The sequence below is a fragment of the Hydractinia symbiolongicarpus genome, chromosome 12, assembly GCF_029227915.1.
Source record: "Hydractinia symbiolongicarpus strain clone_291-10 chromosome 12, HSymV2.1, whole genome shotgun sequence".
Lineage (NCBI taxonomy): Eukaryota > Metazoa > Cnidaria > Hydrozoa > Anthoathecata > Hydractiniidae > Hydractinia > Hydractinia symbiolongicarpus.
The window spans coordinates 10,296,698-10,400,718 of NC_079886.1; the positions used below are offsets into that span (position 1 = coordinate 10,296,698).

Sequence of the window (104,021 nt, forward strand, 5' to 3'; positions counted from 1 at the left end):
GTTGAGTTTTATTAAAAACGGACAACAGATTTGAATTCCTTATCAAAAATTTCATAAACAAAGAAAATTTCGAAACAATGCAGCAAGTAAACAACCTGCTATTTTAATTTAAAGATTTGTGGTATGTCCAACCTCTTTTTGAATCCGAGGCGGGACATGGTAACTTGAGCATTAAGAAGACTTTAACTGTGAGATATATCTCCTCAAAATAGCACTTTCTGTTGGCGTATCAAGTTAAACTTTTACACATAAATTAAACAAACTATGCTGAATTCAAATATGGTATTCATATTTTACGAGTTTAAAAAAAGTATGACTCATGGTCTCGGGAAAGGTGTATTCTTTAAACTTAAACAGAGTTTGAAACCCTACAGGGCGTTAAATAGCATTTTTACTGAAGTGCTGAAAAAAGGGGCAGGACTGGGTTTCTTTCTTTTATCAATATATTTTGTTCTAGGAACATGGCCCTCCTCTAGGGCCATGATCCTAGAACATATGAAACATATGAAACCTGCGCAAATGTGTCAGATAATTATTGTGTCAAAAAAACACTTTCGGACAAACAGGAGAAAGCTGTTTGAATTTAAATGGCGAAGGAGTTTTAGCATGTTTTTTTCAAAGTTACAAATTTAATAAAAAGCATTACTAGCAATGAAAATACAAGAAAAAGAAATATAGTGTTTGAAATATTTTAATAGCTAACTAGCTAGCTAGCACGAACCTAGAAAACTATTTGGTGTAACGTATCTTGAAAAGTCATTATAGGGTGATAATTCTGCTAGTCTAACTATGTCGAGCAAAACGTTTTTAACAAATGAATTTTTATCGATTGAATTTTTTCAAATGAATTTTTATCTATTTTTTATTAGTTATTGCATAATCAAACAAGTTTATCGCATAATCAAAGGAGTGCAGTTACCTTCGCCTTCCCGTGATTGAACTGACGTAAAAATTGCATGAAAAATCAATCGTTAGCTATAACTTCAGGCTGCACGTTCTCAATGATGAAAAAATGATGAACTAAATTTTATTATTTCAAAGGAGTCAAAACACTTTAATGACTATTTACCATCACAAAGAGGACCCTATCACATCCGTCATTTTCTTCCTGCATTTGCTCCAATTTAGCAGCCTCGTCCCCATGGCATTGTGCGGCCGCTTTGTTATAACAACTTAAGAGGCAATAAGGATGATCGGCAAAAAAAAATGTGGAATTTGTACTAAAATTTTCTCTTTCCATCTGATATACATGAAACACGCTATCACCAAAATTATGATTATGAACAGTAATATATTAAAATAAATAAATAAAAAATATATTTTTTATTCTATTATACAGAAAGTACATACGACTAGACTCTACTACCTATACAGGTATATATTTCTCCCATTTATGAATTATTCGACTTTTTTGCACACGCTAAAAATTATCACATGCTTGCAAATCATTTCTATTTTCAATTAAAAAAAATTAACATTTGATTTTATTATAGTTATATAAAAAGTCTAGCTCATATCTTCAATTTTATTAAAAACCCATTCTTGAAGTTTCGTACCTAAACATGGACCTGTTGCGATATAATTTTTGGTCTTTAACTGCAAGCATACGTTAAACCTATCGTTTCGAATTCGGTTATTCTAAAAATATTAGAAAAATACAAAATTAATATAACTTACCTGATTAGCACCACTGGAGGAAATTCTACGGCCTACTAACTACTCTTATTTTTTATAAACAACTTTACTTTTGATCTAGGTCTTGAGTTGCTGAAAAAACGCTTTAAATTTGACAATTAAAAGTTGCTTAATGGCCGCTCAAGCAGAAACTGTGATTTCTCCGTTCATATTTGAGCCAAAAATTCATCCACGGTTTTTCAATTTAATGTCAAATTTTTCAGTTAGTGCGCTAACTAAAAAAAATATTTGTTTGAAAATCAGAAAAAAGAGCTGTTCCATTAATGAGCGCAAATTATTATCTTAGTGAAAATAAAAAGAAGTTAAAAATTGTCAACATCAAACCTAATAATGCATTTTCAAAATCGTAGTCAAAACTTGTTGCTTAGAAATCTTTTCGTTCTTAGTACGGTTGCCACAAGTTAGTTGTTTATAAAAGGGAAAATAATTGCACAAATGTTATTAAATTGTTATAAAATTCTTTTATTTCTCCTTTATTTTTATAGCTTGTTAAATATAGCTTAGATTGGTTGCAGAAAACAGGGTCGGTATGTATCAGCCAATATATTAAAAAAATTAAATAAAGTGATAAAAAACAGAACAAGATACACACCTCATAGGACCATTTCTGATTTAATCCTAAACTATCGCAATCTCTTATATATAAATCGTGACCATTGTAATCCAGACAATTATCTTCGCTCTTCAGTTCTCCTTTACTGTTTAAAGTGAAATACTACGATAGAAAATAGAAGTGATGAAATTTTGTAGCTTTAAGAAACCAAGCAATGGCCAACTCATTTTTTAAGTTTAAGGTCGTTTAATCATAAAAAGTTTTCATAAGAGGGGTGTTCAATCAAATACATGATTTTGACCCAAAAAAGAGAAAGATAATGAACACATTGAAGGAAAGATAAAATAATCTATTTTTTGTTTTTCATTCATATTCTAAAATGATGTTTGATTCGTTGAAGTCATGGATTTTTCAATATTCTTCTGATTTGTAGGAATGACCTACACGATATTTGTCGAATTTTTTGTTATACCAGGTACTAATACCTAATTGGCATCTAATTGCCATTAGTAGAGAAATTTCTCACTTAAAATTTTTTACAACTGGTTAAAGATTCTTATTCTTAGGAAGGCAACTAGTCAGCTTCTTATAAATGTTTTTACTATGTAAAAGCAATTCGTCCCAATCTTCTCCAAACCTACCTGGTTACCACCTTGACCATGGCAGACATATAATCCCAGAGGAGAGCCTTCTTGTTTACCTAACGTATCCAAGCATACCCCCGTCTCAGGATTTCGAACCTAGAAATGTTAAGAATATAAAAATTGGCGACATCAAAGCAACAGCAACGAGAATGACAGCGACAACAGTCATGACGACGACAACAACAACAATAACAATACAGCAACGACAACGACGACGACAACGACGACGACAACGACGACGACAACGACAAAATGTTTACCTCTCCAGCAGCGAGATAGTTATCATCTGGTATTTCTAACTCAGGATAAACATTTTCAAGATACCATTTAAAACTTTTACACTGCAATCTATCTCGTATCGTCTTTCTTTCGCTGACGTCATCGTGACGTTTACGTTTTAAATCAAACCTGAATAAAATGCGGAACAGAATATTACAATGGTAAGCTTCTAGTTCATAAGAGCTGGCGCTACAGCTGCGTAGTCCAACCAGTTGATGTGGTGTGAAAAGTTTTTTTACAAAGGAGGTTTATTTTAAGCGTTTTAAACAGCAATACCCAGTGTACAATGCTTCAAAGCATTTTGTTGGAAATGTTATGAAATCATGCGGATTCAAATTATCTTGGATTATTATTGGTATTATTAAAATTTGTTACCTTGGATAGCGAAGGGCGTCATAGTGCAGTTAAATTGTCCTTTATTGTTTTGAAAGTATTTCTATGCTTTTCCAAAATTGTAAATAGCACAAAATGCGCACTAAAAATTTCTATACTTTTTATTTATCTCAGATTTTTCAATGATTGCATATCCTTGCCCTGTTTAGCTTCGTCCCCAGGGCATCTTGTATTTTATCTGACATCAGGTCGGTGATATAAAAAAGATACAACAGGCGCTGGGAACGAGGTTGCTTCCTGTTGCTATAATTATAACTTGTGAAAACTAAATAAATCTGTATTTAAAATTTCTTACCTAATATTGTAAAAATGCTTTGCATAATCATCCATCCATACGTCAGCAACACGCATTAAATTGCGACTGACGACGTCACCATCGGATCCACGACGATTTGGAAACGAATATGGGAATCGTGGTCTGAACACGTGTCCAACACGTGAACAAGGTAACATTTCGATTGATCCACCGCACATCCATATCTAAATAGAGTAACATTTCCTGATTTTTTACTAAATTTTCTTCTAGAAAAGAGAACAATTTATCAGATAAACTGGCATTTCTTCACAACGATGCTGCATTTAGTAAACATACTTAATCTGGGAACCACAATCCTTATTACGTGATGTACATTATATATTTGTCTGTGAAAGCCGTTGAAAAATAATGAGACGGTGGTTATACACTTTTACTTTATGGTCCTCTTCTTTATTTACCATCGAAAAAGCAAAGAAAACTTACCCTGAATGAAATCTCTATATTTTCACCTCCCCAAATATCCATGCCGGTGTCGTAACTACCTAACTCATAAAAGTAGTCTCTATCAATGGAAAACAGCCCACCAGCCATTACAGGAGTCCTAAAGCAAGCGAAAACCACAATAATCATTGGAATCGACAATAAGCACTTTAAATTGTTTCACTATCTAAAGAAAAAATTCTCAATTAGTTCTTTACTCTTTTACCTTATTCCTTCTGCTTCATCTTTTCTTCTCTCGTCTTCATATTGAGGAATGGGGCGCCATGTAAACTCTAACCTCCATTTAAAAACACCCCTTTGAAACGGTTCTGGCACGGCATTGTAATGAAAATTTGTCTCGCTTATCTCGTCAATTACTGGCATAACTACATTTGTACGGTCATCTTTTATCCTTGTTAACAGAGGCTCTACCCATCCCAGTGAACACTCACAATGAGCGTCTAAAAATGTCAATACTTTTCCCTTCGCTTCTTTTGCACCTGATAAACGCGCCCGTATGAGACCTTGTCTTTCCTTCAGACGTATGATTTTAACAACTCCTAAATTTGCTATGTAGTCATCAAGACGTTGTTTTAAATCGTCTAAAAGTTAAAAAGAAGAAATTATGAGTGACGTAACATCTAAAATAGTTACTCATTCATTTATTCATTCATTCATTTATTTATTCTTTCTATCATACACTCATTTATTTACTCGCACCATCATCTAATCACTTCTCCACTTTCAGGAAATGTACCTGTGGATCAACCTCATCTCCAGCTTATATGTGTTCATTTGTTCAAGCCATCCAAACAAAGAAAGCCTAACAAACCCTAAGGACGAGGTTGCCTAAGATGTCGCGTATCGACATACATTCCATCGTTACTTTCAACAAAATAAACCAATCAAAAGTAAAATATATTAATGTTGTTTTTCCTTAACCGCGTACCCAGGGTCTTGTGGCCCCTGAGCTGTTAGTACGGAATCAACTTAATCAACAAGGCAAATGAACGAGGTTGGTTTTCCCCAGCACATTCCCTTAGTCTATATCTTTCTGAAAAGAAGAAACACATCTACGACCCTCCATCCTTGTTGGTTACACTACACAAGTATGCAAGTATAGCACAAAAATATTGAAATCTTACCCCTCGTGCTTGCATCGTCGACTAAAATAATTTCTTTCAAGAATTTTGGTGGTGTTCTGTTGATAACGCTATGTACAGTACGAAGGAGGGTGGACCACGCTTCGTTGTGAAAACATATAATAATCGACGTTGATGGAAGATTCGTAGGGTACTTCTTCGTCTTGCATCTAGAAAACAAACAAACAAAAAAATGATGTGGAATAGTCATAAAAGGGAAACATAAAGTTGGTTGTTTCATGGTTATTAGTTTCATGGATTTATCCTCAAATGTGACAAATTGTGTACACAAGTCTCTGTTCGCAGAAATTAAACCCTGCGAGCGAGAGACAAATGGTAGCAAAAAATATAACAGGAAACACTACTGCTGGTTTAAAATTCATTTAAAATATCTTCCTAGTTTTTTATCAGCTCTAGTACGCATGCGCATCATTTTAGTCACAATAGCAATCTAAACTGCTGGTATACAATCGTCTTAGAGATATAAATATTACTGGGGACGAAAACATACATAACCAATAATAACTCCTCAGGCGAATTTATAATAAATGTTGTTTATATATGGAGTACTGATTTCAATAATAGCCGGCGCGGCAGTGACGTAGGCCTACCCTAGTTAAATATAAATTATCCTATGTTGGCATAAAGTTATGCAATGTTGGGTTATGAGCTCTCTACAAGGTATGTGGTTATCGTATTGGACGATAAAAATAAACCAACAAAATATTGACTATTAGCTCACCTTTGATTTCTATAGTCTCGAAGTTTTCTTTGAAGCGATATTTTATCACTAGCTAACAAGTTAAATGCATGTTGTGTGTATCCTACTTTTTCTCTATATTTATTAAAATACTTTATATCAACTCCTTTTCCCATATAACCTGCTTCAAACGGTCTCATGCGAGGCGAAACATCATAATCAGCTAAATTCCAGGTCACGATTTCTGTATTAATCGAGTTCAGGCTAGCAAAATTAAAATAAACTCGATGACTAAAGTTTGTGAGTCTCATGTATAACACGCACAACGGAAACCATATCAATAACGCAACATATGTTCTGACGGCTCGTACTCGGTAATACAAACCACATAGTCTCATTTTTGTGCTGAGTGAGGAGTACGAGGTGTAAACGTATGCAACGCCAGTATCATATCGCACTTAGGTATAAATTGACAAAGAAGCGCAAAGTATGCGATTATATATTGTTTCACTATAATCAACTATTATTATTTTAATATTATTATCAATTATCCTAGACAACCGAAAAATAGTTAACCCTAACTCTAATTGTTAATTTTCAATACATTTTCCAGCCTCCCACCCTACCCCACCCACGTAATTCCGAAATCTAGAGTTGCATTCAAACAAACAAACAAATCAACAAATAAGCTTAACAAATGCTTTCAACAACAGCATCTAGAAATTTAGCCAAATTTATTTATTCCATGGTTAAACATTTGAACTCGAAGGGAATTATAGAGATATTATATAAGCATTTTCTAAAGTAGTAACCTTAGATGCGGAACTAAACCTAGTCACAGTGTGATACCAGCCGTGTACTGATCGAGGCTGTATGCACGAATTACCAGCTAATAACTTTGATGCGGCAAAACGGTATGACATCCAATCAACCGGTACGGCATGTATCTCAACCGGCATGACATGCAGTCAACTGGTATGACATCCAGACAACCAGTATGACATGCAGAAAACCGGTATGGTACGCAGTAATTATTAATTATTCATCATTCAATATGGTAGCCGCAATTGCATCACTCTCCTCCCACGGCGTCACAAGTGTGCCATGTGTATTTTAATACACATGAAAAATATTTGTACACATCAATAAAATGGTCTGCCTCATTGCGAATAAATATTTTACATGCTGAAAATTTCACTGATCTTTGTAATAAGAAAAAAACATTTCTTTTTCAAACCACATTATAATAGAGTCACGTAATAATGAAAAAACAACCGCAGCATTTTGGTTTCCAAGTCAAACCGTGATATAAATATTCCATAAAAAATAACAGATGTAATTCAAATATAAGATGAAAAATATTTTATTTTATTTAATTTCCTTTCTTTTCGTTTCTTCTCTGTAAGTTTTTATTTTTATTTTTGAACTTTCCTTCCGCGCTCAACACTGCTGTAAATTAAAACAAAACAATAAATTCTATAAACATTAAAAACACTCCCCATGACATGTTCTTTCATAACTTTCAGTTCTACGTGAGCTTCCTCTTCGTGCGACAACATGAAACGGACAAACAAGCTATAGAGCTGAATGTTTGTCACAAAACTCGTGTCCAGTTAACAAAAGTAGTAGGTTGTCACGGAAATACGAAGTCTTTTTATATAACACAGGATCCCCAATAAATAATTTAAATAACAAAAGAAACAAACAAATAATGAAATAAATAAATAAATACTACGAAAGTAACTGGTGAAATTTAAGCCTGTGCCAGAAACCTTTTAAACTATAATTTTCAATCAATAATAGAACACATATTATAAAAAATGTTAACCTTTTTATTAAAACGTGGAAATTTGGCGCGAAAATCAACACATCTCCACCTGCATGCTGCGTATGTATTCTTTACAAGAAAACATTTTCTCCAACAATAAATAGTCGCTGTAACAAAGAATTTTTTTACATCTTTCATATTTCATTTCGCAGTACGAAGGAAGCGCAGCTGTAGCTAAGCATTCACGAATGTTGCGATGCAATCTCCGATAATAAGCGCAAAACGTCGAAATTCACATTTCAAAATAAGTAAAGGCAAAGCAAAATGGGAATTAATTTAATATAATGAGACTTGCCCTCCTCCACAGCCAATTTTTAAGTGTTTTCGAATTTTATTTTCTTCTTGGCAGTAGCTTTGCCTCTCAGTAGTTATAGATGTCATCCGCGTAATTGGCATACTTAATAAATTGTATTTTTAAAAACAATATCAACTTAAATCTATTATCAACAATAAATTTCAAAATCAGATAAATATACTTCACGTACATCGTGTTGTCAAAATCTCCAGCGTTTTACAATCTTTTCCAATTTGTAAACAAATTTCATTTTTACGATTTCATGCGTCAGTTTGGTATTTGCATCGAGTTTTTAATAAATATTTTTAAAATGTTTTTATTTGAATAAGCAAAACGTCAGGCACGTTCTGAAAAGTAAAAACACAATGGACTACCACGCTGTTGGCAACCATTGAAATCTCCATGACAACTGAGATAAACAAGAATCGGCTCTTACATAATTGCTTCGCGTTGAAGTCTGCGAATTTCTCAAGGCTTCTTTTTAACTAAAACGTTTTACATTCTATCGTCTTCAGGGCAGAAGGAGAAAAATTATAAATTCGTTCTGTAATTTTAAATTACTTCCACACGTGAGTACATCGCATTCCGACATATGGTCGAAACACATTGCAGCCTACAAGAATAACAATGTTTTTGCCATTTACACCTTGTTTTTTAAGCAGAAGAAAACTTTGATAAATAATCGTCGTATTAACTGGTTATAGATGTAAAATAATTTCTTTTTAAGTATAGTTATTATTAAAAATTTTATTAAACTTAAAAACTGTCTGACTTGTGTCAGGTTTCACAGATTCTGTGTCAATCCGTTACAGTTTTCGTTGATTTTGACAATACTACATTTCCTTTGGCCTCAAAAAATAACAATTCAAAAATTTTCAAGATTTTTAAATCATGGCGAAAAATTAACCACGTTCACCCTCAATTAATTGAATTTAATGTCAAAATTTTACTTGGTACGTCTACTAAAAAAATGTAAGCCCGGTATTTATTGAAACCCCGGCCAAAAATTCATCCACGATTTTTCGATTTTTTTAAATTTTTTCACTTAGTGTGCACCAACTATTTTTTTTAAAAATCAGAAAAAAGGGGCTGTTCTATAAATGCATACAAATTATTATTTTAGTGAAAACAAAAAGAAGGCAAACTTTGTCAACGTCAATGTAAGCCCTGTAATACATTTTCGAAATTGCAACAAAAATGTAAATTGTTGCTTGTATCCAAAATTTTTTAAAGTAAAGTTGCTTAGATATCTTACAAATTTGATCACAACGTGGTTGCTTTATAAAAACAAAAACTGTGCTTCATAATTAGATCGAATAACTTGTTGCGTGGACACTTAAACCCTTTTTTCTCTTTTTTTTTCAAAAATAACTAGAATAAATTATAAATATAATCTTAATTTGTTTCAAAAATCGGTGAATTACGAACATCATTCACATAAACTACAGTCATCATTTCTATAAATATACTAGAATATATATTAAAATTATAACCAAAATCAGTTTAGAATGCAATAAAGAATTATGCAAGTAAACTTCTATAGGTCTCTGCAACAACATCAAAGAATGACACGGTGTTATAAAGTTTGCAAAACATATTTTAAAAATGTTAAACAAACAATTATTATTAATATTATTATTTTTCAAAACATAACAGTTCCATGTTTGTTTTAGCGGAAGAAATATCTTAAAAAGTAACAAGTTTTTCAAAACATTTTAAATTTTTATGAAAAATACTAAGCTGCTAATTTTTGCTTTTTTCCTTATACCGAGTATGACAAAATGTTTTAATGTCTTTTTATTAGCTGCTTCAGTTTTGTCATGGTTAAAAAATATAGTGGACTCAAAATTTATTTCACAAAACTGTCCTCGTTAAATCTTATTGCGAACACTGATACCACTTCTAGTTTTTATCTGGAATACTGTTTTTAAACATGTATATATTTGTCAATAAAAAAATTTATTTTCACGAAATCTCTGTATGATGTCAAGCCAATGACAATGCTACTATTCGTGCGTTTAACTCCGAAGATATGTGTCCGCAGAATCAGGAAAAAAATTTGCAAAAACTTCATAGGATTTTTTAGCCTTATAAAACACTGCATACACAATAATTAAACGAAGTTTTTATGAAAAATTAATTAATAAAAAATATTCTAAAATCAAAAAATAATGGTGATATCACTTAATAAACAGATTGGGTAAAAAAATAATGGTAATATATTTATATAACCAGATTGAATAACTTGTTACCTAGATACTTAAACTATTATTTCTATTTTTATTTTTTGAATATCGGAAATATATTTTCAATTCTGATGATCATCATGTTTTAAATATGACCACATATCACCACAAAAAACTGTCAACATCACTTAAACAAAAATAAATTACAACCATTACTTCTTGAACATTCTCTGTCATTAAAAATTCGAAATTTGTATACAAAATAGCCCGCTCAAAATTCAGACAGAATGAAACAAACTTCCATAAAGAAACACGCAGCATAATAAAGTTTGCAAAACGTATTTTAAAAATATTAAACAACAATTCCATTATTCAAAACATAACAGTTCCATGTTTGTTTTAGCAGAAGAAATATCTTAAAAAAGAAATGAGTAACAAGTAGCTAAAAAGTTTTTTTAAAAAAACATTTTAAAAAACATTTTTACCATTCGGAACAATCTAGTCCGTTTATTCTTAAGTCACAGTTAATGGCAGAAAGTTCTTTTGCAAGTTTTAATGAATGGAATGAGTTAGATATCAGATGGCGGGGTGTTATTTTTACTTTTAACTAGTCGGTGGCCCGTGGAAAGATCCACGGGTTTGCCCGTTCTTTTTATACCGCATTGCATGCGTCCCGTTACTTGCAGTACCTTTTTGCGTGACAGACAGACAGACGTGTACAGGTTTTTTATAGATAATAGTTTTTAACCCGAGATGTGCGCTCGTGAAAACTTAAAATCAACTTTGTGTGGAGAGAAATGCAACTTGCTCACACTCTAAAGTTTTACCATGAAATAGACCTTTCCCGAATTTCCTAATTATGCCAAACTCAATTAAAAAGGTAGATACTAAAAATGATTCTTATCCCTAAGTTTCTTTATCAAAAGGTAGAATAAATTACCAAATTTCGTAAATATTTCTATTCGTTAAGTGCCTCAATTGCGAGCTGAGAGTTACGGTCAAACCCTTCATATACAAATGTCAACAACGTGCTCCCAGCATGCATTTCAATTTTTTAAGTGGAGTAATCACGAACTTTTATTATTTTTCCGCAGAATGGGTTCTAGTTTGTGTACTACGTAGAAGAATACGCATTTTTTTTTTGTACTGAGCCAGAATCTGATTAAAAAAAAGATTACACCTGAGTATTTGTATTTTCAAATTTTTCATTGCAAAGGTAAAAAAAAGATCATATCAGAACTCATTTATTTCTCTTCGTTATTATTTAAATTAGTTCTATTAAAAAGTAATGTTTTTAACAATAAGAGATTGTTATACGTCACAAACAGGAAACCATATATTTATTTACACCTGTGAACTATTACGGTGTTCGCAACCTAAAATGTTTCCTATGATCGGAAAAAAAACAATCCCCCCCCCCCAAGGAATTATTTGCGCCCGACTTAAATGGCACAAATTAGGCAACGATTTTTTTAAATAACATCAAGTTAGTAACTTTCAAAGATGCATCAATGTAAAATTAGTTGATGAGCCATTTGAAAGTCGTTCATGAGGAAATATAATGAGGACTTGGCCAACTTAATTCTAAAGTTAGGCAACAGCGTACCGTATTTTCTCGAAAGTTGACCGAACTTCGAAAATAAGACCATTTACAAGTAGGCCGAAAAATTTAATTTTATAAAAGAAAATAAATCACGAGCTGATTTTCGAAAAAATGCGGTAAATGGTATAAATAAGAAAAATAATTCAAAATTAAACAATTACCCCACTTCCACTCAGATAAACAATAACTAAGAAATCTTTGGGGCGTATTTACTAAATACCTATCAATGCCTAAAGCGAAGTACTAAAAATCATTTCTTTATAAAAAAAGAATGTAAACATATATAGAGGTCATATAATCTTAAAAATACCTAGCGTAGGCTTCATGTAGAGAATTTATGTTTTCCTTAAAAATGACGCTATACAAAGTAAAGGTTTATAATTAATAAAAAGAAATTAATCAACTAATTAATATAAAAAATAGAATAAATAATAAAACAATCAAACGACAGTAGTAATCAAACTGCAGCCACAACTAAACAAAATGATAACCAAAGCTTCAGAAAAATGAAAGTTCCAGATAACCAGTACATAAGATCAGTTGAATTGCAATGTTGCTAAACTAACATAAAAATCTCAACTAAATACATTGAACTTTTCATTGAAAAGAAGACCGCACCAACTTGAATAGAAAATAAATATTTTAGTTTTTTTTACAGCTGTATACATACAAATGTGTCATCAGATTTATTTTGTTTACATAAACAAAGTGGGTAAATTGAATAAAAAACGGTCCTATCCAAAATATTTTAAACACTTTTTAATTATTATATTTGAAGACACACAAAATTTTTCATTGGGTCTGGTGTTTTACGAACATACATGATTCCGCCCACACCCAGCCTCCTTTTTATCCATCACTTCTGATTGGCTTTCCGAAATAGAATCAAACTTTGGGCAGTTGTAGCGACAAATTTTCAGCACTTTTATATACGAGCCCATCAGTATACCATTCTTTGCTTAAGGCTTACCTCCCACGTTAAAAAAGCTTAATCTCGAAACACGAACAAGGTTTAAAAATCTACTTGCATTTCCGATCACCAACTTTTGCATAAGAGCTCTCGCGCAAAGCAGCAAACATCAAGGTTATTTTGACGTCATTATATTGCTCGCCGACAAAATGATCGAAATTTTAATAGGGGACACAGTTAACAAAGTCAGTGAAATTTTAAGTTTTGACGTTGGATTTGTTGCTCCGTCCGAAATAAAGTCGCTGGAAATAAAACAGGGATATAGCGGCTGTAAAAACCCCCTATGACTCGACCCTTTTTTATTATAACTGGCGCAATCCTGACGTCATAAAGTTGCTACCTTATGACGTCAAAATCATATTAAATCCGAAAAAAGTGAGAAAAAAATAATTCTTTAAGGTTTTTTTGCGTTAGTGTTTGCGAAACGAATACTGTTTTGTTCAATACTAATATGTTATAAACATATCAAGATTAACTTATGGAAGTTGGGGAAGTAAGCTTTAAAATCTCTTTAATTCAGTTAACGAACTTTACCATTCCGTTTAAAGTTTCTGGTCCCCCCCCCCTCTCCCCCAAAAAAGAAAAAAAATAGAAAAAAATTTCTCCAAGTTTTTACAAGAAATTCCAGAAATCTCTCAAAAAACCGATTTTCTCAAACTTTTTATATAAAATCAAAAAATATGGTTAATCTTATGTCAAAACGTAGAATGATTTCTCTTGATGTTTTTTAAGTTTTTACGAAAATTACTATAATTTACCGATTTTATGGATTTTATAGAAATTTAAAGGGTAGTTTGCAGTAATAATCAACATCTAATTCTTTAGGACATAAAACAGTAAAGTGTCTAATAGATAAAATAGAAAATAGTTATGCAGCATAGCAAAAGACCAAAAGACTAATTAAAAAAAAGGGGGGATTTTTTGATATTATGGAAGAGAACTAAATCCAGCAGTGCTTAATTTTAGGGAACATTCGCAACCGAACGAAGACGGATTGCGAGTTGTTTCCATGGTTACCAGCATTCGCAGTCCGCTCTCAATTTGTTTTTAAAAAATGAACTCGCAAAATTAAATGCCATATCATCAAAACAAGATGGAGGATTTGCTTCCACATGGAGTGCAATGGAGTACAATGGATGATGAAGAATATATCTTTCTTTTAGAAACAAACATAAAAGATAATTCCACTTTTTCGTACTGGTTGTATTCCAAGTTTTTACTTGATAATTGGAACGACAATGAAGTTGGGCTGACTTCAGACAGATTTAAAAAGGCGGACCTTATTTGATTAAAAAATGCTTGAAATTGAATGAACCAGTCAAAGCAGAAAATCGCCTAAACGTCGATCCCTTTTAGAGTCCATTCATTTCTTTGTAAGTAATTTGACTTAATACCACGTTTTAGAAGATCGTCCAATTTCCAACAAAATGTTGGATCTAATTTATGACAGATTTACTCATTTGTTATCATGATGCAGACAGAAGGCGAAAAAAAAACCTATTTCCTGGACCAAAAATATACGGTTATATTTTCTGAAAGCTTGATAAATTCGTAGAGTCCTAATGTAGGTAATGAAGAGGATAAGTTTAAAATCATAAAACCCTGCTACCTCTCTACATACAAAAACTATCATTTAGTTGCCAAAGTTTCCCTTGTGTAGCTTTGATTTTGACTAGAAAAAGTTTCTCAATCATATTTTTTACATGATTGTCTATTTTTTTGCAAAATCAAGGGTAGAATTTCAAGTTACTGCCAAAATACTAAATTGTTATTTTTTGTCACCCCCATCACCAGGAATTTTTGCCTTTTTTGCCGTCATCTTTCATATCAAAAAATTCAAGATCCCTGGGGATTAAATGTTCACTCTGACCATACAATATTTATCATGAAGGTAATTGACAACACATTTTAAGAAGAAAAGATACATTTAAACGAATTCACTTCTATTTATCTAACAACCATCTTTCTTACAACAAGGAACTTTACTCATTGTTGGAATTGATCCAACATGATCCTTTGTCAAATATTTATGTTTCAATTGGAACATATTTCCATTTTTATTTTCGTATCTACTGACAGTAGAGAGGTATGTGGTTAGATCTCCGTGTGGAAAGATGTTACTGTTTGTTGTCTCCACCCCATTGTAAACTTCTTGAAACCCATCCATATCTTCGTCTATGCTATCGCCTACCTTTTCATCTTGTTGTATTATAACATTAGAGGAGGAGAGTCTTGAACTTGTCTCATGTTTGTTTTGAACAGATGACGGACAAGGTAGCTCTTTTTTATTTTCTCCAAAGAAAAGTCTCTCGCGTATTGGTGGTTCAATATGAAACAATTTGGTCGAGTTGCAATCCGATTTCGAGTTGCAACCCGATGTCGAATTGCAATCCGATTTCGAGTTGCCAACTGATTGTTTTTCTTTCAAACGGACATTTTTCACTCGCCTACCTAATTGAGAAGAAGTTATCTTTCTCAATTTATCCACAACGCTTTTCTTTTGTGGTTTCTTTTTAATAATAACAGGAGCAGAAAGTCTCCCCTTCTTAACTGGGCATACATTTGATTCTCCGTAACTGATACGAACGCCGTCAACAGCTCTCGGTTGATTTCCAGAAGTGTACATGTCTTATGCGCGCATCAACATACCTTGCTGATAATAAGACAAACTGAAGGTTTTAATGTAATTTGACGTCATATTAGTAACATACCCTTCGAACTGACGCAAGAAAAATTCATAAATTAATAGCTAAAAACTGAAGACAACATTCATTATCTACAACGTCATCTATTTTCCAAGTTGCAATTGTTTGGTTTCTGTTGTAGTCGAAAGATATCATTGCAATGTTATTTGAGAGAAAGTGGAATCCAGAAAAAAATTATGTTAAAATAAGACTGAATTACCTGAACGTAATTTGTGCGAATTTTACATGGAATCCTGAGCATAACTTTTTGCGAAGTATTTCCTACCCGCATTTATTTGCTTGTTTATTTGAAACAACAGAACACATTTTTTATGAAAAGTAAACAAAATAACATCCCGTGAAGATTTTAGCTACTATTTCGTTTTATTCAAAAATAAAACAATGTGGATTTTTAAGGGTTATTATATAAGATGGGGACGAGGTTGCTCCTAAATGCAGACTTGGTCACAATTTGTGAACGAGTAATTAAAAAGCAAATCCTAACGTAACATTGTTCTATTACAGGTTCGTACCAGACACAATTTTAGAGGCTGAAGAAGGATGATAAGAAAAGGCTATTTTAACCTCCCAGATTATGTCAAAACGCATCTGCTGCACAAGTCTCCTCGTGTCACAATAGCGACTAATGAAAGTTTCTTTCTTTCTGTGTGCTTAGAAGAGTTTTGCGATCGCCACAATGTCCGGGAGAGAGCTGGGTGTATTTATTAAATTTTCTCTCTTTTTTTGGTGCGCAAGAGACTACAGATTGGCACTTATTTAGCAAAAACTTGTCATATTCCAAAACATACACTTTCGCAAAGATCGCAAAACTTTCGGCTACCAAAACTTTCTGTGCTTAAAATAATGGATGTGTTTACAAATCGCATGGTTCTCTGTATGCAAAACTTGCATGCAGAGAACAAATAAAAACCTTTGTGGTATGTGCCATAACAGATTCCCGGCTTTTCAACCATTAGACGCTTCTCGTAGCAAATTGGGTATTCATTTTTTATACCGCAATACTTGCGTCTCACTACTTGTGGTACTATTTTGCGTGACAGATAGATGTATATAACATATATTTGATGTATTTAACATAGATGTCACCCCTAAATAATGACCAATGAAAATAAAGCTTACTTTTCGTTTCTATAATCCTTTAAACTTCTATGAATTGAGATTTTGTCGCTCACCAATTGATTAAATGCGTGTCTTTCATAACCCAATTTTTCTTTTTCCTTTTCACCTGGTCCCACTGCTACACCTCGTCCCAGTTCTCCTGGAAGAAGGGGATCTCTTCTCACAAGGGCATGTTCATAATTAGCGAGCGCCTTACTATTTACTTCGATAACTTCGCTCTTGTCTGAGTTTGGCAGCTGAAATTTATCACGAAATTTTGTACTACTTATTGGAATGTCATTCTCCGAAAACGTCGTCGTCAAGGCGTCAGCTACTTTGCGTTTGACGGCGACAGTTACTTCGATGTCGTCGAGAAACATGAAAGTTAAAGTTCCAATTATCCATATTAAAGATGTCGCAACAATTGTATAATATATTAGACGCCTTCTTGAATGCATATATTCCGGAGTAATCACAGCCGCTCTTGCTCGATCTTTCATAAGGATTTTTTGAGACTAATAGAAAACTTTCCGTGCAATATCGATCTAAAATTTCCATTCCTGTACAATGGCTACCGTTAAATTCATCCTAGCCCAGCCAAATTTCCATAAGTTAAAAAGTTCAATTTATATAAAGTTCAATTAGATTCGAATATGATTTATTTAAATTACAAACTCATTATCGTTCTGCATAATATCAGTGTGTATGATTTTGTAGCAGAAAAAAATTTAAATGGCTTCTTGATCTTTTGAGCACAACATGGAAAGCGCAGTTGTGTAAAATACGGAACGATGCGATTTACTGCGAGATTTACACATGCGCCATTTTCAGCTGCGTAATTATGGCCATGTTTACAGGTTAACCTGTAAACAAAACACTTTCAGAACTCACTTACTGCAAATCATTGAAAATGTTAGCAAATAACAGAGCGTATTAATTTACGTTAAATTTGCAAAGTCTGTGGGCTTGCTGGGTGATTATAATTTGTGGATATGGCGATTTAAACAGGAATTCTCGTGGTGTAATTTTAGTTATTCTTTGGAAGATGTGTTCTGTGTATATTTATGTGCGCGCATCTTTGTACTTTAATAAACAGTGCAGTGAAATCTAAAAAAATGTCCGCCGTAAATGTGTCTGCGGCGTGGAGATTTCTAAATTGGCAAATATTCAAAAAACCTGCTCTCGGTTGTTAGGATGTAGTGATTTAGTTGATTTTGGAAAGCAAAGAGTTTAAAGACAATATAATGTAAATATGCTATCTTTCACTCAAAACGTAAAAAATATACTTTTAGATTCCACTTAATTAGAATATAGACAAACTTTTTACAAAAAATGTTTTATATGGCCTGTTTGGGCGTATCTGCTATCGAGAGGTTAGCAATGTAGGGGCGTAAATCTAGACATTGAAAGGTTGTTCGTTCGTTTTTAGTCCCATTTCAAAAAGTAGGGATACTTTGAGGCGAAATAATCTACAAGAAGATGGGTCAACAGAAAAAGAGGTAGAAAACTACACCGGCACCCAAGAAAAAGTCGATTGCCGAAAAGAAATTTGATTTGCTTTTCAAATGTACAGAAGCCATAACATCAAAAACAGCTACCCCAACTCCAACACCAAAGAATGACGCGATAGCTCCGAAGATTTCTAACTTTGCATTGTATTTTGACGAAAAACTGTCGACTTTGGATAAACGCAATAGAAGAATAGCGGAAAACCGTACATCCGACATTTTATTCGAAGCCGAAATTTCATCTGATATGCTAGAAGTAGGAGAGCAACTCTCATCAGTCTCAACCTCGCGCACTTTTTACTCCAAAATCTTATCAACGTACAGGAGCTCAAGGTCAAGTATCATTTAATCAGGGCCAGCCCGAACAAGGAGGGCAAAATAAAATGGAAATAACAATAACTAGATATATTTGTTTTTATTTTCGTATACTTTATATAATTTTCTTTAATAGAAAGGATGAAAAACAAGTAGCAACATGTAACCAAGCATGTCTACTTCATCATTTTCAATTAAAACAGTACTTCCATTGCCATTCTACTGCCCCATCATTTAAGAAATAGTCCATGACAGTTTCTCTGACAGATTTTGCATATAAAGAAGCATTGTGCCCACTTCGAGGAACTTCTAAAGAGTACAGCGATTCCGTAGAGTTTTCATCGCGCCATTCTCCGTCTGCAATTCCTCCATTTTTCAGGATAATATCAGCAAATAAAGGTGGTCGATAAACCTTGGATGATTTAGGGGTTTTGATTAACATGTTGTGAAGTCTGAGTGCCGTAAGGATTACATCTTTTACATATTTCGACTCCAGATAAATGATACTAAAAAAAAATTCTGTCAGCCCTATTCTGCGAGCCCTTCTAACTCTGCAGTTGTAAACTCGCTTTTCTTTGTTTAAGCCCTGTCGAGGAAAAGGTTTCATCATAAATTTCTTGAGATTCTTCCATTCTGAATTCCTTGAAGAAGGGCAGTTCTATTCCAGATTCCAGAAACGTCGACTCTCCCGTTTGATCCAACATCGGCATATAAACATTCGTACGACCTGCGATAGCCATTAAAATTATAGAGTGTGTATGTTTATAGTTGTAATAAATTGATCCGCCATTGTTTGGCTTACTCTTACTTATTCTTACATGTTTCCCGTCGTTGTCGCTTGTTCCTGTAAGTTACAAAATAGCTGAGAAATCAAATCTTGTCCAGATTTAGTAATTTACTAACAAAAAATAAAGCTATGAACGATTGAAAGGAGTAAATTTGTTTATGAATAACAATTATAATAACGTCTCAAGTGCTTAAAAACTCTAAATATAGCTATAAATTTATTTCAAATTGTTGGTTTCTTTTGTTCTATGATCAATTTAAATCCTGAATTAAAATTATACTAATACTTTCACTCGGATTATTTGATAGTAGATCCTGAGGCAGGACGGTTTTCTTTTTTACTAAGCGTTTCAAATTACTTGTTATGAAGACCTTCTATAACACTGGTGTCGCATTTGTCTTCTTTCTGAATTTCATCACCCGCGCCACAAGGTAAACAAAAACTTTAAAGTAAGCTATAGCGCGGTCCTTGGTCATGAATCAACGGATGAATTAGGAACTGTATTTTTTGTAAATTTTGTGTTGAAGAAAATGAAATTGCGTTAAAAGGTTAAAGTCAAAGCTGATTACAACTTATTTTTGAAATATGGAAAATCCACACTGTTTACGGATTTAGTATCGTCTGCATGAAGAGTGTGGAAGTACTATTTTGGAAATCTCGGTACATCAAAGAAAATATGTATTGTGTACCATGAAACTGAAAACTGAAACAATACTATCCGGTCTAGGGCCATACACAAACATTGTCGGCAAAAATAAAGCAAAAATAAAAGTGGGTTGAAGAGGACTGAATAATGGAATACGTCACACGCTGCAATGATTGTAAACATTAGTGACGTCATAAGCATTTCCAAACAAAATCTACCGCCGAGAGAAATTCGAAACAAAGACGCAAAAATGATTCACTTCTCAGATTTCATGCGTCTGAGCAGTGTAAATTGTAAGTGGTATTTTTACAGGTAAAATCCAACTTTTTTACCAGGACCTCTTCTTCACAACGTCAAAGACTGCCTGGTAGAAGGAAAAGAGGCCTGGGAGTAGATTGTGGGATAGAAAAAGAACAGGCAGACACAAAGCAATCTATCAATTCTGTTATGCACTCATGTTTCATTTTTCTGGTGACAGATTGTTGTTTCGTCTTATATTTTATTTTATTTAAATAAAATACTCCAGCCAATTACATGAAATCGACCTTGCTACATACCGGTTCCACAGCATATGAGATAAGTTCATGACCATATTAGACGGATTATGATTTTTCTTATTTATTTCATGTTTATAAATAGTTATGACATGATTTATGGAAGTTTAAAGCAATACGAAGATTGTATGAAGTCAGTGAGCAAAGTGGATTTTTGTGTCCAGCATTTTAGCACAGGAAAAGCGGAGTTGGTGCGTCGAAATATAACAGAAGACATATTTATCTTAACTTTAAAGAAGATTCTTCTGGAAAGAATGGGTTTGAAAAAGGAGCCAAGTTTTAGCGTGAAACTTTCCAGCAAAGAACGGGAATATGTTAAAAACGTTACCATGGAAATAGAACTTGAAAAAAAGAAACGGAATTTAAAAGGACAAAAAATGGAAATTATTTATCCTGTGCTTAGAACTGGTATGTTAAATTAATAAATTCTATTCATCACTGAAGCTTAAAATTTAAATCCCCATTTATCCAAATAAGATAGATTATTTCGTGTACGCCAGAAAATTTTATCTTGAAATTGTAAATAGGCGATGACAAAAAAAAAATTGTCGTGAAGTTAATTTGGCGATTTCAGACTAAAAATCGCAAAATTTTATCCGCGATAAAATTTGTACGTGAGTCAAAATTCTAGCACAGACCTAGGACTTTTATGTAGAATCGTATTTTGCTTCAGAATGTAAAAAATTATGAGCCCTTTAATTCACACTCTTAAAACTTGTTTTCAAGATTCTTCGAGCTCAGGATTTTTCTAAACCAATCATAAATCAGGAAGCGAAAAAGAAGTCTTGGGAACAAGATTACATTATAAATGCTATCCATCTTTTTATTAGACACATCACGGACTGGCGCAAGAAGAATTTTGTTTTGGTTACCTGATTGTTTCCACAGCAAGTGTCGTATTGAAATTGGAAAACTAAGAACAGTGATCCGTGTGAAATACGCCATGTTGAAACTACCATCGAAGGTTCAACTCGACCTTCATCTTGTCAATCAAAAAGAAAAGAAAGTTTTATTTCTCACTTCTCTCACTTTTAAGTCGAGCAAACATTCACTTCTAAAAACATTCAATCTTGATAACGTCATGAAAAAAATAAAGTCATACACTGGAAGAACGGGTATAATAATTGATTGTAAAAACTGCAATTGGCATTATATGACGCCAGCTATACAGGCCTTACGCTATGGAAGACAAAAATCTTCGTTAACTATTCTATGGAAAAAACAAGAAGCTGATACAAGGAGACATTCAAGAGGTCATACATGTCACAGTTGCTGTCAACTACGAACTAAAATAGTCCAACTAAAAGATATAGGCTGGGACAACTGGGTCTTACTACCGTATGTTGTGGAATTTGGATATTGTTATGGAAAATGTTCGGATGATAGCGTTTATCACACAGATAATTCGATTTTAGCAAGAAAACTTGCAACACAGCCAGATTTCACATCATGTTGTGTACCTGCAAGTTATTCAACTGTAAAAATAACGTTTATGAGAGACAAAACGACAATAGAAGAAGCGGAGTTGGAGACGTTATCGGCGCAAACCTGCGCATGTATGTAGAAAAACTTCCGCATGTTTGTAGATGAAAAATTGCGAATGTATGTAGCAAAAAATGAAAAGTGTTTTTCTTAATAAAAATAAATCAGAAGGAAACACAGGTTTACGGGAACGGAGGTTTGTTTCCAACAGTTATTTACAGAAACATATAATAAAAACTTGTGTAAGCGAGACACGCTTCACTTCTCCCTTACTCAAGTATAAAATGGTTTCTTTGTCCACAGTAACATTTGAGAAAAGTGCAATTAATCCAAACAGTCACGCATTCTCAACCTTTTTCTCAGGGTCTCTGTTAGCAGTCCGACGTTGTCAAAGAAAGAAAGGCCCGGGAACAAGGTTAACAAAATAACGATCATATTTAAGCTACTTGCATTTCTAGTGACAGTTGGTTTTATTTCTATGTACAATGTACATGCGCGCCATCTTGAAAAAAATAATAATCACAGAAAAAAAGGTAATGGGCAACCCAGGTGATACACCTTCGTGGAAACTAAGGAACAAAAAGCAGTTAGTATACCCGTCTAAGCTACGAATTAAAACAATTTATACATAATTTATAATGTGAAAACAAAAAAAAAAAAAAGAAAAATCTGCCGAATATAACCTGATGCAACATAAATCTCAGAGCTTAACTGCTCGTGGAAAGTTGTTCAGTGAAACATTACCTCGAGTATCAGTTTAGAAATGAAATAATTTTACTTTTTTAATAATAAAGTCATGACAAAGATGTTTGAAACAAAAATAACAGGTCAAAATAAAACTATTTCAACATAACATAATTAATGGAAAGCAAAAGAATAAATAAGAATAAAATATTAGTAAAATATAAAATAAAAAAGTTTGCATATATTTTCGTTATCACCATGATGCTCAGTATTTAAAATAAAATCTCCGCTGCTTAACGCCAGCAAGCATTTTTAGTAGGCTGTCATAAGCGCGTATGTTTCGTGTATGTGACCAAGATAGCAACACTGAAAGTGCTTTTCAACGTCAGCTGAAGTTTTTTTATTTTCGACTTGCCAGAAGTTCGACGATAAAAATGAAATATCAACTATAAGATTCTCAACTCCAACCGGCGCTTTCACAAACTTTAAATTGATAACTGGAGTTTGATCACAGTAGATTCTTATTTAGTGCGTTAAACCAGGAATTAATTTTTACAATACTATACACATCGAGTTGAAGCTATTTCTCTTCCCGCATCCTTTTGCGACAACTCTTCGTTCCACGCATAAATTCTATATCTAGACAATGGCGTAACCATCACGTGATTTTCAAGCCTTTCAGCAGCACTCTCACCTGTTGGAATTTACACACCAGAAGATTGAGAACGACGAATGTACAGGTTTAGCAGCTTCATCTACAAAATAAATATCACATTTATAAAGATGTGATAAGAACTAATATGTAGGAAAGCTGATAAAAGTAATCTTACCTTTGAACCAGCCAGATCTCTGAAGAAGGGCATTACAGAATCAGCGCCCGCCAAATTATGTACAGCAACTAAGCAAAACACTGCAGCTTTCCGAGCACTACTTTCTTCGTGGTCATACGCCTGAAAATAAAAAATAAAGATCAGTAAGCAAGCACTCAACGCAAGCTGTCAACTTTGGCTTGCCGAAAACTGTTTATTTCGACTTGCTGAAACAAATAGTAGTTACCTTTAACAGATTGAAAACAACAGCTTCAAGATGGAAATTCATGCTAGCACTATCGCAGTGTTCAGTCACCTGCATATATGAATAATATAAATATTACAAACAGGGCGCTACACAAACATCCTCTAAAAACCAAAATGGCTGTTTCACCTACCACGTTCAACATTTTTATAGCAGATACATTAGTGGGGAATTGTGCAGTACCAACCAATGTAGCAAGAACAGGCAACAACTCCATTGCTGGTAGCGTTTGACTGACCATTGTACAACACTCCTCTGCGGTTTTGGAAACCTAAATAATCAAGCATCAATTTTTACTTCGCATTAAAAAAAGAAAAACATGAACCTAGCTCAAAACTTAAGCTCTCGAAAAAATTCCACTTCGCAAATAGTAAGACCAAAAATAAAAACGGGGTTGCGTAAAAACAAAATTTAAAATATGTGAACCTCCTTTTGACTATCAGCCTCGGTTTCAAGAAGCGGTAAGACAAATGATTTGATATCACGACGGTACAAGTCTGGTTGAGATGAAGCCACTTCGCGAAGCGATCTAGCTGCCAGGCAACGAATAGTAGCCTAAATAACAAAAACAAAAACATGAACTCATGTAAGAAGCACATAAAAAATTACAAAACACAAAAAAATACTCGCCTCTTTGTGTCTTAAAAGCTGCAAGACAACAGGTAAAAGTGACTTCAACTTATGACCAATAATTTCTTTATTTCCTGACCGAATCATCTTCAATAGTTCAAGTAAAGCACTTTTAATGTCTTCGGAATCACTTGAGTTAGAGGGACCAGATAAAACAGTGGAAATCTGATTGACAAGATCCATGGAATTGCTGTGCTCTGAAAGAAGTAACAAATTGCTAACAAATTTAATAGAGGAGAAAAGATTTGTTTTGAAACTAAGAATAACAGAAATTTATAAACTGTAACAAAAAGGATATATTTTGTTTCTTTAATAAAAGTAATAGTATCAAGCATTATATTCTCGTTGATTTTCCTTTTTTTTTTTGCTAAGATTTTTCTTTTTCTTATCGCCTTATCGACACAGTGTTGAAGCTGTTGAGAGTTACCTTCGATATCAGCCTGTTCTGCACCATCTCCCACCCTACTGACTCCAGGCGATACCAGTGACGTCTCATAGCGCGGTTTATCGAACGATGACAGCCACATTGGGGAGTCTTCCTGTGTCACGTGGGTTGCATAACTAAAAGGTGTTGATGAATGCGAAGGTGGTCGATCCGCATACAACGGACTTGACGCGCTGTCATCGTTTGGAAATGACAATTTATGGGGAACCGGTATTCTAGAATGTAAATCCCCAGATTCCGGTCCATCATGCGAGTCGTGCCTTGAGGGTATTCTTGCTGCAGGAGAACTGTAAGAAGCAGGCGAATACTCCTCTCTCGTCATATAACTTCTCGTGTTTTGCTTCACTGACGACGAGTTTCTATAAACAGGTTTCTCTGGATGATCTCTCCGATTTGGAGCTGTATAATATCCAGCCTCCCGGTTGTATCCTGTCCCGTTAGTTGGAGTTTGTTGCTGCTCCTAAAAACAAAACAATCGTTAAAAATGTTCAACAGTAGTGTTTCCAATGGATACACATTTGTTGACAACAGAACGTACCTGTTTCATGTGAAGTTTGATGACACGCGTCGCTCCCTCCTACAGTAAACACAAAACTACTACACATCAATCTATGACCACCACGTCATAACGTAATGAAAAAAATAAAAAACGACACTAAAAAGGGCGGCACAGTGGACTTACAACTTTGGATGCATGTACGTACCTGTATAGAGTTGGGCACATTTGAAAGCATCATAGTAAATTCTGGCGTGTTTAATTGAAACAAAGCCACGATGACAGCTGATGCTTCCTATAATATGAATTTTTTGTTTTCGTAATTTTCTCCCTTTTTTTGATTTACATAAACATTTAAAAAGCAAAATTTCTCACAACCAAAAATTTAAATTTTCACGTAAAAATTCTATGACAGATCGCTGGACACACTGTTTATTTTTTTTCGCTTAATAATTTAGGGTTCAAAACCCAAATTAACATTCACATGTTAAATAGCGTTTTCACTTTCTTGACATGAACATAGAGCATACCTTTCTAACGTCAGGACTTTTAGGTTCAGATATCCACGTCACGATACGCGACACAGCTAGTCGAATTGGCGCAGTGTTAGTAAAATCACTCGCGTCCATAAGCGCGACAAGGCCTGTGAGATACTGCAACAAAGAGACTTTCATTTTCAAGCTTGGCGTCTGCGTGTTATCTGTCACATACTTTGTGATGATTTGAAACTGGTGGTCGTACGGATAAGAATCCCTGCAAACATAAAATATATAGCATTACATATGTAGTATAAAATATATAGTGTAGTATAACATATATAGTATAAAAATAGTATAAAATATACAGTATACGATATGTACAAAATAAAGTGAAGATTAAATTTTAAAAAACTTTTCTTTTTTTTTTACCTCACGACATCCAACACACGTGCTATTTTCGCCTGTGTCGACGTCAAAATATCAGTAGAAAGTCGTTGAAGTAATCGAGTCAAGAGAACAAACAGCCAGTCTTGTAAGTCATTCTTGCATTGAACGATGAACTCGCTTAGCACGTCCAAAAATAAACTGTAGATCTAAATATATCAAATATGCAATATTATAGATTATAATTAGCTATTTTTAACTGATTGATAGGAACCAGTAACGTTGACTTTACGATGTATTGTATTTTAAGAAAGATGTCAAATAGTGTATGGAATGAATTTAACATTGATGCAGGGACGCCATAGCGGTAATAACAGCAATTTTTAGGCTGTGTGTCCACGGTTTAGAATTTCCAAAGCATGAATTAACATTCTTTGATAAATTTATGACTTTTAAGTTAGCTGATAACATAACTTTTCTGTGTACATAGAGTATGTACACTCCATCGTTATGTAGAATGAATATAACATTCTCCTCAGTCTAGATCTAGAACATTTTCAAAAGTTGTGTTACAATGGAATTTTTCATTTACTTTTGAATTCGGTTCGGCAAAATATCTGTTGAAGGTTTCTTTTATTCTGATGACTTCGTCGGAGCTGAAATGAAAAAAAAAGAAAACATTCGAACAAACGACGGCACAAGAGTCATAAGAAATTAAAACCTGCAAAGAAGAGCGTACTAAGTGTAGCAAACCTACGACCTAATCGTTTCTTATTTGTTTGTAATAGTTTTTCGCATCAATTTAGTTGCAGATATTTTTAAAAAATACTTAGGTATCAAGGTTTATGAAGGTTTAAAGAATATTTAACAAGATCAAGCAGTAGACAGTGTAGAACTTGTAACAGCTCACTGAAGAATAGGTTAGTTCTGGTGGTTACTAGATAGTCAACACATAAACATGAGGGAAGTAAGACATTTACAAGAACCCTTCCTATTGCAGAAAAAAATGTATTTACAAACCTAAGCGAACGCATCCCATGTAGGTACGTAAGTAGCGAATGTAGACCATCTCGTTTCGAATTTGTTGAATCTTGCTGTAACAGTGATAAGATTTCCGGATAATTCTAAAACGATACGAAGTATTGACAAAATAACAAAACATATATACCTACAAATTATGACCTACAAAAGTTGATTGGAAATACATTTAAATTTAAGGCTTTTTCATAAAAAAATGTTTCCAATTTCCAATCCCAGGATCCTCCACTTTGAAAGTTGTCACAAACAAACAACATGTGTGTATACCTGCGTTACAACAAAACACGAAGAGTTGAAAAAGTCGGAAGATCTCGATAGTGAACTAAAAGAACTTTCAGAAGAGTAATCATCATGAAACAGGAGTTGTCTTGGAGATGACGGTAACATAAGCTGTCTTGGAGAGGACGGCAATATATGTTGCCTCGGAGATGACAGCAGCAGATGTTGTCCTGGAGATGTTGGCTCTGCATGTCGCCTGGGTGATGGTGATCTTATAGCTTGCGGTATTCTACTTTTAGGATATGGACTCGACGAGAAATCATTTAAAGTGACGGAATTAAGATTATCTAAAGATTTTAATAATGACTTTTGCTTGACATGTCGAAACGTTGACGAATCATAACTTCGTCTTAAGTCAATATGACGCGTCAGTGACGGCGAATGGTCGTGTGTATCCATAGAGCTTGAACTACGATTATAATGTTCAAGGGAGCTATGTTGAGAACGGAATGAGTGTGAAGTTGCAGGTCTAAGGTCCTTACATTTTCCACTCTTTTGTTTAAACCTTTCACAAGATTTAGATCGCACCGGCACAGGTATGGACGACGAATTTCGTGACGACGAACGAGGTGTTGAACATGATAAATCGGCAATGGATCGAGACAAACCACGTGTTTTCTCACACGAGCGAGTTCTTCTAGTTTTAGCTGTGCTTGGTGACTTATGACTTAAAGGAACGATAAGTGCAGGAGATAGGGAGCGATTGTAGTCGTCTTCTTTGAAATATGATTCTTCGAAGCTTGATCTACCATTTTGTTTTTTGTGATGGTTCTGACAACCGTCAGTATTAGTATTGTTATGGTTAATGTCAAAACCGTTTTCGTGTCTTTTTGTTTTTGCGATTTTTGGAATTAACGACTTTTGTTTTTTCGACTTTTCCCTAACAGCCGAAAAAGCTACATTTCTTGAAACAGATCTCCTGTTACGACTAAAATCGGGACTCGTAAGTTCTCCTTTATAAACATAGTCTTTTGGTTCGTTACGAGATAGAGCTTTCGATTCGCGGTGACTTCGCGCTGACGAAGAACGCTTAATATTAGAGTCGCATAGTGTCTTGTGCGATGGATGATTTATTTCGTTGTTATCGAGTTCTATGGAAGTTGTATTTTTTGCGAAAGATAAACAGGGTGAATGGTAGTCTTGTAGATAAGCTTGTATATTTGCCGGTACCGGCACAATGTCCAAATAATACAACATATCTTCAGACATGAAGGAGAAAAACAGTAATGACTCTAATAATACTATCTCTAGAAAAACTTTTCTTGAAATGTTTCCTTCATAAAAACACGTGTATTCTACACGCTTAGAATTCCAACATAATACATCAACAAACTTTAACAACAATCACTTCTTCTATTCTGTATAAAATAATTTTTATTTTTTCTTCTATCTGCGTTCAAAATGAAAATGATTTATATTCCGTCTTTTTGCCCTCATAAAAAAAAGAACTCTTTCTTCAACTCAAAACTACAACTTATCAATTATGCAACACACAAAAACAAAATAAAAACTTCTTTTCCCAACAATAAAATTAGAAACCCAGTTGAAGCGCTCCTCAGAATCGCACATGACGTCATCACTTGATTCTTCCCGTTACAAATATTTCATTCCACAAATCAAACAAAAATTCCGAACGACAAAACTAAAGTTAACTTCGCTATTTTTTTTTCAAGAAAGTTCGCCATCTTAATTATTCATCAAATTACACACTCTTTTTTTTATAAGTTAAACACATTGGAAAAATTGTTGATCGTTTAGACCCCCTCTCGAGATTTTAAAAATCTGCTGGAATTTCAAACCTTCACAATAGACGCCAATTTACGTCTAAAATTTTAAAATTACTGCAGAGTGTTTAGGGACACTGTTATATTGTAATGTATAGTGACAATGAGTTTACTAACATTCATACATGTTTTGAAAGTTTTCATTAATGGTTACTTCGGTATGAAAAGTATTACTCAGTTGGTCCCGCTTATTCCGACGAAAAATGCCCTGTCTATTGTTTTTAAGAGGAGCCACAAAATCAGTTTGAGAGTCCAACGATAAATAAAAAAAATTAAAAAATTTACTAATAATTTACATTGTTTCGATTGCACTAATTAAAATTATTAGTTTGTATTAGAAAAGATTAACAAAATTAGGCAGAATTTTATTTCCCCCACATGAACGAAAACATATTTCTTACTTTCGCGAAAAGTATTAGTAAGGTCATTTTAATTATTTAGCACTGCGATGGAGATCGACCATATACGATACCCATCAGAAACAATCTGTTGTCATTCTAATTATGGCTTTGTAAGGTACCTCACAAACAAAACAACTTTCTGACTCTCTACAATTTCTGCTAGTGAATGATGGTTTCGCATCAACCTCTAAAAACATTCAAATTCGTACCACCCAGTGAAAACTTACAGCAAAGTCAAACAAACTTAATGCGAGAAAATGCAAGATTTGAAGCGTAGAAACAAACCCGAGAGAGTCGAGAGTCGAGCTAGTTCGAATATTATAACCACGTACGAAACAATAGGCCAATACAACTTATTAACGAAACAATGAGTAAGAAAAAAAATGTATTTTAGGATTATCAGAAAAAAGCTGATATAAACAATGAGGGAGAAATAAATAATAAATGAAATGAAAAGATGAGACTTAATAAAAGTTTCAGGTCCTGATAAAATGAAGATAGCAAAAGTCACGTGACATTTTGTTGAAGGAACGAAACAGTGAAAACAATCCCCCTCACGACTGCACGTAGGACGCCATAAAATAATTCTCGTGCGAATGACGCTTTAGAGTTCCCATAAATTGTTTTCGAGCCACAGAAAACATGAAAATATTCTTACTTGTGATATATTCTTTTTGGTGTTTGAATCATGTGATAGTATACTTGAAGTATCGCTTTCATCACTCCCAGGGCCGTTTACTGAGCTTTGTGAATTGTGGCGGTCCCGTCGATGAACTTTGTTGCGTTTCTGAAATCAAAAGCGCATGCGCTAAGTTTAAAAAACGTAAACAAATAAATAGATGAATAAATGGATTAATAAATATATGTAAAAATGGATGAATGAAAGAATGAATTAATGAATGAATGAATAAAAAACAGTGATTGATTAAAAAAATAGGTGTTTTAGTGGCAGTAGAGTGAATCAATGCAAAGAAACAGAAAATAAAGAAATGCATTGTAAAATTTCACTCGCTGCAAGACAAGACAAAGAAAGAAAAGTATTTAGGTATCCATAACACAGATCTACTTACCAATGCATCCCACAATGCATCTTCTGTTACACCTAAGTCAAAACAAAGAGGTTATTACGTCATCAAAATTAACTCGGGTTATTTCACGAAAAAGCACTTTTGCTTTACTTTTCCAATCTCTCCATACAAACAAGCAAGCAGTTGCGTTTGATTCCTCCCAGGATTAGTATAATATTTCTCATTCAAAGTTTCAAGGAAAGAAAAAAATGCAGATTAAAAAATGCGGAATAAAACGTTGCGGAATTAATGTTTGCTAATTTATGTCCGCAATTTTTAATTCCGCATTTCTAGAAAATAATGAACATGCAACAAAAAGAGTTTTTGAATCACTGTGACAATTTTGATTATTTCTTTGTCGTCAAAATCTCTTCACTTATTTGTAATCTCTTCACTTATTTGTAATGCACAAGTCATGTAAGTAGGAACTAATTTATTGTAGAGTAGAACATCAAGTTAATAAACCTCTCATGCATACCTGCTGTCGACGAGCTTCCGTTGCGATACCGCATCTCATACTGTCCTGGCATTTGTGAACGAACTGGACTTGGATCACGACTGGTTTGGCGAGAACTTGATCGGGATGATGGGCGAGATGAATTTTTACTATAAGTAGAAATAATGATCGTGGTAAAATAGGAGAACGGAATTTTGATACCAGCATAATTTTTACAAGATCTTTTTCAGCCACAAAATGTAACTTGTAATATGTGTTGAAACAATTATAAAAAGCTTTGCAATAAAATAAACTGTGAATGACTAAATAAGTGCCCTGGGCGTTAACTAAATATCAAGTATCAGAGGCACAATTCTTTTCGATGGTTCGTGTAAGTTCTTGTAAACTCACAAAAATAGTTCCACATGAGCTTCAGAGGATGTTAATATACGAACATTTTATTTCCAAATATAAGAGACCAAGTATAACAGAGCTGTAAAAGTTTCATAATTTAAGAATTCGTCATGGACGATTTACGAATGTAATATGGTGTATTCCAAACGCTTTTGATTTTACTGCTCTTACACTCTTAAACATGGGCGTTTATTTATACATGGGCGTTTATTCATCCATGGGCGTTTATTTATCCATGGGCTTTTATTAACATCTCAACTTTACTCTCGACATTTTACTCTCGCACTTCTTCAACGTAAAGTGGACTTTTTTTTCAAACTGACACTCAATAGAGCCTAGTGTTTTGCTTTCTTTTAACATCGAAATATGAGTGAAATTTTTCTTTCTGCGAATTTTTTGTACAGTTTTTAAGGTATCTATCTAATTAGTTACCACACACGAATTAAATATAGCTTAAATGTTTATTTTAAAGGGACGGAAGCTGTTGTGATAAAAATAAACAAAGTTAATCCATGAAGTTTAATATCTATCTATATTATAATAATCTATAATCTTCTATAATCTTATCTATGTTATAAAATCCCTGTATACGTCTACCTGTCACGAAAAATGGTACCACAAGTAGTAAAACGCACGTGATACGACATAAAAAGGACGGGCGAACCTACGGATTTATTTTACGGGTCACTGACTAGTTGGTTAAATGACAGGACTACAGACCAAAAAAATATCTTAAATTATCATTTTAAAAGAGGTAACTTTTACATATTCTGATTCTGAAGAACTGCATGAAATACCTTGTTTAATAGATCATAAGGTGTAAGTTCCTTTAATGGATCTAGGTGCGGTCCTGGTTTTATTTCACCTTCATCTTGACCTATCTTACTTATCATCATAAAATACTTTCCGCACGATTTCATTCGTTTAAATTCTCCAATTGAGTCCTCTTTCGTAGCGTAATAAATTTGGAAACATGAAAAAACGCTCAAACCACACACTCCTCCATAACTAAACGATGTGCTACATCTAACAAGCCCAACACGGTAACAGAAAACCAATATATGCGGAGGTAAAAAGAGCAGATATCCAAAAATAAAAATAACTTTGCATAACTCACGCTGGTGTTGGTATTCTTGTTTTTTGGGGAGAATATGTCTTCATATAATCTTCAGATCTCTCACGACTGAATGTTGGCATCAAGCGCTTTGGTGAACCTGCCCGACTCGACGCTAAAACAGAGAAGTGCATTTATTTTTTTTTTTGCTTCGCAACATTGTGCATACTACAGTGGACACATTTACCTAGATAAAATAATACGCGTCTACATCGTCTCCAATCGGCTTGCGTGAGCCTAATATCAAAGTCCATCCGGAGCTATTCTCCTTAAAATTTACCCAAAATGTTGTTTTCGCTGCTTCAGGGTTTGCTGCATACACTGCCTTGTCTTTGAAAAAAATTGTTTACAAAATGCTTGCATAATTTTATCAACCAATCACAGTAGAGATAGCTAACATTTAGCAGCAAGATAATCTTTTGTCATCATATTTGTTAAGTTAAACCCTTTTGTAAAAACTTCAAAATAAACTTAATAAGAAAAAAAACAGGAGTCATTCTGCTCATTTCTTAAGAACATTAATAGTAATGATATATCTTATTAAAACCCTTTGCGACTAATAAAAGAATTATTATGTAAAAATGTTTTTTGTTTATTTAAGATATCAACCCTAGGTATGGTCATGCATAGGACACTAAGCACGAATTTGTTTGTATTATCAAAACCTTGAAGTATGAAGCGGCATATTTAAATTTAAGCTCTTTTAAAAAAATGTAACAGGATAATGTTAACAGGGCTAATTTCATATCAATTACATGCACTGCAGCAGACTATAAACAAAAACGTACGTTCAACTTGTTTGTTGGGGGGACTCTACTAAATAGTAATAAATTATAAATTCTTTCCTGTTACAGTTTTTTTTATAAACAATTGATTTTTTGCACTTCATTGTTTAACTACTTAGGAAAAAACGTCTCAAATTGTTTGCCTGGGTATGTTTATTAGGCAAAATATTTATTTTCAAAGTATTTATTTGATATATATTATTATCACTTATTCCCCGAAACAAATTGTCTAGTAATTGTTTACAATTTTGGGGCAATTGTTTAAATTTGACATTGTTTATAAAAAAGGTTGAGGTCATCATCTTTATTAAATGAAGGTTCCGAGTTTCTGACTAAAACATATTTTCGTTAGTTGTCTGTAGACAGGCTGGTTGTGACTGAAAAGTTTGTTACCTTGAGTTGCATTACAACAACAAAGTATCAATTTACAAGTAAGACAAAACAACCCTGACTGATTTTCATAACTCCCAGTTTACTCTTCACTCCGGAGCTGAATTAGACATAGAATACAATCTAGACTACATATAAAAATATAAGACACAAACGCAAAAGATGTGGCACACTTACGCTGTGAAGTTGCTGATCTTTGTGCATATCTTGATCTACCTTCTCTTACTTGAGCGCGTATGGTGTGTCGTTTCATATCATCACACGACTTTTGTCGTGGACTCATTCCAGGCATTACACGTTTATAATCCAGCTGGCTTGAAGATCTTTGCATTGGAGGTACAGCAGGAGGACCCATCACTCCGTCTATTAAATGTGAAGGAATTAGTTCCTCATACGGTTAAATATTGGCAGCAAATAAAATCTATTCCAGGGATTAAATGTTTGATTAAAAATATGTCACGGTCCAACATAATTACTGAGATAAGAGATTAATCTTAAGAAATAATTTGGAAACTTAAATGAATCATAAATACTCGATTCATATTTTAGGCTGACGTATATTGTTGTTATTTTGATGGCCTACTGTAAACTGACCTTCTCTGGGTTGCATTAATCTCTACATTAATCATAGCGAGAAAGTGTTTTTATTACCCACGATCTTAATAAACGATGCAGTAGAAAAATTTTTATGTTATTGTGAAAAAAGAAAAAAGTTAATTAACTTACTTCGAGTAGGTTTCTTGCTACTAAAAAAAAAATCAGCATAAATCAAAGATTACAATGTTTTGCATCAAATTAGAAAAACCTTTATATATATAAAAACAAAACAGCGAGAGTAAATGGAAAATAAAATTTAACAGTGAAAATAAAGAAGTAACTGGTTGAAAAAACAAAAAGCCAGTACTGTTTTTTTATTAACAAATCACAGTAATATAGAATGTTTTTTTACCATACTTTTTTCTCAAAATCATTTAACATTTAACAACTTCAAGAGCACGTACCTTTTAGCATCACTTGAGCTCATCGTTCTGCTGGGTTTAGACGATGTTGATTTAATTCTTCCATAGCCAGTAGACGATGCGGGTCTACTTACACCAGCATTGATCAAATTTTTATCACTTTGTAAAAGCTTCTGTTTGGATGAATCGAGCTTCTCCATCAAGCTTAAAAAATAAACAAAGCTCTTTAAAATATACATCTCGTGTTGTTTTCACGAGAAATTACAAGAACTCCTAATTTTTTTTCTAAATATTTTACAATGACAGGACCTTTTCTAATAAGCACGACTGCCAAAAAACAGTAAATTTTTGAACATTCCAGACTGGTTAAGTCCTGGAAAGAAAATCTAGAAGTCAAAAGGAGCTTGAAACAGTGGAAACAACATAGGAGAAAGCAAACAGTATTTAACTACACGAAGAAACCTACGCATCTGCTCGTATTTTATAGTGATCAGCAAAATGCCAGTACGCCCTACGCACAGCAGCTCTTGCTTCAGAATCAGCATCTGATATTCCTTTCCGAATGGCTTCTTCAAGTAATGCCACATGACTAAACAAAAAACATTGTTACAAGCAGTATATTTTTTATTCACTTTTAGCAAAGCGTTTTTCACTATGATGTTTCAATGGCTATTTTGTACAAATGGTTCATCTCTCCCGACCATTTTAGTCAGCAACTCCCCATTTACTCATATTAATGCGCCATATTTTAATTAGTACTACCAACATGTACACTGAGACAGCTGTTAGCCTGATTGGAATTTATAACTCTCATGCATATTTTTCACATCACAATTTCTTGCATCCTCAGAAAAAAATGTTGTGATTTGGCAGACACTTTAAATGATATATGACTACTGCTACATACACACGACTACAGTTTATTGTTTATATAGATGTAAAGTTAAAAAAGACTTTATTTCTGTATTTGTATTTATAATCTAGTTTGCTAAAAAATAAAAGCCATATTTATTGATGATCTTCAGTTTCTAATATTCTAAAAATTACTGATCATAAGTAAACAATATCACTCCTGCATGACCATCTGTATGACTTCGTTTCATAAATCATCAGCTGTTTATGGCAGGGTTGAACATTTTAGTCATGTCTGTGATATTTGCCACATATATTTTTGAGATTTTTGTAGATATTTATTTATCTAGATATTTTTTCTTTATTATTTCATTATTTTTTTTTAAAAAATAGACATATTGTATGTTGTTAATTCTTATTTGTTTGCAAATTCTAACTTGTAATAAATGTAAACTGTATTCCAAATATGATCTTGAAAATCAATCACATCATAACAAAGCAGTGTACCTTTTCAATACTGATGTGTCCCACACTTCTAGTAACAAGCCCATATACTCTGCACAGCGCCTGAAAAAACATTTTGATTGATCTAACTTTGCTGTTAAAAACTGCAGGTGTATTTAAAATGGTGATAAAGTGACAAAAAGTCATGACAAACCTTCTAATATCTTTTGACTTTGATGTTAGTAGGCTGCTAACAATTACTGGTATTAAACGTGGACTTGCAGTATGCTAAATAGATATAAATAAATATTTTTAAAATATAAGATGCAAAATAGAGCCATTGCCATCTTTAAATAAACTGCATACTTTAATGATCAAGCGAATAGCAGCATGCCCTGATGTTGACATTATCTAAACAGAAAAACAAAAACAAATACATATAAAATTTCACAAAAAATTTCGGTTTAAAAATAAAGTTCGAGAGGAATATAAAACAGTTACAGAAACTGCTTCAGAAATTATCTTAAAGAATGTCAATTCAAACTCCAAGAAATATATTTTTGTATAGTCTTTGTCTACCACATTCACCTAAATTCTCCTAAGAGATTCCTTGAAGTACAAGGAACAGTATAAAGTGATACATACTTTTGCACTATTTGGTATTAAATTAATCAGAGGTTGGACCATACATTCAGCTAAGTAATCAAATTTATTCTCCATCGTTGATGACAGGTAGCTAACAAGTAACAAGAAATGTAAAATAAAACAAGACATATAGAAAAAAACGGTGTTTAATTTCTTGCTCAAATTAAAAAGCAATAATTTGTACCTCAAAGTAATACAGGCTTCCCGTACAACTGTGGAACGTAAATCTTTTACCTAAACGAATACAATTAATATTGTGGGATATTGAATTATTATGTTATCATTATTCAAAGTTCGTCATTTTTGCAATCAAAGAAGTCACAGAAAATCAAAGTACTCACAGAAACTTTCAGAGCTCCTTCTAAATCTTTAATCAACTTTGGAAAGTTGTCAATCTGATATGAAATCTTTATTAGAGAACGCAATTGCCGCAACTATATAAAGACATTGATAATAGAAATATACAATAATATAACACTCTAGGAGTTGCAACAAACAAAAAAATCTTCAACGTACTGCTTCAACACGCTTTTCCCAATCAGCATTTGCGTTTGACAAGATTTCGTTTATTTTATCTAACTCATGGGGAAAATCTCGAACAGAAAAAATCTAAAAAAAGAGCAAATAATAAACTATTCCATGCTCTTTTATATCATGCACAAAGACACAACAGTTGACACAAAATGTCCTTGCTGAATTGTTTTTGACCGTACAGTACTCACCCTGGCCTCTTGAACTTCTTCCCAAGCTGACATGAAATCTGTTTCATCAACTGCACCTAAACGTTAAAAGCTGTATTTTTTAGTTAAGGCTGCGTTTTTTAATAAAGAGTTGTGCAGGGCTCAAAACACATCCAATTCTTAATTCTGGCTGTTTTATAACAACATAAAACCAAAATCCCTACAATGTTTGACAATTTTGCGGCTTCATTATTATGAAGAATGCAAATACAGAAGTAAGCAATAAAAAACGTATGAAAACCATCCCGTATTTGAAGAGATTTTGCCAAAATTTAAGAGGGAAATGAAAAATTACTAAAAATCAAGCCTTTCATTTTTTAAAGTCAGAGAGGCATGAAGCAAAGAATTATCAGAAAGAAAACAACAGTGGTTAACAATTTTAGGATTCTTTAGGAGGCTTTCCACTTGTTAGGTTGTTTATAAGTGATTCTACGAGTGTCAACCTAAAATAAAACCATCCAAGTAATTTTGAAACCTGAGCTGATTCCTCTTTCAAGCACTGCATGATTCTTTTTCTTGTCACCAGCACTGAAACTCGTACTTCTTCGAACTGATGTACCCTTCGTAGACTGGAATACAGAAAAGAGAAGGTCAAATCCTAACATAAATCTAGAGGTTTCTCTATTAAATATTGTTAATCAGGATAATGCAAGATTTTCATACAACAGCTAGTAAAGCATAATTAATCGGAAAAGACCTCTCAAGACAAGCACCTCTGCATAACTAAACTTGTATTATTTTTAAAAATAAAATACACCATTACATAATATTTTGTTTTACGTGTTAATTCACATTTTATCGTCAACTTTCACATAAGGTGTTGTTTAAACTTCATAATTAGGTTCATGTGTAACCAAAAATACATGAATGTTCTTCTTTTATATATGAGGTTTTTACGCAACATTGTAAAACTCACATAGGTAAATGTATAGTTACATTTACACTTGTTGCATATTTTGCAACAATAAAGAAACCTCAAATACTGAAAATAAAATTTATGACCAGTATATATTTTTTAAATTATAGGTTTCGATCCGCAAATTTTATGTAAAGTAGGTAAATTAAATATGCGAAAAAAAAGATATGATTTGCGAATTGCGATTCACTATTTATTACTTCAAACGCTGAAATTAGTTAAATAAAAAAAAGAAGAAAAGAAAGCCTGCTTTTATTTCAAATCTGTCATTATGTGAAATTTAATAATAAGTTATCTTCTAAAATGATAGCCAGCTCACCTTCTTCCTCTCTGGCGAAACATAAGCTCCGTCAGTTTGTGCTAAAAAAAATATCAGGTGTAATTATACAAAATTTCTTTTTTGAACAAGAACAATGTTGTGAAAACATAAACAAAAAAAACAATAAGATAAAAAATGCTGACTAACAACAACAACAACAACTTTTACCTTCCAGATCTGATAAAGTTCTATAAAACGCAGTTAAGTAAGATTTTGCATCAAGCTCATAACAACTGTCACCACCTTCATAGTTATTTTGTGATTCATGTGAAATTTCAACATTTTTAATAACCATTTTACTTGGTTTTTATAGAAAAAAAAAGATCTTTAACTAAACTTTGTAACATAAATCCTTTTCAGAGGAAGCGTTAAGATGCATCATCGTCCTTATATTTACATGATCCACAACAAGGAAAAAAAGGTTTGTACAAAATAAACATTTTGTTTGTGAACTAAGTGTTGTGTAAATATACTTTGGAAACATAACAATAGGACCACTTTTTAAGAAATACTGTTGTATGGATGAAAAAATTGTTTGTTGCTATCCAAAAATTGAATAATTTGGCCGATTATTATTTTTAAATCTGATGCTTATTTTTACATAGGTATTCAACTCCAGTATTGGACTTAGACAGTAGATTTAGTTATGAAAGTAAATAACATATAAATATGACTAAAAAATGAAACAGATAACAAAATAAAAAAACAAATAGATAAAGAAACAAACAAACAAAGAAAATAAATATTGTTTCTTCACGATTAAAGGAAGGTTTACAAGATAATAAACATAGCACCTCAGATGTTTTTAGGGTTGCCCTATCTGAAAAGATTTAAAATCTTTAAATAATATGTAAAGCATTAATAGTTTTGCACTGCAATTTATGCAAATAAAAGAGAGACAAATAAAATTAAACAGCTTGTCTTTCTTCACTTTTTGTGACCAATTTACCTAATTTTGCCTGCTCCAGCAATAAAAAAACATTAGAAAATATATATTTTTTAACAAAAACTAATTTTTACAACAAACAATTAGTGCTGTCTTAATTCAAGAAGAGGAGACATGAAAAACCATTATTTTTAGATAAAATTAACAAATGTATACAGTAATGTATTAAATAAAAATCCATCAATGAGATAAACATCAGCAAAAAAATATTTGCAAGGTTAAGCAACATCGTCACTATGCACACACACTTTTCATTGCAGTCAATGCAACTTTGATTTGGCTAAAGTTTTTCTTAAATTAATTTTCAAACTCAACATCTCGATTAATTTCAATTAATCCTCCCATTATAATATGTTGATACTAATCCCTCACCAACTATAAAAAGCATACCAGGACCCATTAGCAACAAGGTTAAAATCCTTCCTACATTAGAAAAGTCAATCAGGGAAATTAAATTACTGTTCAAAAAGCATGCAGATATAAAACAATAACCAATTCACTAGTTAAAAATGTCAACATTAGTGATCTCCATAGTTTATACATGGAAAGAGTTTCAGTACAAATTTTTTGTAAGCAACCAAGTTCCTAAGTACTCAGACAGAGATTTAGCCAGGCTAAAAACTTGAAAAGTTAAGTAACTAAAACTTAAACCTGTACAAATTAACACACTAAGCAACTTAACAACGCTAATCAAAATTTTGGTCTTAGCAATTGAAGCTAAAATAAAAAATGGAGTTGCTAATAAAATAATAAAAATGTAATTAAAAAGCACACGTATCAACAATAATTTTAGTAAAATGATTTCTGCTTAACCTTCGACGATAAATCTGATCACACACAAATTAAATATACACTTTTAACCTCCTTAATATTTCTTTAGTGACAAACAAAATTTGTGAACAAATTAGAACTGAGTTGATTCTCTTATCAAAAACACAAAAGAAATTTCGTTCCTCACTTACTATATATGGTACATTTTTTTCTTTCCTCCCCTTTATTATTAATAGCAAGCAATGCATTTATATGTCAGTCTACTTAAAAAAAATAATTATAAATTTTGATAATACTTTTTATGTATTTCTAAAATCTCTACCAATAGCTTATTAAAAAGATAAATCTGAGTGAGTTCCTGTCACTACAGCTCCGTTTCCTGCATAACATAACGACTGAGTGTACCATTACAATAGATGAAATCCAATATAAAAGACATGTTATTGCTTTTTTCATAAGCTGTCAATAGTATCTATTCACATAATTATAAAATCAAGTTGTGTGTTACTGGGTCGGAAAACGCTCCTACTTAAACATATTTTTAAGGACTTATAATTCTTCAGTTTATATTAAATATACAGCTGTATGTTCACACCTTTGTCACGTAAAAAAAATAATAAGCAACATAAGTTCAAAGCACAGTTAATAACACAATGCTGATAACATAACAAAAGGCAAGTTAAAACATTAAATGACATCACTCTATGACATCATTTACACAACATACTACCTATACACACTAATGCCACACAATTTGCGGTGATCCTCTGTTATCAAAAATAATAACAGAAATTATAACGGTGCCACAACATAATAACACTATTTTTAATAACAACACACCTTTAGCTTCCTGTTTTAAACAGTTATCAGTTTGTTTGCACTTAAATAATAAATTTATGATTTTTAGCAACAACAAGAAAGTAACTATATATTTGAAAAATTTACAACACTTTACTTTGTAATTATTTAAAAAATAAAGCACTCACAAATGTCTACATCCATTAAGTCACACTGAGGGTCATTTAACTGTAATTTAATTTCCATTAGTCTATCCATTTAACAAATTAAAAACACCAGATACAACAAAGATTTGATCTCTGGGATAACTTTCTTGTACTACTAAAAAAGCTTACAAAAAGCCAAGTCAAAAAAAAAAATAGACCCAAAAAGAATGATTCTTTGATATTGAGATTATTCTTTCCTTGGAAAAACATGGAAATATTTTTTTATTCCTTTCCATCTTTAATATGTGAACAGATGTGTATATTATGAATAATTTATGTCCAAAGAAAATGCATTGAAAAATTTCTATTCCAATAAACCCTGAGTTTCGTAGATACCATAACATTAATAGCTTGTAAGATATAAAAACAACAACACACATACACAAAAAAAATTAGTGAGACAAAACCTATTTGTCAATAACACCAAAACATTAAAGAATTTGACTTTCTATGTGTCTTGCCACAGTTCTCTACAGAAAATAAAATAAAAGGTAGATGGAAAACACCTCAAAAGGCGAAATAAAAATCATGGTTCGAAACTTCTTAATTTCCTTAATATCTGCCTCTGGAATATTTGTGCACCTTCAGAATGCATTTCTATATATTTTGCAAGTTTGTGCAGTATATTTTATATCTTTGTTGTTGTTGTTGCTGTTTTAAAGTTATTCATTCGTTGTTTTCTACAAATGATTAAGAACTTACAATTAGCAACCATATTTCCAGACTTCTGTACTTGATCAAACTTTGATAAAATGCTGTTCAACCTAAAAAAGAAGTAATGAAAGTTTCATATTTCTTCGATTTATACCAGACGTGAAGTGTTTTATTGTTCAACAGAAGGTAAACAGCAAGACTTGTGTCTTAAAATTAAGTATTTCACATAAAATTTGATGAGTATTTTGCATTAAGGGCAACACTTGGTATTTTGACAGTCAGAAGCATTTCACCTTGCTGTTAGCAATGACTTCAGTCAGCACAATAGCTAAAGGTTAACAATTTTATATAAGAATTGACATTTTAAGGAAGTATAATCTTGTGTTAAAGTCTATCACCATTTTTATTTGTTCACTGTGCACATTGTTGTGAAAGACAGAGCATTGTAATCATGCATAAATTGCAAAAAAATAGCCATGGATGATGTTGTTGTCAATTGACAAAGTACTAAAAATGATAATTTTCTTTGGATACCATGCTTAAACAGATAAATACTGTGCAAATATTAAAATTCTAAGGTGGTTTATATGTAACAGACCTTGCCATGATCAAACTCCAATTGTTCTGATCAGGTTATTTCACAAGATATTGATTATCAAACAAATTTCACACAAATAAATAAATAGACGTTTTGTCAACAACAACAAAATCTGAAACATAAAACTCTTGAAACAAAAAAAATACATCTCTTATGAAACGAAACTGGTTTAGAATGATACAAAGTCAAAAGAAGAAAAACTTGCAAATAAATGCAGAATGATGACCTTGAGGTACTAAAGGAACACAACCTGCTTCTGTTAACTAACACAAGCGAGAAGTATATAAAGAGATCATGACAAGGCGTGACAAATGTAAAAATTACAGCGTTGTGATATTTTCAAACCCGTCTTTCCAATCTTCAGATGAAAAAACGCCATCATCATCATCATTGTAATCCACAATTTCCATCGTATGAAGCATATCTTATGTTTATTTAAACTATTAACACAATTATGATAAATGTAGGTATTCCATACAAAATTAAAAATCTCCAGTTGTGCTCTTCTGATAGCATTAAAGATGTCCTAGAGTCTTATATCTTTATAATGGTTAGCAATAAAAACAATACCCAGACGAACACGTCACTAACATCACTTTGAAGTCAGAAAATATAAACAAAAGTAAGTGGTTGTGGAGAAGAAACAAAATAGCGAAAGAAACATCTTTATGATCAATAATGCTAGAAGCCATTTTAAAATTTAATATTATATTATTTAAAAAAAAATAAAACTAGACTTCAAGATGTAACATTATTTTCAAACCTATTAATAGATCAAAGGTTATATTTTTTGTGTTTAAGTTATCATGCAAACATGGTATATTATGATATCAGTAAGTGTAAATATCTTTGTCTTTTCTTCTGTTTATACACAATGGCTATTTTTTATTTTGAAAGAAGAGGAAGGATTTCAAAAAATAAACATAGGCTTTTGAACTTTGTAAAGATTTTGCAAAGTGACAAAATAAAATACAAGCTTAATCCAATACTGCAATTTTTTAAATCTCTTTTGTCAACAACTCAACTAAGCAGTATTATACCAGATGATTTACACTTAGACACCTCTCACGTTTTTACTTTGGCTTGACACATAAAAGATTTAGTTGTTTATTTATTCTCTAACATCAGCAATATTATTCTATGGTTGGAATAGACAAGTAATGGACTTCCATGTTTTGCACATAAATCAACTTAAAAAAATAGCTACCACACATATGTATATATATTTACTAAGATCAGCTTTGCATGATATCTCCATATTTATACTAACTACACATAAACAACACTTTCTTAGAGAAGTTAACAATGAGCCTTTTTGTCACCATTCTTTGTTTCCCTTACTGTCAAAACAAAAATTTTTTGACACACTGACAGAACATCCACTGTCACCTGGGATTAGCTAATTATAATGCATTTATGAAGCAAATCATTTCCTGTATTAAACATTTTAATTGGATGAGAAAGTCATTTAAAGACAGTTGCACAAAACCAACCACAAGTTCAATATCAACAACATAGACTTAAAAAATAAACTTAGAGAGAGTAGATGCAAGTACTTAGAAGATATGAAAACGGAAAAGAAATAACTGGCCCTAATGTTAAACCAGAAACCTTATCTAAAAACATCTACTGTCTATCTATACACTGTTTTAAGTGCTAAATTTGGAGTATATTTTAATTAACTATTTCCAATATACACTGGGTCACCTATGATAACAGTGTTTAGCAAGCAAACATTTGATGAAATATCCTTAAGAAATTAATCTTCTTTAAGATAAAATAGAAATACAGCACAGTCTTCATGCTTTAAAAATTGCACAACTCTTTACAATATCCCACATTATCAAATCAGAGGGCTTTTGTGTATTTAGCAAGCAAGAACTCAAGTAGAATTGCAATTATATACAAATTATTTGTGGCTATTTATTTCTACAGTATTCAAATAAAGAGAGTTTTGATTACCCAGGGGAGAGATGTTACAACATTTAATTTCTTAAGATGCAAATGTTCCTTATTAAGCTATATGTAATTTACTACTGAAATATATCACATGATCTCCTTTCTTTTATTTCATGTTATAATTGCATATAGCTCTAATATTAAGCACAAATAAATATATCTTTAGGATGGAAGAAGCTAAAATTAATCATGAATACTTTTCTAAAGGAACCTTTATTTCTTAAAACTTTTTAGTTTACTGATAAACGTAAAAAAAAATATTACTTTGAATCAGAAGAATATTTTTTGGTTAAATCTGTTCTGAATCTTTCTCCAACATGACGATATATCTCAACGATTGTGTTAACAGCTGTATCACGAACCTAAATAAATAAATTTCATACAAATCAGCACAGAAATAGCAAAATTCATTACAGTTTTTCAAAAACACCATGAAAGAAAAATTCCTACCCTAAACTTCAAAATTATTAGGCTGAACAACCTGAAATGTTTCACAAAGATTGGTAATCAAAATGGTGCACACACAGCTTACCTGGCCTGTAGGATCACTTAGAAGTTTCACAAGATGTGGTGTGATTTTGTTAATTTGAATACTTGACGCTGTAAACCTACAAATTACAAACAAAATTATCAAATGTCTGGATGCAGTAAGTAAAATTTAGTCAACTAAAACAATGCGTTTAAAAGAATAAAAGTCATCCAACACTAAAACAGCTTAAATCGTTTATTCCTTGCTTAGTATTTTTACCAATGGGGAAAGCTAACAAACGAACCTGTTAATTGTTTTGGTTAAACATATCATCAAAACTTCCCGAACACGCCAGTTTTTATGATTAAAACTCTGACCAAGTAAATCAAACACAAACTAGATAAAGAGATAATAAAAAATAATGATCAATCAATAATAAACTGTTCTTAAAATATTCCATTGGTCTTGCCTAGTGACAAAACAAAACGGTAATCTTGTTTCCATGTCCATAGCTAAACAACTTAAAAAACATAATTAGAAACAGGGGTGTGACGTGACAGGGACTTTAACCTGCAGAATTATTATTATTATACTTTTAATAACATCAGCTTATGTTGATACTGACTGCATATAACAACCAGTTAATCTTTTGCAAGACAATGAAATCATTCTTTCTCTTGTCGCAATATTATGACCACCACAACATAATTAAATCAAATTAGTAACCAATAACAACATACTTGAGGTGATGACACAGGACTGATCAATTTAAAAATTAGATTTAAAGCTTGGTCACGGACCTAAAAAATAAAGAAATATACAGAAATAATATAATCATAAATATATATTAACACCCAGGTTGTGTCACACAAGCAAAACTTACAACTTGTTTTGAATCTCCCAGCCGATCAACCACAGGTGAAATTACTGTAAAAAATAAAATTTTAAGATTATAGGTTATTATTATTTCACACAGTTCTGCTAGAAATTTAGCTAACGATGGAAAGAAACAGAATAAAGACAAGCTTTATTTAGTCTGCAATTACACAAGAGCATATAAATATGAAATATATTTATCATATATGAACTTGCAAGAAAAAAAACATCTCTAAAGTTTCCAAATATTGTGTTAGGTAGCTAGCCAGCTATATACATGCTTGCATGTTTCAGGTTTCTTTAGATACAGCAACATATACAGAATTTAAATATAGTTTACTTATCAGAATTAAAACATTTTATTGAAAGTAGCTTTATTTTCTTATAAACCTGCCATTTGAATAGCCCATTTTGTTTTTGTTTTTTAAAGGACTTCCCAGGAAATTCCCATGTGGTTCTTGGCATGGGCAATACGCATCCTCAAGTACAGAATTTTGTATGCATTCCCCATAGAACAGCAAAGAGTCATTCTTTGCTTGGCCCATAATAATCTCTTATTAACTTTAAGTCCACAAGCCTTCTAGTGCAGTCAATACAGCAACGGCCGAACAAGGAAGAGTTTGTGGGGTCCACTCGATTCATCATCTTTGCAATACTTTGAAAGTCAATGTGCAGGTTTATCAGTATTAGAATTATAAAAAACCTATATAAGTGTCAGAAATCTTGCATAAAGAGAACCTTAAATTCCTATGCTTCTAATAGCTACATTTTTAAATTTAGAAACAAAGCCAATTTTCTTAACGTAGTATGTGATTATAAAACTAAAGATGGCAAACTTGCTGCAACACTATATAAAGTGAATAATGGGCGCAATTTTACGTTTTTACAGCTTACCAGTGGCTTACAATTTGGAAATTCTAAAGTCTGTAGTATACTTCAATACAAAAATGTCATGCAAATATATGATGTTCTAGCAAGTAAGTTAAAAACACTTACTTCCAGTGATATGGGGTTTAAATGACTGTCCCATTCGTTCTGCAATCAATCCCATTAACTCCAAACCCTGGCAGGAAACCTAAATTTAATTCAGTTTTAAAATCAATAAATGTGTGATACTGATGAAGACATGCGTGGACTAAATAAAATATTAAAGCAGGCTTTTTCAGAACAATCTCAATATGTGTTAAAAAGCAAGTATTTTTAAAGCATACTGCTTTGGCGACTTGTCATAAAGTTTAACATTCTGCAGATGCTATTAACAAAACACTAAGTCATTTGGCATATTTGTGGTAGTATGTACAGTGCACCTCTTCTCAAAAAGCCTATGAAAGACAACTGCATAGTACACAGAACAGATTTGACAATAAAAAAATCACTAACCTTGAAGTTGCTGCTTGCAATCCATGGAACTAAGCCGTCAGCTATCTGCCCAACCACACCTCCACTTATGGTGTTCGATCTATCTTGTAAATATGTTGATAGGTCCTCCGCAACTTTAAGTCTTTTGTGAGTATCCTGGGTATTAACTGCATCTCGAAATTCTTCAAGCGTATCATTGTCAGTCATGACAACTCCTGGCATAATTTATTACAAACCATAACATTGCAACATTTTGTCAAATGTTTTATCAATTTATATTTGCCCTAATTCTATCTAAATCAAAACCGTGCTTCAAAAAGATTTGTATATAATCTAAATAACAAAAATAAAACTAACAGTGACTTAAGCTTAACTGAATATATTTACAAAACATAACACGTGAACTTGAAAGAAAAAAACATGGGAAGACTTTTTTTACTGCACCAACTCACTAAATCAATCCCACATTAAATAATAATTTTCAAAAAATTACATCTTCATGTTCTTGTAAAAGCTTTTAATGGTGGTACATTCAGATTGCTTAATTGGAAATGTGGTTTGGATCATTAAAAATAACAAAGACATGCCAACACAACATCCTGAAATAAGAAGCTAAAAAATCAGAGAAGGATCAACCCTGAACTACAAGATAAATAAACTACTCTTCTTGCATAACCTTTTGTTGTACACACACAGTCATATAGTTACATTAGCTATCTATAAATGTAATCTGCATGTACCATAGTCAAAACAAACTTATTATTAAGCATTGAATTGATTTTAATTAAATCCTATATAATACAATCATTGTAAAGCATGAAGGGAGCGATAAAAATAAAGAATAAACCCATTAGTAACTCTGCTAACAGTAATATTGTTTTATTTTGAACAGCTTACAAAAAAATATGTTTTTCATCCACAAGAAAAAAAGAAATTAAAGTTATAATATTTTTCACACTTGTTACAAAAATTGTGAAATTTTTGTAATTAAAAATTCACCTCATCTGATTGTACAAAGGATAAATATTTAAAGTTCTTTATAATCAAAAAAATTATGTGTAAGAACTGTCACCATTTTGCTTTGACTTTTTTTATTGAGCATGGCATAAATTTAAGTCATTATATTATTGAACCATGCTTTTAAAGAAAAGAACAATACTTTTTTGCATTAATTACCCCAGCAGACATATTTTAAAACATCAATAATTAAAAAATCTTAAAAAATCTATATTAAAATGTTCTACTTTTCAAAAGAAAATTTTACTTTTTAAGAAAATCTGTACATAGCAATTCATTATTTAAGGAAATATTAAAATCTACCCGGTCAAGTTATAAAGACTTGTTAGACAAAACACACCCAATCTCCATTAATAAATACATATGTGCAGAAACAAGACAAAATATTTATGCTGTCTTGAGAATACTTAATAGATTTTTAATGTATTTACAGCCATGTCTCATTTTTTATCTGGTATAAAATAATCATCATTGGTTTTGTTGAGAAGTATAAGCAGGACATACGAAATTTCAAGCCATTTAATCCTGACTATTGTCCAAACTATTTTCCTGGTTAAATATTGCATATTTTACATAAACAGTTAATTGTGCAATAAACATTGCATTGTCAGATACTTGACCAAAAATGTGTCAGAAAATGCAACTTTTTTTAACAAAGAAAAGACATTTAGCAGGACTAGTTTCTTCAATTTTCTGCAAAAAAGGCTGTTCCCTATAGCAACTAAGTGTTGGATAAATATAGTATCCATTCTTCTCGCATTATGATGGAATAGTTGAACAATGCACATCTTGTGTTGTTCAAGGAACACAACGAAACATTAACATCAAGCATATTACAGTGTATAAATCTTTGCAAGTTTTATTCAAGCAGTTGATCTATTATTGCTTACGTAACTTGCGTAATACTGTTGATTCCTTTTTACTTGCGCAACATATTTCTAATCCTCCTTCTGATAGGTTTAAGCAAAAAAAGGTCCCTGGTGCTTAAATGCTAGTTATGTGCCGTTGTAAGATCACCAACACTTTTTAACCAGATTTAGATGTGTTTGTACAAGCAACATAAATGGTGGATAATAAATGTGAGGAAATAGAATAAATAATTATAATTTCTTTTGAATAATATTTTGCTTTCAGGGTTCCCACAACATTTCAAAAGTCTCAATCCAGGAGATTCGAGGAGAAATTTAGTAAAATTCAAGGACAATTTCGAAAATAAGCGAGGAGAATCAAAGGGATTATTCTTACTTTTACAAACAAAATCAGGGAGAATCGAGGAGTTTTTTAGGTCAACGAAAAATGGTTCTTTCGTCTTTTAACAGGGAAGTTAATTATTTAAAAAAAGGCAAACACAATATCTACAATATCTACCTAATTTTAAACTATGATGATGGGAATTAGAAAAATCTTTGAATTTTTATCAAAAAATGAAAAATAACAAAGAATACTTATTTCATAGATAATCTTTTTTCTTGTTAATTGATTGCAATTTGAACTTGTACTCGTCAATTTTAGCCTCTTTTTCTGATCTGAAAATATTTTGCGCCGTTTGGAAAAAAATTCAGAAGATATGAGGAGGAAAATGAAAATCGAGGAGATTCGAGGATTTACAAGGATCTGTGGGAACCCTGGCTTTAGAGAATATTGGACTTAAAATTTTAGGAAATTATAGGAGAATTTAGGAGTTGGGGTCAGATTTTAGAAAATATAACTAGGGCTTTTGGAACTGCACTAGTTATGTAAATATAACTAGAGTTTGAATTAGAGATAAAAGTAAGTTTGTAATAATTTGATGACTGTAGAGGCAAAGTGGTTGAAGTTATATATTTGGGGTACTTTCGAAGGTAAAGAGCTCTGAAAATGAAAAAAAAAATAGAGTATGAATATAAATATATAGAGAATGAAAATTTGTTAGGATTTAACAATAACTTTCTTTTCCTAAAATGTTCGTTGTGTTGTTTTTTTATGGAAAACTGCATGTTTTTTTAAGCTTTGCTAACTTTGCCCAATAATAGTTATTTATTGTTCTGAAGTGTATTTGAAATCATAAAATCGTTTTATTTCAGGTCTAATAAAATATTTCATACCAATGTCTTATCAAACAATTTACATTGGGTCAGAATTAATAATTTTGGCTTTATTTATTAATTGATTAGTTTTTTTTTTACTTTTCTCATTACATGACTGTGAAGTATTATTGATAATGACACTATTATGACACTGGTCATAAACACATTTATGAAAAATTCTACAAATTAAAACCAAAAAGACTGAATTTTGAAGTCCCTTCCCCTCTTGTCTCTTTCTCCATATTGTAAAGTGAAGACAAACAACTCTCCATTTGGATATATAAAAGGAAACACCAGGCGAAGTGAACAAGGTTGAAAGTTATGCTCTTACTACTAAACGGAGAAATAAGAACAATAAATCTTTTAAAAAGCGTTTTGTTACTTTACAAGATTGTGGTTTAGAATTCTAAATTGTAAAAATTGTATGATATAATTTTTCTTCTCCCGGGGCCCTCTTTTTTCACTTTTTAATGTTCAAACAATGTTTGTTTTCTTGCACTGCCTCCCAATATCAAAAAGTCAGAAACTACCCTGGGGTAGTTTCTGACTTGGTTGTCAATTTTTTGTCTCCTAGAGTATCATTTTTACTTAATGTGAGACAAGATGCAAATTTAAATCTCAACTCAAACTCAGAGCTCTACCGAGGCCTTCCACAAGACTGTACATAGCTAATAGAAAAAGTTTTTTTTCTAGCAACTACAGATTCTGCTATGCAAAACCCATAGGTGAGGATGGTTAGTGTAGAATGTTGTGTGCTAAAATTGTGTGCATAGTAAAAGAGAATACAGATATACAATCTTGATATACAAATGTAGGAATATTGCATAAAGATTGCACTTATCTGTTGCAAACAAATTTTTTACTTATATGTATATACCATGGGAGTGTGTTCGTTACTCTAGTCAACTTTGATTGACTAGATATTTAATGAAACGTGGATTACAAAAAATAGTATGATAATCTCCTATCTGATCTTTTTTAAGATAAAACATTGAAAAAACTAATATATTTGGTATAGCAACGTTATATTAATTGCATTATTTTTTTTTAAAAAAGACTGAAAATATTAAAGCGTTTATTCTGTAAATCATAACTCACAATATGTACAGTCACTTAAATGTAACTGCACACAATAGTTATAACCTTTTCAAAAGCTTTTGGTAACATCAGGACTTTTGTTTTTATTGTTAACCCTAAAGCCTATATATAACAAATAAAACTCTCATCAAAGCATGAAAATCAACAAATTTCGTTTTGAAATAACAAAAAAACATTATCATGGTAGCTTAAAAATCACAGTATTTTCATTAAGCTTGAAAATCTGCCTATTCCATTCTAGAGTAATGAGAAAATGTTGCACCATTATAAGAAAAGAAAACGTGTAAATAAAAGATATGCAAAGGTTTTTATGTAGCAATAAGGTCATTACACAAAATCGTAAAACTTGCGTACATGTGAAGTTATATTCAAGCACTACTATGGTAAGGAAAATCGCTATTATGAATGCAGCGTCTTTAAAAAACCATTTGGTCATGTGTTTAGGAGAAGTCAATTTTAATAAAATATTTTTGGAGGTTACTGGATTTTTGGAGGTTATTGGATTTGAAAAAAACTAATAGTTAATGAATTCATTATCCAAACCACAAATACATTTTCAATATGACATAAGTTTTTTTTGAGATGAAATGTCATCATTTATAACTAAAATCAAAGTTATTAGCTAGCTTCAAAAGTCAAATTTCCATAGAGGAAACGTCAAAATTGAAATTGCACCTAGTCACAAACGTCAAATTGACGTTTCTCGTGGTAACTTGAGTATGGACACTGCCCCTCCCCCATTTGTTGGGAAAGAGGTTGAAATGTCTGATCAAACAGTCAGGGTAAACACCTAATTAGGCGAAGTCGTTTAGTTAGGCGACGTGATGTAGTTTAATGAGGCTACCCGTAGTCTAACTACGCGAACGAAAACTTTCTGTTGTAAATACGTCGAAATCATTGTGTTTCGCATTACAATTTTTATGTGAATCAAATCTGTCCACTTTGCAGATTATATTGACCAATTATCGTCTTATTTGCATCGTACATTGGTAACTTATGGCCCAAACCTTGTGTGGCACTATTTGTTGTTTTAAATAATGGATTTCAGCCATTCACGCCGCAGGGAAAAAATAAATATGGCGGACGAAAATGTCACCTAAATAGGCGACACTTAACCTAATTAGGTTATATATTTCATTTTAACATAATTCTTAGTTGCGCGAACATATCGAGGCACGAGTGACAATTTTGGAATCATGGTCGCGTAGACTATCCATTCTGAACAAAGATTTTTTGCAATTTTTTCTTAGGAATGTGTGAAAAGCCATTAAATATTGTAATGTCTTAAATAGGTTACATATGGCTTAACTAAGCTACAATGAGTCGCCTAAATAGGTGGTATGCCCTAATTAGCCTACCGTCGCCTAATTAAAGTGTTTACCCTGACTGTCAAAGTTCTCCTAACGTAAGTAAAAGTTGACAAAGGAAGCATTACATGAAGTATTTCCTACCACTGTCCAATCTCTCTTCATTATAGATGGTAAACTTTACATCAGGCTTTCTAGTTGTTGCGAAATCAAAGCAAATAGGAAGAAAAGAAGAACATGAAGCTAAAATTTAAAAAATCAGCTACCATGTTGAAACTATTCGATTCAGAATTGCGCCAATGACCCTGAACTAAACGCCCGAAATAATGTTTTTTCGGTACCGGTCACTTTAAAAAGAAATTTGCAGACCAGATTATGAAAAGCAGATTATAACAACGTGATATCCAGTGAGAACGACATGCTCTAGCTCATGGACCCTTTAAGCCTTTGTGACGGAGCGGCCAACATTTTCGCTGCCATCAAATTAATCTGAAAGCAAAATGCCCTGAGGACGAGATTGGAGAGTAATTATATTAAGTAATAATAACAATTATAATTTTTTTTTAAAAAAAACATGCAGATAATACCATCAGGTTTTTGTGTATTCAAATAAATCTATTCAACAAAAATAGAGTTTTTATTTCGTTTATGAGAGATTCAGATTGCGCAAAATTCAAAGTTTGTCCCCACCATTAATTATGTAGGTCATTTCTATACTGCACGCAATTTTGTCAAAGTTCACTTCAATGTTAACAGCGGACTTAGGACTCTTAGGTCATTTGGTTAAATCCTAATCTTGTGCATATTTTGCTATTTGACACAAATGTGCGAAAGAAGTTTTTCTTGCCTTGCAGAAATATTTTAAATCAAATAGAGCAGATCACCTATTAGTAAAGAAGTGAGGTCGGCATCTTTTGGGATATAAAGAATTTATTTAGATTACACAGCCCGCTGCATAAACGTAGAACGCCAGTAAGTAATCAGGACTGCCGAGGGTAGTTGTTAGTTAAAAAGAAGAAATTTAATAGTGGTATATATGGCGAAATTGGCGGAATTTAATTTGGCAGAACACAAAGAATGTTTTCCCAAAAATTCTTTTCACCAAAACACGGCATTACAATCTCGCCGAGCATGCCGGAATTTAATTTCGTGCATCTTATATTGAATCCGTGCCACGAATTCACAAAAATTTTGAGCTATCGGTGCCTCAAGTTAAGTCGGAGAGCTGCTATTGTTGGTTTTTTATGGCTAGTAATTCAAGTTGTGAACCAGTTTTACGTAGCAAGCTTACGTTAAATGATTTCAAGCTATGGAGTCGTTTGGCACTCACAAAATTTCTCTCCATACGAAAAAAACAAGTTGTTGGAAGTAACAAAGAACTTGCAGCCAGGTACAAAGAACAAACTACCACTACTAATACATGGATAATTTTAGTGGGTTAAATATGAAGCAAGGAGATCGATGATATATTGTAAAGTTGTGTTGTATGTCTCGATTTGTTTACAGACTGTTCGGTACTTTATTCAAAAATAATCCCGTAGGAAAATAAAAATTTAATTGTATGCCTATATATCATGGTTTACGTTTTTTTCCCCGTATTCGGATCCAACGTTTGACACAAGTGAGAAGCCAGAGTGAGCTCTTAAAAACGTATCAGAAGATTTTATTCAATTTTCAACCTTTTTTCAATCACACGTTCAAGTTTTTACACGCTGTTTATTTTGCTGTTGCATATGTTTATATAATTTATTACGTTTGAATCTCAATTTATAAATTTAATTACAACATCCGCAGCAAAATTTGTGTTTAACTCGTGCGTAAGGTTCTAGGTACCCGTGAAACCTAACAATATATATAACTATATTTTGAAAATTGATGTCATCAGAATTTTTGTTGACAGTATTATTTATTTTTTTTGTATGGTAGTTTATTTTTCATATCTTTGATACTTAATATGTTAGGTTGAATATGAGTTGAAGTAAAAAGTTTATTATTTATAAAAGATGATTATTTATTGTTGAATGTTGTGGTGTAACCATACTTATTGTTGAATGTTGTGGTGTAACCATACTTGTTGTTGAATGTTGTGGTGTAACCATACTTATTGTTGAATGTTGTGGTGTAACCATACTTGTTGTTGAATGTTGTGGTGTAACCATACTTGTTGTTGAATGTTGTAGTGTAACCATACTTGTTGTTGAATGTTGTGGTGTAACCATACTTGTTGTTGAATGTTGTGGTGTAACCATACTTGTTGTTGAATGTTGTGGTGTAACCATACTTGTTGTTGAATGTTGTGGTGTAACCATACTTGTTGTTGAATGTTGTGGTGTAACCATACTTGTTGTTGAATGTTGTGGTGTAACCATACTTGTTGTTGAATGTTGTGGTGTAACCATACTTGTTGTTGAATGTTGTGGTGTAACCATACTTGTTGTTGAATGTTGTGGTGTAACCATACTTGTTGTTGAATGTTGTGGTGTAACCATACTTGTTGTTGAATGTTGTGGTGTAACCATACTTGTTGTTGAATGTTGTGGTGTAACCATACTTGTTGTTGAATGTTGTGGTGTAACCATACTTATTGTTGAATGTTGTGGTGTAACCATACTTGTTGTTGAATGTTTTGCTTTTTGTTGATGGAGTGTGGATAGATATAACAGGATTTCCTTCCACACAGAAAACAATAGGTGCAACAACATTTGAAGATAAATTAGATTTGTCTGCAAATAAATCCTCTGAAGAATATGTAATAGTTCTTCTCGACGAATGAGCAGAAATATTTTTAATTCTTAAAGAAGCATTATATTCAAGATTTTGTGTGGGCAAAGGGTTTTTTAAGGAGGATTCGTCATCTACAAAATGTTCAGAACAAACTCTGCTATGCGCATTGGGAGTCCAGGGTTTACCCTTAGCATCCACACGATTAAAAGTCTAATCCATTTATCACATCGAACAGGATCTTTCTTTACAGTGGGAATGGGTATAATTTAAATGGAGGGTCACAAAAACAATTTTTATGAATAATGCCATCGTGGATCATACAATTAATTATTTTTCATTTTTCAAGCTTTCTGGAACCATTCTTAAAGTCTTTTACGGCGCAAAAATAAGAAGTCTCTTGAAAACAAAAGAAATCTCTTTGATCAGATCAAAAATGAAACATAAACAGTCCGCAACCAAGAACAGCAGCTGCTAATAACAAAACAGTTTAATTTTTTCGTGTGCACCTTACATGCACCCAATTTAAAACACACGAAATTTAAACAGCGGGAAGTGTAAAAGTGTGTATTTTATTTTTAATAAATGACACGGAGAGCGACCAGATCGTTCTCACCCCCAGAGCTTTTTGAGATTAAAACATCGAAAGTAGTTTTGAGTTAATCTCAAAGAGCTCTTTGGTCGAGAATGCGACCACATGTAAAAAAGAGACAGCAGGCACTGGGAACAAAAATATATACCTTCAATACTTTCAATTCCAAGTTTAGGAAATATGCACACTATTTCAAAACATGGGTAATAAGTTTTTCAGGTTTAAATTTAACGCTAAACTTTTAGAAAATTTGAACAACGCCATATTTACAAATACACGCATGGACGAAAATACAATCTGTAAGGTAGATGTAAGGTACATTGTGATGTTGTAAATTCATTACAGTTAAGAGAAATTATGTTAGGTTTTTTTGGCATTACTTGATACCACCCTTGCGATATTATTTGTAAAACTTGTAGAGAGTGTCAGTTGACGTGGAAGAATAGAACGCCATGAGCAGCGTGGGTGCAAAAAATGCTGAATAAAAATAACGTGTTTTTAACTACGCACGACGCGTCTATTTCCGTCAGCTTTCATTGTTGCTTATACAGTTGGTTCGTTTCCATTCGATTGCATTTTCGTAGAATTACTCTCAAAATGGCCCAAATTGTCTCAAAAAAACTGTTGTAATGTGTTCGGGTAGAGTAAAACAGGAAATCCCTCTTCGAATTTCACGTTCAATGACTTGCTAAATAATAAGAGCTATAGAAAGGTCTGTTCTAGGGTATTATAATGAAAATTTACAAAGCCCATCCGATAAAGAGAGGTGCTATAAAGTGTCCGTTACATAGAAGTCTGGTTTATAAGAGTTTTACCATATCTATGGTTTGACCGTCATTTTATCCGTTCCTGAAAAAAGCGTCTGTTATAGAAAATTTCCGCTATAAAAGATGTCTGCTACCCAAGGTGGTTTTATTGTATCTCCAACTTGCAGAAAAAAAACTTCACAAATAAAGATACTGGAAGAAAAAAAGATTCAAAATCTTGTAAAGCGATGGAGTGATGCTCTACGGGTGTTTCAACTTCTGAAATTTGTGTAATGCAGCATGAAATACACAAAATTAAAATATGATTGGGAACGAGCTGTGGAGAAAAAGAAATTGTGTCACACTTAACCATAGTTAGTGTTATAAATTATTTTTCAGACGATAGATAAAATACGATTGAAGATATGAACTTCTATCTACGACGATAAAGAAACACACGTTTCCTGAATAACATATTTTGTAACGTTTTAAAATATTGGTGTTTTGACTATAAGATTATATTCAGCATCATTGAATTGGCGTGTATAAATTTTTAACTAAATCCGCCATGTAAAATGCTTTTTTGGTGGTGTTAATGTTACGGTTGACTTGTACTTATAAGCCCCGGTTTTAAGCAGCAGGATCGATTAGCACAAAAAAAACTGTTTTAATAGGTTTTTGTTTGTTTTTTTATTTTTATTTTTCGGCAAAAGAAATTTACTCACAACTATTTTAAAAAGTTCTACATACACTTAAGTATAAGCATAAATTTGTAAATATTTATATATGTATCATTTTTAATTTTTTTTGTAGATGGAATGCTTTTTATCTCATCATTTAGAAGCATTCTCCAGAGTTTTGGGTATCGGTTTGATATTTAATATTTTGTTACATTAGATATGATTTTTGGCCGAACAAAATTGTTACCTGAAAATCTAGTTGGATATTGACGTTGAACTTTCTTAAATAATGTGATGAATATATTTGGTGCTATTAAATTTTCAATCTTATACATAAAATAGGGACTTGAAAAATGTTTAGCTGACATACATTAAGAATACCCAGTTCTTTTAGCAATGGTCTAGAATGGGAACATTTGTTCTCTTGTAACATCATCCTATTGGCATGTTTTTTTGCCGAATGTGCAGTTTTTTTAATCTTTTCAGTAATAGCCGTCGTCGTCTGTCTGTATGTCCGCGAAAGCCGTGTCTCGTAACGGAAACACGAAATTTTCAAAATGCGCATCAATACCAAATGCGATATATTTCTGTCCACTTTGTTGCAACGGGTTAATTTAAAAGACGGGCGACCCTGTGGATTTTTCCACGGGCTTAACGACTAGTCTTGTTATATTAGTGTTACCCCATGCAACGCTTGCATAATTTAAATAGCAGTGTATAAAGGAAAAGTATATCTTCTTAAGCAGTTTGCTGTACAAGTCTAAAGATTTCAAATTTTATCAAGTTTCAGGTAAAGATTTTAAAAATCACATTCTTTCAGATTATTCATTTGCATCAAAAAGAAAACTAACTCTGGAAACTTACACTGTTCTCACTGGACATTGTTTTCCCAACACGAGTACATACGCGTTCTGGTCCGTCTTTTCAACCGGAATAACTTTTTTCCTTCGAAGGGAAATATTTTACCGGAATCGACCATTTCATGAGCTATCGAAACCGAAAAGGGTCGAGTGTCTACAGGGACTAGGTATGGTTATCACAAATTTGTGTTGATTTGTCTTTTCGTTAAAAGTTAATTATTTTGCTTACCTGTTATATAATTTCTCATTCACTGTAGCTAACTTTAAATTAACAATTTTTTAAAATTCCTGAAACCGTCACCAGGGCAGTAGCTAGCTGTTTTTAGAATACCAACACAAAAACTAAACTGCATGGCAAATATTATATACTTTTTTTGCTTGCATTTTTAGCAAATAGTTAAAGTAATAATAACCTTTAATATTCAATTTGACAATAGTTAAAATCTTCATGCTTTTTTTCACACAACGCTTGTTCTACAAACATACCAAATTTCAAAACACATGAAAAAGAGGTGTTATGTGTTCATGTTTTTACATATAAAGTGAATTTTCAAGTGAGTGATGTCATTTATAATATGGTAAGTTCAACTAGAACTGCATGTACCATGCCCCATTACTTAACAGATCAGATATTTTTACCTGATCGAGTAACACTTCCTAATTGGGTAAAAGTGTTCTACTGCTCTAAGGGAAATTCATCGTTGGCTAAGTTGGATGCCATGTTTCCTGGTTGGCTATAGTTTGCTTGTTGGCATATGGGCTAAATGACTATATAAGTTAGCTTGTTGGTAAAAACTGTGAAGTTATTCTAAAGTTGCTTCCTATAAACAAATTTGATTTTTGCCTAGAGTACGTAGACAAATGATTTTGGATTTTTTATTAGTATATGGCCGATTGATATTTGACTCCCCTCCTCCCCTCTGGCAATTATATAGTAAAATTTTATGAACAGTGAAAAATCCTTGAGCTCTGTACAATAGTTTTTTCAAACAATTAAATGTCTGATTTTTTAACTGAAAAAGGGCAGGAAAATTGTGGACATCCTGAGGTAAAGCAAGTGATTGCATCATTCAACAGCATGGGATCAGTTATAAAAAAGTAGAAACAAAGTTTATATTTTTTAATTGCGAAAAAAAAATTTCTCATTAAAAAATGTAACTAGCACTCAACAAGTTATTATTCTCCCACTTAAAATAACAAAAAAAAAACAAAAGTTATTTTGATAAAAAAGTTTAGTGTTCTTTAAATGGTTTTTGCAAAGTCTTATAAGAAAATCTAAATTTGAGTGCAAAATATTTTAGTTTAGTTAATTTAATAGTTTAGTTAACAATATTTAAAGTCTTTCGCCGCATTAAAAGTATTTATTTAAAATTCATGACGGAGGAGGGTGTTATGACAAGCGTATATTACCCTGGTCTTTATTATTTTTCTTAAATGGTATTGACTAAAAGTCTTGCAGTATTAGATTTTAGCAAGCGTAATTTTAAACATTTATAATATCAAAACAAAGGGTGTTATGACAATAAAACTTTTTTGCTTGTATTATTATTTTTTTGTTTTCCTTAAAATGAGGATCAGTTGGACCCGTAGAGCAACTAATTAAGTTGGAGCCGTCTGAAAAAGAAAGAAGCTTATGACCATGAAAATATTTATCTTCATCTGTGAAAAAAAACAACCCATTTTTGGGGAAGTGAGGGAAAAGTTAGGGAATTTTTTGTCTAAAATTAAATACGTTGATGTGGTCACTGTTGAAGCTCTTCTTAATAATTGTTTTGATAAGTACTGACAAGTTCTGTTACTCATTCAGTAGAAGTAACATACTCTTAAGCAATTTTATGTAGTATATATGGATTAAAGCTCTTGTAAGTTATGTGACAAATACGGTTTAAACGGTTTTAGTTAATTTGTTTTTCTGTTTGGCTGTAGAATTTCTTAAAAAAAGTCAGGGAAACTTAGGGAATTTGACCTCAAAAAGTCAGGAAAGTCAGGAAATTTGATACCATATTTTCAGTGGAAACCCTGTCTAGACAACATTGCAAATTGTGCTTGATGTGCATGATACTCGGTCCACGATGTTAGGTATCTTCATTCCAGTACAGTAAAAAGAACAGAGGGTGTAGTCCTTATGAGTCTAAATAAGTGTTATCCGGTTAGGCCAAGTTCCAGTAATGGAAATTGTTTCTATTTCTGGAAATTTTCTTGGTTTAGAAAAAATACTTGTTCTAAATGGAGAATTTTTTCCTGATTGAAATTTAAACACTATTAAAAAAGTGTTTTTTCATACTCATATTGTCAGTGAAAAATTTCCCTTATGGTGTTTAGTAAAGATTTGTTTCAAATAATATAAGAACATGCCTGTTTCTTATCATGTGAAACTCGAGAAAAGTGTTCCTACATGACTACAAGTATCATAATTGCATGACGTAATGGTGATATATAGATGCAATATCCTAAAAAATTCTTGAATGTTTTTTAGTCCACTTCTATCAACAACATGCCATCAGAAGCAGCCAAAAAACGAAAGGAGAAAAAGAAAAACCAAACACGTGGTAAACCGGCTGCAAAAAGTTCAGCAGAAAGCACTTCTAATGGAGTAAATGAAGTCACAAATGGAGTTGAGAATGGTTCGTTTGCAAGCAAGTTAGAGAAATTGAAGATATCGAACCTTTCAGTAACAGGGGTGTTACTTTCACATCCAGAATCAAGAGATTTGCATTTGGGGCAAATATCTTTGCGATTTCATGGAGCTGAACTTTTGACTGATGCTAAAATTGAGCTTAATTGTGGTAGAAGATATGGATTACTAGGTCCTAATGGTTGTGGTAAGTATTCAATTTGGGGTAGGGGGTGAATCAGCCCCCTTCAAAGCTTGAGTAGGGTTAAGGGTGGTTGCAGACTTTCTAATTCGTGACATTACTCAGCATTTACCGACGTATAAAACAACATATTTTTAAAGCATAATATTGTCAGTAATTATTTGACATGAAAAAAATCAAAAAAAAATAGAAGTCTCTAAGACTTTGTGTGATTACACATACGTAAAAAAAACTAGAGATATTACAACGAAAAAAAATAATTGTTTATCAATTTTATTGTTGTTCAGAGTATAGCTTGTTTATTGTTCAGAGTATAGCTTGGTTAGCTCCTATGGCAACAAACCCTTAGCGACAAATAAATTAACATTTTTTTTCCGCTGCTTATACATCATTAAAACAGTTTGTCACTACTTGTGGATAAAGTAAGTTCAGAGCCAAAAGGCCTATGGACAAGCTTAGCATACTAGTTGAAACTAGTTGCATATTTTCATACCTGAACATTCTTAATACGAACCCTATTCGGGCCAGGGGGGGGGGCCTGACGGTTTTTTTATAAATAACTCCTTATTGCTATGTTATATGGCTATGAATCTTTTGACTTTTAATATTTATCTATTAGACAGCTGCATTTTTAGGTCCCATACCTTTCAGAGGCTTCGACCTTAAAATCTCTATGAAGTCCTTATAACGGGTAATTTAATAACTCCTGTTAGGATTACCCTTAGAACTTGAAACTTGCAACGCAACTTTGTTTTATTAAGAAGAATCATTTTGCATAATTTGGACACATGATTAATCCGATTTCTCGATTTTGTCGGATTTTACCCGAAAATCGGAAAAAACCTGGGCAATTTTTAGCAATTTTTTATGCGATCCATGAAAAAATCAGAAAATATGTTAAATAACTTTTATTTAGCCTTCAGAAACTTCAAACAGAATGCAAAAATTCGATCTGGAACAAAAGTAATTAAATTGTAAGCAGATAGTGTCATTTTTAACAAATTTCAAGCTTCTGATGACGTCACAGAAAATGTGCTGATGCAAACAAAAATTTATTGCTGCTATTTTGTTCCTTTTATGCTCACTATAAGTGTGCCAAGTTTGATTCAACTTGAACAACCCCATGTAAAGTTATTAAGGGGGCGGATTTCCCCCCCCTGGTCATAATTTGTTCGAAAAACCCCGGACCCAATAGGGTTAAGACGAAACCAGCAACGTTGATGTTTCACTACATATTGGAAAAACATTATAAGAAAACAAACTTTAATTAGACAGTAATTTCTGTCTCTTAAAGTAGTGTTCTTTTCTATTAGTTTTTAACATTTTTGAATATATATAGCCATCTACCGAGTAACTTAGGCAACCTCGTCCCCAAGGATTGTTGGGAGAGGTTGGCAACACTCATTTGAGCAATATACCACCCAGGTTGATAGGCTATAGATCAGTAATTTTTACAACCTGTTTGTTGGAATAAATTTTTTTCGTTTTGAAATAAAACAAGAAGCCCTGCGGCTTAAAGATTTCCGCCATTAGCAGTAATCTGAAAAAGTACTGAACTTTGAAGAGGACTAAACAAAATCATTGAATATTCTGAAATTTTAAAATTCAATTCTTGATTATTGTTGTAACTGTAAATCAATCAATTGTAAACTTTATTTCTCTATAAGAACAATTTAAAAAAAAAATAAACCTAAAAATTTAGGAACAATAAAAACAAAATAAGGACAACGGCAAGACTGAAAATTTATCTATTTTCTCTTTTTTTCTGAAAAACAAGTTGGAAAATATGTGGCAGCAAATTTTTTTTGCATAATCAGTTACGAAATGTTATTTTCAGACTACATATTCTTATTCTTTCTTTTATAACACACTTTACCTTTCACCAAAAATATTCAGCCTCAACAATTCCTCTAAATTAAAATTCATAAATAATTAATTAGTTCTGCTGAATATAGCTTTAGTCTACCTGCTTGTAAAATTGTACAGAAGGAAATGACATAATTATTAAAAGGAAACGTTAATAACATCAAAGATAGTGCATTATAAGACGAGCCTCATTGTGTGTAGCATCACTGCACAAGCTTTAACTTTCGATAGCATATAAACTTTAAAATAAAGTATTTTTCATTGGATAATAAAACAATTTGTTGCACTGTTAGGATTCTTATTGGCTTAAAACTCTTTTCAGCCTCTTTCTCAGAAAAAAATCTGTCAAAACGAGGATTTAGGCTTGAGCCTGGATAAGTCTTTGCGTCTAGCCTAGGTCCGCTGTCTCTATCAATCTCACCCTTCTATCTCCTCAGGCGATTTTAAAGATTCCGCCCTCGCTGGCAGAAATCAAGAAAACATGCACACACTTGCTACTAATATATCATTTTTTTCGATTTATTGCTTAGACCGCTAGTATACTTTGTTGTGAAGGCAAATTAATTGTTTTTGGTTATGAAAGTCTTTAATTATAGCAAATGAAAGTCATTAATTTGAGTGGTACATAAACATGACGTAACAGGGTTGCATGCCACAAAAAAGACTGACGCTAGATTGAAATTTTTAACAAACAAGAAAATCGAAGCAGCTATCAAGGTAGCAAGAAAAACAAATATTTAAAAAACAATAAGTATCACCAAACAATATATCATTTAGAATTTCTCATGCAAATCTTTCAGGTTTGTTTAACTTGTAAAAGTACCTTGGAAATTTATTTATGATCTTTTAACTCAGGGTGTCTGATAGACAAAACCTTACAATCAGACTGAAGTGACCTTAAAAAAATGTCCATCATTTTCCTGAAGAAAAACCTTATAACCTTGAATGTGTGAGTATTTCTGTCTAGCTATAAAAGCACTGCCATTTTTGGTGTTTTTTGTGTCTTGAAAACTCATGAAAATTATAGTAAAAACAGGGTGACCATTCATACTGGAAAAACTGGAATACTTGAATTTAAAATTAATACTTGATTGTACTAGAAAAATTCAAATTTTAGTCATTTTTCAGTCATTTTTCAGTATGGTCAGGCCTGTCAATAAAAAAATACCATGCGATAAATCATGCATTCAAGCATTAAAAATTTTGTTTGTGTCAGCGATTCTAATATATAACAAGAAGCCCAGGGAACTCTAAGAATTTCTGCTCACTACCAAAATATTTGATGACAACCTGCTAATTCATTGTGTTATTGTGCCAAACATTCGAAGAGGTTTGGTGCATGACGCTCTTAAGATAAAGCACACAAGTGACATTATATCTTCCAACAAACGCAAACAAAACGAAACGTGTCATAAAAAACTCACATTTTGAAAGAAATTGCAAACAAAAATTACAGCCTATCATTCATGGTTAAAAGTCTTGCAATTTTGATGTCACCATGTTCAGCATACTTTTTTTGTTAACTGTGCTAAATTTTGTCGAAAATAAAGTAGTTTTAATTTTTGGACCAATTTTGGCCTAAAATGAAATTTATGTAACAAAAAATCAAAATTTTGATGTCACCATCATGTTCAGCATACTTTATTTGTTAACTGTATCAAATTTTGTCGAAAATAAAGTAGTTTTAATTTTTGCACTAATTTTGGCATAAAATAAGTGACAAAAATTATGTTCAGCATACTTTAGATAGTCAGTTAGTTAGTCAGTTAGCAGTGGGAAACCAATGCTATTTTCCTGTCAAAGGAACGTGAAATCCCAGGGTAGTGATCATAATTTTCTAACAGATATGATAATATTGTACCCTGGAGTTAATAATCATTTTGGTTCTATTGTGAGAAAATGAACCAAAAAAGCCTATTGAAAGTCAAGCTAGTCAGATCCTAACTAATTCACTGACTCTACATAACATAGACTAAGATATCATCAATATTGCCCCTTTGTAGTTTGTACCCGCGGATTACTGCTGATACCTACCCATGCAATCCTTCACTGGTGCAGATGTGACTGCTGATTAACCACACATTAAAAAACTTTTTAGCTTCATCTTTTTGGCTTTATTTTCTTTCTCTATTCTGGTGTTTTTGTGTGTTCTCTAGTCCAAATTTTTATTTTGAATGGGAGGACTCAGCTTGTGCCTTCCAATATTGGCTACTGATGTGGTATATGACTTGTCTTGCCAATTTTAAAAATTATAAGGGAGAATTTCAGGCCAAAAAACACCAAAGTTTGGTAAAAATAATGGTAAAAGTGGACCTACCAACCTTTTACTTGATCAGTTGACAAATCTGTCCAAAAAGGGTTAAAAGGATTTAAAAAATCAAATGAAAAGGAGATCCCATAAATTAGAGAGATATCACAGCTGTGTTAAAATTTCAAATACTGGCAAATGCCTACAAATTCTTTTTTGAACTACTTTTTTATCTATCACAAAACTATTAAAGTGTTTTGTGTGCAATAATTAGGCTAAAATGGCTTCTTTCTTTTATACAATTTATCAAAAACGTCTTTGGCAGTTTAAAATAAAATAACAAAGTAGTTAAAAGAAAGAAAAAATCAAAGTTAAATTTCTGTATAACCATTATCAGTGTTAAAATTAAAATCTATATTATAATGCTCGTATACGTCTGTCCGTCTGTCTGTCTGTCACGCAAAATGGTAGCTTAGCCGCGACGGGCGAACCCGTGGATTTTTCCACGGGCTAACGAAAGACTTGATAAAACTAGGTTGAGAAAATCGTTATAATGCTACTCTATTGCTATGATTACAAAAATACAGACACGTTAAGAAAATTACAAAGTGAAAAAAATCTCCACTTCTTGTGTTATAGGAACGTTTTATAAATTTATCAAACATTTTTTGAGGCAAAGATTTGGAGTAATTATTCTCTCATTTTATCACTAATGTTTTCAATAGTCAATAATGAAGCAAGCATCTTTCTTTTATTATTTTATTTTATTATCTCAGGGCATACCTGTTGTTGTCTTATAATGCTGCTCCTTTTTGTGTTCTTTGGGTATAGATTTAATCATTTTTACGTCTGTTAGCGCATACAGCTATTATCAAGACATGTCTCTTTTCTCCAGGCAAGTCAACATTGATGACAGCACTGTCTCACAGAGAACTTCCAATTCCAGAACATTTTGACATCTTTCATTTGACAAACGAAATTGAAGCAAGTGATAAGACTGCGTTAGAATGTGTTATGGAGGTGCAAAATGAAAAACTTCGTTTGGAAAAGGAAGCAGAAGAGTTAGCTCACAGAGACGATGAATTCTCTCATGATAGGTATTTCTTGAATCTTTTGTGTATATAATGCTTTCAATGCTTTCATGGCACAGGAAACTCACAAGAAGCTTTTTTAATAATATAAGCAATCATATCAGCAAACATTGCTGACACGCTTGAATTCCTCCTAAAAACTACATGATCAAACTACATTGAATTTTTCATAAATTTTTAACGATTTAAAAGGTTTTTGATGTAACAGTCATGCATATTTTTTGTTGAAAGCATGTTTTTTATTCATTCTTATTTAAAAAAGCCAACACCAGTCTAGCCTCTGCTAACGTTATGTCACCCAAGTGATATGACTTCTGATATCAATTCATCTAAATTTTAAAGGCTGATGGTGAGAAAAGAAATCATAGAAGAAAAAGAGTTAATTGAGATTACCTGTGTTCTTTGTATGTCATTTGATCTCAGTTGACCATTTCCTTTATTTTCGTTTCTTAGATTAATGGACATATATGAAAGATTGGACGAACTGGAAGCTGGTCGAGCAGAAGCCACAGCTTCACGTCTCCTTCATGGTCTTGGTTTCACAACAATTATGCAAGCCACAAAAACAAGAGACTTTTCTGGAGGATGGAGAATGAGAGTTGCTCTTGCCCGTGCATTGTTTGTAAAACCATCAATATTATTGCTTGACGAACCTACGAATCATCTTGATTTAGATGCATGTGTATGGCTTGAGGAGGAATTAAAAACATACAAGAGAATATTAGTTCTGGTATCACATTCACAAGATTTCTTAAATGGTGTTTGCACAAATATTGTGCATATGTCAAAAACTAAAATGAAGACATACACGGTATGTAGTTTGTCAAACAATATGGCAGGTTTCAGAGTTTTTAAAACAATGTAAGTGTATTTGGAGAAAGTATAGGATATGCTCATTAATCGATTTAATTTAAGCAGTTGTTAAAATGTGTACAAAATTTTTCACAGAATTTTCAAAATTGCACAGTAGCCACTATCCACTGACATTAACCAGTCTTCATTTGATAAATTCCGTTTTTTACTGCTGTTTAGCAACATAATTAATATGGTCTTTGTAAAATTAGTTTTTAAGGAAAATAATGTTTGTTATTTTTCGGTTAATATGTACACGTGTTGACCTTTTTTGCAGGGTAATTATGATCAGTTCATTACAACTAGGGCTGAGTTAGAAGAAAATCAAATGAAGGCTTATAAAAGAGAACAAGAAGAAATTGCACACATGAAGGTATCTTGTATTCTTTACACAGAATACAGAATTTGAAAGGCCGTCAATGATATCCAAATTTTGGGCAATGAATCTGCTGTCCTTTAATGTGTAACCATAACAAGTTTTCTGTTGTGTTAAAAAATACTTAGTATTAAAGATATTCCTGCACTTTTTTAATGTAGGATTACATAGCCCGTTTTGGTCACGGTAGTGCTAAGTTGGCTCGACAAGCACAAAGTAAAGAAAAAACATTAGCAAAAATGATTGAGGGTGGACTGACAGAAAAAGTAACAACCGACAGAGTAAGTTCTTCTTTTGAAGCTTTTCCAGTCATTTCCTAGCATGAAAAATGTTTTGTGAGAAACTTTAGGACCAAATTAAAGTTGCGCTATGGATAAGAACTCTGTAGGCCATCAATGTGTTTCATTACTCAGACATTACATTTTTCACTTGCAATGTCTATCACCTACCATTTTCTAATATCTTTTGTCTTTAAATTTTAGGCGTTATCTTTCTTTTTTCCTGACTGTGGCAAACTCCCTCCACCTGTGCTTGCAGTAGAGCATGTTAGTTTTCGATACAACGATTCAAAGGTATGTAAAGCTCTGTTTCAAATCACTATTTAAGCATACAACACTTTTTGTGAGAAACTGGTTTATAAATCGGTTTAGTACTGGATCACCTAAAATTTAAAAACCTTTGGACCAGATACGAAAAGTGTTTTCAAAATTGTTTTCATAATAAGCGTAATAAATTACGTAAAATCAATTTTTTGCAGTTTTGAATTTGCAGTGCTCATAAAAATTCAACGCTACTTAGCTTATCTGAAACCAATTTCGACTGTTTTGATTTCAATAAACGTTTTCTTTTTAGCCTTTGCTATACAAAAACTTAGATTTTGGCATGGACTTGGATACACGTATTGCACTTGTTGGACCAAATGGGGCTGGCAAAAGTACTTTGTTAAAGCTGTTGTGTGGAGAGCTCGCTCCAACTGAGGGTAGAATAAGAAAGCACCAGCATTTGAAATTTGGGCGATTTCATCAGGTACACTTTGTTTTATACTATAGATTATTTCAAGATGGTACAGAAAAAAAGTTGTATTGATAAAGACATTTTGTATTTAAATAAATCACTATTTCTTAGAACATTACTATCATTTTATCCAAATATTCATTTTCAAAATAGACGAAATCATTTTTATAAAAGCATTTGTAATACGGTACACAACTCAATATTTTTTGCTCACACATTCAAGTAGTTTAGTCGTTTTTCCAGATTTAGCTGATCCCATTTTAGTGAAATATAAATTCACATTGTTGGTTGAAGCTGTTTTTTGATTTATTTGATTTAAACAATATAGGTATTTTTCCAACAAAAAATTGTGTGGTGTGAACAAGCCACCAAAAATTTGTGTGGAGTGATTACGGCACAAACAACTTGAGATGCACCTCATAACAGGAAATTAACAACTCAGAAGTTAACGCACATGATATTAAACCGTTCATTTCATTTTTCGTTAATTTCATTGTGTTCACGTGTTTGTTTTCTAATGAAAATCACTGCATCGTTTCGATTATCTTTTTTAAATACAACATTCCAAAGACCTAGTCATGTGACATGTGCAGATTATTTTGAATATCTTTACAACCTAACAATTTTTTTAAAAAAAAAACAGGATTTATTTTTTCTTTGGATTGGTTAACTGCCAGCATGACACACATAACTGTGGTAAAAGCAGAAAAATTTCTCAATAACCTTTGTGTGAGTGAAATTTGATGAAAGTAGAACTGTTGAGCGTGAATATGTAAAAAAATTGTACTAAATCAATTTTGGGGCCGAAATAGGCAACCAAATTTTGAGATAAGGGAATAAATTAAAAGGGTTAATAATTTTTTTGTAAGCTTAATTCTAGATTCACTGGGTTTTATTAAAAAAGGACAGTTATCCTTAAAATCTGTACTTTTTTAGCACACGATTGTGACTAATTTATTAATCGAGGATACAGAAGAATGTGAGAATTTCATAATTTGAGTTACGCGATTGTCTTTTTCGTTCGATGTTACATGTAATTACTATTATTTACTTCACATTGTATTACGAGTGCGTAAAAAAATTCCATACTTCTAAATTTTGGAGTTTAATTTTCAGAGAGATCATAGCAATGAGGAATTGTGTTCTACTGAAAATTTCTTATTAATTTTGAAAATTCTTCTTAAAAAACTCTTATAGTAGATTTTTTAACAAATTTTTCAAATCTCTTTAATTTTAGTTTTACAAAACATTATGGTAGAATAAATAAAAATGCAACATTTTTACAGCCATTTTTTTTTTTACGCTCGTGCCATTACTTTTAAAATCTCCCTGAATTTGACTCTATAAAGAGAGTCAAATTCAATTACCCAACCCGAGTTTTATTCTAAATTGTTCACCTGTTTCGTTCGTTTTGTTGCTAAAGTTTCGTTAAAAATTTCTTTCTATGGAGCAGCTTTAATGGATTTTCTTTTTCAGCACTTGCAAGATATACTCGACATGGAAATGAGCGCTCTAGATTGGATGATGAAGACATTTCCTCAGGAAAAAGACATAGAACGCATGCGCAAGTTTCTTGGGAGATACGGACTGACTGGAAAGCAGCAGGTGTGTATGTTTTGACTGTATGTTTTACCTGTATGTTTTATTTGTATGTTTTGCCTGTATATTTTACCTGTATGTTTCACCTGATGTTTGATTTAGGGTTTAGGCAGGCTGTTTTACACTAGTTGCGCTGATTTTTCAATTGTAAAAAATGTAACATCAGTCCTATTTTTAACGTCAAAAGGCCTTAAAAAAGCTACTATGGGCTTACAGGGTTCAGACCCAACCTGAAAATTGACTATCTTGAAAAGAAAATCAGAGGGGGGATAAAGCAAATTTACTTTGGGTTCTCACAGTTACTGCGCAGCCGTTCAGTTCTTGGTTATGTCAGAAGAAGGACAAAAATTTCAGTACCTAAAAATAATTTTGTTACTTTCCTCGTCAAAATGTTCGTTAGCATATAGCTATTTCAGTCCAAGTGTCTTTAAATGGTGCGCTAAGAAGTTTTTAAGCCTGTTAGAGTAGCTGGAAAAAAGGAATTATTAAAATGTGGTTGAAATAAGTTCTGGCAAGGATTCCGGAAAATTTAAACAAGTCACTTCTATTTAAAGGGGAAAAGGTAAAAAAAACTGAAAGGTGCAACAGGTTTTTTTAGGGTTTTTCTCGTTTTTTTTTTAATTTATTGGTGTTTTAACATAATGAATTTCTGTTGCTTGTAAAATCGAATTTCATGTCCAACCTTTGCGTTAAACTCATATCCCAGCTGTATTATTTTTCTCCGATGAGCTGCGCGAAAATTATTTCTGTGTGAAGGATTTCAAATTCGCTACGAACACTAGTTATTGTAGCAACTTCAACAAGTTTGTTTTATATGCTTATTTTTTTTTTATTTTTTTTTTTTGCAGACGTGTCCCATCAAAAATTTATCAGACGGTCAACGTAGTCGTATCATATTCGGTTGGCTTTCATTCCAAAATCCCCACATGTTACTACTGGACGAACCTACTAACCATTTGGATATTGAAACTATAGATGCGCTAGCGGAAGCTATCAACGAGTTTGATGGAGGGATGCTACTTATTAGTCACGACTTTAGGCTCATCATGCAGGTAAGATAACACAAGTTAATTCATTTAAAACATTTGTACGGACAGTCGAGAATCCTGGTTTGTGGCTAACATATGAGAATTCTTCAATATGATTTAATACTTGTAGCATCCAAAAAATTCTTGCATTTGTTTAATTTTGTTAGAGATATTATCCAATTTATTTATTTTTGCGCTTAAAAAATCGCATATCGCGAAACGTATAGACTTTTTTTGACAAATTAAAATTCTTAATTATGTTACAACTGTGCAATACCATTGCATTGCAGAGGTGTTCGATATGCTTCAATGCGCTGCCAAGGAAAATAATAAAACTTTAAAAAATTCGCTTTAACTAGATTTAGAAACCAGTTCCTGCTTTTTAGAGGCGAAATATTTTACTTTGAGTTTTCCCACACTCGTTGGTGTTTTCCTGGAAAACTCATTGGAATTAACTATTTTGTTTTTATCATTTAAAAGAGTGTTTAGAATCAGTATTTTAAATTCGCCACATGCTTTTTGTTTTTCATGGAGTTCAAAAAGAATTTGCTATTCACAATTCTCGTGAATTTAAATTCACAAATTTGCCTGATTAAAATTATAACTAAAATTACTTTAGCAAATGCCAGTTTGAAGAAATTTGCGCAGGTGATAATTTTCGCGGATTTGTGAAAGTTTGTCCACGTAAAAATGCTTAAGATGATAGGGATTGATGCAGCGATATAAATGAATATAAAATCACTTTATTTTCAGGTTGCTAAAGAAATTTGGGTATGTGAGAACGGAGAAGTGCATCCGTGGAAGGGAGATATATTTAGCTACAAGAAAATATTAAAAGCCAAAGCGAAAAAAGATCTTATAAGCAAATAACACAGGTGGTTGCTGACCTCAGCATCGTTAGAGTGGAAAGAGGAATTCGATATATCCAAGTCCCAATCGGGAGGAATATGGAAGTCCGAAATCAACGGGCGAATGGAAAGCGTTGTGTATTTTCATCTCTCGAACTTTGTAGTGTTGCTAAGTTTGTGTTTAACTATTTATATCTGCATTTTATCCCTTTAAGGTAAACATCTTGTTTTTTGCGTCATCTTTTCAAATTCCTTACAAATAAATAAAAGTCGTCGATTGCTATTTTTATCACTGCCCGAATATGTAAATCATTCCTCAATTAAAATACTGAATTTGTCTTAGAGTTCGTCATTTTATTTTTGTAACTGCAGTAAAAATTTAAGAGCGCGATTGAAATTTTGTGTAATGTAAAGACCCCGACCCTGATGGGACTCGAACCCACAATCTCCAGCTCCGGAGGCTGGCGCCTTATCCATTAGGCCACAGGGCCGATTTAGTTGTTGATTATTGTGTAGATTTAATTACTACGTCACCCGGTAATAACGACAGGAATAATTTCGTGCGAGTACTTCTAAATGAAAACAGCTGACGTCATCAAAACAGTTTCTTCACAGAAGATTATCTTTAAGCTTTTTGTCCCTCTTAAAGGCTGAATAAACACAGTTTAAGAACGTGTATATAAGGTGAAGTGCTCTCAAAATTGTAAACATACTTTTCCGTGTGTTACATCAGCGTGTTTCACAACAAGACTTCGTATAAAATTCAACACTGCGCGAATATATGTTTATACACAACAGATAAGCGGCTTTTGTGGGCGTTGCTAAGATCAGAATCAAGCGATCATCCCAATCGTAATCATTTGAGGGAATGTTCAACTGTCTCATGAAGGAGCCAAGATGATTGTTTTTGATTTTATGATATCAAAACTTACTAAAAATTACAGGTTGGGGATTTGGAGACCAGGTTGTGGCTTCAAGCAAAAGGATTTCAATAAAACCAGCTCTATTGTCCTGAGACGTTATCAAACTCCGCGGAGGAGAATTGTGTTAATCTTAAATGAGGCAGACTTTCCTTTAACTCCTCCGTACTGGTCTTATCTACTTTCGGGACGAATTTTTAAAGATTTATTTTTAAAACCGGAAAAACTGCTGGTAAAAATATGCATAACGTATGTAAAAAACAAACAGCCTCATGTTGCTGGGAGTACAATTTTCTCGCGGTAAACTCGTTGCATTTTGAAAGATTGGAAAGGAGGAGTCAGCCCCTTTATGAATTTGTTAGTATTTTGTTTTTCCTTATGGGAGTAAACGTTATTGATTAAGACGTATTTTAAAATGTAAATTTGTAAACTCAAAAAATCTCGAAATAGCACGTGGTACCTGTCGAGAACACAAAACATACAAAACATCAATCAAACTATTGAAAGTAAACAAAGAATTTCTATAGCTATCCTTCAAGAAGATAATGAACTTCAAAAGGGGCTAGCAAATTACGTAAATACATTTCACATGTTATTATCCCTGTGCATGAGAAGTCTATAAAATCATTTATGAAGCGATTCAAAGTGGGTAAAAATTTAATAACAAGACTGGGATATTTATAACAAATTTTATGCAACCGCCCCCCTAAACTTGTGAAGATCGATTTGATTGACAGAAATAATCAATTTCATGTCATAGTTATAATTGGTGCGCTGTTACGAGTCGTCGCTCAAAAATGATTTATATCACAGCTTGAGTACTTGAGTTAAATTGTGGCGAGCAAAAAACAACAATAAATATAAACAACGCATCGCGAGCATACAGCTAAGCATTGTTGAGGTATCGATGTTAAGAAAATCTTGTTTTTATAAAAACACATTTTTGTTAGCTAACAGAAGAAAAAAAGTTTCCGAATACAATGTGGAAATTAATAGTATTGCTGGTTTTAAATATATCCTCATTAACACACGGTAAGAATGAAATAATATACAAATAGTTATTTATTTTACAAATTTCTTTTATGTGCTTCGACAAATGTTGATATTACATTGAACGTACCACTGAGTTTAAAGGATTATTATATTCAACAGATCATAAATTATCAAGTTTTGTGTTTGCGTCGAATGAATACTTTTTTTCTCAAGTGTCAATTGCATTTAAGAAAAGAAAGGAATATATGTCTTTATAAAGAAATGCAGATTTTTTTTGTACTAAATCGATTCAGTATTACAATACTTTACGTTTTAGCATGTAAGTTCAACTTCTATTTTTATTATAAAGTTTGTTTTTTAAACTGTGTGATTTTTTTTTGTCTTTTATTTGTTTTTTTTGTTTTTTTGGAAGTGAAAAAGAACACAAATAAATTCGAGAGATCGGAAAATTTTTTCATACATTAACTTCGGAAGACAAATTTTAAACATTCGTCGTAAAAAAAACATTTTTAGTATTCGACCTAACTTTTCTTTATTCAAATACGAAACTAATTGACCTTGCGAAGAACAAAACATCTTAGAATAAAAAACACGTGTGTGAAACTTTTCAGCGCCTTTTTGTTTTCTATTTAATGACAAAAAATAACTTATCTTTTTTTTATCAATTTGTCTTTATTTAAATCTTTTTAATATTCATTTTTATTCTGACTTTTTTGTTTTCAGGTCTCCAACCAACGTCAATATGCTGCTTACAGGCAAGATCTTCCGAATGTTCGAAAAACTGCAGAAAGGTATACATGCCGTGTTGGTCAAATAAACTGTAATTAATAATTAAGCAAAGGAGGGGCAGACGATTGTGTTATTGCAATAAATTTTTCGATTTTACTTTTCTTGTCTCTTCATAAAAGACCACCCTTATTTTTCATACGCAAATTTTTTATCCAGTTTTCCTGGTTTTGTTTTTAGTTATTGCGTCGAGCGAGAATATTACCGACACATAAATATCGTTTAAAATACCGATACGTCAGTCGGCGACTAACTGACGTCGTCAGAACATGTCCACGTTCTGAGGTAAACAACAATTTTTATCTCACTGTCAACAATCACAGAGCAAAGAAATGTTTTTGTTTACATATTCTCCGTCCTCATTTATTTTTTTTCGATTTAAGAAGCTAGAATAACAACATCTCAACATCAACGAAATAAACTGCCGCCCTTTAGCGTTTGCCTTTTTAAATGTATGACGTCAATTTGTTTTAATTTTTAGGTACAATTCTGGCGTTGTTTGGAAAACTCCGATATGTGGAAAGGTAAAAAAAATTGTTGCCAACATTTTTCATTTTCAAAAAAACAACAAAAATCCAGGTGTTAATGTTTTAAAACACCTATCTCAAAAATCCCTTTTGTTACGCAAAATTTTTTCGCAATAAACCGAGGTCAGAATTCGTCATACCTTTGAAGGACCATTTCTTTTTTTAACTATAAGATGAGTGGTCTCTCTTCAGATTTAGATATCTCCAAGAAGATGCGGTTTCTACTCGAAATACTTGTTAAGATTAAAAATCCTTTGAAAAGCCGTCACGAATAAACGGATAAAATTTTTAAATGAAGAATACAACGCATTTTTTTTGCGACTTTTTGTGTGAACTATTTTCTAACATCGCATTGATGAACTATGGGATTTGAATTTTTAATTTTTCTTCTGAGGTATTAGTTACACCGTTAAATTTACCGAAGGTGCGAAAAATATAACTGGTCGAAGAGCGAAATAACAGGTGTTATCACGTTTTTTATTTTATTCGCGGTAAAAAACCTTCCTGTTGAGGAAAAAATTTGTTTTGAAAAAACCTTCCGATGTCGAGTAGTAACTCTGACACTTTGAAAAGCTGAACAGGGTTTCATATTTTGAAGTTTATGTCAACATATTCATCCTCTTAAGATTTATTCTCAATCAAAAGTGAAAACATCTGGCGCCGTTTCGAAAAGATTTCAAGTGCGTTTCAAGATCGCGTATTTCGTAAAAGTTTCATTAATTTATGGTGAAAACATATTCAAGTTAAATTTAAAAACAATCAGGAAAAATTTTTTTTTGAAAGCGTGCAAAATTATTAACCTGCGAAACATTAATATAAAAGTTAGCTATAAGCAATGATTTGATTAATTTCAGACTATAATCTCTGTTCCTCCTCCTCTATCAAATAGACACGAATCATTCGCGGGGTTAGGAATTTTTTTTCTCAAGTTATAAGATATTTATTATATTTTAATTAATTCTCTGGCCTACCCCCTGAAAGCTTACTTTGTTTTGTGTATTTCAATTAGAGCCTAGTTGTTAGTAATAAATGGTGTTCTTTGTTTTGCTCGAGATAAACTTGATTGAGCCAATTATTTTTAATTACTTGTTTATATAGCTAAGATGTTCTACTAATCATTTTAATTATAACCAACTAGTTTTTGTCTCATTGTGCCGGACATCCCGGCATACCTTCATCAATTAGAGATACCCTTCATTAAAATATGTGTGATCTTCACATAGATTTTTCTCATTAGTGGTGGAGTATTATTAGCTCTATTTAAATTAAGTGATTCTGGCTGATAATCTTCGTTGACATATGTGCTTACGACGCCAGCAATAATGATAACTTTTATAGATCTCTCCGCATGTTGTGTACGTGCGACGGCAGTTTTAATTAAATAACTGCTTGCCAATATTGGACACTTGTCTCGTAATTTCTTGACTCGCTTTTCCAATTTAGGCTCCTTGTTTTGTGGCTTTTAAATAGCTGTTTTTAAAAGCTGTTATATTTGTTCATTTCTTGGCACCTTATGTCACTGTCTCGTTTAAGCTTTTTTTGTGCAAAAACTAAACTTTGGTACATATGGTGTTAAAGGTTAAACAGTTTTTTTGACGTCCAACCTTTGTACCACTTGTTAAGGACAAAAAAGATTCGATCTCTCTGAAAACCTGTATATTGTAGGGAAAGATAGTGAGAAAGTTTGTCAACTTTCGATTTCCTAATGCAGTTTTAATAAATTTGTTTATAAATTATTCAACAAGGAGGGAATATAGAAATTATTAAGTCACCAAAAAAAATTAGTTGTCAATAAAATGATAATTTTCTTGCACAGATTTCAGAGTGATTTCCAAGAAGAAACAAAGAAGCCATGCTGTCTGTTGCAAGGAAGCGTATCATGTTTCTTGTGAAGTTCAATGTCTCACAACAAAAAATGTTACACAGTTGCAGAACGAAAACTGTGATGCTGTGAGAGAGGTAGAGAATTTTATATAAATATAATTTTGATATATATTTACTTAGTGAAAAAATGGTAGAGCCGCTACTGGCCTTGCTCAAAAGATTAACAGCTACCTTTGATATATAATTTCTTTTTTTGTAGCCAAAATTTGCACAATGTGTTTTCAAGGTTCAAGGTAGGTTCACTATATCTTTAAAATATTTTATGTTAATACAATATATAATGTTTCCCTTTTGAAAAAAATTGCTAAAACTAATATTATGCTATTTTTTTAATAGCGTCAAAAAGTTGCTGTCATGACACAAGTAACATGGAATGTAAAAAAGCTTGTATGCATGTAAGTGCTTCCATCTCATTTGGTTAAAACATTGTGCGGAACTTCGAATTTGTCAAGGGGCTATTTCTTTCGCACACAAGAATCGGTTCTGAATGCTCCTGAATGCCAAACATTACCATTTCTTTGGTGATTTGTGGCATTCAGAATCGAATCTGGATGAACTCCTTTAGGAGCAGCTCACTTGGAGCATTCAGAACTAGTAATTTGGCTTACTATGGTCAAAGCCTTCTTGCTCCAAAAACCCATTTCTTTGGCACACATTTTTTTACCAGTGAAACTCTTGCCATACAACCATAAATACTTTACATAAGTTAAAAAAACACGGAAGACAGAACTTAATTATGTGGAAAAATAACATTTTCCACTTCACTGAAGGCTAAAAGCCCTAGCACTTGCACTTTTATAACAGCCATATTTGTTTACAAAATGAGCCGTGGTTTTTTAATTGTTCAGAAATTGTGCAAAAATATAAGCTATGAAGGTATGAAAGAAAAAAGCCCTTCTATTTTTTTTAGTATTTTAAAAACACTGGCTCAGATCCAGTGTTAAAAAGAAAATCTGAAGTTAAACGAACATGTGGAGAGAAGTCAAAACAATTTCAGTGCATCGTCAATCAGTCTGGTATGTTTTCATTGTTCTTGTTTGTTTATTCTTTTGTCAACAGCTTTATTTCAACTGGAATTATCATAATGTTTTTTCCTTTAGATTATGGATCTGTTATCCGAGGTATTTTTTATAACTTATTGATAATAACAAAATATTGCTATAAATTAAAATAAAACCATTGGTTGTGATTATTTTAAGTCAAAAAACTAAGTTCTGATATTTCTTAGATCTTACTCAATGTTGTAGCAAAGGAAAAAGTAGAAATTGTGAACAGACCTGCAGAAAGGTACACATGTTAATGTTTGTAAAAACTTCAGACTTTTACATTTTATATTTTATGCAAGTTCTCACCATTATTTTCTCTCTTTAGACCTTGCGGAACTCAGTAAATTTTGGTGTTATGTTTAACGGTTTAGAAGAACCATGTGGTTCTTTTGATTTGAAGGTATTATATTCCCTGCAAAGCTGGAATTGGGATTAGTTTCTGTTGACCTTTTGTTTCCATTTCTCTATTCATGGATGTTGAAAGTTTGTATAAGTTTTCACTAACCTGATTGGTTATTTAACAGTATATGAGAAGAGGCAACTATCACGCATTCATGCAACTTTCTTTTGACTCTATTTGACATCCAGCATTCTGTCTCTCTGGTAACCTATTTTAACTTTATTTATTCTAAAATTATTTATAGGATGCAATGTATAAATGTTTTATGGATGTTGCGTCCACTAAACCAGCCAGTAAGTTATTTGCACTACTCTAAAGTTTATTTAATAACAAAAGAGTAAAGTCTCTATTTCAATCTTTCTAAATGGACCATTAAGTTTGTTTAACAGAGAAATTGTTCAGGAATAAGAGGTAGACCAGCAAGTGAATTTAATTTTTTATGAGATAGAGACAAGTTAAGAGAGTTTGCTGAACACATATAGTTCTGAATTTTTACCTGTAGTAGTTTTAATTGCAGGATTCTATAAGTGCTATATATATAGTGTAAGTGAATAAGAATAGGTCTTGTTTAAAAACACAATTTTGATGTCATACTATCAATGTTATAGGAGAAACAACAAAAGAAGTAATTGATACTGGTTATACGAGCAGAACATCACAAGGTAACTGGATAACACATTGGTTCAAAATAGATCTTCTCAAAATTCGAAAATCTGCCTTCTTATTATACCGATAACTTTCTATAATATTGTTTTTTTAGTGAGTACGTCATTTAAAGCTCAATGCTGTGCAAGAGCAAAGTCGCAACAGTGTCACTACTGGTGTTTAGAAGTGAGTTGCAACTAATGCACATAACATGTAACACTTTGTTATTAGATTTCATTATTTACATTATTATGTATATGCTTTTTATTTTTTTAGACTATATCAAGTACAAACTTGATGGGAATGTGGGACAATTATCTGTCTTGTATTCAAGATCCTAAAGAGGTAAACAAAAATATTTAAACAAAAGAATTTTAAAGCCCTTCATATTAATTTTCACAATTTCTAAATTTACATTAAAAAAATTCTTCAGAAAATTAAAATATTACATACACACAAAAAATATTACAGGGTTTCTTTTGCAAAGATTGTTTTAATGCTCTATTATTCATTTACACCTCCCTTTCTTATCTTCACGATTTCACAGGAATAAACCTTTGAAGAGGATGTACTTTTAAAAGATTGTACAGAAAACAAAAAAGAAAGATCTTAAAACAGTAGAACCTTAACACTTCTTCATTTATTTTATGTCTTAGGTGGAGTTATCAACATGCATGTCTGACAGTAAGTATAGGATTATATAATTCTCACTTTAAATCCAGTGTTTTCCTTATTATGACATATAGATAAACTATTATTTGTTTTTAGTATTAGAGCCTTGTCAAATTGATGGAAAGACAGAAATGAAATTTTGTACTAACTTTAATAACAGGTATGTAGCAGTTCATTTGATGTTTCTGAAACGACTCATTACTCTGACTCATTACTTGTAACATGTTAAATTTTTAGGCCTTTTGAGTTGTTTCGACGCAATGACCAGTATGGAGACAGTGCTGCACAAAAGTTACACAAATTCTGGTCTGATGGTGTGGTTAAAGTCCTGCATTACAACTTGGTCTTCAAAAACATTAGCACATGTGAACCGGAAAAATTTAAGGTGAGGAGATGGACTACATTTTTGAAGCCAAAATCTTCTTCATATTTAAAAATAAATTTTTTTTTGCAGGCATTGGCTTGTCTTATTGCTGTGAAGCCATGTAGTCATCACATACCACAAAAACAAGTTTGCAGGTACAACTATCAGGAAATAAAATATTGTGTGCAATGTGTTATGATTGACAATGCCCTACTACTTAAATGGCTGTTATTCTTTTGTAGGTCTGATTGTGAATTTTTGTTGGATAAATGTTTGGATATGAAAGCGACCAGCATTGGTGTTTTAATCAGTAAAGTTTGTGCTGCAATTTTACCAAATGCTAACCAAACAGAATGTTTATCAGTTGGTGATTATATTACAAAACCACCAGAAGTCGCAAAAACAACAAGAGGACAAGGTCAGTTACTTTTAATTTTCGATGGATTGTTAAGAAGTCTGTTAAGTTCTGTTCATTGATCTTTAAAGTATTCTTTCTCAGTGACACTTCCCTGCAAAAATAGTCCCTGCAAGAGTGATGAAGTTTGCATGGTCAGTAATGCATGTGATAAAAGATTTGATCCAACATGTGAAGACTACATTTGCGTTAAAGGTAGTTTATATTTCGGCTAATGTTTTTTTTTTTTTGGTAAAATGTAAACAGGTCTTCAGTTCAAACATGGCAATTTTAAACTTTGTCTAAGTTGTGTGTTATTGTTGAACTGTGGACATCAATTGATCATCATAAATAGTGGAGCACAAAGCATATTCGAAGTAAACAGTTTTGTTTTGTTTTTTTAGGTTGTCCTGTCAGTAGAAAAAACAAGTTGATCATACCCATTGGTCAATTCGCGAAGGTATGTTAACTGTGTATGGTCAAGTTCAAGGATTATTTTAGACATGGGCGAAGGTAAATTTTTGACGTTGTGATATTTACCATTTAGTTAAATGTTGACGAGGAGGGAAAAGACTGTTATCAAGTCTGTGAATGCAAAATCGAGCTTTCATCTGAATACCCTCACACTTATTTTGGAGATTGTCGTCAGTTCAGCTGTAACACAAAACAAAATTGCACTTTAAAGTCCAAAATTTTTTGTAAGTCCAAAAAATTTTCATATATACAAATAAAACACCTGTTTTTTAATTCACCGTGCTTATATGTGCATTTATATTTTTTAGATGATGAAGATGTAATCTCTGATGATTGCAACACTTGCATATGTAATGACGGAGAAGTTGTGTGTTCTCAAAAAAATTGTAAAAGTGCAGTGATGGAAAGTAGAATTGGTAAACTTACTTTCTTGTGTATGTTTCAACAACTGGAGTGTTTAGTTTTTTTTCATGTTCTTATCGTTTTATTTTTGTTTAGAGTTACCTTGCAATTGCACTGATGTCTACAATCCAATATGTGGATTAAATGGAATGACATATCCCAACTCTTGTTTAGCGAAGTAAATATTGATTTTATTTCAATTGTTTATATCTATACAACTGAAACCAATACCAATACACATTTTCTGATTTTAATTAGAAATTTTTCCAATTTGAATCAACTCTGATTTTAGATGTGCTCTCATGGACACAGAAAGTTTGGATGTTGGTGATTGCCAAGCAGTCGATCCATGTGATCCTCAACCTTGTACACATGGTCTGACATGTACACCAAAGAAGCAAGTGTGTTTGTCTCCTTCTTCACACTGTCCACAGTATACTTGCTCCTTGGAAGCTGTGCGGAGATATCATCTTCCATCTCCAACATGCAAAAAAATCGTAAGAACATTGTTATGGTTAAAGAGTATTCAAAAAACCTGTGGGATCGGTTTTAAATGTTGTCTTCTCGCAATTCTATGATTTTTTTCTTAAATTCAAAAGGCGAATATATTTTTATGCAAATGCTTTTTAAAGGAAAAAAAACGATCCTACATTTGTTTACGTCAACATTTGAGCCACACCCCAAAAACAACCTGAAGCATAAGTAACAATTTATTATTGTTATTTTATGTTCACTTGTGCAGGAATCTTTGGTTTGCGGTTTTGACGCAGTAACATACAAAAACAAATGTCATGCAGAGAAGGCAGCCACAGGTGTTGATTATGATGGTCCATGTTTATCCAAAGAATATTCAAATTTAGCAGGTAAGTGGTTGTTGTTTTTTTCACTCGCATTTTTTGTTGATTATAAAATTTTAACTCATATGAAAATCTTATTTTATAGAACGATCTAATCGTTGTGAAAAGATTAAATGTCCGAAAATGATAGACACTAAGTGTAAACTTATTGTTCCCCCAGGAGCTTGCTGTCCTATATGTGGTAAGTGGTCGAGGTGACTACGTAGATAAAAAACGTCATTAATTGCTCGAGTAAATTCTGTAACTTTTTTATAGGTTTTGTAATTCGAATGTTATACAGTCAAAAAGACTTGATTCGTCACCAAAATTATATCAGTTATGAACCAATCACTGTCGTCGATGTCGTCAAGATGATGCGGCAGTTGCTAAGGGTGGTATGTGCAACTTGCTTCATATTTTCTGAGACTGACTTCTGTTAATTTTTTTTATTATGGTATCTTTCAAAGCCTTTTGATATCAAAATCGCATTTTTGTAACGTTCGTAAGTATTTTTTTCTTTTAGTCTGAATGCAACTTGTTCGGCCATCTTACAGTCGATGGTGACTTTATGTTATTATTAAAAGTATCAACACGTCAACCAACACGCGGTCAAATACACGCTTGTCATACAGAAGCTGAGCGTTTAAATAAATACATAAACAGTAAAAGTCCTGTCGTGGCTACGAACTATTACCTTTCAGTTCTGAAAGCTTCGACATTGCAAAGTGGTCAACAGAATGCACTCGCAGAACGGTCGACATCTTCGAGTGAAGCCCTGCGTAAATGTTTCTGTTCATGGACCTTTCTCTTTCTAAGTAGCTTTGCCAGTGTCTTTCTGCTCACCTAGCAATATTTTTGGTGAAATTTGCATTTTGTAGTTTTGTTATTCTGCATTTAAAAAGAAAACTGTATAGAAAAACACTAGATTATCCGCTATGGCGAAGTGTGTCCTTTTATTTGGCAGAACATTTTTTCTTTAGAAAAAAGACATGCTCTCCTCCCGTTGCTCTATTTTGTGAGGGTAACATTGGAGATTTCATTGTATATATCGCTTTGATAATTTATTACAGTATATTTGTATATAAATTTTATCTAGAAATGTAAATATGTATTTTCAACAATATTTCTATGTTTTTCTTTGGTAAAAAATATATATTAATACTGAAATATTTGTACACATTTATTTTTGGATTTAAACCCGTGACGGTATTAACTTGAGATTACCGCGGGATAACCGCGCATGCCCAGTTCACCAACACAATGAAAGAGTAACAATATATTGTCACGTTTTTGTTGAAACTGTATCAGTATTAGTATAATCAGATCAGCTAAAGGAATAAATTTTTTCCTAACAAAAAATTGCGGGACTTGTTTTTGCGACTTTGGCCTAAATTGGCTTAAAGGGAACCCAAGGTATAAAATTATGTTGAGCTTATGATATAGAGCTTAAAAAGTTGCAAACAAATGGAGTAATTTTAGACCTATGTTAAATATAAATGTGAATTGTTTGACTTAAATTTTTTTGCCAAAAAGACACTTGGCCTCCTAATTTTTTTCTAATGACTCAATAACTCGGGAACTGCAATTTGGTTTGCAATAAATTTTCTGGGTAAGTTTGTATATGCCTTATATGCTTACTCACAAAATTTGATAGCAAGCCGACGTGCAGATCCCAAGTTATGGGGTCGTCAGCAAAACATTTTATGTTAATCAATTCACCTTTATAATATCTATGCATTGATAAAGTTTGAATGCACATCTCTTAACAGGTCTAAAATTACTGATGACAGAAAATGTCAAAATTTGCAATTACTTAAATATGATATCATAATTTATGCAGCATAATTAAATCTGAATTTCTTTAATGTTAACATCTTGAGAACACAATGAGCTTTTTAAAATTTGTGAAAAGACTTAACCAACTTTTTAAGCTCTATAACATAAGGCAAACATCATAATACCTTCGGTTCCTTGTGAATCCCAAAAAGTTTTTAAAAATCGATCATCTGCGAAAAATTTTCTTGTATCCATAATAACTGCAAAATTTACGTGTTTTTTGTACTTTTATTTTATTTACCTCCTACAGACCTGGAAATATAAAGCAGACTGGTCACCTTTCAGAAATTTCCCAGGAAATTTCAAAACGCCAGAAGGAAATATTCGCAATTTTTTTAATGTCAGGGAAATCGCATCCTTAGTTTTAAACAGGACTAAGTATTTATTTTGAGAAAAGGTAGAAACTTTCACGAAGCGAATTGTAAATGGCGATTTAGCTAATCTACGGGCGAACTTGAAATACTCTTCGGTACTAAAAACAAAGAAAAAACATTCAAGAAGTGCACAGTGCTAAGCATACTGACCCTTCGCATATGTACATATATGTATTTTAAATGAAATAGTGATAAAGTAAATTGACATTTTTTAAAGAACTTTGGTAAACTTTGACGCGAAACAGTCATGTTGAATAACATTTTTTTTTTCAAGTCATCAAACAGATTCGTAAAAATAACACTCCGACCAATTACCTTATAATTAAAAAAAGTTTGTACCTACTTTCCTCACCTTCTTTCTGGATATATTACGCGATTTTTTTTTGTAAATTTTTCTCTAAGTTTACACGTTTTGCCCATCTTTTAGATAGATCACCCGACATTTCGAAAAATTATGACAATCATTGAAGTCCCAATTTCATTTTAGTTTAATCTTCATACTACAATTTTGCAACCCAAAGAACAGTTATTTTTTTGAAACTCTAAATTTTCAGTTTCAGATAATTTTATTTCTTTCCTGTCAATATTAAAGTTTCTGTACTGAAAAGACGTATAGGAAAGTTTTTCGACTCTCACTCGCTGGAATTCGTTTCTGAACGCGACATTCGGTCGCACGCGTCCCGTCTTAGGTCAAAAAATTTTATTGTTGGTGTTTTTTCAGTCAATCTCTATAATAGTGCCTTTCATGTTTATTTTTGTTACAATAAGATGAACTGGGTGAAGAACTGACAGATATCTTTCCACTTCTTTCTTTCTTTTTATTACTTTCTCCCTTTTGTTTTAGTTAATGTAACGAGTGTTATCGTGGTGTTCTTTTTTGTCTTATTCGATATTTAAATAAGACCGCAAAAACTCCTCTTCATCTCCAGGTTCTATGTACGTGTCCTCTGCTATTTTTTGTATCTTTTCACGAGGAGGAGATTAACATTTAAAAGGTGAAATGGAGCGAAAAAGACCGCTAGGAAATCGGAAAATACGCATCATTGCATGGCCCAGCTGCTACCGTAAGGAAATTCAAGCAACTTTGTACTGCCCTCAATAAAAACACAACTCGGACATTCCAAAGAAAAGCTGGGACTAATCAAAAATAAAAGGAGTAACACCAGAGAAATTCATCCCAAAATACAGTAACAAAACTGGCCAAACATTGCTGCTAGGTGATCTTGACTTGATGGTCCAGAAGTTCCTTTTATTAGCAAGCGACCGAGAAGCAGTAATCACTAAGTCCAGTGCTGTTTCTGCCGCAAAAGCCGTTATTAAAAAGTATCCAAATCTTGTTAGCAACATCGATCTTAATTATTCCCAACCGGCTAAAAGTTTATTTGCTGGGATGGATTTTGTTAAACAAAGGTCACCTCGGAAAAGCAGACCAATCGAAAAAGGAGGTCGAATATCAATTCCATTATGACATTGCTTCGAAGGTTGAACGTTAAGCTTCCTAGTTATCAACTTTATCAAACATCTCGGATGTTTTTTATGCAAAGCAAACAATGGCACACAAAGGGTGTTCGAATGTCATTATCGCAAATGTTAAAAGTAACATTACAGCATTATTTGCTATAAGCCTGCCAGGTGAATTCTTAAACAAACAAGTTTCCCTCGATTGAAATTTCCTGACTCTTTCCTGCCCAGCGTTAATGAGAGGCATTATTTAAATACGAAAGAATCACTTAAACTCTTCAACGAGATTGTCGCCCATACATCAAATCATAGCGATCGTTAAGTAGCCTGTCTACAGATCAGTACCCATTGGTCATAAGGATGTGTTACGGATCAGATGACCAGTGATGTACTAGATCTTCTAAAAGGATAATAAATCTTACTCACGAATGTTTCACTCAATATGACAAAGTTTTACCAACCGTTAGACTATGGCTATGCAAAGTGATTTATGACTCGAAAGTTTAATGATTGGTACACTGAGCAAACCAGTTCGCAATTGGCTAAAGGTACCTCTGCAGATGAATTAGACATAGAGATACGCTTGTCTTTAATAAACTGCTACATGCAGAAGGGTGTACAGTAAACTTATATATTCATATGACATCGACAGAAGCGAAAAATATCACCGACAGTGGAAAAGGCCAAAAAACGTGAAACCGCGAAACTTTTTGACCTCTAAATATTGAACAAAAAGTATTCATTTCGAAAATATGTATTTCAATAACCTAAAAATTTCACTGTAAAAATTTTGTTTTTCCCACGTCTCCTCCGCCATATCGAATTGATTTTGGTTTAATCTTATTTCGAATTTGATCCGATTTTGACGTCATTACGTGGTTTAGAGAGTCTACGAGTCTCCTATCATATTCGATGGAAAGTAGGTCGTTTAAACGTGGTTGTTTTATCTTAGTGCTTGTAAATGTTAAGCAGACAAAAATAGATATTTTCCTTAAATACTAATGTTGTTGAGTGTTTTGAAATTAAGTTGTTTTCAAGGGGGAGGTAAGCTTTAACATTTGGATTTAGGTGTGCACACACGACGCAAACTGTCGCATACGTCAAATTGTACCTTGTATCCGACCTTTAGTAATGCTAGAAGGGTGTGGCAAGGTAACATGACTATTCGCTCCATGCATTCAAAAATACTTTCACTTCAACACATATAGCTACAATATTCAATCAATACATTATATACATTTAAATTAAAATCTATAAAATCTATAAAATTTATTAAAATAAAAAATCAATCCCTATCCATGCGGGAGCATTTATCGCCTTTTCGTCAGACTTCATCACCTAAAATCGGCTTGTCGACGAATTCAACGAAAATATCTTCTGTATTAGATGGTGTGTGCTCAAATTCAACTATTAACAAAACATTTTCTGCGTGACTTCGAAGAGCGGTACCTGGAACATACAATGTTTTCTGCGGACCAAGGGGTGTCCAATACCGACCAAGATTAAAACCATTTAACGCCACAAATCCCTATAATAAAAACAAACCCTTTAGCCTAATAAAAAAAGATTAATCGACAAAAACAACAACTTCCAATACAAGCTACACTTCCGCCACGAGTTACACTTCCGCCACGAGTTATACTTCCATCACAAGCTACACTTCCATCACAAGCTACACTTCCGCCACGAGTTACACTTTCTTTATAAACTACACTACAAGCAACACTTTCACGGCAGCACATGGCATAAAAAATTACCAATGTTGTTTGTTGACAACGACAGATTCGAGAGGTGTGCATAAAAGAAAACATAGTTTGCGTAAACAAAAATTAAATTAACTAAATCGGGGTGGCCACAATTTTAGGATATTTAGAAGTAATTTGAGAGGCAAAATCTAGGGGAAAACACTAAAAAACCGTACAAAGAGCATTCCATAATTTAGGAGATTTTGAAAAAAATTTAGGAGGGAATAAAATTTTGTTAAAAATCAAGCCTTCCCCTTTTCCAAAATGTGATAATAAAAAATTAACTAATAAAAAGATAAAGAACTTTAGGAGGAACAATTTAATTACAAGGTCTTCGGAGAGAATTCCTGTTTTTAGGTTATTTAAGAGATTTCCGGTGTGGCCACTCTGTAAATGACATGTGTTTACATTTAACCGCTTTATGCTATTTTGTTAGCCAGCTAAAGTTATGTTCCTGGACTGAGCATCACAAATCTCATGAATCCTAGTTATTCTTAGCAAACACGTAATCAGATTTTAAGGAAGATAAACACTCTACCTTAGTCCACTGGTCCAGCTTCAAAAATGTATCTTTTGCTTCTCCAATGGTAAATGTAACCATAGAAACAGAAGGGGCATACGTGTTCTGACAGGGACGATTTAGCAAAGATTTGGTGAAATGAGTGTAAAAGTTATCTGGTGTTATCGGAACCATTTGCCAGTTCTTTAACACCACACTATTCAATGTTACGTTACCTAGCAGCCCCTGAAAAGTAAAATAATGAAATAAGTACTTTGATTGTTTATTGATTCATTGATACTTTATTATTCAAATTCTGCGCAATAAGGCGGGAGAAAGTTTTAAAACCATCATAGAAAAGCGCAAGTCTTCTAAATGGTAATTCCTACACGCGCACGATTGTTACTTTTTTAAGGAGCGCAGCAGCAGAGTTTGTTTACGGTTTGGTGCTGGTAGTTTAAGCTGTCGTTGAAATCTTGCAGCTTTGTTAACCTTTTAAGTAAAGTTGTTTCATGTTATGAAATATCGTGTATCCCGAAGTTTTCCATTAACAACACTTTTCTATTAACAACACAAAATTTGACAAGTCTGTTACTCAGGTTTTTGTATTTTACAGGCTGTTGCTTACTTGCTGCTTGTTGACTACAAATTTGGAAAGACCGAATTTACGTGTTGGCTTGCTCAGTTAGGCTGGTGCGTCAATAGAAATTAAACTTTTTAAATTAAGTTTGTCGTCGTACAAAACTTTTGAGTTTTAGAACAAAGAAATTCTCGAACAATGATTTTAGAAACCATGTTCTTTATTTTTTTTCTATTACTTAAATCACCTCAGACTGGTTGTTGCTTATAATTGCTTCGTTTTCTATACAATTTTCGTATACAGTTTAGTCCCGTTATCTAGAAATTTCAATGGACCGGACAAAAGTTTGAGATAGGACGATTTTTGAGATAGCGTAACTTCGAGACAAGGAGTGTGCACCGGGAGAAAATTCGAGATAGCGAGGTATTATTCTTTTTTGACGAGTTGCGGTAAAACTTATAAAAAAGAATGTGAAAAATGCAATCCTGCCTTCGAAAGATTAAAACCACTCAAAAAACATTCGAAAGATTAAAACCACTCAAAAAACATTCGAAAGATTAAAACCACTCAAAAAACATTCGAATGATTAAAACCACTCAAAAAACATTCGAAAGATTAAAAACACTTAAAAAACATCCGAAAGATTAAAACCACTCAAAAAACATTCGAAAGATTAAAACCACTCAAAAAACATTCGAAAGATTAAAACCACTCAAAAAACATTCGAAAGATTAAAAACACTCAAAAAACATTCGAAAGATTAAAAACACTCAAAAAACATTCGAAAGATTAAAAACACTCAAAAAAGCATATAAAAATTTAAAAAACTAAAATAGCGTTCAAACACACAAATAAAAACAGGTTCCTATGAGCGACATTTTCTAAAAAAGTTCGAGATAACAACTGTAATTTGTTGCTAGGGATCAAACATTAGTTTGAGATAGCGAAACAACTTCTAGTTAGCAAGGCTGTAAATTCTAACAGGAGCAAGGTTTTTGTTCGAGATAGTGCGCGAGATAACGAGAGTCAACTGTATTTGCAAACTACAGGAACTATTCAGGTAATTAACATCCGTCCACGTTTGATAAGTTACATACCAGCGAGTTTGAAATGTTTGCTCAGTGGAAATTGTTGAAGCCGTAGGGCTTGTTGTTTTTGTTGTTTTTTTACGAGCCATTTACATAGGAGACAGAATTATCTGACATTTTCTTGTCTGTTACTAAAAAATTAAATATACCTTAGCCGTATCTCTCATATAAGGTCCGTAATTTACACGCCCCTGATTTTCAACCTATAAAACAACACAAAAAATATAACCAAAAATAAAATATTATACCATAATACCTCAAAATAAGCAACTGTCCAATAATCCTATTTGCATATTTTCAATCAAAAGCCAAAAAAAGGAGACATTTTTTTTTTAGTTTCCTTAAATAATTATTTTTTTGCAAAATGGAATTTTAAATAGCCTGTTCCTGAGTCCTCCTTATTTAGAAAAAAAAAGTCCTTCCATGTCCTTCTTTAAGTGCAAAGCTAATACTGCCAGAATTTTTTGATTTAAAATCTTTTTTACTTACAATAATATCCAAAGTAAATCCAGTTGTGATATTTAAACTGTTGTTGAAATTTCGATCCAAAATACCTTGCATAATCTAAAAAAATATTAACCAAAATATCGGAAATAATCATCCACAACCTATCAAGTAAGGACTGTTCACATAAAAGTAAACATTGAAGAATGTTGTTTTAAAGTTATTTTGCTGTTCTTACGTAATTTTAATTTTGGAAATCCACGAACTTTACATATGTCAAATATAATGCAATCTATTAAAAAAATACCCTTAATTAAAACCCAGGAATTTTGCAACGATATTAAATTCTGCTAAAATAAAATCTTTTATCCAACTGTCAACATTTAAACGAGTTCCAAAAAAATATTTTTGATCAGAAAAATTTTTGTAATTAGAATACACAGTATAATAAACAAATCAGGACTTTTTTTCACAACAGGTAGGTCAAATTAAAAAAAAAAGTCATGTTGATTAGAAAAAAATGGCATTAGAAAGATTATATCCTACCTGGTCGACAAACACAATCGCTCTATCATGAAATTTACTCAATTTTACAACATGGTACACAGGTTGATCATCGAATTGTGGAACATTAGTTCGATACAACATGTAGCCATAACTTAAATCCAAACTTTCAAATGATAGCGGAGCAGTATTATTAATGCGTGGGTTCTTTTCAATGGCAGTAAATAAGGAGATAGACTAAACAAAAAACAAATAAAATAATTCTACGTGAGATTATCTTTATCCTTTATTACTATTATTATTATTACTACTATTATTTACCCAGTCTTTTCAGTTTCAAATGGTAATGTTATTAATGAGGGTTCTAGTGTAGTTAAAGCACCCATTCTGGCTACAGAAGGCTTACAAGCACAATAGCTGCTCAACTAGATATCCGCCAAAGATGATAATCCTATTTTCATACTGAACGTTTAGCAGAAAGGATTGATTCACACTTTCATAGTCTCTGCCATGACTCGACTGGGATTTGATCCCAAGACCTTCCCACTCTGAAACGAACTTTTTACCACTAGGTCACCAGTCTATCTGTGGTGAAGTTGTAGTCATGAGAAAAAAAAACTAATATGAAAATAAAGAAACTAGCGTGACATTGATATGCATACGGTAATTGACATGAAAGCATGTACCTCTCCTGCAGACTAAATTTTGTTAGAAATCCAATTTTTGACAAGTGTTTTTGAACTATTAAAATACATAAGGGGGTGGCATCATGTGGCACCCGCATCCCACACTTTTCATTCTCAGTAGAAATAGGGTTAAATTTTTTATTTATGTCACCTTAAAAATATTCCCCTTTTTTAACTTCAAAGAGGTAAAAAGTCAACCTAAAAAGTTTTATCACAAAACTAACTTTGTTAACAAAGAGCTTCCCAAAAGCTGCTTTTTCAGACGGTTTTGGTTGTGGACCAGGAGGTATATCGACATATTTGGATAAAACCTTCTGAATGGTGAAATATTTCTCAGTGGGATCACCAGCCTCAGTTAATGGAGCATCATAATCATAGCTTGTTGGTTGAGCTTGATATTTGCTTCCCTCGTTTGCACCATTCATAAATCCAAAATTCGTCCCTCCTACAAAAAATAATAACAAAGAATCATTGTTTGTCTGCCAAATGTTTTAAAATTTTTATTACTTATTTATTTATTTATTTATTTATTTATCATCAATATTTACCCAGGATATACATTTCAGAATAAATTTCTGCTTTTCAAATGTGTCCTGCTAAAATTAAAATCAAATACTCTACATTATATACAATTTAATATAAAATCGTCGATGTTCTAAAATCCAATAAAATGAAAAGGAATAGGCAAAACAAAAAGAAAAACGCTAAGCACATAGATGAAATGGTGAAAATACACTAAAGATAAGATTATAGGTGTCCATGAGTTAAGCGCTCAAATGGGAGATAATTGGTATAAATGGGTGAGGCAACAAAGCTAGTATAATATATGAAATATTGAAAATGCTATACTAAGAAACGAAAGATGAAACATGCCATATCACAAATGCTTCCTTCTGCTAAATGTCGAATGAATAATCGGCAAAAAAAAATTTTAATTCAAAACCGCGTATGTCATAAGCTTGCAGTATCTAAAAACATCAAGTAGAAAGGGTGAGAAACAGAGGTGAAAACATATAAATAAGGAAGACTAGACAAGGTTTAAGAGCTTCATATTGTGTTAGGGTCCAAAGTCCAAATAAAGTGTGTAAGTAGGCCAAACGATTAAAAAATATGGTTATCCAATTTATTTTTAAATTTCATATAACTAGGCTCCCTTCGTATATCTATTGGTAAAGAATTATATATACTGGCACCCATATAGTAAAAACCATTTCTTGCCATATCCAAACGTACTGCTGGTAACTTTAGCGAATAAGAATTGTTTCGAGTCAGTCTTTGATGGTTTAGCAGCTGAAAGTGGTTCCAATAATTTGAGCATGTTTTACGATCAATACATTTTCTGACAACATTACAAGCATTTCGTTGAATTTTGTCGTAAATGGGTTGTAAACTGTTGCTGTTAGTTACTACTCTGGCACGTCTATCCAAGGACTGCAGTTTGTTCAACTGGGTGTTATTCAGGTTCAAATTGATGATACTATTGAATGTAATGATTGGAGTTATCATTGTTTCGTAAATCTTTTTAGCAGTTGTATCGTCAACTTCGGATCGTAGTCTCGTCAGTAAACGGAGTCTTCCAGATGCTTTTTTGTATGTAGAGTCGAAGTTGTTATTTAGAGACAACTTAGGATCAATAATTGATCCCAAATACTTGTAGCTTTTCGTCTCATTAATCTCCACAAAATTACATGACAATGATATTTTTCCTTCAGCACTTTTCAACATTTTACTCGTCCCGAATATCATCCATTCTGTTTTCCCTTTGTTTAAATTAATAACAAGATCGTTTTCTCGTAGATATGTCTCAACAGCAAGAAGTTCTTCATTTAATACATTTTCAAGGACGAGAAAGCTTTCACTTGAGAAGTAGATAACAGTGTCATCTGCAAATTTAATAACGCTAGCTTTAAGTAGGACATTATCAAAGTCATTAAAGAAAATTAAAAATAATAATGGCCCGAGTATGGACCCTTGCGGAACACCACAATTCACTGGTTGTGGGTCAGATTTGATGTTATTTACCACTACTTCCTGCTTTCTCCCAAACAAATAATCAGAAAACCATTCTAGTTCGTTACCACGTATACCATAAGCTGATAATTTCTCAATTAAAATACTATGACCAACCGTGTCGAAGGCTTTTGACAAGTCCATGAAAACTGCAGCAACGTATTTTTTCTTATCAACTTCCTTTCTAATGTCATCTAACAATAGATTAGCAGCCAAATCTGTTGATCTGAGACGACGATACCCAAATTGATACTGAGATAGTAAGTTGTTCTTCTCAAGATATTCGATAACTTGGTCATATACTGCCCTTTCGAGAATTTTTGAGATGACCGGCAATATAGATATAGGTCTATAGTTATTGTTATCGTCAGTCGAACCTTTTTTAAAAATTGGCTTAACTACAGCACGCTTCCATTCTCCAGGTATCATAGCCGTTTGTATCGATAAGTTTATTATGTGACAAAGTGGAGCAGCGATTTGACTGGAACAATCTTTGAGCAGTCCAGGTGGAAGATCGTCTACACCTGTGGCTTTACTTCTCTTTAATTTTTTCAGTTCTTTTTCGATCGATATTTTCGATACATATTTGAAGGTAAATATGGAAGTAGTTCGTAATTTCGACCATTGTGGTTGTTTCCATACAAAATCTTTTAAGGGAATCGATTTCTCCTTGATTTGAGCTGCTATTGAAGAGAAAAACAAACATAGTGATTCAACTTTCGATTTGGTTGCTGTAGCATCACTTACGACGTTTCGTGGTTTAGTTGGCATTATTTTCTTTATCGTATCCCAAAATTTCTTTGGATTATGACAATTCTGTGCTAGTAAGTTTTTACTAAATTGGGACTTCGATTCTCGTATTTTACGTGTACATAAGTTTCGAACTTTGCAGTAAGCCTTCCAGTCGCTTGGCTTTTTCGATTTTCGCGCTTTTCGTAAAGCCTTATCTCTTTCGTTCATCAATTTATATATCTCATTGTTAAGCCACGGACAAAATTGTCCTTTGACTGTCTTCTCGATGATAGGGGCATGTTTGTTGAACAATGCGGTGAGAGTAGTTTTGAAATATGACCATGCGATGTTCACATCGTTCATTCCATAAAGTTCACCCCAGTCGTGTTTACTAATTTCGTCAACCATTTGCTCACTAGAGTACTTGGCGTAATTCCTAGTCTTGATAATTTTTGGTGGTAACTTATCTCTTCTTAATTTTTTGACGAAACCGACCATATCGTGATCGCTGATACCGATGGGGATGACGTCATTTTGGTATGTCGTATCATTTCGAGTAGTCAGAATACAATCAATTAGCGTTTGTGTATTATCGATAATTCTAGTCGGTTTTTCAATAAGCTGTTTCAATCCATAAAGACGTAAAAGTTCTTTAATGTCTTTATCATCTGATTTCTTTAAGAAATTAATATTCAGATCTCCCAAAAGGTTCACTTCTTTTGATTCAGACATAACAAGCTGTAACAAGTCATTAAGATGAGTTTTAAATTCCCTTGGTAGATATTTAGAACCTACCGGTGGTCTATACATAGTACCGACTAAAAAACTCTTTGCGTTTTTTTGGAAAATTTCCACCCATAAACTTTCTAGCTCATTATGTTCCAAATTTGTCCGATGTTTCCACTTAACTCGATCCGATATATACATGGCTACACCGATCAATCTTATTCGTCTAAGGTAACAAAAACAAACAAATAGCCTAAACTTGTCCAATCTAAGACTAGTTTCTGAACCAACCAACTAACTTATATCAATCAGTAGGGAAAAATCAGTTGTAAAAATATGGTTATTTTGAATTATAGGACATTTATTTGCCAGTAAGCCTGGTTAGCTGGGTTACTTCACTAAGCTTGGCTAGTCGAGCCACTTTAGTCTCAGTAAGCTTGGTAAGTCTGGCCACTTCAGTTTCAATGAGCTTAATGAGTTAAGCAACAAAAGTGTTATTAAGCTATTATACATTGACAACTACAGCAAAAAATTACAGGGTGGATGTCGTTTCTTTTTTTTCAATAGGCATAAAAAATCAGCTTTTTTATTTATTTTTCTGCTGTGCAACTGAATTCTTACAGCCAACCAACTTAATTTTTCTTGCTGATTCAGGAAATTGATCAAAAAGTGTTACGCACATATTTACTATTTAATCAAGCATGACACATAAATAAAAACACACCTTCAAACATATACATATTAACTGACGCATTTAAGGCCAACATTTTGTCTAATGTATCAGCAACTACTTTAGAATCAACATGAGCATGTTTATCACCCCAATGGTCCAACCAACCAGCATAAAATTCTGAATTTACCTGAAAATACAATACAAATAAATACAAGCATTTCTTTATAAGCATTAAACTAAATTTAAATTAATTTTAACAATTGAAATAGTTTTGCAAGTTGGACTGAACTTTAAAACAGATCTTTAAAATAAAAATCAGAAATAAAGTCATTTGAAATGGATATTAGTAGGGTACGTATATTACGAGTTGAAATCTATTGTTTTGGTAAGCTAGAGGGTTTTATATCACGTTTGACATAAGATCATTTAAATAGTAACATTTTATAAAACTATCACACCAGCAACAAAAAAAGATAAAAGAAGCTCGCATTTCGTAAGAAATATATTAAAAAGTATATTACTCACAAATGGGCCCTGTGGTTGGTATTTTCTTTGGATGGCGAAAGAGTTCTTCGGGTCACCGCCTGCTCCAAAGTCAACTGTTGTGTACAGTGTTTCGGTTGCACCACATTTAAGATAACCATCACCAGCACCATCGGTTGTAAACAAAATGACATCATTACCAAGATACTTTCGGAAGATTTGTTCCATTTGATTCATGTAGTTGTGATCACAGCCATAGCTACCATACTCATTCTCAACCTTAGATTCAGAAAGTAATATTTATTTATTTATTCATTTTGACTTCTGTGGTTTTTTCAAGACTAGTCATTGTCCCATGGATTAATCCACGGGTTCGTCTATCCTTTATTTACCGGATTAACTTTTAGCAAAGAAAATGAGGCATACGAGGCATTCTGTGTGCAATCCACTTCTTATCACAAAAAAAATAATTTAATGTGAAACACACATCATTAATCAGTAGAATTCAATGATCATAACACAACATGTAAGTTTATGGGGTGAGATGTATTGTCACTCTTTTTTCAGCTAGGCGTGTAGGGTATAAGTCCATTAATTATTTAAATCTGTATCTTCTTCGAATTAAAAACCCAATGCAGCATACTTATTAGTTTAAAAAAAAGCCACTGAGGTTTTCTTTTACAAAGCAAAAAAACCGAGTGTTTAGCCTGGATATCCTAATACTTGCACAATCAGACTTTCCTAACAAATTCTTCTATAGTTTCTGTAATAAGGATAGAGAGCACCTGTGTTTACTAATTTCCTTGGACATCCTGGTCTAAACTATATCCTAGAATCTTGGTTATTACTAAAAACTACCCCTTAAATTTCTATGAAATTCATGTAATTGGTAAAATATAACTTAGAACTGTCCTTAGAACTTGAAACTTTTAACATAACTTCATTATATCAAGAAAAATTATTCCAAAAAGTTTACATGATTAGCACAATTTCTCAATTTCAGGAATAATTGGATTTTCGGAGTAGCTTCAAACAGAATGGTAAAATTCGACCTATACCTAGAACCTAATTGGATTTTAAAAAAACTATTTCTTTCTTACCTGAGATTTAATCTTTATTCTCAAACCAAAGAAATAGCCCCTAATTAGATATTATAACTATACCAAACTCATACTGTAACTGTGCCAAGTGATGACTTAATTTGGGAAAAATGAACTTCTTCAAATCTGTTTAAAAGCGTATACACCGAGCCTCAATTTATCTCAATTTTAAAAAGCTATGAATTAAATTTTTTTAATCGAAAGGTAGTTTTTTTGAAATATGGCTGTGACAACTGAAGTGAAATTATTATTTTGATGTTCACCACCCTCAGTGGTTCAAAAAGCAAAAATCTTGGTACACACCTTTTCGTGAATGTCATAGGTTGCTTAGGTGCACAAGTGTGTACCTTGTATTTTTGGGCACCCCCAAAACTTTGTAGGCATATGCATGTACACCATTTAATATCAATATCAGTTGTGCAAATTTTTATCTGTAATGAGTCCATTTTCAAAATGAAAAATTAGTACGTTTTAATCTAGGTAATCAACACTGAGAAGACAAGGTAAGGTATATACAGGATCATAGATAAACATAAATCTAATTTGATCATTTTTTGAAAATTCACAGTGCAAGACTGTATATACTTGTAGAATATTATCAGGGCCTAGTCTACACGAAAGAGAATGATGACAGATCAGCAAAAATCTTGAAGGAGTAACGACTAAATACTAACATATTTGCATGCTGATAACTAATTTTATTGTACTTACCTGGACAGATATTATGGGTCCACCATTTACATATAAATAAGGTTTTAGCTTTGTCAGTAACACAGACAGCCATTTATCAACCATTTGAATATAACTTTGATCTGATGTTCTAATTTGCGTAGGATTTTGTTTCATCACCCAATATGGAAATCCACCATACTCCCATTCTGCACAGATATAAGGACCAGGACGTAAAATGACCAACAAATCCTGAGCTTGTGCAAGTTGAAGAAACTTTACAATATCACTTTGACCAGAAAAAACATATTCTCCTGGGTGTGGTTCATGAATATTCCATGCTATGTACCTGGAAACAAGCAGCGATATAATCAGAGTAAAAAAAGAAATTGCTGCTAAACCTATTTCAAAATTTGGTACAAAGAAAGTAAAGAATACTTATTATTTAATACCAATATCCCGGACACCAAAATTGCTAAAAATCACATTGTTCCAGTTTTCTCTGGATACCCCAGATTTTTTACTTTCATATATTTTATTTTTTATTAAATTATACTACAACAAAACATTGCATAAACTTTGATATGGCTGATCCCTTTGACTTAGCCTAATTAGTTTTTATCAAAAAGAATAATAAAAAAACAAATACACATACGTCTGTATGGCATTCAGGCCAGCTTTTTTGATTTTATACAACCTATCTTCCCAAAAGCTTGCTGGTACTCTGAAATAGTGAATTCCACCAGATATGTATTGAAATGGTTTACCATCTTTTAAAAACTGGTTATTTTTAAAGTCAATCGTAAATGACCTTTCACCATATGCTCCATAGTACAGGATAAAAAACAGAACAATGATTACATATTTCATTTTAACTAACCCTAAAACAATACAACATCAAGATAATCAACAATATTTTATTGAATTATTAGTACAAGGCAATAATGACACTGATCCTTGGTCATACAATAACTAGAGTTTAACACAGTCATACAATTTAGAAATCTTGCAGGTGCAAATAGGGCACAACTATCCAAATAAATTTTTTATCATTTTAGGTATTTGCCATTATGCGATTATGAATTATAAATTGGGAACCATGTTAAGAAATTATCACATTGCAGAATAAGTATGAAAATGAATTAAAAACAAGATAAGGGAAAAATAGCAGAAAAACTTCATCATAAAAAATTAACAAGATATTTTTACTTAAAATAATAAAATGTCCTATAAATTCCAGTATATTACCTTTGTATGCCATAAGAGGCATATATAAGCATACCTCAGGGTACATGCAGAAAATATCTAATTCCAAGATGTTAAATGGATAATGTAAAAGGAAAACAAATTTTATAACTACATAGAAAAATAATAAATTTTATAACTGATATACAAAAGTTAATAACTTTCCCAGATAGTATTTTATTCTAAAACTGACATACCTTAGCAGACCAAATTACAAGCAAATGTTCACATGACATCTTGTTAAAAAAAATTGTGCAAGTGTGGTGGCTTAGATTCTCTAAATGAAACTGTGTAAAAATAATTTTGTACTGCTGTTCTTATTATTTTAAGTGAGTATAACAACCACAAATACAGCTTGCTGTATAGCTTTCTAAAACGCACAAGAATAATTATTGTTGCATAATTTTCAAAGGTTACCTCCCGCGAAAAATTAAGTTGAGCTTATATGAAAGATCTTTTAAATTTCTCTAGAAATCTTTTTATTTTTTCGAAAAATCTTTATTTGTTCTTGAAATATCAGGCTGCATCATATAAAAAAATACAAGCGTGTGGTACGTTGCGCTCCTAAAAAATGTTTTCAGAGATTTTGGTGCGTGATTTATCACTTGCCTGAGTACATTAGGTGTGTAATGACGAGTGATTACGAACAGGCCTCTAAATGTACGCGATCATGTAACCAACACGATCATGTAACGCGATCATGTAACGTAACATGAAAAGGTTTTGCCCGAAAAAAACAAGCCATCGAAATGCTGTCGCGCAGAAGTTTGTTTTAATAGGTTTGGAACAGATCCTTTACTCATCAAGTTCAGCGCCCTTAGAAAGTTCCAAACTTTCTCAACCTTGTTCCATAACGCCACCGGCCGATATGCCTGTAGTAGAAACTTAGCGTGACCACTCCAAACTTGAATGAAAAAGTATCCCATGGGTTCTGACTGCCTTTCCTTTCGTATCTATCCCCATTTCTCAACAATGAAAAGTTCCGTAAGAGTACCACTAGTTTTAGTCAGACTTTTGCCACTGTATTATACAAACATCTATATTATAATACCCATATACGTCTGTCCGTCCGTCCGTCCGTCTGTCTGTCACGCAAAATGGTAGCTTAGCTGCGCAGGTAGCGAGACGCACGCAATGCGGTATAAAAAGGACGGGCGAACCCGTGGATTTTTCCACGGGCTAACAACTAGTTTATTTAATTACGTCAGAAACTATAACCACGAATACGCAAATCTTTTTCTTCTTTAATATTCTAAACATTGTGTGACCTTATTTAAAAGAAAAATTTTGCAGCCTCGCATTTTTTTTTCCTGTAATGTGATTTTTAAGAATTATTACTCGCTACAGTTTCATTCAGGAGCGTGATTGTTCACGCACCTAAGAAATGAATTGATTGATTAGGCGAGTTATTTTTCACTCGTCTAACACATTTTAGGAGCGTACCAAGGTGCGCGCGCAATCGCACACCTAATATGACGCAGCCTGAGATACTTGTCTTAAAATTTGCGCTAATTATGGGCCAGAAAAATTTTTTAACTCTATATAATGGCTTGTCAAAAATGTTAAATTGACCCCCTTGCAGAGCATACTCATGACATCATGCATAATTAGTGAATCTTTCAGTTCAAATTCTAAAGAACCAATCAAGGATTTTAAAAAAATATTCAAATTCCTAGACAACCTTTCAAGATCTTTCATATGCAATTAACTTTATTTTTCATGGGAGGTAACCTTTAAAAACAAGTCTTTGAGCATGCAAGTTTTTTTACATTTTACCTTGACAGTTTGACATCATTATTATTAATTAATCACTTTGTACAGGCAATGGTGATATAGAAACCCCATTATCTTTGTCACCGTTCGTCCAAAGCACATGATTTTATACATTTTCATGATCAGTGGTTAGCTCCAGACAACAGTTGAACAAATTTCTAAAAATTGTTTTTGCATCAACGGGTCATCGCTGACGATATCAAAATTCAAATGATGGATTTATTTCATTGCATAGATCCATAATTTGAATTGCAGGCATTGCAAACTTATTGAGGAAAAGAAAACTGATGCCTGGACACGATAGAATCAATTTTGGGTGTCCAAAGTGTTGCATACCTAGATTTTTTTATTTGAAGGTAGATAACACTAGGTTGAGGATGGCTAGTGTAAATGTTGGTACTCTGAGAGGTAGAGCAGGTGAAGTAGTTGAAATGTTAGAAATTAGATCTGTTGATATGTGTTGTGTTCAGGACGTCCGGTGGAGAGGAGCTTAAGTGAGATTTGTGGAAGGTAGGAGGGCAAGGTACAAGCATTTTTGGATTGGTAATAGTGATGGATATGGAGGAGTTGGCATATTCGTTGCAGAGAAGTGGGTAGAAAAAGTAATAGATGTTATGCGTCATATTAGTCATATTATAGTGGTAAAGTTTTTGATAGGTAATAGGATTTTCACTTTTCTGTCAGTTTATGCTCCACAGTGTGGACTAAGTGAGGAAGATAAAGATAAGTTTTATGATGAGTTAATAGCAGTCACATCAAAGTTTGGAGACACTGAACTCGTCATGGTGGGCGGCAACTTTAATGGTCATGTTGGGAAGTCATCTGAAGTTTATAGAGATGTGCATGGAGGCTATGGATTTGGGAGCAGAAATAAGGAAGGGGAGAGATTTCTTGAGTTTGGAATGGCAACGAACATGGTGGTTTGCAACACATCATTCAGTAAGAGACAGAGTAAGCTGATAACATATGAGTCAGGTGACTGTAAGACACAGATAGATTACTTCCTGGTTAGAAAGTCAGACAAGAAAGTGGTGAAGGACGTGAAAGTTATATCAGGGGAAGAGTGTGTTTCCCAGCATAGGTTGCTGGTTTGTTGAAGAGTGCTAAAGAAGCCAAGGGAAAGTACAGGCCCCGTCGTAAAGGCTGGAAGCTGAAGGAAGAGATTGTAGCAAGACAATTTAGTGCAAAAGTTCAGCAGTTAGCCCACAATGGTCAGTGTGATAGTGACAATGTTGAAAGTACTTGAACTACTTTGAAGAGTTGTCTTCTAGAAGCTTCTGATGATACCTGTGGGTGGACGAAAGGACCAGCTAGACATAGACAGACCTGGTTGTGGAATAATGAGGTTGGCCAGTGTATAAAGGAAAAAAGGAAACTTTGGAAAGAGTGGAAGTCGGGTGGTAGTAAAAATATTTACTTAGAAGCTAAGCGTCGTGCTCGTACAGCAGTGTATAAGGCAAAATCAGAAGCAGAGAGAAACAGATTTGCAGATGTGTTAAGAAGGGAAGACCAGTGCAATGAGGTATTCAAGATAGCAAAGCAAATGAAGAAGACTAATTAAGATGTTGCAGGTGAGAAGTGTATACGTAATGATGAAGGTGTTTTGGCTAGCACAGAGGAGGAGAAAATGGTAGCTAGAAGAATTATTATAAGAGGTTGCTTAACACTGAGTTTGATTGGGATGAGGATAATTTGTTTATAATAATTTGATAATTTTGTCATGATTAGTAGCATTGCAGCCTAGTATAACCTTGTAGTTGGAAAGTGGCCTTGTGGAGTTTGCAGGAAAGGGGTTGGTGGTAACTCAATTTTTTGTCAGACTTGCATCGCACATTTTAGTTTCGTGGCAACAAATTACCTGCTTTTCAAAACATTGCAAAATTAGTATTGCTGTATGCGAGTTCTATGATTATTCAAGAAAAAAAAATGGAAGAAAAATGAGCACACGCCATCGCACGCCATTGAAAATTATGCCGTGCGAACAACACACGCCTCAAAATTATTAAGAAGTATCATGACGTGCGAAGCTCGCACTCTAACATTTTTCTTCCTGACGAGGCCTGTAATACATGTGTCATGTGCAGCAGTTTACTATCAATATTTTGGACCATTTCGATGTCCCTTAAAGCAAAGATATTATGAGAAGTACAGCCTAATTTTTTAAGTTCTTTTAACCCTGGGTTAGTTAGGGCTAGCAGATAGCCAAAAAGTAACAAGTAACTTTTACAAAATTTGAGGAGCTACTGCAACCTGTTGCACCTCTCTTGACAAAGCCAATGGCTAGAAGAGAACCCATTCCTCCAGAAGAAATGCTATGCGTCACCCTTCGGCATCTAGTTACAGGTGACGCATTTTCAACAATATCTGCCAGTTATCGTATAAGTGAGTCATCTGTGGGGAGAATTGTAACACAAACATGTCAGGTAATTTTGGAAAAGCTAGAAAGATGTTGCAGCCTCTTTTAAACATTACTGGGACTTTCCTAATTGCTTAGGTGCCTTGGATGGCAAGCATGTAATCATTCAATGTCCTCCATCCACGAGGTGGATCAATGTATTTTAACTACAAAAAATTTCATAGTATTGTGTTAATGGCTGTGGTCAATGCTTCCTATCAATTTACTATGGTCGACGTAGGAGATTATGGTAGGTTGAGTAACGGCAGCGTTTTTGCAAGCTCGCACTTGGGAATAGCA

The 104,021-nt window shown here is 32.7% G+C and overlaps 5 protein-coding genes and 1 non-coding gene across 11 annotated transcripts; 3 read left to right on the top strand and 3 right to left on the bottom strand.

The window, feature by feature from the left end:
- Positions 1 to 1,214: 1,214 nt before the first annotated feature.
- On the bottom strand, positions 1,215 to 17,468 carry LOC130622580 (polypeptide N-acetylgalactosaminyltransferase 13-like). Of its 2 annotated transcripts, none has more exons than XM_057438053.1 (9): positions 16,849 to 17,468; positions 5,446 to 5,612; positions 4,527 to 4,902; positions 4,304 to 4,421; positions 3,860 to 4,044; positions 3,153 to 3,300; positions 2,890 to 2,988; positions 2,288 to 2,410; positions 1,215 to 1,638 (listed from the first exon to the last, which is right to left on the bottom strand). In XM_057438053.1, exons 1-9 carry the CDS (start codon positions 17,325 to 17,327, stop codon positions 1,507 to 1,509), a joined length of 1,827 nt encoding a protein of 608 aa, XP_057294036.1. In that variant the 5' UTR covers positions 17,328 to 17,468; the 3' UTR covers positions 1,215 to 1,506. The 2 variants fall into 2 exon arrangements, with proteins under 2 accessions (XP_057294036.1, XP_057294037.1); XM_057438054.1 differs by lacking the exon at positions 16,849 to 17,468 and adding an exon at positions 6,185 to 6,751.
- Positions 17,469 to 20,469: 3,001 nt separating this feature from the next.
- LOC130622581 (derriere protein-like) lies at positions 20,470 to 22,358 on the top strand. Its single transcript, XM_057438055.1, has 2 exons — positions 20,470 to 21,045; positions 21,468 to 22,358. The coding sequence occupies exons 1-2, from the start codon at positions 20,688 to 20,690 to the stop codon at positions 22,199 to 22,201; spliced, it is 1,092 nt and encodes a 363-aa protein (XP_057294038.1). The 5' UTR covers positions 20,470 to 20,687; the 3' UTR covers positions 22,202 to 22,358.
- A 348-nt stretch (positions 22,359 to 22,706) lies between these two features.
- Positions 22,707 to 47,937, bottom strand: LOC130622578 (CLIP-associating protein 1-A-like). 3 transcript variants are annotated; one of them, XM_057438051.1, is made up of 39 exons: positions 47,552 to 47,937; positions 47,168 to 47,246; positions 46,179 to 46,222; positions 46,036 to 46,095; positions 45,600 to 45,691; positions 45,359 to 45,434; positions 45,091 to 45,188; positions 42,318 to 42,379; positions 38,895 to 38,935; positions 38,135 to 38,228; positions 37,642 to 37,697; positions 37,436 to 37,528; positions 37,261 to 37,353; positions 37,104 to 37,153; positions 36,920 to 37,010; positions 36,641 to 36,685; positions 36,489 to 36,562; positions 36,338 to 36,397; positions 35,445 to 35,567; positions 35,021 to 35,182; positions 34,746 to 34,762; positions 34,197 to 34,382; positions 32,848 to 32,959; positions 31,359 to 31,486; positions 30,884 to 30,915; positions 30,472 to 30,600; positions 27,332 to 27,435; positions 26,904 to 26,967; positions 26,357 to 26,520; positions 25,979 to 26,201; positions 25,657 to 25,743; positions 25,491 to 25,529; positions 24,935 to 25,412; positions 24,508 to 24,704; positions 24,304 to 24,432; positions 24,011 to 24,148; positions 23,860 to 23,928; positions 23,634 to 23,753; positions 22,707 to 23,558 (listed from the first exon to the last, which is right to left on the bottom strand). In XM_057438051.1, exons 1-39 carry the CDS (start codon positions 47,750 to 47,752, stop codon positions 23,508 to 23,510), a joined length of 4,161 nt encoding a protein of 1,386 aa, XP_057294034.1. In that variant the 5' UTR covers positions 47,753 to 47,937; the 3' UTR covers positions 22,707 to 23,507. The 3 variants fall into 3 exon arrangements, with proteins under 3 accessions (XP_057294034.1, XP_057294033.1, XP_057294035.1); XM_057438050.1 differs by having other exon boundaries at positions 34,746 to 34,765; positions 47,552 to 47,936; XM_057438052.1 differs by lacking the exons at positions 42,318 to 42,379; positions 45,091 to 45,188; positions 45,359 to 45,434; ... (3 more) ...; positions 47,168 to 47,246; positions 47,552 to 47,937 and adding an exon at positions 39,063 to 39,204 and having other exon boundaries at positions 34,746 to 34,765.
- Positions 47,938 to 58,711: 10,774 nt separating this feature from the next.
- LOC130621563 (ATP-binding cassette sub-family F member 2-like) lies at positions 58,712 to 72,699 on the top strand. Its single transcript, XM_057436867.1, has 11 exons — positions 58,712 to 58,784; positions 61,094 to 61,439; positions 66,443 to 66,644; positions 67,092 to 67,449; positions 67,768 to 67,863; positions 68,028 to 68,147; positions 68,349 to 68,438; positions 68,719 to 68,892; positions 70,357 to 70,485; positions 71,328 to 71,531; positions 72,261 to 72,699. Exons 2-11 carry the CDS (start codon positions 61,112 to 61,114, stop codon positions 72,375 to 72,377), a joined length of 1,818 nt encoding a protein of 605 aa, XP_057292850.1. The 5' UTR covers positions 58,712 to 58,784; positions 61,094 to 61,111; the 3' UTR covers positions 72,378 to 72,699.
- Positions 72,700 to 72,773: 74 nt separating this feature from the next.
- Trnar-ccg (transfer RNA arginine (anticodon CCG)) lies at positions 72,774 to 72,846 on the bottom strand. The gene has a single exon. It is a non-coding gene; the product is annotated as a tRNA-Arg (tRNA).
- On the top strand, positions 72,841 to 83,865 carry LOC130621562 (reversion-inducing cysteine-rich protein with Kazal motifs-like). 3 transcript variants are annotated; one of them, XM_057436865.1, is made up of 30 exons: positions 72,841 to 74,307; positions 74,992 to 75,059; positions 75,235 to 75,339; positions 75,536 to 75,578; positions 77,398 to 77,540; positions 77,665 to 77,698; positions 77,802 to 77,860; positions 78,376 to 78,481; positions 78,566 to 78,586; positions 78,694 to 78,752; positions 78,837 to 78,911; positions 79,156 to 79,204; positions 79,520 to 79,573; positions 79,672 to 79,742; positions 79,833 to 79,901; positions 80,213 to 80,240; positions 80,325 to 80,388; positions 80,466 to 80,613; positions 80,683 to 80,747; positions 80,835 to 81,010; positions 81,092 to 81,202; positions 81,391 to 81,446; positions 81,534 to 81,684; positions 81,769 to 81,876; positions 81,959 to 82,040; positions 82,155 to 82,359; positions 82,605 to 82,725; positions 82,805 to 82,900; positions 82,975 to 83,093; positions 83,222 to 83,865. In XM_057436865.1, exons 1-30 carry the CDS (start codon positions 74,256 to 74,258, stop codon positions 83,543 to 83,545), a joined length of 2,862 nt encoding a protein of 953 aa, XP_057292848.1. In that variant the 5' UTR covers positions 72,841 to 74,255; the 3' UTR covers positions 83,546 to 83,865. The 3 variants fall into 3 exon arrangements, with proteins under 3 accessions (XP_057292848.1, XP_057292847.1, XP_057292849.1); XM_057436864.1 differs by lacking the exon at positions 72,841 to 74,307 and adding an exon at positions 74,462 to 74,587; XM_057436866.1 differs by lacking the exon at positions 72,841 to 74,307 and adding an exon at positions 74,665 to 74,861.
- The last annotated feature ends 20,156 nt before the right edge of the window (positions 83,866 to 104,021 follow it).

Excerpts from the sequence above, each read along its gene's own strand:
- LOC130622580 (XM_057438053.1), bottom strand. The coding sequence starts at position 17,327 with ATGAAAGATCGAGCAAGAGCGGCTGTGATTACTCCGGAATATATGCAT. Across the intron at positions 3,301-3,859 it reads AAGCATTTTTACAATATTAG|GTTTGATTTAAAACGTAAAC; the intron begins GTAAGAAATTTT and ends CATTTTATTCAG. Across the intron at positions 2,411-2,889 it reads ATGGTCAAGGTGGTAACCAG|TATTTCACTTTAAACAGTAA; the intron begins GTAGGTTTGGAG and ends TTTCTATCGTAG.
- LOC130622581 (XM_057438055.1), top strand. The coding sequence starts at position 20,688 with ATGATTTTTCTTATTTATTTCATGTTTATAAATAGTTATGACATGATT. Across the intron at positions 21,046-21,467 it reads TTATCCTGTGCTTAGAACTG|ACACATCACGGACTGGCGCA; the intron begins GTATGTTAAATT and ends TCTTTTTATTAG.
- LOC130622578 (XM_057438050.1), bottom strand. The coding sequence starts at position 47,752 with ATGCCAGGAGTTGTCATGACTGACAATGATACGCTTGAAGAATTTCGA. Across the intron at positions 42,380-45,090 it reads AAATATTCTTCTGATTCAAA|GTTGAACAGCATTTTATCAA; the intron begins GTAATATTTTTT and ends CTTCTTTTTTAG. Across the intron at positions 26,968-27,331 it reads CATGGGATGCGTTCGCTTAG|CTCCGACGAAGTCATCAGAA; the intron begins GTTTGTAAATAC and ends TTTTCATTTCAG.
- LOC130621563 (XM_057436867.1), top strand. The coding sequence starts at position 61,112 with ATGCCATCAGAAGCAGCCAAAAAACGAAAGGAGAAAAAGAAAAACCAA. Across the intron at positions 68,148-68,348 it reads AAAAAGTAACAACCGACAGA|GCGTTATCTTTCTTTTTTCC; the intron begins GTAAGTTCTTCT and ends TTTAAATTTTAG. Across the intron at positions 70,486-71,327 it reads GACTGACTGGAAAGCAGCAG|ACGTGTCCCATCAAAAATTT; the intron begins GTGTGTATGTTT and ends TTTTTTTTGCAG.
- LOC130621562 (XM_057436864.1), top strand. The coding sequence starts at position 74,530 with ATGCAGATTTTTTTTGTACTAAATCGATTCAGTATTACAATACTTTAC. Across the intron at positions 77,861-78,375 it reads GTAAAAAAGCTTGTATGCAT|TATTTTAAAAACACTGGCTC; the intron begins GTAAGTGCTTCC and ends TATTTTTTTTAG. Across the intron at positions 78,587-78,693 it reads TTATGGATCTGTTATCCGAG|ATCTTACTCAATGTTGTAGC; the intron begins GTATTTTTTATA and ends GATATTTCTTAG.